The sequence below is a fragment of the Meles meles genome, chromosome 1 (genome assembly GCF_922984935.1).
Source record: "Meles meles chromosome 1, mMelMel3.1 paternal haplotype, whole genome shotgun sequence".
Taxonomy (NCBI): Eukaryota; Metazoa; Chordata; class Mammalia; order Carnivora; family Mustelidae; genus Meles; species Meles meles.
In genome coordinates this window covers 154197066-154333012 of record NC_060066.1, presented here as the reverse complement: position 1 = coordinate 154333012, position 135947 = coordinate 154197066, and the positions used below count along the sequence as shown (strand labels likewise).

The window sequence follows — 135947 nt, the reverse complement described above, 5'->3', positions numbered from 1 at the left end:
AAAATAGAATGGGTAATGTTTGATGGTAGTTTGATGGTAATTTCTCTTATCCTGAGAAATGATCAAAAGGGGAATCAAATGTTTTAGAGATCTTCACAAAGAGTTATATTGAGCTAAATGGATTACAAGACTTCTTCTAGGATAGAGACTGTGATAATTTGCTATGAACCTCCACCAGCCCTGGAAGAAAGGAAACCTCTTTACCTCCCCTCTAAAGAGTCTGAGGCCTTTTATAAGGTGCTTGATCCAACCTTTACATGTGAAAATTTCAAAGCTCTTATGAGGTCTTGTGTAGCTAAGCAAATAGCCCCACAGAGTAGATGGCACAATAAAGGACCTGTTTTATTTTTTATTCCTTCCTTTATTCCTTTTAAAATTCCAATTTTAAAAGGAGTTTGAAGGGTACCTGGGTGGCTCAGTTGGTTAAGCATCAGCCTTCAGCTCAGGTGATGATCCCAGGGTTCTGGGATGGAGCCCCACATCGGGCTACCTGCGTAGCGGGAGTCCGCTTCTCCCTCTGCCTCTCCTCCTGCTCGTGCTCTCTCTCTCACTCTCTCTGTCTCTCAGATAAATAAATAAAATCTTAAAAACATAAAAAGAAATAAAAAGGGAGTGAGAATAGAAATTAAAAACCTAACACTGCTCTGTGTATTAATGAGTTCTGCCAACTCCACTGTGAGAGAGATGTTCAATCTAGAATGCTTCATTTCACCTTATGGTTTTAAACCAGGAATCAAAAACTTACAAGGAGAAAGAAAAATGTAAGATGCTAGGGAGTGACAGGCCTATGCAGATGAGACTGCATGGCGAGTCTAATAGTCCAATAGTCCAGTCTCACAAGGCAGCAGCTCGCAGGCTCAGCTTCTCGTTGCCTTCTAGAAATGCTTTCTAGAATTGCCATATCAAAATTATCTATGGTTAGAAATCTGCCCACTGGCTTCCAGCTTCTGGCTGCAGGAAGGCTGATCCTTCACAGAAAGGCAGTGGGAAACCCGTGCATGCATTTATGTCCCCACATGAGCCGGCACCTATCTACTGGGCAACTGAAGATAAAGAAAGTAGAGACAACTATGCTGGTGGGAACATCTAAGGGAGACCGGATGAAGGTTTCTGCCCCCACATGAGGTTGCTCAGCAGGGTCTGAAGGAGAAGAGGCTGCCCGCCCTGTCCTGCTGGAGTTCCTGGGTATCCCTTTCTGGGCATCGTCACAGAACTGGGAAGGCCACTGGATCCTCAGGCAATTCCAGCCCCTGTAGAAGGGAGATTTTTCCCAAAGGGTAAACAAAACTTCTCAAAGCCAAAGAGGAAAATCATTTTTAAAGAAAGAGAGGCATTCTTAGGAGCAGAGATCTTAGAAGTTCAGCAAAGACAGAGATGGGAAGACCACGAGAAGACCCTCATGATGCTTTCATGCGTCCGATTTTTTCTGCTCAAACTGGGGGGAAACTCTTGTTGACTGTATAATTTACTGTCTTTCCCTAAGGACTGAGCCTTGAGTACACAGTGCACCTGCCAGCAGCCCTGGTGTCAGATCAAGCCCGCACAGCTTGTTCATAGAGATTTTAGTTCTGATATGAGTTTGGTTAAACAACAGAGCACAAGAAGCCCCGAAGAAAGTGACAGGCACAGAATGATTGTTTCACTGTGTGGGAAATGTGTTTAAAAAGAACACATGAACAAAGAACAGAGTTTGAGATGTGGTTGGATTGCAAGGGTGATGGATTATAATCTATAGGTTGTGATATATAGGATGTAATATAGGATGTAATATATAGCAGCGTATTTTATCGTCATGTGTGTTTCCTAAAATTACAGACAAGTCATAGACAGTCAGCCTTCATGATTCTCTTAGAGGAGACATGTAAGGAGCAACATCAGAGCTTACACAGTTTTCTACTTACTTAGCTAATGCTTGACACACTGTGCTATGCAGAGAAACCCATCAACGGCGAGAAGGGCATGATGAAACGGCTGGCCAAATCAGGCCAGATGGCGTCCAGCCCGAACCAACCCCCTCCCCGCACACAAATGGGTGTCAAACAAGGTCACCGATAGGCCCTAAGCCGTGCAGCTTTTCCCGCACAGGGATGGTCAATGATGCAACGAGAATGGTGAACACCTGCTTGGGGAAGGGCTGCTGCTCCTCCCAGAGCTTTCTAGTCTCCTCAGATGGCCGGCCTCCACTAATGTCTTTGGGGGCAGGCCAGCCCTGAGTGACTGAGTGGTAATGACTATGAACTGGAAGGTCATCTCTCTACCTGAGGACATATACCCTGCTGTCAATCATTTCTCAAATTTGGCCCCACTGTACAGGCTGACAATTAGCCTGAATAAAGCGAAGGTGATGTTTTTAGTTGCCCCAGGCAAATCAGGCAAGCAACCAAAAATTACCATCAATGGCACGGAGTTAAAAGCCATATCCAATTCCCACTGCCTATGTAGTCTGGTATCTAATGACAGGTCCTCTGCTCTTCTTTTCCGTGGTTCTTTGAGCAACCACCAGGAGTGCAGCTCATTATCAGAACGAGAAGTAACAACCTGTGTTAATAAATCCAGCTTATTTGGGGGAACTTGACAGACAGGATTCTTGGAGATAAAGCATCTGATTACAGATAAAGACCAAAGTGCAAGACTGCCCTGCTGTCCAGTCTCCTCTGTGCATGTGAAATTTAGTTCATTACCATTGCTTCCTGGAAGAACATTAATTCCACTCTGCAGAAAACATCAAATAGCCACACTGGTAAACTTGTCAAGGAGTAGAGCTACTAATCAGCAATTGACATAATATTTGCCCTGCCTTTTTAGTAACTGGAATAGTTTCAGTTCAACAGTCAGGGATATAATGAAATTTTGCAGAAGTGCACAGGAAAATCTATGGGAGTCATAAGCATTGCATAGATTGCTAATAGCCCAACAGTGTTTGTGTGATACTGATCCAAACTCCTATAAACTTTTTAGGATGAAAGTTTAATTTCTTGCATTATTCAGCTTCTTTTAGCAGCAAACACCTCAAATATAACCTATATAAAGGCTAAGGACAAATGAGAGGATCAAATTGAGGACACATACTGCTATAGGGTTCACTTTCTACACCTTAAGCTGAATAAGATCTTGGAATTTCCTTACTCTTTCACTCTTTTATTTTATTTTATTTTATTTTATTTTTGCTACTTCTTCTTTTACCCAGGCCACATGATGTTCATGAGAATAATAACCCTCTTGACTCCAGTGCATCCAAAAATATGTACATGCAAGAAAACCTATTTTGCCTGTCCAAATCCAATTATTTCTGGAATGAAAATCACAAAGTACTAAACAGGTTACAATTCTGTTCATGTATTGAAACAAATAACCTTAGAACTATAGATTGCTAATATTGTCAGGTATAGGGACTAATCTTAATTTATTTGGTAAACATTTATTGAGAGCACGTCTAGGGCAAGGTTATTCCTGCTGTATCAAAGTGTTATCTTCCAAAATTGGTTTTACCCTGTAATAGAAGAAACCTTTTCAGGAAAAAACAGTCTCATCTAGTCACCCGATAAGGTCTAAAAGGCATATGTTTTCTTGATCTGATGGCAAATTCTTTTATGTCTTTTTATTTCAAAAGAAAGCTTCCCACCAGGCATTTGTTGGCAAACACAGGCAGAGATTTCTTAGAAGCACTAATTCTAACTCAGCACCGCCACAAGTCACTAGTTCTACGAAAGCGCACCCCCCGTGAAGATCCTTCAGTGATTCGGGACAGGGACAATATCCATGATCACTGTATATTTATTGGACCACGGTGACAGGGCCAAGAAGGAAAGGGGACCAGGCACGAGGGGGCTGTGGGTGCAGGTCATTGCCTGGGAGAGAGTCTCGCCCCGCTGGAAGAAATGGAAGGTGTGTGTATGTGAAGTGCCCAGCACTCACCTGCCACAGGGAAACACGCTCAATACATGCTACCTTCACTTTTCTCCTGTAAGACTGCTTTATGTTAATGTAGCATTTAAAAAAAAACACGAATCATGTTCACGTGGGTTATCTTATTGGATGCTCCCAACACTGGAGATAAGCTTTATTTTTACGTTTGGAAACACAGATGGCCTGAGAGGTCAGATCTCTGTGGCCCTCGGTCACACAGCTAGTACATTTTCGAGTCCATAACCCAGATCTTCTGATTCCAAGGACTCTCTGCCTCCTTTATTGCTCTGAGCTACAAGTATTCAGTGATGTGGACCGGGACACTTTCTATCTTATTTTTCTTAAAAAAACCTCCCTTCCCTTATGTCTTCATACCTTCAAGGAGCATTTATCATCTCCTCACGTTTCATTTCCTGTTTGATTCTCTGTCTCCTCCAGTTCCATATGTAAAATTGTTGCATGCATAATGTTCATGGATCCATGATTAAGAGTTCGTTACTCAGGATCTTGAGCTCTTCCAAGTTAAAGAAACCCTACAAACAAGGCACATTTCATTCTGGGCCTTGTTTTTCCTTTCAGCACTTCTGCTCAAATACCAAACACACTTTGCGTTTTGCTTGGGACGGAAAGAAACATTTGTGTAGCTGTAGCTATTACTGGGCCATTACCATTCCGAGGTGTCGATTTTGTGCTTTGCGTTTTTCCTGTGTTCTTCACTTGATGCCCTATCTTGAATTTTTATTTCACTCTAATCATTTTTTAAATTTGAAGTCTTCCTTTTTACTTTGGCAATTTCAGTTGGAACGTCGGGTTTGGAAAAAAAAATGTTCACAGAAAAACTGAAGGTTAAATCAGTTTTATTCTGTAAACAGTGCCTAAATTATCATCTCCTTCCCATAACAACCCAATTAATATGTTAGAGCAAAGCTGGAAAGCCAAAAACGGCGCTGAAAATGTAGAGTTAGTGTGACACCTTCTGGCGAAGAACAAACTGCATTTTGTCAACAGCAGCAAAAAAACGAATTCAGACAAGGGTCCTCCAGATAGCTTTTCTTCCAACAAACCCATCTTTCGAGAGAGTACCTGGTGTTGCCCCAGGTACTTCCACAGGTCCCGGGGCTACCGACAGGGGAAGGTCTGATTCTCCCATTTAACAATCTAACCACCTGCTGGGAAAGAAATCTTTTTATCTTCATACCCATCTATGGAGATTACGATCGAGGATGGTTAGGTAGAGTTAGGTTGGTACTCATCTAAGATGCTTGTGGGGGGACCCACGGAGCCAACCCACCCTCGTGGATCAAGGACAGCCTCCCAGAGGCGGGGATGCTGAGGTCTTGGAGGATGAGCAGTTTTTGTGAGCAACAAGGTAGGAAGTGGGCATGATGCCGCGGGGAAAGTGTCGCACACGGGAAAGGAAGGGAACACCCTGTGTGCAAGGGTCTGAGGCTGAGAGTGTGTGTTTACTGACCAGAAGTTAATTCAGGCACCTAGAGAAGACAGAGCATGGAGAGAGCTGTGGCTGGAGACCACACAGGGCCCCAACCCACAAGGGCTTTGGAAGCTTAGAAGTGTGGGTTCCATGATCCAGGCTGCAGGGACCCACTGGAAGATGTCAGCATGACAGTGATGGGATCAGAGTTTTCCACTAGAAAAATCAACCTGGCTGGAGGGAGGGAGGAAGACTCGTTAAAGTTTGGTCAAGTAGGGAGCTGTAAAAATGGAAGAGAACCTGAACTGGGCAGGGAACGTGGGTGGGTGTTGTACAAAGTGTTTTATGAAAGGGTATCATCGGCCAGTATGAGAGAACATTTAAATGTGGACTCTGAGAAAAAAAGAAGGATTATGTTTTATGCTTATATGGCTCAAAATAAAAGGAATATTTCTTTTCCTTAAACAAAGAGAGAAAGCCCCGTCTTTCAATGTAGATGTCTTCTTTCTCTTCGTATGTGGTCTTAGGAAAGAGTTAAAATATTTCTCAACATATGAGAGGATAATTGCTCCACCATCCAAGCATGCAATTTTACAAACTAAATTTGGAGACTTTCAAAAAATATTGATCGCACCTGAAAACATTTAATGAATGCAATTTGGAAACAAGGGCCCAGAGACACCAATTTGTATCAACAGTGCTTAAATACTCCCATAAAAAACACACCCAGGGCCTTGGGAAATCTGGATCACCATAATGTGCTTTCAAAGGAAGGTTTGAGATTTTTAGATGAACGGCTATAATTATAAATTGAAATTAAATATAATGCAGAAGAGGCCAGGATTTCCCTTGCTGTCAGAATAAATCTAAGGAATACCTGGTATCCACTGTCAGACAAGGGCATGCATTACTCCCTGTGTAAACCACTCTCTGCTTTGGGTAGCAGAGCGTTTTTCTTTCTGTATCCAAATGCTAATGGATACTTTTTTCCCCATCTAACTCAGATTTAATCCAAACATTTCCACTGATCTGCTAGGCTCCCTGTTACCTTGCTGGTGTTAACCTCTGTTACCCTCGCCCTCCCTCATCCCACCCCATCAGAGCACCTCGGTCTTCCGGAAACACACCAAGGATGTTCCTTCCTCATGGCCTTTGCATCTACTACTCCCTTTGCCTGGAAAGCTCTGTGTCCAGATATCTATCTGCACCAATGACTCCCTCATTTCCTTTAGGACCCTCCTTTCTACAAAGGTTTCCGTGACCACACTACATAAAATAGCACCTGCTCTCAACATTCTCTTGCCCTTTACTCTGCATTAGTTCTCTGTATAGCTCTTATCATCACTCAACAGTCCATGTACTTAACCTGTTTATCACTGCCTCTCTCCACTAACATCCAAATGCTATGAAACCACAGGCTGTCACTGATGGATAGCCAGGGAGCGGAACAGTGCCTGGTTCAGAGTAGGTGCTTAACAAATATGTTAAATGAATGATGTTTATTGAAAGTATTTATTGGGTTTTTAGTCAGATGGGCAAGCTGGAGGCTTTCAATCAATTTACCAACCATGTACTATGTGGCAGGTGCTGTTCTCTACCTATCATGAGAAAAAAGACCAACCTTGGATCCCCGGATAAACAGAACAGTGGCAGTCAGATAAGTCAGCTGATAATTATTGTCAGTTATATTTCAGTAAAGCTGGGGGGAAAAACAGATAACTGTAATCCACCCGTCATTCAACAAATATTTACCAAGTACTTAATGGAAGAGAGCTAAGTTTCTTGCAGGCTTTTTATGTGCCAACATTATGCAAAGGCATAGGAAGATGCATCTATTATAAGTAAGGTAACTATTATCCCTGATTTAGAACCATGAAACTGGAAGCTTATGAAAGCCCAAGGTTGTCACACTAGTGAAAGAGGAAGACTAGACCAGGTCTAGGTCTGTCTAACTCTGTATTAGTTATTCTGCTGAAGGAACTCAGAGAAAAACCATCTAACCTCTTAGTGGGGTCAGAACAGCCTTCCAAAGAGAAGTAACACCTAAGATAAACCTTCAAAGTAATGTGTTAGAACTGGGCAAGAGTGGAGGTTAGGGTGTGCTGAGGGGGATGGAGAGCGTGACATTGTACTTTACATTAAGAAGGAAACTTCTGGGCCTTTGTTTTCATTAATAAAGTAGGTTAAATTTTGGCTCTCTGAATTACTGAAATAGAATAAAAAATACAAACACACATATACACATCCCATTAGAAACAATAGCAAAATCAATTTAATATGTGATATAACTCAATCATGCAATGCAAATAATTAGCATGAACGAATAATATAAACACAAGATTGAGGGAGATCTAGTATTCCAGATTCTAACAAAAGAGATGTGATTGCCTATAAACAACATTTTCCATTTATAGCATATAATTAAATAACTTATGTGGCAATTAAATTACATGCCAATTAAACAGAATTGCAAGCTTTAATAAAACAAGTTAAAAACAAGTGGAAGTTATTACTGAAGCACATCAATTGCTTTTTGCCTACTAAGTTGAACTGACATTTAAAAATTAATACTTACCTGTGTTATGTACTTTCTATATTTAGAATATAAGCTTAAGAATTAGGCTATTAAAGGTTTTCAAGCTAAAATTAATTAAGGTTTAGAAATTCAGATGCTTGCTCCATTCAAATAAAATAATAAAGAAAACAAATGTTTTAATTGATCGGTTTTATTTTCTTTAAAATTCCATGTTTTTTTCCTCTTAACCATCCGAAGTGAGATTATCTTTGAAGCAAGATGGCATGTACCCAGAGCTGAGCTGTGACAGTATATAAAGCCGATTTTTTCATGCCCGATCCAAATGCTAAATCTGCAATTTACAGTTAATGTACCAATATATTTACGTATCTCTGTGGGTTTTCTGCAATACAGTTTAAACTTCAAATTAAATATATATACATAATACGCATTGTGTGTGTGTGTTTATAATACTTTGGATACAGCATTATTTTTAAATAATGCTTGATAAACAAGTATTATTTCGGGAAGATGGGCTTCCACCTTGTTTGCAGTTGCCCCGGGTTATACTGCATAACTGGGACTTCATATGCTTCAAAGAGTTTAGATAAACACTGGTCAGGATTATTGGGAGTTAAATACACACACACATACATATATTTCAAGGTATGGAAAAGCAGGCACACAGAGCATTGACCTCCTTTGTATACCTGTCTGGAGAAAAAATATAGTATGTGTGTGTGTGTATATGTGTGTGTGTATATATATATATATATATATATATATATATATATATATAAACACTAGCCAGGATTACTGAGAGTTAAAGAATTACATATATATGTAATATATATATAAATATAATATAAATTATTATATATTACATAGATAATATATGTTATATATTATAAATAATATGAATTAAATATAATTGTATGTATGTGTGTGTGTATGGTATGGAAAAGCATGCACACAGAGCACTTGAACCTCCTTTGTACCCGTCTGGGGAAAATATATAAATAGTATACTAAACCTAACTAAGGCTATTACGGTTGAGTTATTTGAAGTACCATTTCCTCCTCCTGCCTTTTTTCCCACTTTCCAATGTACTCAAGAAAATTGAAAAATTATAATGGATCGATTTAAAATATTTTATTTTATAAAAGCCTTTTTTGGCTGTTGTAAGGTACAGCACTCTACTCCTTTGATAGTAGAGACAAGCAATGATCTGAATCTAGTTTAAAAAGGTTATGTAAAATAAGAAGAAATTGTAATGAAAGGGATACTCTGCTTTCCGAGTCCTTGTTTTCTCTTATTCTAGATAAGGCATATCAAAAATAGTTATGTAAAGAAAAAAAAAGTTGTCTTTATGGAAAAAATGAAAAAGTTTAAAAATATATATTCATCTAAATATAAATGGCGCTATAAATAGAACTTGATATAGCAAAGTTTACAGGCGGGAAAACCTAACCCACCATTATAATCCTTCACTCCTCAAACACTTGAATGCCTGTCCTCTACAGCACTGTGTTGGGTTTTAATTCCTCACCTCAAGAAGCTTAAATTCTACTTAAGCAAAAAAGTTCGATCACAAGATGGAAATATTCACTCTTCCTGATTAACAACTGCTTACCATTCTAAGCTTCAGCCATTTCACATTTCTTCCCACATGTGGTTTATAGCCATTTGCTTTCATTAGTGGTTTGAGTGACACCTGATTCACAGCTGCTCCCACATGCTACCTACCTTCCAGAGGGAAAAGTGCCTTGCTCATCTTCCAAATACTTCACATAGGGATATATAAAGATCACCTTGTAATTAATCAAATGCTTAATCTCTGAGTGTATTTGGAGAAAGGGTAATAAATGGGGCATAAATGGCATGAAGGGGTACATGCAGAAAGTTTTGGGTTTGAAGGGCAAATGAGAGGAGAAGGCTCGGCGGCACATGCTGTATTTGGCTGGCTAGAGCTTGGGCGGATGAAGTGAAATGATCCCGTAAGGTTGGGAACTGGAGGTTGATTCCAGGTTTGATGTTGGATTAGGTTTCGCTGAGTGGTTTTGTACAACGATGGTGGTTCCCACTAGTTGACCATATTCCAGGGACGGCCTGGTGCAATGTGAGGGCTGGTTCAGGCTAACAGCTTGAAGAGCAATGAGGTGTCAAATGAGTGGAAGGGCTGAATGCAGTCAAAGAGCAGGTAGGACCCATATTTTTTTTTTTAATATTTTATTTTATTTATCAGAGAGAAGGAGAGAGAGAGAGAGCACACAGGCAGGCAGAGGTGGAGAGAGTAGCAGGCTCCCTGCCGAGCAAGGAGACCATGCGGGACTCGATCCCAGGACCCTGGGATCATGACCCGAGCTGAAGGCAGCGGCTTAACCCACTGAGCCACCCAGGCGTCCCAGGACCCATATTTTTAAAAAAGGACTTTAAACCACCTCTGCTCCGAAGCAGATTTCTTCACTCTCTTGATCATGTTAGAAAGGCGTGTTAATTTAAATCTCCCCAGTCCTCACCATTCGGGGGGCCAAGAGTAAAGCAAATGAAGTCACAGTAATAGGAATAACACAAATTCTACTATTTCAGTGAGTCCAGTGTCTGGCCTAAGGTATCCAGTTCCCTGAAAACTCTTCCCAAAGTATTTCTGGGAGACCTGGAGCTACCTAGACTATGGCTCTTTCCTGGTCCTGTGACTGATGCTTTTCTTCTGCACACCCCGGTCCCCGGGGCAGCCTCTGACAGGCCTCTAGCAAACGGCACAGAGCTAGGTTGCAAATCCCCCATTCCTTGGTAAAACCACAGTGTTTGGAATTTTTACTTAAAAAATGTATTCTAGGGGCACCTGGGTGGCTCAGTGGGTTAAGCCTCTGCTTCCGGGTCCTGGGATCAGGTCATGATCTCAGGGTCCTGGGATCGAGCCCCACATTGGGCTCCCTGCTTGGCGGGGAACCTGCTTCCCCCTTTCTGCCTGCCTCTGCCTCTCTGCCTGCTTCTCTGCCTACTTGTGATCTCTGTCTATTAAATAAATTAAATAAATAAATAAAATCTTTTTAAAAATTTAAAAAAATGTATTCTAAATACATTTTCATGCAGAAGTTAAGGTACATTCTACAAATCAGTGCATAATAAATATTTATTAATTTATTCAATAAATGTTTTCTAAGTTCCTTTCATCAGTGAGGCATAGAGATGGGTTTAGGAAATGAAAGACCGAGTCCCTTCACTCAAGAAATACACACCACTCCAGTCAGGAAAGCAGGCAAATAAACAGTAAATTGCAATAGTGTGAGTTGTGCTTTTTTTCTTTCTGTGTTTGCGTGGTGTGTGTGTGTGTGTACCCATCTTCTTCTACAAAGAATTTAATACCCTAGGCAGGGTGGCAAATGTTCAGATTTACTCTAGGGGTAAAGAGGAAGGGGACTAAACTCTGATTAAGGGTGGTCAAGGAAGATTTTTCTCTGGGAGGTTATCACATTTAGTGGGGCCTGAAACTCTAAATACTGCCTTCACGTCTTTGAGACTGGCAAGGCCCTAAAGGCTTAGCTGTGAGCTCCCAACTCTTGGCAGATATGCCCCTGACCTGGTAGGAAAGGCTCACCCCACCTGCCTCCAGCTAGTCCCTCTGTCAGCTGGAATAGCTACAATCAATTCTGTCCTCCACGTAATCCCACACATTAAGGGGTTTTAATCAGACATTTCACAAAGATCACTCTTGTACTATGTGGCCAGTGGATTCAAAGTAGGGCAAGAAGAAAGGGCGGGCAGCCAGTAAGAGTGCCATGAAGGAGAGCCAGGCAGGAAGCAATGAGGGCTGAGACCCAAGCACTGACACTGAGTCAGGTTCTGTAGGTACAAAGACAAGACGCCATTCAAGTCAATGGCCAATGGCCGACAGGATGCAGTAGTGGGGATAAGGGAGAGGGAAGAATCAAAGATGCCTCCTGGGGGGCACCTGGGTGGCTCAGTGGGTTAAAGCCTCTGCCTTCGGCTCAGGTCATGATCCCAGCGTCGGGCTCTCTGCTCAGCAGGGAGCCTGCTTCCTCCTCTTTCTCTCTGCCTACTTGTAATTTCTGTCTTTCAAATAAATAAATAAAATCTTAAAAAAAAAAAATGCCTCCTGGACTTGGGTAGCCAGGTACAAGCTGTTTTTCATTGAGCTAGGGAAGAATTCAATTCTGGGCATACTGATTCTGAGAAGTTTGTGGAACATCCAAGCCCTGTCTAGTGGGCAGTCTGTATGTGGGCCTTAGAACAGGCTGGAGATACAGGCTTGAGTGTACAAAGGAGATAGTGATGCCTGAGCTCTGATTGCAGTCAAGAGTAATGTACGGAGAAAAAAAGTCCCAAAGTAAAGCATGTCAACATTTAAAAGGTGAGTGGAAGAAGACATGTTTACGTAGGAAACTGAGAAGGAAGCAGGGGTATCAGGAGAATGTTGTTCTAGAAGTCAGGCTAGAAAACAATTTAAGGTGTTTCTATGCGTAGGGACATGATGAAGCTGAAGGATTCAGGGAATAATTATTAGAGGAAAGTTCATGAAGAGGCCAAAGCAAAGCGATCCAGAGGAAAGATAGAGAAGTTAATGCTTAATAAGCAGGATGGTCATCACTTCCAATGAAATAGGAGATGAAGACAAAAAGGATACAAATAAATTTGTAAGTATAAATAGCTTAGTGTTTTCTTCATTGTGAAATAAGAATTCCAGATAAATTGCCTACCACTGAATGGAACAAAACTGGAAAACAGTGCTCATTTAGTTAACCAGCAGGCTGAAGATAGAGGCAAAGAATTCTAGCAACGTAAGAGTTTTCATTTATGTGGAAATGTAGTTTGATAGACATAAAAAAGGAACATAAACTGAGTAGCACTTAGAAGCTATAGTGATAGGTCTATAAACAAGACTATGTGAAACCAGCTAATAAACTCAAACCTACTTTAGGATAAAAGAAACTGCAAGACATGTAAAAACCCAAATTACATGGATAAACTGTGAAACAGAATTACAGTGTTAATTCCCAAGCAAAATAATATTTCACCAAATAATACATGGGTGCAGTTTTGTTAAAATGCATTTGTCACACCTACTAACAGTGCTTTGATTACAAGTGATGCTTACAATTGGATTTCAAATGTGATGCTACAATCAAAATAAACATCCAAGACAAATTGATAAGCCCAAGTTCATCTTGGTTTTTTTATTAACCATAAGTTAAATCTGGGAGTTCATTGCTAGAAATGTACACACAGAGTTCTCCCAAGATCAGACAGTTCTCATCATTTGAATATCTTTTTAAAACAAAATGAAGCATTTTCTTTTTTTTTTTTTTTTTTTTTTTTTTTTTTTTTTAATATTTTATTTATTTGACAGAGAGAAATCACAACTAGACAGAGAGGCAGGCAGAGAGAGAGAAGGAGGCAGGCTCCCCGCGGAGCAGAGAGCCCGATGCGGGGCTCGATCCCAGGACCCTGAGACCATGACCCGAGCCGAAGGCAGAGGCCCCAACCCACTGAGCCACCCAGGCGCCCCAATGAAGCATTTTCTGAGGACCATTTATGATTTCAAAAACAAGAATAAAGTAAATAGTTATGATACATTTAGTACAAATTTAACACATACACTGACATTATTTTTTACAGAGCATGTCATAAGAATAAACCATAAATCATCAACCCAGATAAGAATGAATTCTGAATATGTAGGCATACAATTGCAGATTCTACACACACACACACACACACACACACACACCCCACACACACACATACACGTGCTCTGAAACTTAGTCATTTATTTTGATTTGTGATATTAAATTCTTTAGTTCCTAATATTTACTATTTAAGGAAGCATTTCTTTTTTTTTTTTTTAAGATTTTATTTATTTATTTGACAGACAGAGATCACAAGTAGGCAGAGAGGCAGGCAGAGAGAGAGGAGGAAGCAGGCTCCCAGCCAAGCAGAGAGCCCGATGCGGGACTCGATCCCAGGACCCTGGGATCATGACCTGAGCCGAAGGCAGAGGCTTTACCCACTGAGCCACCCAGGCGCCCTAAGGAAGCATTTCTTTAAAATAAAATTTTGCTGATTTCCTAGAAGTAACTTCTGCTAAAAAATATTTGAAAATGTTGAAAAAAGTGTCGGGGGAAATCTTTGTAATTCTACTACTAAATCAAGCCCTTATGAAAAGTATTTAACAGGCATCTCTTGAAATGCATAGGTAAACACAATGAAATAGAACTGTAATTATACATATTTTGTATCTGCTTTTTAAACTTAATATTTTTAATACTGTGCCCTGAACATCTTCCCATGTTAGTAGCTATATATCTACATGATATTCTAATAGCTACATCATATTGTGCTGTACAAATATTCAGCTTTTAATCACTTAATTGATGAAAATCTGGGTCGTTTCCAATATTTTACTATGATTAGCTAGGCTGCAGTGAAAGCAGTCTTGACATATGCCTCTACAGACATGTCCATCTCATTAGGACAAATGCCTGTAGTGGAATTAATGGGTCAAAGGAGATCCACATTTTAAACTTAATACACCTTCTATCTGCTCCCCAGAAGAGAAGCAACTGTATACTTCCATCAATAGTCCATAAGTGCCCATTTCTTGTATTACGAATGAGGGTGAACAACACTTTCCCTAAGTTTGCTGGCTGTATGCATCTATTCTTGCACTGATTTCCACATCTCCTGTGGGGTGTTCATCATTTGCTAATTAATTTGAAGAATTTTTTTTTTTTTTTTAGATTAGTAATCTTTATCTGTTACTACAGATCTTTTTTTTATTTTTTCTATTTCCCTCTTTCTTTGATAGTTTGGGCTTCTGATTAATGATGTAAGGGGCTGTTCACCTCTCAAGATTATGAAAAAATGTTCTACCATGTTTTTGTTTTATATAATTTTATTTATATTTAAAATTTTGAACCATCTCAAAGTCTATTGATATTACATGTGAAGTAAGATTCTAGCTTATTATTTTTTCCCAAATGGGTAGCCAGGTCTCTTAATAAGTAACTTTTTTCCCCACTTAAAAGCTGTATTTGTGGGTACCTAGGTGGCTCGGTGGGTTAGGCCACTGCCTTCGGCCCAGGTCATGATCTCAGGGTCCTGGAATTGAGTCCTGCATCGAGCTCTCTGCTCAGCAGGGAGCCTGCTTCCCTCTTCTTTCTTCCTGCCTCTCTGCCTACTTGTGATCTCTCTGTCAAATTAAAAAAAAAAAAAAAAAAATCTTAAAAAAGAAAAAAAAAAAAAAGCTGTATTTGTCACCCCCAAAAGTGAGAAACATTTTTAGACTCTGTTTTGTTCCACTGATCTTGGACCAGTATTTTATTAACTCTAATTTAGGGGAAAAAATTTCATGTTTGTTGAGACTCCTTCCAAACTTTTTTTTTCCTCCCCTTTCTGAATTGTCTGGCTACTTGCCCATCCCCACCTCCCCCCAAAAAAGCTTTAGAAACATTTTTTCAAGTTTCTAAAAAGTCCTATTGAAATTTTGGTATAAATTACTTTGAATTTTCAGAGTATGAGGGGAAAATCTATACATGAAGCTGACCAAGAAATCTTTGAGTATTATGTTACATTCCCCAGGAGTTTTATAGTCACTTATATTTCACTGTTTTAAATTGGTAATAGTAGTACTTCTATTGTAAATAGACCATTTTTCCATTATATTTTCTAACTAACAGGTTTATATTAATCTTTATATATTTATTATGCAATTGGCTACCTTTCTGAACTCAGTAGTAGTCTTTCCATTTGTTCTCTTGCTTCTCCAGGTCTTGAATAATGTAACGGCAAATATGATTCTTCTGTATGCTCCCTTTCAATATCTGTATGTGTGACTTTTAAAAATTTTAAAGGCTATGTCTTATTACTAGTAGTTTTCATTAATTTTGCATAGACCTAATAAAAACTGTCAGTAAATAAACTTAGCTCTTTGTGTTAGTTCAGGAAAGTTTTCTTTAGTTATTGCTTCTTTCATTTTTCTGTGTTCTTTGGGTAGCACACATAGAATTCAAAAATTGTATTTTCCTTTTTTTTTCTTTTGTTTGCTATACCTTAATTTTTTCTTTTCTTTTTTTTTTTTGAGTGATCAAATTTTTTTGAGAATGATCAAATTTACCCATATGACCTATAAAGTTTTCAGTACTGTCAGTTATGCTGATTTGTCCTCCTATGGGACTTTGCTTTTGAAATTTCCTTTTATTTTTTTCATATTTCAGGATGCTCCCTTTTCATTCCTTCTCTTTAACTCAATTTATTCCTTCTTCATGGATGATAAAAATGAAAGTAATTATTTAAACATTCCTTTGTGCAAACCAGAGCACTAAGTACTTCACAGACTCTAACTTGCTTACTTCCTACAAATGCTGCAATAGATATCACTCCCATGTTATGTGTGAGGAAACAGAAATTCTGGGTGATGAGGTATTTGCCCAGGATTCTGTGGCTGATCAGTAAGAGAGCCAGGTCTTCTGCCTCCATAACCCATGCTTTTAAAAACCCTGTTTCCACAGGTCCGTGGGCCTCCACAGGGGAGTTCGGTTCCTTTCAGATCCATATCTGGAATGAGGCGCCTCCTAAGTACCTGTGTTAATTCCAGTGCCTGCTGGACAAAGGCAGGAGCATCTTCTGCTCCAATTCTTAGATAATCGCTTAGCTAACTGCCACAGCCAAAATGTTCTTTGAACAAGTGTTATGCACTCTCAGTATTTGCTATAATCTAGGGATCCTCCACCTTCCATCCATTTGTAAGACTTCTTTGTGGTGACTGTATATCCAGGGGTGCAAAGTGCCCCTCACTCCTGAATCTGCAGTTGTACCAAAAACTGAAATCTGTAGTTTCCATCACGCAGGTCAAAGAAAGGGGCTGAGGAATACTGCACGGGGTGGGCACAGACCTCAATTCTGGCTAGCTCTGCTAGCAACAGGGACTTGATTTTCTAGATGGTGAAGCTTCTGTGCTCTGAGTTAGTGTCTGAGTTGGGGCTTCTTCTTAACTTCTCTCCAGCTAATCTGATCAATAAATCAAATGATGGGCACTGGAGTTAATACTAATCCCCACTGGATTTTGGCACAGCATTTCCTCTTCAGCTTGTAGTACTGTCACAATCTTTGTGGGTAATTTTGCATGAAGTTGGGAAAGGATAACCAGGGACTGCCAACCTCTGGCATGTTTAATATGTTTGACAAGCATTTGTATCCACAGTGGGTGTGAGATTTAGACTCACTCTTAAAGAGCATATATGGGCTGTCCCACTAATACCTGGCAGCCTGACTCTAGACCACAGTGAATCCAGATCCTTTTTTATAGTTCCTAACATTTCTGGGCTCTTTTCTTGGATGTAGGAAATTCCCCAAATATGAGCTATTCTTAAATAGCTCATATTTTCCTATGGATTAGTAAAATCATCCTATGACAATTTTCAAATGATATATATATATTTTTTTAAATCACTACGCTAAAAAAATGGAGTGTTGGAAAAATAATGAAGGTTTGCGCTGATGTGTTTTCCCGTCTGCGAGATGTAGCTGAGGAGGCAGGCAGAGCCAGGTCAAAGCGACCCGACAGGTTTGGTTATTCTTGAATGTTATCCTGCACAGAAAAAATGCTCTTTACACTGTGAATTATGGAAGCCCCTTGGCACACATAGCCCCTTGCCTCAGGAAAGCTAAGCTAAGGACATTATAAAATGCTACCACCTGCCCCCCTCACTCTTTTTCTGTTTTCATAAGCTTGCATGTTATTTTGTACTTCCAGGGCTACTCTGGATGGAGGCAGCTAACAAATACATCAAAAATATTAAACATGTAATTAGAAATCCCAACCTACACTAAGTGCCCCTCATCTGTGTCTATGTCACCTTCTTGTGATGATCGGTTTTATGTATCAACATAATATTGCCATGTTTCGTTTAGGTGTTTACAAAGAGTCATTGGGTGATTTTAGGTAGATTATCCTCAATAATGCAGGTGGGCTTCACTCAATGGATTGAAAGTCTTCAGAATGAAAACTGAGGTTTCCTAGAGAAAGAATACTGCAATATAGAAATCCTGCTAGCCCACCCTATAGATTTAGGCTTATCAGACCCCATAACTATGAGAAAAATTCCATAAATCTCTTTATAAATATATGTGTCTATGTGCGTGTGTGTTTGTACGCATATAGGAGGCTATGCTCATATGGAGAAAAACAAGAACAAAATTAACAATCAAACTTCATTTCCTTGCACATGACATTGATGTTAAGATTTCTAAGAAATCATTCCTTTTTTAGTTTCGATAAGGACTTCCAGCACAGAACACTGTTAGAAATTAACCATTAGGAATTTTGAAAAGAGATGTAAGGTAAGTACTATATCAAGACCAAATGGATAAACACAGGTTTTATTTTTTCTACAGAATTTACTGCAGGTTGCCATGTAATGAAGACAAAAGTAGATCACTCTTCATGTGTCAAACTTGTTTACTAATTTAAATAAAAACATATGGCTCCCATTACACAGATAATTCTAAATCTAGTTTGAAAATCAAATCAATAAAGAAGTATCTGTCAGGAGACTATGTACCTGCCTATCTTACTACACCAAAAGTAAGGCTGCCCTCTTCCCAGAACATATGGATAATGAGCAATCAACCATCAACACAGTGGAAGTACTAATATTTGGGGAAATACTGGAAAACTATCTGTTAAAAAACAAATTTCTCTAGACATTATCTTGCCCTTGCAAGAGACTTGCAGATCCAGATGAGAGAAGTTTAGAAAAGGGGTCTTATTTACTCCAGAAAATCTTCAGTTCTGAGCTAACCAGATACTAAAGAACCTTCATAAGAACAAGTAGGCTTGGGCCGCCTGGGTGGCTCAGTGCATTAAGCCTCTGCGTTCAGCTCAGGTCATGATCCCGGGTTCCTGGGATTGAGCCCCATATCAGACTCTCTGCTCGGCAGGGAGCCTTCTTTCCCCTCTATCTCTGCCTGCCTCTCTGCCTACTTGTGATCCCTCTCTGTGTCAAAGAAAAAAAAAAAAAAGAACAAGTAGGCTTGGAAACCACACAGCCTCATTTTGAGTCAAAGGTGTGGAATTAATGATCAAGTACCAGGCATTTCTGTAATGTACCTAAAGCCAAATGACTATTGACATTCTACTTCTTACTATAATGACTTCTTGATTCAAGGCAGGTGGGAGGCATAAAGAATATTGTGAGCTGTAAAATAAATTGTATTCCAATGACCACATCTCTAAAGATAAATCTTGTTTTTTAACATCAGAAACTCATTGAATCCAACAAATGCTGATTAGAGCAAAGGTAGTGTGAGTAAAACTGGGGCAGGAACCCTCTAACTACATTAGGAAGACATGAAAGAATTAGTCATTCTAAGAGAAGAATCATCTTCCCACTAGTTCCACTGTTATGGATGATATTTTTGTGAGCCTGGGCCACCTTTTCCAGCGAATACTGAGAACCTATTACAGGTTTCAACCAACCAATTTCCATTCCAGCTTGAAGGGCTGCTGCAAATTGCCTAAACTCCTCCTACATGAAAGAAAAAGGTTTTTTTGTAGAACACATGCTTAATTTTCAGAAGGATTAAAAATTTTCAGATTCTAAGAGTCAGAACATAAACAGTTCCTTACAAATATGTGGCTTTTGTCATTTGTCCAGAACTACAGAAAAAGTTTTCTACAGACTAACCATAAGTACAATTTGCCTGAGGCAGTGTCAGTTTACAAAAACCCTATTGTCCTGAAGTAATTACTAATAGTATCTCCTTTCGCTCTCAAAAGTGTCCTGCCTTGGAAAATAAATTACATCCCCCCCACCCCCACCCCAGTTATCTTTTAGTGACTAATCCTTAACATACCCACCCCGTCAGATAACTAAGTTCAACACCTACTGGTCCGTATGCTCGAGTAGGCAAACTGTAACAATGTTTAAGTTATCAGAATCAGAGTCACTTCTTTTCCTACCTTAGTTGATGAATACAGAGCAACTCCAATTATACTAGATTCCTTTGCCATGGTGTCCCGTGGGTTTATTTCGATAGGACCTCTGCTGCCAACAACCTAGTAAGAAAAACAACTTGTCTATAAAGATCACTGAAAAATAGTACTGAATTATGGTAAAGCCTCAAAGTGGTAAAAGAACCAAAATACTTACTATTACTCGTCCTCCATATGACAGAAGATTCAAATCATTACTAAGATTTACATTAGCTAACATTTCAATGATCACATCAATTCCTTTTTCACCAACAGATTTCTATGTAATAAAAAAGAATGCAGAGTAAGATAAGAGAACAAGTAAAAAAAACTGTAAAACAGTTATCACAGTCCCATATATTACAGAAAATATGTTTCAAAAGACATAAAATGCTACATTTTTAAGACTAAGAACACTAATTTTTAAATGATCTAATTATATAGTGTTGATGTAATTCCAAGGGACCAGTCACAACATCTAAAGTGATAAAGATTCATACTAAATAAATTTCAAGTGCTTCGACTCAACTTGACTACAAAATACATTTCCTCAGTTGAAAATTTTGTTTTCAAAACGTATTTTTTTTAAAGATTTTATTTATTTATTTGACAGAGAGAGATCACAAGTAGGCAGAGAAGCAGGCAGAGAGAGAGACAGAGAGAGGGGGATGCAGGCCCCCTGCCGAGCAGAGAGCCCCATGCGGGACTTGATCCCAGGATCTTGAGATCACGACCTGAGCCGAAGGCAGAGGCTTAACCCACTGAGCCACCCAGGTGCCCCTAGAAATGGATTTTCACAGAGAAGCAAACAACAAATCCCAAATCCCAAAAAGGCTTCCACTTTTGTTAAAAAACAAAAGACAAAAGAAGGAAATCATTGGCTGTCTGGTGTTGCAGTATTTTCTTTGGGTGCATTTAGTTTTGTCACAAGTAATTTATAATCAGCCTGCCATACTACTTCTTTTCTTTAGGGTTTTCAGAGATGTTGGTTTGCAACATCCAAAACTGGCTCTTCTCTTAAATAAGTTATACATATATACCTTATACTCATTTTATTTAATAATAACAACAAAAAAAAGAATACCAGTGCCAGGCATTGTGAAGTACTGGGGATTCAAAGATGGACACAGAGAATTCAAAACAAAGCTAGGGAGAAAGATGGAAACATACTGCAGTCAAGGCCGTGACGGGATGGACTAAGTGTTGTGACAATGGAAATAAACTATAGGTTACAGAGAAAAACAAAGCTGTAAGTCTGATACCTGCAACGATCAGAGGAAGTTCCACAGAGATGAGGTCCTGGGCCCTGAGGAATGAACAGGAGTTCCTTAAGCAAAAAGGAAGGAAGAGGAGCCAGGAGATGCTACACCAGAGGCAGAATAAAGAGAAAACAGAAGAGCTATGGCCTAAGAGTCCAAGTCAGGATTAGAAAGTACCCCAGTGGAGCTGGAGCATGTGTTTCGGAAGGCGGGGAGGAGAGGAAGAGGTAGAGAGGTGACTGTCAACTGCTATGGGCTGGGAACACGCATCAAATGTCATGTTAAAGGGTGTAGACTTTGTGGGGGCAGGTGTTCATTAATTAATTTTTGTGCCAAACACTGTTTTAGACACTGAAGGTGCAGCAGGGAACAAGAAAGACAAAAATTCCTATCCTCATGGAACTTCCATTTTAGTTATTTTTGGAGATTTTTTCTTTTTTTTTTTTTAAAGGAGAACCAAATAATTGAGGAAACTGTGAAGACAGAAGGGGCTACTAGGTCAGTTATAAATAACAGACAAAGCTGGAGAAGATGAGGACTAAACTAAGTCACAGCAGAGACGAGAACGAAGAGGGAGACATATTTGAAAGGCATGTCAGAGTGGAAACTGACAGACGGAAGTGATCGACCTGACGGATAGGAAGGAGAACAGTGATGAAAAGATAGGAATAAAAAATGAAACGTGCGTCTGTCTCAGATGAGGAGACCAGTGGCCACCTCCAGCAGGCTGATGGCATGAAATAAGGGAATGCAGGTCAGACACAGTGCTGGAAATCAGCAGGATGTGGGCACAAACAGAAACCATGGGTCTAGATGAGACTGATCAGGAGGAAGGTCTCGCACCACGGAAGATACGAGACCAAGGGGAAAAGCTAAGGAACAGCAACATTTAAGTATTATGAGGAGGAAGGGGACTGCAAATGAAGTCAGGGAAGTTAAGAAGAGAACCAGCTTCCAGGAGATGTGGTCAGGGTCAGCTGCGGCCAAAAAAATCACACAGGATGAGGCCAGGTCAAAAGTAGCAGATGGGTAATTAGGAGCTCACCAGGGACCTGTGACAGGCAAAATGCAGTAGAAGGTGATGGGACGTAAGGAAGTAAAAAGAGAAAGTACTACTGCTTTTTCAAGAAGTGTTGGTGGTAGAGGGGGTGAAGGGTGTGGTAAAAGGGCAAGGGAGTGATCCGGAGAATGAGAGAGACTTAAGCAGAAGGACCTAGTAGAAGAGAAAGAAGCCATAAGACTTCAGGGTCTTAAAGTTATATGTCTGCAAAACAAAAACATGTTCTTAAAATAACTGGCCATTTTTCATCTTTGTAAATAAATACTGTTGGATGATGGTATCAGGAGTGAATATTCAATTAATTCTAGGTTTCCTAGACATACACAAAGGAGTAGCTTTACTCAGTTTTTTGGCAAGATGATTTAGTGCTAATAAATACTCTCTCCCTCATATTTTCCTCCATTTGTAATGGGCTGAGGTTACACAGTAATCAGTACCTGGAAAATTTTAAGTCTCAACATAAGCAAGTAATTTGAGGTTTAGCAAAGTAATCAGTGTTTAGTAAATTGCTACTACAGTGCAAACAGAGAACTTCAGAATCTGCTTGAGTTCTGCTCTAACAATGGACTATATGCAATGACTAACTAAAACCTACCTCCCTGCTCTGGATGAGGGAAATGATTATTCATTCCTCCCTGGCATCCAATTAAAAAATCAACTTTTTTCCCTAGGCTACACAGAGCCAGTTTGTAATCTCTAGGCACCTCACCTTCCACTGAAAAATTACACCAACAGAAATTAGGTTAGGAAAATCTCGTGGTTGCCAGAGGCAGGGGATTGGAAGTGGGTAAAATGGGGAATACAGTCAAAAGGTAGAAACTTCCAGTTTAAAAAAAAAAAAAAAGTCATGGGGATGTAAAGTATAGCCTGGTGACCATAGTTAATAAGACTGTATCACAGATCTAAAAGTTGCAAAGAGTAGATCTTAAAAGTTCTTAGAAGAAAAAAAAATCTGTAACTATGTATGGTGTTGGATGTTAATGAATTTATTGTGCTGATCATTTCACCATATCTACAAATATCAAAAAAAGGGGGGGGTGCCTGGGTGGTGCAGTCTGACTCTTGGGTTTTAGCTCAGGTCATGATCTCAGGGTTATGAGATAGAGCCGTATCCCTGGCTCCATGCTCAGCATGGAGTCTGCTTGAGCATCTCTGTCCCTCTCCCTCTGCTCCTCCCCTCTGCCTCCCTCTGCCACACTCACTCTATCTCTAAAATAAATCCATTGACAGATGAGTGGGTAAAGAAGAGGTGGTATATATCTACAATGGACTATTACTCAGCCATCAAAAATGCGATCTTGCTTATTTGCAGCAATGTGGATGGAGCTAGAGGATATTATGCTCAGTGAAATAAGTCAGTCAGAGAAAGGCAATGATCATATGATCTTACTCATATGTAGAATTTAAGAAACAAAACCCAGGATCATAGTGGAAGAAAGGAAAAAAATGAAACAAGACGAAACCAGAGAGCGAGACAAACCAGAAGAGACTCCTAATCATAGGAAACAGACTGAGGGTTGCTGGAGGGTGAGGAGTAGAGGATGGGGTAACTGGGTGATGGACATTAAGGAGGGCCCGTGTGTACTAAGCACTGGGTATTATGTAAGACTGATGAATCACAGACTTGTACCTCTGAAACCAATAATACACTATTATGGTAATTGAATTTAAATGATTAAAATAAAACAAAATAAATAAATCTAAAAAAAGAAAAGAACACCCAGGGCTCTAAATACAAAGCTGTGACTTTACAAAATGTGACTACATTAAAGAGTACCAATTTTGATAGCTGTAAGACTCTGGAAAGGCTAGGTTTTATTTGATAAACATAAACAAGACAGATGAGAGTAAAGGTTTGAAAATTAGACATCTCTGCTTTTTAATTTACTAAAACTGTGAAACACACATAGGCATTAAAAAAAAAAAAACAGCAAACAATTTTAAGAGAGTGGTTGTTAAGAGCTTACCAAAAAAAGTAAGTCACCCAAGAAATAAAATCTACTTTTATAAAGCTGTAGAATAATTTTACCTTAATTTTATCAATATAATTAGGTTCTCTGTGATTGAACACTTCATGGGCTCCATTTTGCAAAACAATGTTTTGTCCTTCCTCAGTACCAGCTGTGCCCAAAACCTTTAAGCCGTAAGCTCTGGCAATTTGGCATGCTGCTAGTCCAACCTGAAAAACAAAATATAAACACCTAGTTCTGGATTCTTGGCATCCCTACAAAGATTTATTAAATATATGTAATAAACTTAAGGTTCATCTAGGTCCTACACTATCCTTAAAGAATTCCGAGTCTATGACAAGGTATGAAGAAAGAAGAACAATAACTAACTTTTACTGAGTATTTATAATGTGTCAGGTACCACACAATGCTTTATTTTATCCTTATCCACTGCTTTATTTTATCTATGCATTGCTTTATTTTATCCTCACAATAAGCCTAGGAGGTAGATATTATTATTGTCCATATTCCACAGATGAGAAAACTGAAGCTCATAAAATATAAATAACCTGACCAGGGCACAGAGTTGGGAACATGGCCAAATCATAGAGCTGGACCAATTCAGTCTGCAGAGCTTGAGTTTTTAACCACTGTATCAAAATGCTTACTCAGCACCTACTTTGTGCAAAAGGTAAGGGGTTTAAAGACATTCAAAACTTGCTCACTGACTTCATTAACAGTACATATAAAATGCTAAATGATAAATGTGACATCATTTAAGTAGAAGAGATAGGTATATGAGCAAATGAATTCATTCATCCATATGATGACCATTTATTGTTTACTATATACTAGATATGCTACTTCATGCAAGAAACTTATATTCTGAGAAAGGGGAAAAATAATAAACATACAAATTAATGAATAAAATAAATTTAGCTATGAGAAAATGCTATGAAAAAAACCCTAGCCTATTGGAGATAGGCAGAGGGACTAGTGAGGTCACCAAGAAAGGCAACTCTGAAGAGATGAGACCTGAGTCAAGTGAGGGACAAGCCGTGTAAAGATCTGGAAAGCCTGGTGGAGAATGTTGTAGGCAGAATGGTCCTGGCTCACCTGGTGACATGGGAATGAGCTTGGGGCATTCAAAGGACAGAAAGAGGGTCAACGTGGCTTGAGGGTAGGACACATGGGAGACAGTGCAAGATGTGGGCAGAGGAGCTTGCATTCACTTTGCAAATGCTGAACTGTATTTGCTCACTTAACTGAGGATATGCAATAATTAGCTGAATATGCATGTGGACTTGGGAGCATCCAGAGTTGGAAATTTAAATTTGAGATTCATCACTTATAGATGGTATTTAAAGCCATGGACTGCATGAAATCACTAGATCACTATATGAATGTGCTTAGGATAAAGGAAAAATAAAAGCATTTAAGGAATATAGACAAAAGCAGTTTTTTTGTTTTTTTTTTTTTGTTTGTTTTTTTAAATTGCAGGACTAGGAAACCTATGTTTGGTTACAGGCCACATGAATGGTACAGATAAGTATCACATACATTTACAGCAGGGCTTCTCAAACTTAGCACTACTGACATTTGGGGCTGGACAATTCTGTGTTGCAGGGGCTAGCCTATGCTTTGAAGGATGTTTAGCAGCATGTCTGGTTTCTATCCACTAGACACCACAGCCCCTCCACCCAGTGACAACCAAAAATGTCCCCAGATGTTGCCCCAAATGTTCAAGGGGGAGATGGGATGATGACAAACCACCCCTCAGTGATAACCAGTGATTCAGAGGAAGCTAAAACCATTACGGTTTGGGCATGACAGAAAAGAATTAAGATGAAAAATGATGATAGAAACTGATTAAAACTGTAACAGAATCACAGACTCCAAGGCCTGAAATAGACTGTAAAGATTGTATGGCATATGGGAGTGACGAGTCTGAACTCAGTTGGGTTTTGGCAGGGATCTGTTTGATTTAACCAAAACAAACAAACAAACGCCTGGGACTCACGGTCTCATGAGTCAGAGAGACATTCAATTCCATGATACAATATAGTATGGAGTTAGCACTATTGATTTTTGCTACTTTAAATTAAAAAAAAAAAAAAAACACACAGGCCTCTAATAAAACCATATCTGAACTAAAGATTTAATGTAACTATATCTCCTTCTGCTCTACTCTAAAGAGGCATTTAAGAGCTGTTCTGAAGGTACTGTTTATGCTCTTCTTGTCAACAATTACACCAACAACAGTACTTCAACAGATTATGTACCATTATGTGTCAACTATTTTTCTTTTATTTACTTTGCTGACACTAAAATAGGGCACTCCCTACCAACGTATCTGGATAACAGCTGTGTTCATCAATTCCACACCATTTTAAATACACAACATAATCCCAGAGGAATTTGAATTAAATTGAGGACAGAAAGTACAAACAGAAGCAAGACAAAACCCAGTACTATTTCCCTCTGGTAGGGCAGGGAGGATCAGAAGCGCTTCTCACACCAGGCCGCCAGCCTATCCCTGCTAGCCAAGGATTTAACAAACTCAGTCTGCTCAGAGAACAGTGTGGATTTTGCCTTTAAAAAAAAAAAAAAAATTTTTTTTTTTAAATCATGGTGAAGTGACTGGGCTTTTTACATGAGGGTAAAGGGAATAAAAAGATTTTCTTTAAATTCTTCTCTCCTCTTCCTATGAAATCTCTCCCTTTTATATAGAGCACCAGGTTACTTCTCTGAAAGCCAAAGCAATTTAAATAAATGCAAGTATGACAGATCCTTTAGTTATTTTGGGTTAAATTTAATTTAATCCAAAAATAGCCTCTTCGGTGGAGCTAAGCAATGGGAATTTTTGACAAAGTATATCTGTCATATTTTCTCAAGTCCCCAAAAGACAATCTTAGTCTTTTTAGTAAATACTCTGATCTGTGAAATCCTTCAGAACGGATCTATCTGAGGTAGACAGGAGGCTAAGTGTGGAACCTTGTGCTTCATCTATTTAAAGTAACAGAAACACAATAGGCTGAACGCTCTGTACCACCTGGCCACCTTTAGAGGTAATTTCACATTTCCAGGATGCCATTCATTATTTCCAGAACAATGTGTCATTTAAAAATACGCTACTCCTTTCAACTACTCTGAGAATACAGGATGCTCTGAAAGGGTTAACCAGTTTCCTCAAGGTGAGCCATCTAGCCCCAGGCCCTGTATTTAAAAAAAAAAACAACAACGTGAAATCTCATCTCCAAAATTTCTAAAGCCTCTACATGCAGGATAGAGGTCATGTGGATTTCTTGTTAAATTCCAACCTCAGAGCTCTAACTTTTCCTCTAAGCTCCTCAGAGGCAGATTGACAACTGGTTTCTTGAAGAAGCTTCTGACAGCCCTGTGTTGGGTTATTTCACTGAAGGGCTTATTTTAAAGTTCTCGGTCCCCTCCCCCACCCACATTAGCATTTTAAGCCATGGGTTGTGGTGTTAAGGACACAGCTGTACACTGTGCATTCCATGAATGTCATCAAAGCACAGCAGGCGAACAGTGAAAGGGAGATAGAAGGGTCTGAGAATTCACCGTGTGGCTTTGCCGTGCTGTCTGGGGCAACACAGGTAAAGCTTTAATGAGCCTTAGTTTCCTTATCTAAGGGAATATGGAATTAATATTAACTTTAAACAACTATTTAAAATTCTAAATAATTACTCTTATAACATATGCTACTTGAAGGCAAAAACAAAGCTAGTTTATTTTTGTCCGCACCCAACACCGGTGGAAAACCTAACAGACATTTTTAATGGGGTGATCTGTTGAATGTATTAACCGAGAAATGCTAAACTAATGACAAGGACTCACCTTCAGAAGACAGCATTTTAAGAAGCTTTACTACAGAGAGGAATCTCTTTATTGACTACAAATACTGACTATATTTATTAACTTGGCTTTTAAAAATGACTGAAAAGAAATATAATGTGAAACCTACACACATAAGCTTCTTTAAACATAACTTAAAAACAAACAAATACTTACTCCTCCACTAGCCCCATGAACCAGAACACTTTCTCCAGCTTTCACACGGGCACTGCAAAACAAGACAAGGGTTCATCACCTCACTTTGAAGATAATGAAGCTCAGGTGTTTGTCTTTTTTTTTTTTTTTTTATTTGACAGAGAGAGATCACAACTAGGCAGAGAGGCAGGCAGAGAGGAGGAAGCAGGCTCCTGGGGAGCAGAGAGCCCGATGCGGGGCTTGATCCCAGGACTCTGGGATCATGACCTGAACTGAAGGCAGAGGCTTTAACCCACTGAGCCACCCAGGCGCCCCAGGTGTTTGTCATTCTTAAGGAAATTCTACCCTCAGTTCAGCTAACACTTCCCCAAACAAGAAACTCATTCTGTTCTACAGCCCAAAATATTCTCCAATCTTCATAGTATCAAATGAGGGTTCTTCAGTCACAGACATAGGAAAACATGAAATTCATTTGTTCATTCAACAAACATTTAATGGGAACCTATTATGTTCCAGGCACAGTGCTGGATGCTGGTAGCACATTGCCACCTTCCCTCTGGGAGGCTACAGTCTTTGGAGGTAAGTGAAGTGAAAGAGCTAAACGTAGAGGACCTGGAGTCTCTCATTCATTCCCACAGAAGTGTCTCAAAAAAGGATTACGATAAGCACAGTCTTGATACTGTTACCCAGGGTAATGCCCAAGGAAACACAGAAGTCAGATGATTTAAGAAACCATTTTTTCTTTGAACGTCAGGTCACACAACCTCTAAGCCCAGGTTTCAGAGAGCAATGCTGAATCCTCAGTGGTACGACAGTAAGAAATATGATCAATCCTGTCACACCAAAAAATGTCTAGATCCTTCAGTGAAATGACATAGTCTTTCCACTTCCGGTTCACTATACTGAAAAAATAAGGCACACGCAGCAAGACAGTTTGGGGATGCTTTATTACTCTGGATGGGCAAGTGCTAATGTCCCAACCCAGCAGCTGTTCTGTGATCCAGATCTGACTCTCAGGGAGGATCTCTTACTTCCTAGAAAAATAGGGGGTGGCTACACTGGACAGACATTCTGTTCAGTCTGGGATTAAGAATACAATGACCCCGAGTTGTGCTCAAGACTGCATACCAACAGCTCACAAACGGCAATTATGAGTAGTAAATGAAACTTCTTACAGTTCTCTTGTTTAGAAATAAGGGGACTGAGGGCAGTGAGTCTGAAATGATAAACTAAGATAACTATTACCAAAACACTTTGACATTTTACAAAGTAAAATATAAATGTAAGGGAGTAGGATTACCAATACCATACTGTGGGATATGAAATACTTTCCCCAATAACGGCTCCTTTAAGAATCTTACAAACAACCCCTCAAACACTAAGAGTACATCCTCCTAAACCACTGGACCTGGGGCAGGTGGTGAAAAAGCAAGCTAACCCTCTCCCCGATCCCACTGCTAGGATCCTTCTACCCTTGCACAGAGTCATTGTGATGGTTAATTTTATGTGTCAGCTTGGCTGGGCCTGGGGCCAGAATTTGGTTAAACATGATTCTGAATGTCTCTGTAGGGCCTCATCCAATCAGTTGAAGGCCTTAAGATAAAAAAAAACTGACTTCTGGAGCAGGAAGGGCTTCCGCTGGTAGATCTGAACTTGAACTGCAGCTCTTCCTGAGTCTCCAGCCTGCCAGTTTACCCTATCAGACTTTAAATTCACCAAGCCTCCATAAATCAATCTCTCTCTCTCTCTGTATATATATGTATGTAATATGTATGTACACGTTCTGTTGTTCTGTTCCTCTGGAGAATCCTGACAAATACAGTCATCTCCCCCAGGGGCTCATGGCGGGGGCATGAGCTTTGGCCTGGCCTTCCATGCTGCTGTTCCATGCTCCCTCCCAGTCACTGAAGATTAGCACCTGGCATGTAGGCTTTCTCTCCCACCCCAAAGTCAGCCCTAATCTAACAGATTTCAACATTCTCTGGGAAGAAAACCTTGAATCACAATTCCTGAATTCTCCCCTGAATTCTCTCCCAAGGCAGAACCTGGTAACTGCCCTCAACCACTCCACTTAAGAAATATATCAGACTCTAATAACCAGTGCTACAAATGTAATCTCCTAATTCTGTAAGCCCATATTCTCTCAACATCTTTTCTTCAACTTCCCAGAGATTGCTGTCTCCAGATTGCTCAATTTCTGCCCACTAGTTCCTCCTGGTCCCGTTTCCTGCACTAGCCAGCCAGAACCCCATGGTAGGTTAACCCAACTCCTCTCTCTTCATCTCCCGTGCTCTCACCTCCTTCACGCTACTGCATTATGCCACTGATACTCCAGCCCTGGATTAATGTGAAAATCTAACTTCCTTGATAATCTATCCAAATGGTGATGTACTATATTAAAAAAAATAATAATAAAATCATGTGATCATGCATTTTGGTGCCACTTCCATCCTGATTGTCAAAAGATCACTTTGTCTCCTATTTCATGACGAAAAGTGAAGCAATCTCCTATGAGTTCCTTCGACACTCCACTTCTTCCTACCCACAAACTTTTCCATAGTTATACCATCTTTACCTCTTCTAGGTTTAGCAGAAGAGCTGTTCTTTTGATGTCTGAAGCCAATCTCTCCACATGTGTTCTATGTCTTTCCATCCCACCATCTGCCACTCCACCCTCTCTTCCAAACCTTCCATTGCTCCCTCTGCTAGATCTTTCCTCAGCTATAGACATACTCAACTCCCGTCTAACCTTTTGTCCCCACAAATTCCCAAGTATTCTACTTCCTCCTCCCGAACTACCTCCATTTGAGGAACCCAATTCCACCTCCTTCCTCAGCCCACTCAAACTTCTGCCTCACCGCACTACTGAAAGTGACCTGACTCAAGTTACCAATCACCTCCGAATTGCTAAGCCCAACTGCTCTTTTTTCCAAACACACCTCACTTTTGCATTTGACAGCTAGCTTTCCTTCTTGGTAGCGACATCAACTACTGCCCCTAATACTATCAACACTGAAGGAATATTTACCCTGCACCAGGATCTGTACTGAGCTTAACAGGTATGACCCTCACTGAATTCTCACCACACCCCTAGGAAGGAGGTGTTATTAGTATTCACGTTTTTCAAACCAGTAAACTACAGCTGAGACAAGAAAGTAACTGGACCACAGTCATATGGCTGCTAGCAGAAGACAGTACTATAACCCAAGTCTTCCTGTCTTCAAAGAACATGAACTTAACAGGTTTTTAATAGACACCATGACCTCTAGACACCCTTGGCCTTGGCAAACACTCCCTTTGGTCTCTTAGGACTCTTTTCCCTACCTGTGACTATACTCCTACATGCTGATGTTTTCTAACTTTCTACTCTCACTCCACTGTTCTTCACTCCCTGAAGGATTTCAGTCACTTTCATCTTGTCAACTCCCACCCACAGGCTGACAGCCCCATGTTGACATCTTTAGTCTCTAGGCTTCAGATAATTTCACCCAACAGGTTTCTGATCTTCTCCATCACAATACCTATCTTGGTTTCAACTCCAAAGCTGGACCAAGCTTCCTTTGAAACTTTTTACTTCTTTTCTTTGTCATAATTTAACATTATCCAACCTAAGGAACTAGAAGTATCTGTAAGTTCATCTTCTCTCTCATTCTCCACAGCAAACAGTTACCAAACACACCTGATTTTACCCTCTAATAGCTGTCCTTTCCCTTACACCTTTTCTACCATGGCCCTTGCTCTGGCCCTTAAGTATTTTGCCTAAAGGACACTCGTATAAGACCCTTCCATCTCTTTCTCCAGTCCTGTCATCGAATCCATCCTTCACATAGCTGATAGGTAATCTTGATAAAACACTCATATAACAGTATCATTCTCCTGAATAAGACATTTCATGACCCCAATTGCTTACAGAACAGTGTGTGAGCTCTATCATCTTGCTTTTTACAATCTGAAACCCACCTATTTCATGTGACAGCTAATATTTATTAAAAGATTACTATATTCCAACCTAATGCAACACCACTCTTTGCCTTGAAATATTCTATACGACAAAATCAAATTGCTATAGCTCTCAATATCATGATATTCCCCGCCAACGCAGGCTTTTCCCATTGTCCAGAATTTCCTCCACCCCCCTCCCCACGCCCCCAACCAGGTATTCTTCCCCAAGAAAACTCCCTGATTAAAGTACAGATTTTCAGAAGGGCGCCTGGCTGGCTCAGTTGGTGGAGCATGTGACTCTTGATCTTTGGGTTGTGAGTTCATGCCCCATGTTGGGTATAGAGATTACTTAAAAATCAAATCTTTAAAAATATATATATATAAATTCTCAGATCCCAGCCGTGGAGACTGACCAGTGGGTCTAGGGAAGGGCCCTACATGGTATGTTTAAATTGCAGCAATTAGTTTCTAGGGCTGGATAACAAGATTTTTGAACCATGACTTTAAAATAATCCAAGCCTCACATCTTGGCAGGAAGCCCTATCTCATCACCACTGTTACATCCCTTATGATCCCATAAATCCCTATGCACATCTACACCACTGTACTTTCCACATTATACATCAATATCATTACTCTCATGTCTGTCTCTCTAACTAGACTGTCAGCATCTTAAAGACAATGACAGCGTTTTGCTCTTCTTTGTATCCCCAGTGATTAGAATAATCTCCCAAATTAGCACAGTTTCCAGTTCATAAATGCTTAATGGTAACTAAATAGTAACCAAATATGAGAGACATGGTCGCGTGATAGGAAGGCAGGCAATACTGGCTGTATGACCGACCGTGTGTGTCATTACCTGTGGAGCAGGGCTCGATAAGCAGTAAAATAGGGAATACCAATGGCAGCTCCTTGCTTCAAGTCCAGTTTTTCTGGCAGCGTGTAAACGGTGTGATCGGCTGCAAGAGCATACTCGGCATAGCCCCCTGAGATGGTGCTAGTAGTGAAAACCCTGTGACCTTTCTGGGGAAAGCAAGAAATGAATAAATGCAGCAGGGACTAAAAATGATGTCAAATGGATATAATCCTTTCTAATGCAACTTTTATAACAATGAATAAGTATTTTTGTATTGTTTTCTCCATCTTGGAGTCTCATAAAAAATATCTGCAGCATACTGAACATTCTTAAATGTTTTATTAATAGAAACCAGGACGAAAACGTAAGGAAAATAGGAAAAAATAAAAAAGGAAAGGAAAGAAAACCTCCAGAATGGTATAATGAGAAGACAACTGAGACCTTACTGTGCCTTTACCAAGAGACCTTACTGTGCAAGACACTGTATTAGGAGTCTAATGAGTATTGTCTAATTTGATCATCTCAAGAGCCTACGAGGTAAGTACTTTTCTTATCACCACTTTAGATTAATTCCACGACACAAATGAAGAAATATAGGGACAAAGAAGTTCAATAATTTGCTCAGATTAAGCAGTTAGTAAATGGCAGTTAATACAACTGCTTTCTTTTTCGGAAATACTAGGAAGAAGAAATAAATAAAATGTAAGGCTTCTTCCACACACCAAATACCTGTTCTAAATCCTTCCCTCAGGTTTCTTCACCCCTGCATTCCTTCCCTCATTTTTTAGGCATACGCCGAGTAGGAAACTATGCCTGGATCCTGACAGCAAGATGAGCCGGGACGGGCTTCTTCACTTGTTACAGCATCAGAAATACAGTAAACTCTCAGTAAACTCTGCTGGGTCCTTGCTATTGGAAAGCAGATGCATAACTGAGGGTGAGTAAGGCACAACGGAAGCCTTAGAGCCTGCCCAAAATGACCTGCATGCTAGGGAAATCAGACTGGCTACTATAAACACCTGCCCAGACTCCCCTTTCTTGAAAAAAATGTAAATATTCCTTGGAATAAGAAAAACATTAAGGCACTTTCACGTACATTAAGTACTTTCACGGTACTTAAATCTGTCCTGTTTGAAAAAAAGATCTAAAAAAGTAATAGCCCTGGGGCACCTGGGTGGCTCAGTGGATTAAGCCGCTGTCTTCGGCTCAGGTCATGATCTCAGGGTCCTGGGATCGAGCCCTGCATCGGGCTCTCTGCTCTGTGGGGAGCCTGCTTCCTCCTCTCTCTCTCTGCCTGCCTCTCTGCCTGCTTGAAATCTCTATCTGTCAAATATATAAATAAAATCTTTAAATTAAAAAAAAAAAAGTAATAGCCCTATACAGCGGGATAGAAACAGAAAAGATTCAAAAGGCATCCAGCAGTCAAAGATAAGTGTCACTGTTTAGGGTGCCACTTGCAAATGGTCAAATATGACTGTGTTAAGATTAATCTTGTTTTTATAGCTTAAAAAGATGTTGCACAGATTGCAATATAATTCAAACAAGTTCTAAGAATTCACTATGGAAAGCAGGACTTTGAGTTCTGTGATTAGTTCTTTGACTAATAACAAAACAACTTCCCCCATCAAAAGCACCTTAAACTTTAGGAAGAGAGAAAAGGAAAGGATAGGAATAACTACAATGCAAGAAAACATGATGAACCATCAAAGATTATGTCCCAGGAAAAGAAAGGATTATTTCTAAGTTAAAGAATCAAAAACAGGTTCATTGAAGAGATAAGATTTAAGATAGGTCTTGAGGAACTGGGCAAGATTTTGAGAAATGAAATGGAAAAAAGTTATTACAAGTGAAGGAAACAAAGTAAACAAAGAAACAGTGGCAGGAATAAATGCTGAGAAACCGCTAGCACTTGTGCCCAGTGAGTAAATAGTCTAATGCACGGAAGGTAATAGTTTCAGAGATACAATGAAAAGGAACTAAAGCTGGAGTTAAGCCCCTGCACCTATGTTTGTAAGTTTCAGTTTAATTCTTCCAGGCAGAAGAACCAAAATGAGCAAAGACAGAGAAGGAAGAGCATGGGGTATGCAGGAAAGAACAGCTTTACTAAAAAATAAAGTACAGGGTGAGAAGGAATGGAGATGGGAATAGAAGGGACAGTAGGAAAGAGCAGGAAAGAGTCTTCTATCACAACATAAGCACTCTCAGCAATACTCTGAAATCTGTAAGGAACTGACCTAAGAATTAAACCGTACAACAATCGATTACATTTTAGAACACACCCCTTATGGAGCAGGGATAGATTCGTGGAGGAAGGAGGGCAGGTGGTCAGTTAGGTATCCGTTACAGATACCCAGGTAAGAGACTAGGCAGCATAACTTGAACTCCGGGCAGTGGGCACAGAAGGACGTGAGAGAAAACCATCCTAGTGAGAGAAAGCTGAGTGATGAGGAGTGAAACTACCGACATCACCAACACAGTTGCACAAGAGAAGAGCAGATCTAACATGACAAAAGGTAAACTCTGTTTTAGACACACTGTGTATGAGGTTACCAAGGGCTGGTGGCATGGGTCCCGTCTCCCACATCTCCCACACAACTTTCTGTGAAGAAGTAAATGTTCTGTATCAGCACTGTCCAGTAGGGCAGCCACTACAAACAGGGGCTATACGCATCTGATATGTCGCTGGTGTGACTGAGGAACTGACTCCTTTACTTTACTTCAAATTAATATGAATTTTAATTCACATGTGGCTAGTGGTTACCTTATTAGGCAGAATTTTAATTCATATGTGGCTAGTGGTTACCTTATTAGACAGGACAGGTTCACAGCTTAGTGGAAAATTCTAACCTAAAGATATCATATGTGATCATGGAAACCATGGGATCATCCTGAAGAAGGCACAGAATACGAAAAGCAGAGGTGTAAAACGAGATTGAGAACACTGGGCAATTCTGAAATTTGAGGAGCATCCTGAGAAAAAGCAGCTTGAAAAACATCGCCTAGGAGGAAGTGGGGAAAAGGACAGGAGAAAATGATGTCATAGAAGCTGAAAGAAAAAAAAATTTTTTTAAGAAAAAGTTAAGTGGCTGACAGTGTCAAATGTCACCAAGAAGTCAAGAGAGATAATGACATAAAAGGGCCCATTAACTCTAGCAATAGAGAGGCCATTAGCGACATTAGCAAGAAGCGTTTCAGTGGAGCAATGAGGGCAGAAGCCAGACCACCACGGGCTGAGGGGAGCACAACCACAGGAATCGGAATGCCTTCCTGTGCAGAGGCCACGTTAATCTTCTCTGTCTCGGTCCAATTTTGGTAAATGTGCTGCCAAAGTGGAGCAGGTCAAGGAATTATGAGGAAAGATGCTGGAACATGAATATACTATCCATGTTTTAGATTTCTTTTGGCATATAAATAACAAAAGCCCGATCATAATATTTTCATTGACTCAGTCACCTTGATCTGAGTCAGAGCTCCAAAAATGTATAGTTGACCTGGCATTCTTTACATCTTTTACTTAGTATTCGAAAGAATTGGCCTTTCCTTTATCTTATGAAACTTAATTTATAAAAAGAATTAAACATTATGTTGGCTTGTGTATTATTGAGAGGAAATAGTATATTTCCTTGCCTATTTTCTGTCCTTGCATATTTCTCCTACATCAAAAGGATCACAGCTGAATTCTGTGAGAATGTGAAGATACAGAATTTACCCAGCGCTTATCCCCAACAATGGAAACTAGGAAGACCTCTAGATAAAAGCCAATCTCTTTTTTGAATAGAGGAGTCCCCCAAGTGGCAGAAATTGTGTAATGGGGCCTTTCATTTTTTTTGAAGTTTTTATTTAAATTCCAGTTAGTTAACAGATAGTGTAATATGAGTTTCAGGTGTACAATACAGTGATTCAACACTTCCATACAACACCCGGTGCTCATCACCACAAATGCTCTCCTTAATCTGTAACGGGGCCTTTTAAAGACTAATGACACATTTTAAAGCTATGTTAAAATATTTTAAGAAAAATATTAAGCCAAAATGGAAAGAATTTAAAATGTAATACCTTGAAAGTGGATACATTATCTCCAACAGCTTCTACTATGCCAGCCACATCGGAACCAGGAGTGTAGGGTAAGAGTGGTTTTCTACTATAAGTACCAGAACGAATGTATGTTTCCACTGGGTTTATACCACATGCATGGACTTTGATTAGAACCTGCAATGACAATGTATTTTCATTCACACAGAACATTTAGGCATTCATTCAGCATTAATGCTACGACTCTACTGATTATGGGAATTATAAAAATGGACGGAAAACCTCACCTTCAATGGGCTCCCGTTACAGTTTTGCAAACCAACATATACATAAAAAAGATAAGACAGAAAGGCTTATTAATGTGTTATATTAAAAACATTTTGGGAAAATAGTAGTGGAAATATTTGAGAGGATGTGCGGCACCAACCTTTATGTGCTCATCAAACCCAATTCCTCCTCCTTCTAGGTCCATAGGAAGAATATTATTTCTTGGTGCCTTATAACTGAGTTTTAGCCAACAGAATGTGAACAAAAGTGATCAGAGCCACTTTCTGGCCCATAAAGATGTTCTAGGCAATCCACACTGTGCCTTCACCCTTTCATAGAAGTGACCCCAGAAGACAGAGGTGTTGAAGCTGGCAGAGCCCCATGATGGAAGAAGGCTGGGTCCACAAATCACTCTTTGAGAGTTACCCACTGATATTTTAGAATTTTGGAATTTAGGGAATGAGAAATAATTTTCTAATGTTGAGTCATTGAGATTTTGAGGTTACATCTACCACAGAAGCTAATTTTACCTTATTTAATACGTAATGATTACTTTTGCTGTGAGAGTAAGAGAAGGCCTTACAAAGAAAGTGGTATCCGAGCTAGGCCCTAAAAGAAGAGTATCTTTCAGAATGGGAGAAAAGGATATTTCAGGTAGAAGGAATAGTATGTGCAAAGACAGAAGGAATAAAAGCGGCTCTTGGGGAAACCAGACAATGCTGCTTATTACAGCACAGTCTATTGAAAAGGAGCAATAAGATATGAATCTCTAAAGTTAGGTTATGGCCAAACTGTAAAAACTCTCAGAAGCTTCAAGGTTCATTAAGGAAATGAGACTTGGGAGTCATGGAAGGTGCAGTAATAAAAATACATAATTTTTAATGAGAAAGTATATTGTTAGAGTCACCGGAAATGATTAAACTCTTCATTTAAATTCTCTTAAATCATATATAGAAGGCATGTATGCAGAAGAAAATGATTTTCCTACTGTGCACAAAATAGAAATCATGAAAGTTTGTAATAGAATAACTTGTTCAAAACTACTTATGACTCCATGCAGAAAAATTCAATTATTGCACTTCATAGATGATCCTCAACCTCAAAAATGTTCTTAGAGCAAGTTATTTTCCCTTTTCATGGATGTATCTCACTAACAGTTATAATTGTGCTCTCTTTATAGCATCAGTATAAACTGTTCTAATCCACTGTGTTTATGAATTATTGTGAATCTGCTCTTTTTGAACATGAACCTGATGTGCTGGAGACTCGCACTCAGTGTAATTATTGCCTATTTTTATGGAATTATTTCCACCTGATGGTCTTTTGGAATTGGTACTGCAATATCCGACTGGAGTTTAAGCACTTCTGGTCCACCAAATTCAAAAACTCGAATCGCTCTCATCAACTTCTGTCCAGTCGCCATGGTGATCTACACACCAAGAAAAAAAAATAATCTACTGTCATATGGTATCTAGGCTGTATCACTATGTTTTTCCCCCTGGAGGGGGCAGATCAAACAATTTTTCAAACAACAACTTAAATCATGAGCTTACACAGATCTCATTTCATGTTTAAGGACCTTTCATCTTACAAATCCTTCAGCTACAAAGCAAAATACTTGATATTACTTCCTGTAGGGATTCAGTGCCTTCCACAAGGGAATCAAACATGCAAACAAAAACATCTGGCTAGACATAGCATGAAACAGTATCTTAGGTTTCTTTTTGGGCAAGCTTGTGCTGTTACATCTTAGAAATTTGTTAAGTTTTATTAACATTGGATAAATAGATCTTCTGTTAGATTATGAAATATTTCAAATATAGTGAGAATCATAAAGCATAAAATGAACACATTTACCTGCCCCCTGCTTTAATAAATGTCAACATTCTAAAAACTTAGAACATTACAGACATAGCTAAAGCCTTCTTTACCACAAAACCCATTTCTGGCCCACCTTTTAAGTGGTGATCATTATCATAAACTCAGTGCTCATCAGTCCCAGGCATGACGTCATATCACTACTTCATGCAACAATATGTGTTATTGTGTTTCACAGTCCCAAACTTTATTTAGATTGGGTCATACTGTACTTACTTCAGCAACTTGCTTTTTCTTCTCAACATTAAGTTTTTGAGATTTATCAATGGCGAAACACTTAGCTTTATGAAGTTCATTCATCTTAACAAAAGAGGAAAACATGAAAAACTGAAAAAACTGCTTTGTATGTAATCTTTTATAAAGCACAAGGGTCATTTACAGTTAACCTTTCTGTCCTATCACTGTTACTTTTTTTCTACCACTGTTATCATTAAAGTGAAAACTCAGAGTTAAAATACACTCTAAGAAAAGGTAAACAACATTTGAACAGAAAAATAGCTAATTATGGAAATCTTCCATACCTATAGCAATCAAACGAAAAGGTTTTTGACTGTATCTTCAAATTTTGCTTGTGGTTTATCACAATTTCTTGACATTAACCACATCAAATAGTTAGTTAGGCTCTGCCACCACCCAGAACATCATTGCTAACTTCTGGAATAATTATATTCGTCAACCATGAGGAGGCAAAAGATCAAAAAGAGTTGCAGAAACTAGGACTTGAGATGAAAGAATTCAGACTTTTACTATATTGAAGCTCAACACAGAACTACTCAGAACAGAGTTATGTGCTAACTATAAAATGTCACTCCAAGTACAGGGGGGCGATCAAAAGCAGTTTGATAGTGTTATTAGTGGAAAGTTCCTGATATAATTAACCAAAAAGTGTATCATTTTAAGACTCTTTAAGTGATGCCACGTAGTACCAGCACAGAGGAGAAAGTAAATTGTCTATTGCTAGAGGGTGGTTTAGCAGTGACATGTCCTAAAGGGCAAACCTCAAATACAAGGGGGCAGAAGGGGGCAGAAAGCAGGCAGAAGACATAAACCTAAGGGCATTGTAGAGCAGCTGAGCAGTCCCTAAGGGTGACACCTGTGTGGGGTGAGGACCTGGAAAAGGCAGCTCACTCCACACCTACCAGCAGTCTCACGACTGAATTTCTATCTAGCTCTTCACTCAGGCTAGGTATTTCTTAGACAAGAAAGTGAAAATATAAAGACAATAAAACAAACAAACAAACAAACAAACCCAGCAACAACAAAAATAAGAAACAAGGTTGCCCAGCTCATAGTTTTCCATTCTGGAGATAACACAACTTTCTTTTCCCTTTTTGTCGTCAACACAGTGTTTGTAAAGAGTGCAGGTTTTGGAATCTGAAAGCTTTCAGTATGAATTCCAGCTCTACCATTTACTAGCCAGATGGCCTTGGGCAAGGCAATCAACTTTGTTGAGCTTCTTCATCTCAAAACTGGGCTCCCACTCAGGGTTACTGTGGTAGAGACACAGCAAGCATCAAGCACTGAACCCAGCAAATGTTCACTCCTATATATAGTAGACATCATGATTCCTTTCCCATCTCTTTTCTCCTTTCCAATTTCTTACTCATTAAAATACTCTTGATTCTATAATTCCATAATCACTTCTGATTTTACATAACAATATTTACGGGACTCAGATTATAAACAAGAACTTCACCTCAAGCAATTCAGTCTGGAGAATCATTTAAACAAAACATTAATATCAAACACTGGCTATTACTCATTCAACATGTATTTTTTGGACATTAACTATAAGCGAGGCACTGTGCTAACCCCAGAGAACACAAAGGGCAGAGAAAATGCCCCAACCCTCCTCCTAGCTCCTGTTAACTGTGCTATCATTCTCTCACACAGCTACATACACCATGTAAGATCTGCAGTGACTTTTCCACTTTTACCTACTTCCTACGTATTTCTTTCTTTTTTTTTTTTTAAGATTTTATTTATTTATTTGACAGACAGAGATCACAAGTAGGCAGAGAGGCAGGCAGAGAGAGAGGAGGAAGCAGGCTCCCTGCTGAGCAGAGAGCCCGATGTGGGTCTCCATCCCAGGACCCTGAGATCATGACCTGAACCGAAGGCAGAGGCTTTAACCCACTGAGCCACCCATGTATGTAACATATACACCCCCCCCCCCCCCGATTTTGGTATCTGCTAAGTTGGGAGAAAAGAACAAAGGAAAAGAATACTCATCCTTAATACTGGATTTAGAAGACTCTGCTGCCTCACCTAGTACTACCATCTGATCCTATCAAGCATGTAAGGAGACCAGGCATAACCTTGACAGAGCTGTCTTCTACTTTGCTTCTGTCCATCTTATTTCCCACTGAGCCTTTGCCACTATGATGGATCAGGCTTCAAACTGCACAAATTGCCTTTGAAAACCCCTTCAACTATTCACAGGATCATCGCCTGCTTCATAATATATAATACATTAGGTGATATGTCAAAGGGAATTATAAAAAGAATAAAATAATACAATACGCTGATAGTAATTATAATCCTTAAACCCCTAATAACTGATTTCTTCTAAAAACCAAGTATTTTATGCCCACTGGTATAATTATTTTCACAATGGGGAGGAAAGCAACCATTTAATTGTACGCAGAAACAGAAATAAAATCACCGTTCATTTTATGGATGAGAAAACATTCTAAGAGGTTAAGAGACTCACCAGGGTCACACAGAGGCAGAGCAAGAACCCTAGTCCTCTATGTTAAATGTTGATTGATTTTTTTTTTCCTTACTATACAATCCTTTTCATCTTACCCTTTGAAATGTTGGCATAGAAGATACTTAACTTCTTAAAAATATACTTTATAATGATGATAGTGAGACAGGCTGAGCTAGCAATATGAAATTCAACTAATCTGCAGGTAGGATTACATATTTTATGATTAAGGCATCTGCTCAGAGTGTGAAATTTTCCAAGAGTCTGTAAGTTAGGGTGATCCAGTAGTGATACACAGGACATCATTTTATTAGGAAAACTAATAATTTCCTTATCTGTAAAATGGGGCCAGTACTCCCTTGCTTGCCCTCCTCACCGAGATTAACTGCAACAGTTGTGTGAGCTCCACAGCATGCCACCATGCCCCAGGCTCTGTTAGACTAAATCATTTACATGTCAGCAGGCCTGCCACCTTGCTAGTGTTTTCAAATAGATTTTTCTATTCATCCAGTGTAAACTTTAAATTAGAGGACCTGGCTTAATTTTTGGTTGTACTTTTGACCTATAAAAAGTTGCCAAGCAGGGCACCTGGGTGGCTCAGTGGGTTAAGCCTCTGCCTTCAGCTCAGGTGGTGATCTCAGGGTCCTGGGATCAAGCCCTATGGCTCTCTGCTCTGCAGGGAGTCTGCTCCCCCCCCCCACTTGTGACCTCTAATAAATAAAACCTTAAAAAAAATTTGCCAAGCATACTTCGGAAATCTAGGAAATACAGAATATAAAATTCCTTCTCAGTGATCTTTTTCTATGCTCTGTTTCAATCTGTTTGGTTTAATAAAAACTAAAGGGATAGGGAAAATGTTAGAACTATATTTTAACACAGAATGAAGAAATCGAGCCACAAAGCCAGAGCAAGGGCACTTAATGAGAGAAGGGCGTAAGATTAAATAAGAATTTCTGGCAAGACATAAAAAAAAAAATAACTTGGAAAGAGAATCATCATTGCGAAATGTGCTGCTGTTGATCAAGAATGCTTCATGTAAGCCTTCTCTCTTTTTTTTTAATAGTCTTAAGCTAGAAATGTTAAAAAAAAAAAATTAAAAGTAACCTAAGAAATGTCGCTTCCTGGCTGTGTGACCTTGTCAGGTTGCTTTCCTGGTCTGGATCTCAGTGCCCACTTCTGGTAAGAGGGGGTGGTGGAGAAGGAGTTGAATAGGTAATTCTAGGCCTCCCCAGGTTCTTGGATGTAAAGACTGGATGGAACTAGGCCGGCAGCTCTCCAGGGCTGGGAAAGAGCTCGGTGGGATTTGTTGCTGCCGACCAGACATACACGCAGCGTGCCAGTGGCTTCAGTGGGAATCGCACAACTTTTCCGCCACCAGTCCAAACTTCAGCCTTTAAATAGAGTTCAATCATTAACGCATTCTCTAGTCACGGAGAAAAGCCTCATCTCGGAACTAAGTGAACATTTAACGATGTGTTTATGCGGTGTTTTGTAATTTTTTTCCTTTGAAAATCATTCTGGGTAAGGGTCACCGGGGTTGGGTGGGGATGGGGGGGGGGTCAAGGAAACTAGGCATTTCTCTCCAAAAGTAATACAGCAGCTCTGATGGCAAAGGCGACTTACGACCAGGCGGGCGGAGCTCGGGAGAAGCTCCGCGGAGAAGCCCATTCCCGCCGCGGGGCTGGGCGTAGGGCGCGCGGCCGCCGCGGGCTGCACTGGGAATGCCCAAGCCCAGGCCTGGCGGCGGGAGCGGAACCCACCGCACCTCACCGGGTGCAGCCGAAACGCAGATCTCCCTGAAGACCAGGATGGAGGCTCGCGGCCCGCAAGCGAAAGTCCCTGAGTGATTTACGCATGAGAAATTCGCATCCCCTAGAGGGAAAGGTCTTCGGCCAGGAGCTCCTTTTTCCGATTCTCCAGGACAGACCGCGGGACAAGAGCGCAACCACAGTCAAACCCGGCTCCTTTGTGGACGAGCGGCGGGGAGACCCGCTGCCTCAACAACTAAAGGTGACTTTTTCAAACCACTTACCCGGTTCTAGAGTGGGGAACCAAAACCTGCGAAGGCTAGCTCAGATTCCACAAAAAGGGGACGGACCTGGGCGTCTTCTACCCTTGCCGGCTCCGCCTCGCCCGCGCCTGTCTCCCCGCCCTCAGGGGAGGGCACGACGCACTCCCGAACTCTGAACGAGGAGGAAGTTTGGGCCTTTCCGGCCACCACTCGCCTCAAAATGGCTTCCCCCAGGGAAGGGTGAGGGCTGATGTCAAAGTAAAGACTAAATCCTTCCTCGCATGGATCGTTCCGCAGAGTTCAGGAAATGGAAGGCCCAGTGTCTGAGCAAAGCGGACCTCAGCCGGAAGGGCAGTGTGGACGAGGATGTGGTAGAACTTGTGCAGCTCCTGAATGGGCGAGAACAGTACTTCACCACCAGTTCCTGCGCGGGGCGCATCATCCTCCTAGACGGGGTGAGGCCCTTTTGTTTCCCCGCCAGCCCTGCGGAGTGCAACACCGGGGGCCCTGTGTCCACCCAGTGCACCCCAGTCCAGCCTGTGTTTGTCCTTCTGATGGGTGCTTTCGGCTTCTTTATGAAACTTAGAGGTTGAATTAGGCCAGTGCTTCTGAAACTTCAACGGGTCTATTAATCAACGGGTGCCCTTTTATAACACAGATTCTGATTCAGTAATTCTGGGATGGAGCTGATGACACTATGTATTTCTGACCGGCCCCCAGTGATGGCGAAACTGCTGGCCTGAGAATGCTCTGGAGTTGCAAGGATAGAGAATTTGATTCTGAATAGTGGGGGAATTTAAGGACTTCCGGCGGGGCGATGCTGGGAAGCTCTTCTCTTCCATCGCCCTACCAAATTAACTGCTAGATAGAAAGTCTCCGGAGTGAAGGCGCTTACTGCCTCCTAGTGGCCCGCTCCGTTATTACAGTTCTGGTTATTTTTACATTATGCAAAATAAAATAGCGCAGTGTGGGTTAGTCTGAGAATAGTGGTCAAGCCCTCAGGCTTTGGTGTGATACTGCTTAGATTCTAAGCTAATTATGGGACTTACTGGCTTTGTGATTTTAGGAAGGTTATCTAAACTCAACCCGTCCCTGTTCTATGAACTGAGGATAATAGAGTATCGGCTTCTTAGGGATTTTATGAAGTAGAAATGGGATAATTTGAAACATTTAGCATCATGCCTGGCCCATATTAAGTGAGCTATGAAAGTTAAATGCATGCCAATATTACTATTCGGATTGAATTCAAAGCATGAAAGCACACTCACAAGCTCATTTTTTTTTGTCTCTTTTTTTTTATTTGTTTATTTGTTTATTTACAGCATAACAGTGTTGATTGTTTTGGCATCACACCCAGTGCTCCATGCAGTACGTGCCGTCCCTATTACCCACCACCTGGTTCCTCAACCCCCCCCCCCCCTTCAAAACCCTGTGGTTGTTTTTCAGAGTCCATAGTCTCTCATGGTTCATCTCCCCTTCCAGTTTCCCTCAACTCCCTCTCCTCTCCATCTCCCCATGTCCTCCACACAAGCTCATTTTTTAGATCCCTCCTTGACTGATAATTTGCTGGTCCCCCAGGTTAGCGAGGTAGAATATTTTTATATTGCCACCATTGCCTCCTGTGCTGTGGCACTCTAGTTGGGCTTACACTCTCATCTACTGCCCTATTTTACCTGGATTTCTGCAGCGTTTTCCTGATAGGTCACTGATCTACCATCTCTCTACCCCAAACCATGTTACACACTGTTAACAGATCCACCTTCCTAAAGAGAATTCTGTACATGTCACTAATCTATGCTGAAATCTTTTATTACACGTTTTTCCAACACAAAACTCATACCTCTATTCTAGTATACCTTCCAACCCTTCTGCTGCTCTGATATTTTCTGCTACTTCTCTTCATGTTTATCTCTTTACTAAAACTGAGCTAGTCTTTTTTTCATCTTATATTTACCTGCCCTTGCCTTTGTTCATATTTATTTTTCCTGAAATGTTTCCCCCCATCTCTGTATATTTGAGATGTGGCTTCCAAAACTCCCTCTCCCATCTGAACACAAGCATACACGCCCATTTGTAAGTAATGACTGCTTCTTCTGAACTGCCTTAGGACTTCTTCTGAACCTCTTTTCATTTTATGTATATTATTTATTTTCATTTAGCCTTATATTTGGGAAGGATTTGCATCAACTTACAGAAAAGCAATATAAGAAGAAAATTTAAAAGTGAGAAAATCTCGATGAAGGGACTATAGGCAAGATGAAACTAGAGATAGTTTTAGTTCCTAAATATGCCCCTAGATTCTGTAAATTTGCTAGAGGTGAGTCACACATTTGTTTCTAACATTTAGAGCAGCCAGCATAAGATCAGATAAATGTCACTGAGGTCATTCAATGAAAGCAAACCAGTTACTTAGAGGAAGGCACAGCTCTTCCTCTTTACAAAGCTAGACAGCCAAGTCTCCTGTGAACTCACTGTAAAAACAGTCACTTTGTAGAAGTACAGTGATTTCAACTAAGTGTGGTTCCCTGCATCTTCTTTCCAACCTCTTTGAGGGTAGAATCTATTTATAACCAAAGAATATAATAGAACTTTACAAATAAACATTTTTTCAGTTAATAAAAAACAAAACAAAACAAAACAAAAACCCCTAATATTAAGGCATTGCTTCTTGAAGCTTTGACCTTGCAGTCCTAGCTCTGCCCTTTGGTTCTATATATATAGTCTAATCCCGGTGTTACAAATGTATGCCTTTAGAAACTAGAGACATATTATAAGGGTGTAAACAGTCCACCTGTCACTAAAAAGTAACAGGTCCTATGTGGGATTGGTACAGTGCTTTTTTTACAAAGGGAATTCCAAGTTGTTTTTTTTGTTTGGTTTTTTAAATTTTGTGCAAGCCAAGGGGCACCTGGGTGGCTCAGTAGGTTGAGTATCTGACTCTTGATTTCAATTTAGGCCATAATCTCAGGGTCGGGAAGCCTACTTAAGATTCTTTCTCCCTCTCTCCCTCTGCCCCTTCTACCCCACCCCCCTCTCATGCCTCTGTCCTCTTTCTCTCTCAAAAAAAAAAAAATTTTTTTTTTGCAAGCCAATAAAACAACTACAGTACAACTCAGGCTGCTAGCATATAACCCCTTACTATAATCCCTTTTCTTCTGACAAAATCATGACTATATATCAGAAAATATTAAGTTTTTATATCTTAATAAACAATTTATTTTCTTTCTATACCAAATAATTTGGTTTCATTTTTGTTTCGGGTTAACTTTACCCAAAACCTAGTGAATTGTTCTCAGTAATACTTAAAATTACCACTTGGGATTATTAATCTAAGAAAGTTTACAATTATGCTATGCATTGTACTTATTATTTATGTAAATATTATATGACTAAATTAAATTTTTTTTTATTTTAGGGTATAAATGGTTTTGAGGTTCAAAAGCAAAACTGTTGCTGGCTACTGGTTACACACAAACCTTGTGTAAAAGATGATGTGGTAAGTTTTTATATATAAACTTAGAAGTAAATTTTTAGTTCAGACGCACATTAAATACATTTATGAAAAGAATAGCACATTCAAGATGGATTTATGTGCTTAATTATAATGACTGAAGATTAGAAAGCCTGGGAGAATTCATTACGGTGACTTTTTTGATTTGGGAGATAAAAGTATAAATATGTATATAAGCAATAAGCATTACTTATTGCTGAACAAAACACATCCCCTTAAACAGAGAGTTCATGGATATTGGACACAGAGTAGATAAAAAATTTGAATTTCACTTCTACCATTTGATAACTCTGTAACCTGGAATAAATTATACAAGGAGAAGGTAGCTCAGAGAAAGGGATAGTACTATCTATATATTACCAGCAAACAGACATAAATCAGTTATACATTATTTATCTCGGTTGCTTCTTGTAAAGCTTCCTATCTATCCTGGGTTATTTAGTTTTGGAAATTAAAATGAGTTCATATGAGTTTGTATTAGTTGGGCACTTTACATTAGCTATTCAGGTACTCAAGTGTTGTCTTAAGGTACTCACTCATTCTTCATCTCCTTCTTTGGGTACTGGTTCTTTCTGCATATTGACCCATATTCTCTTCTGCTGTAGACAGTTTTTGTGGTAGGAAAAATAACTGCCAGCAGCCCCAACAGAAAAGGACTTCTTGCTAATATCGCGGCATTATTCCCAGAGGCATCTGAGTCTTCCTGCTTGGGTTAGATGTTCTCCTCTTGAGATCAGTTATTTTTGCCGGAATGCAATACTGTCCTTGATCAGACCTAGGCACTGGCATCTCTGAGATTATGATAGCAGGAGTCATGAGTGATAGGGTCATGATTGACAGTCCCATCGAATCAAACGGTGTGAAGAAGGGAGGATACTGCCCAAGGATACTAGGTGGACAGAAATAATAACCACTTTGTATAAATTCTAGCTCAAGACATATATGCATCTCAAACATCAACCTAATAACAAAGCATTTAAATAGAACTTTTTTTTTTAAGATTGTATTTATTTATTTGACAGACAGAATCACAAGTAGGCAGAGAGGCAGGCAGAGAGAGGAGGAAGCAGGCTCCCTGCCGAGCAGAGAGTCGGATGCGGGGCTCGATCCCAGGACCCTGGGATCATGACCTGAGCCGAAGGCAGAGGCTTTAACCCACTGAGCCACCCAGGCGCCCCAGAACTTTTTTTTTAAAGATGTTTAGATGTTTTTTATTTTTTTTTAAGATGTTTTATTTATTTATTTTGGTGAGAGAGAGAGAGAGAGAGAGCAAGAGCACAAAGGGCGGGGACGGGCAGAGGAAGAAGCAGACTCTCTGCTGAGCAAAGAGCCCAATGTGGGACTGAATCCCAGCACCCCAGCATCATGAACCAAAGGCAGAGGCTTTACTGACTGAGCCACTCAGGCACCCTGAATAAAACTTTCATATCATATTCCTTTATTTTTTTTTAAAGTAGGCTCTGTGCATGTTGGGTACAACATGGGCTTAAACTCTTGACCTCAGAATCGGGAGTCACATGCTCTATGGACTGGTCCAGCCATATTCCTTAATGAAAATATATACCATATACCATATTCCTTAATGGAAATCTGTTTTGGAATTAAATAGAGTAGTAGTTTACTTTCCAAGGTATGACTGGAAAGAATGACACAAGGGGTTTATGGGAGAATTAGAAACCAGGTCTTTTAAAAGAATAGGCAGGTTAATCAGTGGTTGGAGAAAGAGGACCAAGAAAGCAGAGTGAAAAGTTATTGCAGAAAAAGGATACTGGATGATTCTGAATGTTTCTGGAAAAAACTGAAGTTGCATATGGTGAAAGGTCACCATAGAAAAGGATCATGTATTGGTGTCTGATGCTAACATTTCTCATTTATTTAGATGCCAGCCCTGAGGAAAGCAACCGGTGATGCCATTTTGAAATTTGAACCACTCATTCTCCATGTGCAGTGTCGACAGTTGCAGGATGCACAGACTCTGGTAACGTTTTTAGATCATACTTGAATTTATAGGTATGGGAGTAGATTTAATTCTTTTTTTTTTTTTTTTTTAAGATTTTATTCATTTACTTGACAGAGAGAGACACAGCGAGAGAGGAAACACAAGCAGGGAAAGTGGGAGAGGGAGAAGCAGGCTTCCCGTGGAGCAGGGAGCCTGATGTGGGGCTCGATCCCAGGACCAGGGGACCATGACCTGAGCCAAAGTCAAATGCTTAATGACTGAGCCATCCAGGCGCCCCAATGGTAGATTTAATTCTAAGCTTTAAATCTATAAAAAAAAAATATGATGTCAGTTTAATTAACTAGTTTTTAAATTTAATTATAGGTATGAAGTTATATATATGTCTGCAATTTGTAGAGCTAACCAGTTTATCTAATTAACCAGATTATCAGAATTTAACAGTTTATTTTTTTTAACAGCATTCAGTGGCAGTAGATTCTGGTTTCAGGAACTCTGGCATAACCGTGGGAAAGAGAGGCAAGACTATGTTGGTAAGAAAACTTTTGGCAAAAAGCAGTTCTTTGGGCCTGAAGCGATTCAGATTATTGAAAATCTCTTTGACTCCCAGTCTTTAGTCTCTCCCTACCCAAATCTTGCCATTCCCTTGCTCAGAAATCTTCGTACTTTACTCTTTCCTATAGAGCAAAGTCAAGTTCTTAGATTTGCATTTGAGCTCTTTTTTTTAATTTTAATTTTTATTTTTTTAAAGATTTTATTTATTTGGTATATATAGAGAGATCACAAGTAGATAGAGAGGCAAGTAGAGAGAGAGAGGGGGAAGCAGGCTCCCTGCTGAGCAGAGAGCCCGATGTGGAGCTCGATCCCAGGACCCTGAGATCATGACCTGAGCCGAAGGCAGAGGTTTAACCCACTGAGCCACCCAGGCGCCCCATGAGCTCTTATTTTATAGTGTTCTCCTCTATTTCCTTTCAACCTGATTCTCTGTGCCCTCCTTATCCTAAATAGTCTAAGCTCAATGTAATCAGTACCATGATGTAATAGAGAGAATCATAGGCAAGGTGTCTGAAATCCTCTGCTGGCTTACCACAGCCATATTGCATGAACTTGGACAAGCCCCTTAATTCTCTTGGGTCTCAATTCTCAGGGTCTCAATTTTCTTGACCATATCAGGGGGTCCAGCAAACTACTTCCCTGGGACCCAGATCAGTCCACAGGAGGTCAGATCCCACTACTCTCACTTGATAAAATCCTGACCCAGGTTGCTTTTGTGCTATAGCGGCAAAAGTGAGTAGTTATAACAGATACTGTATGGTCACAAAGTCAGAAATATTTGCTGTCTATCTTTTTACAGAGAAAGGTGACAACCCTGGACTAGATGATCTTTAAAACCCTTGCAAGCCTCCACCCTCTCTGAGTCCTTTCATGGCCAAATCCTAGTGATTTTGCCCTGTTCTGACTTCTATAGTATTTATTATTTGTATGGATTCTTGGCTTTTGAACTATTTCAGGTTTTCTTCCATTCTAGCTTCCTAGACTTTCCTATTTTCTATTTTTAACAAATTTGCCGTTTCCCAATAGAGATGGCTTACAAAAGAAGACACCTAGAAAAAAAAATACAAAACATGCCTAACTAGAAAGTCAAAGCCCACAGTAGTGGTCTGTGTCCCTGTCTCCTTCCTGTACACTCCATCTGGGAACCCAAGCAAGAACAGAATCGTTCATTCACTTTCCATTCCTTTGTCTTCTGTTTTTAGTTACTTACAAGTCCTGTCACATCTGCCTCTAATTTCTTATGCCCAACTCCACCCTTCCAAGCCCTCTGTTACTGCCCCTACTTAAGCCATCATGATCCTCCCCCAGTCTTTACAGTGGTCTCCTGACTCGTTCTCCTGCTATCCATCTTCTCCTTTAGTCCCCCCTAGCCAATACTGTCAGAATCATCCTTTTAAAAAAGTCAGGGTCTCCATATATTTCCCCTTGTATTCGAGGCCCTACCCAAACTATTTTCCACTTACCTTATTTATGCTTATCTTCTGCTAGCATACTTATGCTCCAGCCAGACAGAAAACTCTTAGCTCTTTCCCAAATGTATCATGCTCTTTTATGTCTCCATGACTATAGATGAGCCGTTTCTCTGGCTGGAATGTCCCCTGCCCCCATTTTTATATCTGGTGAAATGGCACTTAGCCTTAAAACCCCAACTCAAATGCTACCTTTCCGATAAAGCTGAGGCCTCAGTCTCAGTTAGTTGTTCTCTTCTACGTTTCCTTAGCACTGTGTATATGTGTCTGTATACACTCATGGACATGTTTGTACATATGTGTGTGTGTGTCTCTCCTGGCGTAACACCTATGTTTCTTGTCACTCTTTGTTCACTTATTTATTTCCTGTTTTAAAGTGAGCTCTTAAAGGCAGAGACCATATTATATTTATTCTGTTTCTTCCCCCCTTTCATGAGGCCAAAACACTGTAGATGCTCAATAAAAGTTCAACGGAAGAGTTTTTATTTCTCGTGCTAGTTTTTGTTGCTGTTCTTAAACCATTCCCACTGTTTGGATTTAGTCAGAACACATTGGCTGTTTCATCAAGAGGTTACTAAGATTGGCAACCCTAAAGCATGGAGAAGGCAGCCCCTTTGGGAGATAGACCAGGCATGGTTTATTCTCATCTCATAACCACACTCTGCTCAAGCAGCACTAAGAGGCTCTTTCATATTCAGTCCATTTTGATTTTCTCTTGAAGCTTCTATTGAGATTTATTTCTTTTCTTTAAATAGTTTATTAAAGCTTCCTAAGCTTTAGTGAGAGTGAAACTGTTAAAGTGATTGGATTTTTGGATATTTTCTGTTTTTCTAAAAGACAATGTATAGAATGACTTTCTTAAGAAATAACTTTATGTGATGGGAAAATCTATTTAATCTCCTTTGATTCAGTTTTGTTTAGCTGAAGTATATTAAAGCATAAACTTAAAGCCTGTAATGGAACCAAACTAAGTTTAAACACAGCCCTCAATGGGACTTTTCTTTAGTTATCTTCAGTGTCTCTAGTGCATAAGTCATCGTATCTAAATTGTCTATTCCTTGCAGGCTATCCGGAGCACACATGGCTTAGAAGTTCCCTTAAGCCATAAGGGAAAACTGATGGTGACTGAGGAATATATCGACTTCCTGTTACAGATAGCAAATCAAAAAATGGAGGAAAACAAGAAGAGAATTGAAAGGTATATTAATTGATTGTTTCTATGGTACTCATGTATCTAAGTCATCCTTGAAAATACTGATACTCACATTTAACTTTTCTATTTGTAGTCTTATCACAGGTAATAAAAAAATGATCAAAGTAACAGATGAGAGTAGCCCAGACAGTAAAGGTTACTAAATGGAGTGTAAAGGGGAAGCTCCATCAGGGTAGGGGATGTGACTAGTAGGAACAGGCATAAAAGGAGAGAAACATCATCCCTCAGGTAAGAGAGCCCAACAGCAATGGGGACCATGACTGATGAAGTTGAAGGCAGCCAGGGAAGAGGTATACGCTGCCTCCTGAATGTGATCTGCTGGCAATTATCTAGAATCTCCTTTTGAGGAAAGCAACCTGGTTAATTTTCGCTTAATAATCTTTTACATATGTGGCTGGTTCTTACGGATTAGATCTAGAACTGCCATAATTGTCCCAGGTGGAAGATCATGACTATCAATTCACATCTTTATACCTTCTCTTCTTAAATTTTACCTCCTGGTAAATAAAACTCTTACATTACTTTCTTATCAACTTTTTCATAAAAACAGAGTTTTGACACAAAGAGGTGACTGTGATGCTGTCTTTTTTATATGAAAGGAATGCCAGTGATCTGGCATCAACACGATGTACACTTCAGAGTTTGTCAAGGAGTGATGGCCAACTTATCGTTTGTAATGTCCTTCTGCCTTCGCTACCTCACAACCAGTCAGTCACTGCCTAAATTATTCTTAGATCATCTCTACTGTCACTTTCTTTATTTAAAGCCACTGCAATAGCCCTATTAGCTGGTCTCATAGTAGAATGTTTCTGGTGTGTCTCTCTGCCAAGCCATTCTTTATATCACCATCAGAATCCTGTCTATAAAGTGCAAAGGAATCCTATTATTTTACTTGCCTGCTTAAAATTCTTTTAATACCTACAGTTTTTTGTTTGTTTGTTTGTTTTGTTTTTTTTTTTTGAAGTAGCTAAGACTACAAGTGCCAATGGTAGCAGTGTTGAATTTGGCTCCAGAGGCAGAACTGAATTTGAATCCGGGTTCCACCACAACTTACTCAATCAACATCATTGACTTCATTTGTCTTCCATCTAACTTGGGAGAAATACCTGTCTTAAAAGACAGTTTTAGTATAAATAGCATCTATATAATGACTGGCCCTATCCCTGTCATGTCATGGCTTCTCAGGATAGGGTCACTCTTTTCCTTCTTCAGTGACACATATAGAAAGTAAACCTGTGATCACATCATTACAAACCCTCCATGCTTTCCTAACCAGGACTCCTCATTTGAACCACAGAAGTCACAAACTTATTCAAGTGACTGTCTCAGTTCTTGCAACAATGGTGTACATCTTCTATTGTAGTTACATTGGAGAGAAGTTAACTCATTATAGACAATGGATGTCTTGGGGCATTGGAGCTTAATTTTCTAGTAGAACCCTGGTTGAAAAAAGCTGAGGGGTTACCTGGCTACCAGGTGCTTTGAGCAAACATTCTAAATGAAGTGATCATTTCAAGTAAGTACTAAGGAGCACCCAGCCACTTCACCAGACTACGGAGTTTGAACTACATCTAGGTTCTTATTGGTACCATTCCACAAGTTTACTATGTTTCTTAGATTGTATTCTGGTGAGGCTCTTTGCTAAAATGTAGGAAGTAACAAATCAGTTTCTCTGTTTCCTTACTTGAATTTCAACAAGATTATAAATATAGCCCAAGAGAAGTAACTATACACCCTGGTGAAGTTAATTGAGCCACGTTCACCAGCTGTAAAATCAAATTACACTTTAAATCCATCGACTCAAAAATATGTTTTGAGATTATAGTATGCATGCTGCTATCAAGAGAGCCATGCTCATCATATAAAATCAATGAAAAATTAAAGAAGGGCAGAAAGTGTCTTAAGATACTGATTAGAAGATTACACGTGAATTCAGAAAGGGGGAACAAATTAGAGAGCTCCTCTGGGAACAGCTGTACATTCAACCAAATGCGGAGAAAAAGTTACTCTTCCAATATGGAAAAGTGAAAAAAAAAAAAATACTGGAAGTGATAAGTTCTGCAATCAGACTTTGAGTACGAAATTGGTTTGACATAGGACCAAAGTTTCACAATTCAAATAACTATAGTAGAATTTTTAAAAGTCAAGTCCTAATCAGTAATATGTCAGCAATAAGAAATAGTCTAGAAATGTGAAAATCAAAGGTAAGAGGTAAAATGTTTTAAAAAAAAAAGTCTCGTTTGTGTGAAACAATTCCCAAACCCACTTCTTAATGGGAAGAATAAGAGAATTTTATATATAATGATTTCTAACTAAAAAATAGGAAGCTTGGAGATCTCTTTTCCAATTATAAGAGAAAGGTTCTCTTTGGATCTGTTAATAAGAGATCAGGACTGGGGCGCCTGGGTGGCTCAGTGGGTTAAAGCCTCTGCCTTTCGCTCAGGTCATGATCCCAGGGTTCTGGGATCGAGCCCCGCATCAGACTCTCTGCTTGGCAGGGAGCCTGCTTCCTCCTCTCTCTCTCTCTGCCTGCCTCTCTCCCTACTTGAGATCTCTATCTGTCAAATAAATAAATAAAATCTTTAAAAAAAAAAAAAATAAGAGGGGCGCCTGGGTGGCTCAGTGGGTTAAAGCCTCTGCCTTCGGCTCAGGTCGTGGTCCCAGGGTTCTGGGATCGAGCCCCGCATCGGGCTCTCTGCTCAGCAGGGAGCCTGCTTCCCTTCCTCTCTCTCTGGCTGCCTCTCTGCCTACCTGTGATCTCTGTCTGTCAAATAAATAAATAAAATCTTTAAAAAAAAAAAAAGAGATCAGGACTGACTTGGGTCAGATGAAACCACTATTTGACTATGTCTGAGTAGAACAAAATTAGCCATGTTTTTCTCTTCACGAACTGTATAATAAGAAAATGGTAAATAAAGAGTAAAAGGGCTGACTACATTGGCATATAGTACTGTTGATAAAGCAAATTGGAGAGAAAAAGTAAAAATCAATTCCCAAAGGTCAGTTGTGCTTTTTTTTTAACTTTTCTATTTTATGGTAAAATATATATGCCATAAAACTTACCAGTTTTAACTGCACATTTCAGTGGCATTATGTACATTTACACTGTTAAGCAGCCACCACTGTCCACCTTCATAACCTTTTCATCATCCTAAACTCAAACTCAGAACCTGTTAAACAACAAATCCCTATTCCCCAGACTCCCAGTCCCTGGTAACCATTCTATTTTCTATGATTTTGAATTTGACTATTCTAGGTCCCTCACGTAAGTGTATGTGCTGCCGAAGCGAGCACAGTCCCTCACGTAAGTGGAATAACATACTTGTCCTTTTGTGTCTCGCTTATTTCACCTAAGTATACGGTCTTCAGAGTGTATCCATGTTGTAGCATGTATCACAATTTCATTCCTTTTTAAGGCTAAATAATATTCCACTGTATTTGTAGGCCACATTTTATTTATCCATTCACTCATCAGTGGACAATTGGGATTTTTCCATCTTTAAGCTTTTGTGAATAACGCGGCGAGGAACACATGTGTACAGATGTCTGAGTCCTGCTTTCAGTTTTTTTGGGTGTTTGCCCAGAAGTAGAATAGCTGCATCATCTGGTAGTTCCATGTTTCATTCTTCGAAGGACTGCTGTGCTGTTTTCCACAGGAACTGCACTATTTTATATTCCCCCAGCCATGCACAAGGGTTCCCTTTTCTCAACGTCCTTGCCAATACTTGTTGCCTCTTGTGGGTTTTTTTGATAGTTGCCATCCTGACAGGTGTGAGGTGATGCATTTGTGGTTTTGATTTGCATGTCCCTGATGGTTAATGACATGGAGCATTTTTTCCTACAGCTATTGGCAAGTCTATGAAATTCTATCACTCTGCTACTTTCCTTCCTGCTTGTGGTGCCTGTTGTTCCTAGCCCATCCTTCAGCTACTTCCCCGTATAATTGATAGGTCCTCCAAATTTCTCCCAAGTCCTGAGCCTATATAGCCAATAACCGTTGGAACATATCTAACTAGAGTACTCCATCAGCCTTCCTCATTATCTTTCTTGTCCTAGTCTGAACCCCATAGCCATTTCCTTGGTTCAGATTTTTTTCTTATTCACCAATATCATTACAGTTTATTCCTCAGTACAAAACAGAAATATGAACCTTATTGAGTTACATTAATTAATTGCATGTATGTCAACTACAGGGTGGTCACATTGAAAATAGGACTGAGTTCTCCCTGCCACCAACCAAACTCATACATGCTTTAAATATTTCTTATCTCAAAACCTAAGGTAGTGTCCAGCTCATAGTAGAAAACCAGTTCATGTTTATTGAATTAATAATAAACAAAGGAACTTAAAAGTTCATCCATTAAATTGAGTTCCCCAAAGACAATGACAGTTTCTCATTTACCATTCTCTGAGGGTCTGACATGAGAATAGTGCTTAGTAAATGTTTGCTAAATTTGTTAACTTTTTCCATCCATAGTGCTACTTATGAGGCTTCAAAGCCTTAGATGATTATTCTGGAAGACATATAAGATGGCCTAGAGATAAGAGTCAGCGGTGTAGGTTCTTGGCACACAGTTCAGGTGAGAAGTAATAGGAGCTTGACTAGCAAGATGAATGGGAGTGATAGTGCAGAATGTAAACTGAACATGGTGACAGACTACAAACGGGGGTAGAAAGGAGGAGGAGGCAAGGATAACAGATGTCTTAGACTCCTTGTTGTTGCTGTCTTTTTTTTTTTTTTAAATTAATTAATTTATTTTTATTTTTTTATTTACAGCATAACAGTGTTCATTGTTTTGGCATCACACCCAGTGCTCCATGCAGTACGTGCCCTCCCTATTACCCACCACCTGGTTCCTCAACCTCCCCCCCCGCCCCCCCACCCCCCGCCGCCCCTTCATAACCCTCTGGTTGTTTTTCAGAGTCCATAGTCTCTCATGGTTCATCTCCCCTTCCAGTTTCCCTCAACTCCCTCTCCTCTCCATCTCCCCATGTCCTCCATGTTATTTGTTATGCTCCACAAATAAGTGAGACCATATGATACTTGACTCTCTCTGCTTGACTTATTTCGCTCAGCATAATTTCTTCCAGTCCCGTCCATGTTGCTACAAAAGTTGGGTGTTCGTCCTTTCTGATGGAGGCATAATACTCCATTGTGTATATGGACCACATCTTCCTTATCCATTCATCCATTGAAGGGCATCTTGGTTCTTTCCACAGTTTGGCGACCGTAGCCATTGCTGCAATAAACATTGGGGTACAAATGGCCCTTCTTTTCACTACATCTGTATCTTTGGGGTAAATACCCAGCAGTGCAATTGCAGGGTCATAGGGAAGCTCTATTTTTAATTTCTTCAGGAATCTCCACACTGTTCTCCAAAGTGGCTGCACTAACTTGCATTCCCACCAACAGTGTAAGAGGGTTCCCCTTTCTCCACATCCTCTCCAACACACGTTGTTTCCTGTCTTGCTAATTTTGGCCATTCTAACTGGTGTTAGGTGGTATCTCAATGTTGTTTTAATTTGAATCTCCCTGATGGCTAGTGATGATGAACATTTTTTCATGTGTCTGATAGCCATTTGTATGTCTTCATTGGAGAAGTGTCTGTTCATATCTTCTGCCCATTTTTTGATATGATTATCTGCTTTGTGTGTGTTGAGTTTGAGAAGTTCTTTATAGATCCTGGATATCAACCTTTTGTCTGTACTGTCATTTGCAAATATCTTCTCCCATTCCGTGGGTTGCCTCTTTGTTTTGTTGACTGTTTCCTTTGCTGTGCAGAAGCTTTTGATCTTGATGAAGTCCCAAAAGTTCATTTTTGCTTTTGTTTCCTTGGCCTTGGAGACATATCTTGAAAGAAGTTGCTGTGGCTGATATCGAAGAGGTTACTGCCTATGTTCTTCTCTAGGATTCTGATAGATTCCTGTCTCACATTGAGGTCTTTTATCCATTTCGAGTTTATCTTTGTGTACGGTGTAAGAGAATGGTTGAGTTTCATTCTTCTACATATCGCTGTCCAGTTTTCCCAGCACCATTTATTGAAGAGACTGTCTTTTTTCCACTGCATATTTTTTCCTGTTTTGTCGAAGATTATTTGACCATAGAGTTGAGGGTCCATATCTGGGCTCTCCACTCTGTTCCACTGGTCTATGTGTCTGTTTTTATGCCAGTACCACGCTGTCTTGGTGATCACAGCTTTGTAGTAAAGCTTGAAATCGGGTAACGTGATGCCGCCAGTTTTGTTTTTGTTTTTCAGCATTTCCTCAGCAATTCGGGGTCTCTTCTGACTCCATACAAATTTTAGGATTATTTGCTCCAGCTCTTTGAAAAATACCGGTGGAATTTTGATCGGAATGGCATTAAAAGTATAGATTGCTCTAGGCAGTATAGACATTTTAACAATGTTTATTCTTCCAATCCAAGAGCATGGAACGGTCTTCCATCTTTTTGTGTCTTCTTCAATTTCTTTCATGAGTGTTCTGTAGTTCCTCGAGTACAGGTCCTTTACTTCTTTGGTTAGGTTTATGCCCAGGTATCTTATGGTTCTTGGTGCTATAGTAAATGGAATCGATTCTCTAATTTCCCTTTCTGTATTTTCATTGTTAGTGTATAAGAAAGCCACTGATTTCTGTACATTGACTTTGTATCCTGCCACGTTACTGAATTGCTGTATGAGTTCTAGTAGTTTGGGGGTGGCGTCTTTGGGGTTTTCCATATAAAGAATCATGTCATCTGCGAAGAGAGAGAGTTTGACTTCTTCCTTGCCAATTTGGATACCTTTTATTTCTCTTTGTTGTCTGATTGCCGTTGCTAGAACTTCTAATACTATGTTGAACAAGAGTGGTGAGAGTGGGCATCCTTGTCGTGTTCCTGATCTCAACGGGAAGGCTGCAAGCTTTTTCCCATTGAGGATGATATTTGCTGTGGGTCTTTCATAGATAGATTTTATGAAGTTCAGGAATGTTCCCTCTATCCCTATACTTTGAAGCGTTTTCATCAGGAACGGATGCTGGATTTTGTCAAATGCTTTTTCTGCATCAATTGAGAGGACCATGTGGTTCTTCTCTCTTCTCTTATTGATGTGTTCTATCACACTGATTGATTTGCGAATGTTGAACCAACCTTGCAACCCAGGGATGAATCCCACCTGGTCATGGTGGATAATCTTTTTAATGTGCTGCTGGATCCTGTTTGCTAGGATCTTGTTGAGAATCTTTGCATCCATATTCATCAGTGATATTGGTCTGAAATTCTCCTTTTTGGTAGGGTCTTTGCCTGGTTTGGGGATCAGGGTAATGCTGGCTTCATAAAAAGAGTCTGGAAGTTTTCCTTCTGCTTCAATTTTTTGGAACAGCTTCAGGAGAATTGGTGTTATTTCTTCTTTGACAGTTTGGTAGAATTCCCCAGGGAATCTGTCAGGTCCTGGGCTCTTGTTTTTTGGGAGGTTTTTGATCACTGCTTCAATCTCATTACTAGATATCGGTCTATTCAGGTTGTCAATTTCTTCCTGGTTCAATTTTGGGAGTTTGTAGCTTTCCAGGAATGCATCCATTTCATCTAGGTTGCTTAGCTTATTGGCATATAACTGTTGGTAATAATTTCTGATGATTGCTTCTATTTCCTTGGTGTTAGTTGTGATCTCTCCCTTTTCATTCATAATTTTATTAATTTGGGCTTTCTCTCTTTTCTTTTGGATTAGTGTGGCCAATGGTTTATCGATCTTATTGATTCTTTCAAAATCCAGCTTCTAGTTTCATTGATACGTTCTACTGTATCTCTCATTTCTACCTCATTGATCTCTGCTCTAATCTTGATTATTTCCCTTCTCGCGTGTGGAGTTGGTTTGATTTGTTGTTGATTCTCCAGTTCTTTAAGGTGTAGAGACAGCTGGTGTATTCTGGATTTTTCAATGTTTTTGAGGGAGGCTTGGATGGCTATGTATTTCCCCCTTAGAACCGCCTTTGCTGTATCCCATAGGTTTTGGACCGAGGTGTCTTCATTCTCATTGGTTTCCATGAATTGTTTAAGTTCATCTTTGATCTCCTGGTTGATCCAAGCATTCTTAAGCAAGGTGGTCTTTAGCTTCCAGGTGTTTGAGTTCCTTCTGAACTTTTCCTTGTGATTGAGCTCCAGTTTCAAAGCATTGTGATCGGAGAATATGCAAGGAATAATGTCAGTCTTTTGGTATCGGTTGAGTCCTGCTTTGTGACCCAGTATGTGGTCTATTCTGGAGAAGGTTCCATGTGCACTTGAGAAGAATGAGTATTCTGTTGTTTTAGGGTGGAATGTTCTGTATATGTCTATGAGGTCCATCTGGTCCTCATTCAATGCTCTTATTTCTTTATTAATTTTCTGCTTCGATGATCTGTCTATTTCTGAGAGAGGCGTATTAAGATCTCCTACTATTATTGTATTCATATCAATATGACTCTTTATCTTGATTAATAGTTTTCTTATGTAATTGGGTGCTCCCATATTGGGGGCATAGATATTCACAATTGTTAGATCGTCTTGGTGGATAGTCCCTTTAAGAATTATGTAGTGTCCTTCTGTATCTCTGACTACAGTCTTTAGTTTAAAATCCAATTTATCTGATATGAGAATCGCTACCCCGGCCTTCTTTTGAGGCCCATTGGCATGAAAGATGCTTCTCCATCCCTTCACTTTCAGTCTGGGTGTATCCTTAGGTTCAAAATGGGTCTCTTGTAGACAACATATGGATGGGTCCTGTCGTTTTATCCAATCTGCAGCCCTGTGTCGTTTTATGGGCGCATTTAGGCCATTCACATTGAGAGTGATTATTGAGAGATAGGTTTTTATTGACATCGTGTTGCCTTTGAAGTCTTTCTGTCTATAGATTGTTTCTATATTTCTGTTCAATGATATTCTTAGGATTTTTTTCTCTTTTATAGGACCCCCCTTAATATTTCCTGCAGTGTCGGCTTGGTGGTTGCATAGTCTTTTAAGCCTTGCCGGTCTTGGAAACTCTTTATCTCTCCATCCATTTTAAATGTCAGTCTTGCTGGATAGAGTATTCTTGGTTGCATGTTCTTCTCATTTAGTACTCTGAATATATTCTGCCAGCCCTTCCTGGCTTTCCAGGTCTCTGTGGAAAGGTCTGACGTTATTCTAATGGGCTTTCCTCTGTATGTAAGAAGCTTCTTTGTCCTAGCTGCTTTTAAGAGGGTCTCTCTTGAAACATAATTCCCCATTTTAACTATAAGGTGCCGTGAGGACTTTGGAGAATCTAAAATCTTGGGAGGAAATCTTTCTGCCTCTAGTACATGAACGTTGTTTCCATTCGTGAGATTGGGAAAATTTTCATAGACAACTTCTTCCACTATATCTTCTAGACTTCTTTCTTTTTCTTCCTCTTCAGGGATTCCAATAATTCTGATGTTGGAACGTTTCATGGCATCGTTTATTTCCCTGATTCTGTTTTCGTGGCTTCTGAGCTGTTTGTTCCAGGCTTCCTCCTGTTCCTTTCTTTCTATCTGTTTGTCCTCCAGATCACTAATTCTATCTTCTGTCTCAGTTACCCTAGCTTTTAGAGAATTTAGATTGGATTGGAACTCATTGAGAGCATTTTGAACATCCTCCCTGGTGGCTTTCAGTTCTGCCCTAACATTGTGAACATCATCCCTGGTGGCTTTCAGTTCTGCCCTAATCAATTCTGTTTGGTCATCCATGGCTTTCTCCAACCTAGCTATTGCCTGGATAATTGTTAGTCTGAATTCCTTTTCTGACATATTGTCTATGTCGATAGCCATTAGCTCTGTTGCAGAAGGCCCATCCTCTGTATTTTTCTTCTGTTGGGTATTCCTCCTCCTAGTCATTTTGGTAAGAGATGACTAAACAGATGCAGCTGGACTTATCGATTGTGGTGCAGTCAATGTGCACCCTGGAACGCTTCTGTGCAATCAGGATTCCCCACCCAAATGAGAGAAAAAAGAAAAGAAAAAGAAATAGAGAAGAAGAAAGAAAAAAAAGGGGAAAGAAAAAAGGAAAAAAAAAGAGAGAGAGAGATAGGAAAAAAAGGGAAGATAAAAGAGAAGGCTCAGCCCAAATGGGCCACAAGGTAAGATTTGTGGAGTATACAAACAAAAACAGACAGACAAAAAGAGTGATAAAAGTATATGACAAGAGAAAAAAATATGTATATATAAGCAAAAAAAAAAAGGGAAGAACCTCCTCAGAAAGAACCCCAAGTATAAGATTTATATATTATCAGGACAAACACAAATTCACAGAAACACTGACAGAAGGAAAAATTGGGAGAATGGTTATAGATTCTCAGTGTGGGTGAGGAAGGTTATTTTGATTCTTCCTGAAGGTATCTTGATGTTTTTGTTAAGGGACTCAACTTTCCTAAGTTACAGGGGGATTAGAAACTGGTTTGCCTATAGGGGTAGCATTGATTGGGGAAAGGGGATTACCTTGAAGTTTAACTCTATATGTATAGTAGAAAATAAAAATTAAAAAAGAATAAACTAGACTAAACTAAGTTAAAATTTAAAAAGAATTAAAAAAATAGAAAAACAAAAGAAAAACACGGGTGTATGTATCAAAAAGTTCAGGTTAGAAGGTTATTAAAGAATTTGATGTACTGGACATCTCAGTGTGATGGTAAATAGGTTAAAAAATTATCTGTATGTATAAAAAAAAAGAACCAGAATATTGGTAAAGAGTTAAAAATGTAAGTGGTATTTATGAAGTAGTGGTGGTTGTTCTCTTGTAGTCTTTTTTTTTTTTTTTCTTCCTTCCTGATTGGTTTTCTGGGGGAGGGGCCTGCCACGTGGGTTTTCAGACAATGATGTTCCCTGAGTTAGGTCCTCCCGCTCCCCTCAAGGGGGTGAGCTCTTTTTTTTTCAGGAAACTGTTTTTTTCAGCCTTTTGTTCTTTGGGGGTTTTTATGTTCTTTCATCTGCTTTCTCTCGCCTTGACAGCTTTTGATGGTTTTTGGAGGTTTAGAGGAGAGCAAACAGCACCCCAACCTCCCTCTCAGAGAGAAGCCTCAGAATGTTTTGCAAAAGCTGCTGGCAGAGTCGGTTCTGAGTCACTGTCCCTGGGGGTGCAGGAGCTCCTCGTTGTACCCAAAACCAGGGCAGCGGTGGCTGTCTAGGCAGCTCCAGACCGCCAGAGAGGTTCCGAGCAGAGATCGCACACTGAGATTTTCCCCGCTGTCCCGGGCTGGGAATGTCTGGTTTTTCCGGCTGCCAGAGCTCCAGGCTAGCGCCTATGAGCACCTATCCCAAGGGAGGGTGTGGGACGCGCGCGTTTCAGGATTGCCGTCTGGCCAGGCTCCCAGCCCCTCACGGGAGCCAGACCCCACTCGTTCTCGGGCGCGCTGGCATTCAGGTGCACTGGCGGCTCAGGGACGGAGACCTGATTTCTCCGCTGCACTCTCTCTGGCTCCGTGCCAAGGGAGGCTGTCCTGGGTCTGGGGACTTAGGTCCCTGACCCTAACCGCCCAGGTTCCCACTATTACCCGCCGCGATCCTTTGCTGTTTGTTTTTTGAGTGCTTTCAACCAGACTCCAAGTTAATGCTGGTCCCCAGACGCAGAGCACTCTCGTGTTGGGGTGTTACTTTCCAATTGGTCACCTCTGGTGGCTCCCTCCCCCTTTTGTTTATCTTCCGATATCGGTCAGACGCTCCCAGTCTGCTTTACCTGCCACTGGCGTCTTCTGCTCCTGTAGAGATCCAGACGTGTATAATTCTGATCTCAGGCTGATTTCACGGGTGGTCGGAGTTCTTTGGTAGGTAATCAGCTCACTTTAGGGTACAGGTTGAAATGGTGCCTCCTCCTACTTCCCCGCCATCTTAGTGTATCGCTGTCTTATTTTTAAAAACAGAACTAAAACAGGTAAATAATAATTCACACATTTCCCTATTACTTAAGATCAAAGAAGCAAATAATATAAAGTGAAAACACATAACTTTATTTTTGTATAGTTTCTCACTTGGATATTCTGTTCCTCATTTTTTCCTCTCCTGTACCTAGCCAGCTTCTGCCCATCCTTGTAATTCAGCCTCAGCATTGGGGTATTTCTCAAGGAGCATTTCATGATCTCACCTGAAGCGAGGTACCCCAGCTATACTCCCCCTTCATCGTGTCTTCTTCATGGCATGCTGAATGTGTCTTCACAGTTCTGCAGCTCCCATCAAACCCCGAGCTGCTTGAGGCATAGCTGGGTCCTTTACCTCCCTTTCCAGCACCTGACACAGGCTCCGCCACGTACCTGTTTTTTAATAAAAATGCTAGGGTTTAGTCAAGTTAAAATCTGAATACGTATCTGTGAAAATAGCTTTGTTATGTGTGAATAATGGAACCCTGAAAGGGTATGAAATTGTGGCTAGATTTCATTAATTTTTATATTCCTATTTCAGAAGTCAGAGAAATATCAGCTCTTTATTGCAAATGGTTCTCTAACTGACCTGAAAAAAAGAATTCATTTTCCTAGAGCTGCTCTGAAAAGTTCTGTCGTGGAGAGAGCTAAGTATAAGTTGCCCCGTGGCATGATAATCTGACTGCAGAAGTAGAGAAACTGAAGACAATGATTTTCTTGGGGGTGAGGAAGACAGTTGCCTGTGCATACATTTCGTTTTATCTTCTGAGTTCTTTTTCTTGTCTGTGAGAGTGGAGAAAATTGCACTTTGAGAATTGGGCTTCAGAGTGCTGTGTAAAGGGGCATCGTATGAGGGGAGAGCATGTAATTGCGAAACACATTTCTGACTTATTGAGAAAGTTTCCCAAAGAACTTTTTAAAAATTCCCTTTAAATAACAAAAGGAAAACGTATTTGGAGTATTTGTTCTTGGCTTTCAGACAACAGGGTCATTTCCCATTTTACCAGTTGCTTTTAGTACCCCAAGGATGTAGCTTTAAATTCTTAGGTTCTTTAATGGAAGATTAAAGTAAGGCACCTGTTCCTCTTTAATTACTTTTTTGTGTGATTGACAGGATATTTTACACAAGCTATTAATTCTCTATGATCATAAAAGAGCAATTTAATCTTATCTTTAATTTTCTAGGAATAAAGTATAATCCAGAAAAAAGACTAGGTGACCTGAGTCTAAAGTTCAGGGTTGGGGGGAGAATGGTAGAAAATGGAGTTGCATATCATGGATAGCCTCTTACGATCAGATAGGGGTGATTCATCTATCATGTGAATCATTCTTATCAATGGAACAATGATGTGAAATGATTTACATCATTTGGTGGCATGAAGTTTTGGACTTACGTTTTATTTATTTTTTATTTTTATTTTTTTTAAGATTTTGTTTATTTATTGGACAGAGAGAGAGAGAGATCCCAAGTAGGCAGAGCAGCAGGCAGAGGGAGACGGAGAAGCAGTCTCCCTGCTGAGCGAGGAGCCCATGTGGGGCTCGATCCTGGGACCCTGAGGATCATGACCTGAGCTGAAGGCAAACACTTAACCAGCTGAGCCACCCAGGTGCCCTTGGACTTACGTTTTAGATAAAATGAGTCATTCTACTGGGTCATTGTGTTAAACTATTCTAAATAGACAGTATGGAAGCTGAGAAGAAAACCAGTCATTAAAGTCACCCGGATGATGGTAAGACCTGGAGGGAAGGATTATGCCAGGTGTAGAAATTTTCATGAATGTAAGAGACTGAACAAAATATTGGTAGATGACATGAGGGGCAGATGAAGGAGTTTAGTCTGGTGAAGTGTTGGTGAGCCAGCTGCATTCTGACCTCGTCCCAACTCTGTTAGGTGAGATACAGAAAGAGTAAGCATCTCCACTCGAGAAGAATGCAAAGCAGATGGTGTCTTTATGGGGAAACCAGGTTTCAGTTGGGTAAGGATATAGGGGTACATTAAATTAAAAGGTTGTTACCATGGAACAAGGTCTAAAAAATTATACAACAGTTAATATTTTCCAAAGTCTTTTGCTGTACCTCCTGCTGTACTGTTTTTCCTGTACTATACCTCTTCTTTGAGATTGATTTATTCACCAAAGAAATATCTATTGGGTGTCTACTATTTGCCAGACATGGTGCTGGATATCAGGTATATGTAACTGGTGAGTATGTAAGTAAGTTCTTGAAATACGGATAGGATATGGTGTAATCATGTTAGGTACATATTAAAATTGGCTGGACTATTTGGAAACAGGTGACTATCTTGGTTTTTTAGGGCAGTTTTAGAGCCTATTCATTGAATTAAATGAGAAAATTGATCCAAATAGCAATCTATTCCATAGGTGTCAAAAATTCCCTGTCATACTTTGCCATTATAATAGAACATAAAAGCATGAGATCCCCACAGGGATTCTCAGCTTCCAGATTACTCTGCTTGGGGAACTAGGGTAACACATGCATATTCACCTTTTTTCAGTGGTTGTTTATTCACTTATTTTTACCGAATGTCTTAGCATTGTACTGCATGGTAAGAATGAAACAGAAAACAACATAGATGGGGTCCTTGGTCTCATAGAGTTTGTATTCTATAAAAATGGTCATATCGAGAACTTACTTTGTGCCAGGCACTGTGCTAAGTACTTACGTAGGTCACCTATAACCTTCTGACAACCTGCTCGGTACAGAATAATGTCCGCTTTTCTAAATGAGGAAATTGAGACTCAGTAAGGCTGGAATTAGCCTCCATTTAACTTTCCCAGTGGCAAGCATGTGAAGCACGTGCAGTACACCATGCCGCCTCGCTGCCTTCCCACATGCGCAGAAAGCCGCTGTGTCAGGTGGAGCATTGGATTAGGTGTTAACATGGAAGGAGAAAAGACGTGAAGACCAATTTGGGGGGAACTAACAGTTTACTGTAACACAAAATTAAAACCAAGGTAGAAATACGAGGAAAGGAAAAGAGTAATTCACATTTAAAAAAACAATTTCACTTGCAAACAAAAATGATAATTACAATAATAAGATACCATTGTCTCTTAATCAATGTCATTTTTTATGGTAATATTCAATGTATGGGTGAAGTGATCTTTCAAGTACTGCTGTTAGAAGCGTATGTTTTTGAACATCCTTTCTGGAAAACAGGTGGTATTTATCAAGAGATTTACAATATTCTCCCTTTAACCGGGCAGTTATATTTCTAGCAGTCTGTCCTAAATAAGTAGCTAGGAACTCAGATCATACTGTTTTTAAAAATGTTTGTCACACTGTTGTTTATATTAGGGCAAGTTTGAAAACAAATTAAGGCCAACCTAGATGACATAATGTTATACTACTATTAAAAAGTGTTATTTTGTTGTTTACTTAGTGATATAAAAAATGTTTTCAATAAATATTAAATTTGATAAAACAATATAAAATTATAATAATTCTGTAAAAAGCAGTAGGTATATGGGTACATGTATAAATACATTAAGTCAGAATACATTAATAAACTGGAAAGAATAAAAATATTGAGAGGTTATTTCTAGGTAATTCTGTAGAGGTAGTGTATTTTTAATCTCATATATTTGCCAAATTCTCTGAAGTGAGATTTTATTACATTTATCGTTTTTTTATAAAGAAAAATAATTACTCTTCTGTTCCTGCCTTTTTTGTTTGGCTCGTACATGTGGAATAGAAGTTGAGGTAGAAAACAGGTTGTTAAGAGGTGTTTCCAACCCAATTTTCAGGTGTGTTCTTGAAGAACTGAAAACACACTTCCTAATTAAATGATCATGTAAAAGCAAGAAGCATATTATTTCTCTGACTCACTTATATTTTAATGTTAATATGTTAATACATTATATAATTTATATTGTACATTATACAATTGATAATGTTAATACATTATCAAATTTATAGAATTTAAAAATTATAGATGTATTTCAGTCATTCTGTTTGAGAACACAAATATGATAGTAATACTTATTTCTTTACAGGTTTTATAATTGCCTACAACATGCTTTGGAAGAAGAAACTATTACTAACTCATATCCCAAAGAGAAAATCAAAGACAGAAATAATTCATCATTTACTCATAAGAAGAAAAGAAACCCAGAAGCAGCACATGGCAAATGTATTACTGAAGAAAATGATGAAGATTGTGAAAATGATGATGACCCAGAAATCAGTGTTACTATCTTCCCTGAAGATTACTAAGATTTGGTCTTGGTAGAATAATGTTTCTAATAGATATTACAAAGCTGCTCTTTACAAGAGTATTTTAGTTTCTTGAGTGTATGAGCTATTCAGAAAAGCAAGACTTATTCTTTCTCTATATTTTAGAGAAATCCTTAGTTTTTTAAAATAGCTGTGTATAATATTTGCTCATTAAATACCATCCGTTTTAGTCACAGAGATTCATTGCAAAAATGAAATTGACTTTTTTAAATTTTTTTTTTTTAAAGATTTTTTTATTTATTTGACAGACAGAGATCACAGGTAGGCAGAGAGGCAGGCAGAGAGAGAGGAGGAAGCAGGCTCCCCGCTGAGCAGAGAGCCCGATGCGTGAAATTGACTTTTTAATGCCTCTCTTTTTTAAGTTCAATTTCTACTTCTACAAAACAGATTATAAGACTCTTTCAAGAGAACCTTAACATTGGAAATGTTTGAGTAAAAGTCATCACAATATTTGACTTCCTTTTTCGCTTTGAAATCTCCAGCCTTTAAATGGAGAAGAGCTTGCTTCTTGTCACTGTGGAGTCCAGTGACAAATCCTTCCCTTTCTTTTGACTTTGTGGAGAAAACAACTGCTGTTGGACAGGACAAAATACCTGAACCCTCTTCACATTATTTCTCACAGACCAGAACTTGCCATGGGCATTGTCTCTGCCACACAGGTGGGCCTGGTTTCTCACTAAACCAGGTCAGAAGTGATAACTTAAGACTTGGAATCTTTATAGAATCCTTGTATACTATTTTGGAAAGTTTCAAGGAATCAGAAGACTTGGGTCTAAGTTGTGACTGCTGCATGGAAATTGGAGGGTCCTTGAACAAATCATTGAGTTTCCAAGGCTTTCAGTTCCTCTTCTGTATAATAGTTCTGACACCTGCTGTATTTACATGACAGGAGTACTGACAGCATCACATTAAATAAAAATGAGAAAGTTATTATTTTTTTTTTTTAGATTTTATTTATTTATTTGACAACGAGAGAGAGAGAGAGATCACAAGTAGGCAGAGAAGCAGGCAGAGAGAGAGAGAGAGAGAGGGAAGCAGGCTCCCTGCCGAGCAGAGAGCCCGATGCGGGACTCGATCCCAGGACCCTGAGATCATGACCTGAGCTGAAGGCAGCGGCTTAACCCACTGAGCCACCCAGGCGCCCCCAAAAAATGAGAAAGTTATTAATAGACTTTTGCATATGTGTTACTATTTATTTCTCATTTATTTTCATGAGAAAATGATGCTTTCATACTGTATTTTCAGAAAGTATCAAATCATAAAATTTATACTTAGAATTATTAGTCCTAGAACTAATACATAAAATTATCAGAATGTCAAGAAAAAAATTATACAACATAGTAAACACTGAGTTGTGATTTTGGCATTTCCTAATATTTTATATTTTGTCTAAGTCTTTATGTAAATTCTGCTCAGATTTGCACCCCAGATGCTTGCCTTCTAACGTATCATTTTGCACTCTCATTTTTAAAATAGATGGACTTCAAAAATAGCCGTTATCTTCTAAATTCCTCAGGGATGATGTCCGTGATGTTGAGCTGTTTCTTCCCTCCCTTTTTTTTATCATATCTCTGAACTGCTCTCTTTTAGGTCTTTATAATAAGATTGTAATGTTTACTTTTCTAATTTCTTTTAACATCCCCACGGAAGTCTTCCAGCAGTCTTCTCCTTCATTGTTCCAGAAAGAAGCTCCTTTAAATTCTTAGTGCCCTTGCCACTTGCAGCATTTGGTGCTGTTAATCACCTTGCGCCCACAGGCAAGGCTTTCTTCTGCCCTGATTATGGTGAATTCTCAAATCTTTTTCTCTCAAACCTTTTAACCATTTTCAACATTCATTACACCTTCGAATCGTCTTTCTAACTTTGGAACAATACAGAAATGATCTGAGACTTTCCAGAGAGGGACAAGTACGCATGTGTTTTGTTTTTTTAAAGCTATCAAATTGTTCTCTAATTGTAAACCAAAAGTCAGTAATGGGTAGGTATTCCCATATTTCTGTCTTTGGCTTCCTTGCATTTCTCTCTTCATCCCAGCCATCTCACCCATTCCAGCAGCTCTGACCTCCGAAGCAGTTAACTCCAACTCCTGCCCTGACCTGCCTGTCGGCTAAGCTCCAGCTAGCTAATTGCAGGGCTTCTCCAGTACAGCTCTTTCTAAGGTCTCTTGTTACACGGTTTCCTGGTTCCTTGGCTAAAGAGAACGGGGGGGTGGGGGTGGGCAGGGGCAGTCTGAGCCCACTGGCATTTCTGGGTCCTGGCTTTTCCAGTTCCCAGTCCGGGATATGTGAGGTAAGAAGGAACACCAGAGAACTTAACCACGGTGTTCTTCAGATCCCAAGATGCCTAGCCAGTCCACCTTCCCCTCTTCACCTTTCAGTCTTCTTATGTTTGCTTTATGTATAATGTTCAGAGTTTTTAGTTATACTTAGTGGAAGGAATGGGAAGATCCTATGTACTCCATCCTCCAGAATCCGTAGTCTAACATACGTTTTAAATTATCGGTAACATCACATTGTCGGGATATTGTTGTTACCTCTGGAACCTATCCCCATAGCCACGTTCCCTTTATTTAGTGCTGTGCCTCCTCTCCTAGATCCTAGGCTTTGCTGCTCCCGCTTCAGACTTCTGGAGCCTCTGCACTCAAAAAAAGAAAAAATCTGGAAGTCTGTTTCTTATCCACCTCCCACCCTGCTGTCACATACACACCCACTGTCTCCTAGCCAGTAATGACAAGTGCAGAGCTTCAAAAGGCAACTCTGTTGCCCAGATACAGGGTAAACTTGGACATGGAATTGCCATTTAAGCTCCCAACAGTGTCAGGCTGAGGCTGGGACTTCACCTGACTCCTATCATGTTTTTCCTATTTCCTTACCTGTTTCTCCTGGGAGCGCCTGCTTAATAAATCCCTTGCACTCAAATGGTGTCTTCTGCAAGAACCTAACATAAAACAGGTATTGAGATTACTTTAGATCTATTTTTTTTAAGTGGTGACATACATTTATTATAAAGAGTTCATGTTTTACTATGTTAGACATTATATCATTGGTAGTGATTGAAACTTAACAATGTAAACATGATGCAAATAAACTTATGTTAAATTAAGTACATAGTTTTTTTGTTTGTTTTTTCTTTTAAACCTTGTATATTTTTATTTATTTGACAGGCAGAGATCACAAGTAGGCAGAGAGGCAGGCAGATAGAGAGAGAGGTGGAAGCAGGCTCCCCACGAAGCAGAGAGCCTGATCTGGGGCTCAATCCCAGGACTCTGGGATCATGACCTGAGCTGAAAGCAGAGGCTTTAACCCACTGAGCCACCCAGGTGCCCCAAGTACATAGTTTTAAAACTTACTTTGGGGGAGTATATGAGCAGCAATTTATAAAGATCACTTTAAAAAAAAAAATATTTATTTAAAAGAGAGAGTGAGCAGGAGGAGGGGCAGAGGCAGAGGGGGAGGGAAAAGATCTTAAGAACTCTGGGCTGAGCCCAATGCAGGACAGGGCTGGAGCCAAAACCAAGGGTCAGATGCTTAACCAAATGAGCCACCCAGGTGCTCCAAGGTTCACTTCTAGCCGACATACTGTTGTAAGAGCCTAGAGACAGGAATAATTGATTCTAGATGAGATAGTACTAGAAATCCTTTCAGGAGGATGCCATTTTGTTTAGGTCTTTAAAGTCAAGAAACAAGTTCACTTGACTGAAAAAATTTCAAGAAAACTCTTACAGATAGAAAGAATGTGTAATGTAATTGAGGCACCAAAGAGTATGGTACATTCAGTGAGGGTGAATATTCCAAAAAAAGCTGAAATGCAATATATGGTATGAAACGGGTCCGACTGGTTGAAGCCCAGTTGTGGAAGGCCTTGGGGTCCACCATGGACACAGACCAGTGTTGCCTAAACATGACTATGCATCAGAAATGCCCAGGCTTGCAGTGGCTTGGAAGGGTTGCTTTTTAGAACGCTGACTCCCAGACTTTACTTGAGATCTTTCAAGCCAGAATCTTCAATCTGGTGTCCCGGAATCTGTTTCTTTAAACCCATGTAAAGTGATCATGATAAATCAGCCCAACACTTAGAATCCAGTGGTTAACAAATTTAATCCTGAAAGCATGAGAGAAAAATTAATGATTTTTTTTAATGGAAAAAAGTAACATGATCAGATGTTGCAATGTACCCATGTGACAGGTTCTGGGTATAAACATTATAGGAGGGGAAGCAGGAGGTTCGAATATATTAATTAAGTCACTATCCTTATCCTTAGGTCTAAAGCCAGGAGGAATGACAATATGTACAGCTGTGCCCTTCAAACTCTGTTCACCTCCAGGAGGGGATATTCCCACAGATGACAGTAGGAATGGAACCCCTTAAAGGTGTGCAGTGCACATTCTTATCTACTAACATATACGGCAATCCTGCCAAAGGGGAATTTGGGCAGGAAAGAAGTCTTTTAGTCTCAGAATGTCTGAACCATTTCTTCTAATTTAATGAACAAAATGTGGAAATACCTGCCAGCAGGTAGATGAAAAGAGAAGAGAAATAGTTACAATATAAAGCCCTAAAATAAGAACTGTAAGAAAAGGGGGAGCGGGGAGGGGGGGCGGGGGGGAAGGAATGGGAAGTGAGAGCCTGTGGTGGAATGACTGTGCATCTTGTTGTCAAAAAATATCTCTAAAGAACTCATAATCCATCGGTTTTCATAATCCTACACTCATTTAAACTGAGCCCATAGGGACTCATGTACCCTACAATTTTAATAAGAGTATATGCCTAAGGAAGAGAGGGGCTGTCTCCTAATCCCTTCATCTAAGGTAACAGGACTATCCTGGACCTCTTAGAGTAGTGGAGGAGCGAGTCCAGCTGTAGGTCATAAGCCCAAAAGGACATTGAACCCCCCTCACTCCTTAGCATGGTATATTATCTTATATTCAAGTCACATGCCCAATCAAGAATATTAGTAACTACAGCAGGGCAACTAGTGATAATTTAATATGCAAGATAATCTATTGAGAATTACCTTGCAGTTTGTCCTCATTGTTACTGATCCAACCAAAACAAAAGGAATCCTTTCTCTTCATGGGGCAGGCATTTATTCCTAAGGCCTGGATTCATTTGTCCCTATCGTCTCTATAAGTTAACTTTTTTTTCTAATTTAAACAAACAAACAAAAAAGATTTTTAAGTTTACTGAGAAATAGGAAGGGAAATTTAAAAACATGCTTTTGTTCTTAACATTCTAGCCAGAGGTCATAAACTAGTGGTTGCAGGTAGGGCCAAACAGATGTGTTTTGGCCTACACAGAAAATATTTTTTTCCTAACTGAACCTATATTTTAAAATATGATGAGATTTTTTTAAGTATGTCTCTAGTTTTTCTTTAAAAATTGGAAGATCTGCCTCTTGGGGGCCTGGAGAACAGGCAAGGGCTGGAGGCCACAAGGCTCTCTGCTCCCCGCAGTTGCAGCACCCCTACTGGCTCCCTGACGCACCGCAATCCTTCCTTCTTCAGTGCTTGTCCCTCAGGCCACCAGCATTGGAAACTCCTGGTTAGAACTTCAGGGAGAATTAACCTACATAATGATGTTAATTATGATATTACACAATAAACAAGAGATCAGAGCAAGACTGGCTACATAATTTGCAGAGGACAATGCAAAAATAAAGATGGGGAGAGGAGACCTTGCTGAAAAATATTCAATGACAAAATGGCAACAATAGAGCATTAGGTCAAATGCAGGGTACTTCCAAGCAGGGAGCGCCTTGCAGTTGCACAGGTTGGACGCCCATGAGTCTGACCCTGAACTGGAGGCTTAGTGTTTCTGGAGTTAAAGAGGGGAATGAGTGTCAGGATGTTTAGCCTCTCCCAATTAGGAAAGAGGCAGAGTGCTACAGATTGTGGGATAGGCCTCGCCGAGGTGCCGGCTTTCACACAACACCCCTGAGGTGGCGGGACTGTGGGCAGCCATTTGGGAGTGTACCAGGATAGAATTCTCATCAAGGACGTTTTGAAAGGCAAGGCAAAGTGCTCAGTGGCTAAACTCAGACCAAGTGAAATGGAGACTTTTCCAGAGCCACCTGATTTCAAAGGCAAAGTGGCAAGGAGGACCATGTTCTGAAAACAAAGGCTTTCCCTGTTTCGACAGGAGCTGTGGAAACTCATGGGTGAGCTCTTGAAAAACCTTGAGAACTGGCTGCAGTCATCCTTCTGTGTGTGGTCCCTGACCCACTTGAATCTGCTTGGGGCGAGGGGGTGGGAGTAAAGCTAACACAGCCCTATAGGGTATGTAATAAGGTATATCTGTTTGGTTAGGATTTTTGGCTTTTAAACATGGGCTCTGACCCTGTAGCCTCTCTTTTCCCTACTCTATCACGCTGTTCCCAACATGCAGGTTTCTCTTAGTGCAAAAGAATTATAATACCCACAAATGCTTATGTTCTTAAACTCAGATCTTTAATGTACTGGGGTTTTATGCATTCGGGTCTTGTTGAGAATTTATCTTTCAGCCCTTTTTCTTTTTACCTTTAAAATGGTTCAGTTAAAGCTTTGATTTTAACTCATTGCACGTGTACTATTTACTTATTTTCATTATTATCTTTAATTAATTTATTTTAATACATTTTATTTCTTTGGAGCAGTTTTAGGTTTACAGAAAAACCAAGGAGAAAGTACAGGGGCGCCTGGGTGGTTCAGGGACCAACTCTTGGTTTTGGCTCAGGTGATGACCTCAGGGTCTTGAGATCGAGCCCCTAGTTGGGCTCTGAGCTCAGTTTGGATTCTGCTTGGATATTCTCTTTCTCTGCCCCTCCCCTCCCTTGTGCTTGCACACTCTCTCTCTTTCTCTCAAATAAATAAATCCTTAGAAAATAAAAAACAAGAAAGTACAGAGAGCTCTCCTACACTTCCCTTCCCCTCTGTCCCCCACCTCAGTTTCCCATTTGTAACATCTTACATCAGTGCTGTGCTTTTGTTACAAGTGATCTGCTAATACTGATGCAGTATTATTAACTGAAGTCCATGGTGTGCTCCTCTCCTCAGCTCTGGCCTCTCCTTTTGAGACTATTTCATACACTGAGCCTACTTTCACTATCTGTTCTCCATATCTTTCCACTCCCCTCCCTCTTCACGTTTACAAACTTTATTCTGTGTCATTGACTCAGATTATCTGCCAACAAACTCATTCTCATTTCAACTCTGTTCAATCTATCTAGCTAGCCTGGTGAATTTTACATTTCAAAGATTGTATTTTATTTCTAGAGTTCTGTTTGGTTCATTTTCAAGTCAGTGGCAGATTATTTAAAAGTTCCAGAAATGTAGTTCCCTTTCCATACTCCCTTTTCCAGATATTTGTCAAATTTATTAACCCAACCTTTTCATATATCTGTGTATCATAGAAATGACCTGTCTTTAGCTGTACCAATAATGATTAAGAAGAAACTCCTTCTTCCAAATATAAGTCTTGCAAGAGGGAAGTGAAATCTTTCTCAATAACCAAATTGTTCACTTGCCATTCACACGTGTATACGCAATTTCACAATAGTTACTTAACAAATACATAAGGGGTGCCTAACTATGTGTCAGTCACATAGAGACAAGACAAAGCCCCTACCCTGGCAGAGCTTTCCATCTCATAACATATTAAAAACTGTAGAGGGACACCTGGGTGGCCAGCTGGTTAAGCAGCAGCCTTCCACTCCGGTCATGATCCCAGGATCCTGGGATTGAGTCCTATATCAGGTTCCCTGTTTGGCAGGGAGTCTGCTTCTCCCTCTCCCTCTGCCTGCTGCTCTGCCTACTTGTGCTCTCTGTCTCTCTGTCAAATAAATAAATAAAATCTTAAAAAAAAAAAAAAACACTGTGTAGTGAACACCATCACACAGAGGCCCAGGATGTTCCGTGTTCTTCGGATTCTACTCATCAGCCCAAGCCCATTTCAAATGTGGCCTCTTCTCAGAAGCTTTCCTGATGGCCCATTTCAGAATTAACGTCTTCCATCTCTGCTTCCCAGAGCACATGCCCACCCTTACACTTACACGGCACATTGTCTGCATCTCCAGAACCATACTTATCAAGGAGCAGCTTCATACTTGTTAACTGCACACATATACATCCACCAACATCACCCTATTAAAGTTTGACGCCTTGAGAAAGGTGTGTTTCTATCATTTTTGTATCTCCGATGCCTTGCCCATGGTTGGTTTCTACCAACCATTTTAAAAAAGACTTTATTAATATGAGAGAGTGAGCAAGAGAGAGAGCACATGAGCAGGGGTGGAGGGATAGGGAGAAGCAGACTTTCCGCTGACCAGGAAGCCCAACTTGGGGCTCCATCTGGGTACCCTGGGATCATGGCCTGTGCCAAAGGCAGAGGTTTAAACCACTGAGCCACCCAGGCATCCCTCTAACAAGCACTTTCTAAACAATGTCAATTGTAGGTGGGAGAGTTCAGAGCATTATCTAATTTATGACTTTATAGACAAATGACAAATTTCATTATCAAATCTTCTTCTTCTTCTTTTTTTTTAAAGACTTGATTTGTCAGAGAGAGAAAGAGCACAAACAGGGGTAGCTGCAGGCAGAGGGAGAAGCAGGCTCCCTGCTGAGCAGAGAGCCCAATGCCAATGTTGACACCAATGACCTGCTCAATCCCAGGACCCCGGGATCATGACCTTAGCTGAGGGCAGATGCTTAACCAATGGAGACAGCCAGGCATCCCTAATATTCATTTCTTGGAAAAATATTTATATGATTGACAAAATCAAGGGCCCGGGGTAAAAAAAATAAGCTTAGAGGATCCTATGTGCATAATATGCCTTGAATCTGATGAGATACCCGAATTTCTAGATCCAGCATTCGAAGATTCCAAGATACACCTTGTGACTAAAATCTTGTTTGTAGAAAGCCTTTTGAAAGCTTTTTATTGTGACATAATTTCAAAAATGGAGAAAAGTTATGTTAGTATAAAGAACTTCTGAATATACTTTACCCGGAATTGACTACTCCATCTCCCTCTGGCTTCCTCTTTTTTTGTGCGTATGGATATATAGATACATACCATAAATATAAACATTTTTTCTGAACTATTCGAGAGTAAGTTGAAGGTATGATGCTTCATTATCCTTAAACACTTCAATGCGTATTTCCTTAGAACAAGGACAGTCTCGTATAATCTCAACACAAATATAAAAATCAGGAAATCTGAAATTTATACAACCTAATTATATAATCCACAAGTCTTATTCAAATTTCATTAGTTGTCTCAATGATATGATTTTTAGTAATTTGTTTTTCTGACCCAGGATCCAATTTGACTTAAATTGTTTTGAGTTTCTATATTTCTTTAGACTCCTTTAATCATCAATAATCACTCAGCAAGTCTCTGTCCTTCATAACACTGACATGTTTGAGAAATACATCAAGAGGGTTTTTAGAAATAGCTATCAGTTTATATTTTTCTCGTATTTATTCACAATTAGATTCAGGTAATGCATTTTTGGCAAGAAAACTACATAATGAGGAGTTCTTGTCAATGTATAATTTTAGGAGACATGTGACTTGAGGTTCTCTTACTGGTGATGTTAACTTTGATCATTTGGTTAAAGTGGTGTCTGCCAGATTTCTCCCTTCTTTTTATTTTATTTTTTATTTATTTGACAGTCAGAGATCACAAGTAGATGCAGAGGCAGGCAGAGAGAGAAAGGGAAGCAGGCTCCCTGCTGAGCAGAGACCCTGATGCCAGGCTAGGTCCCAGGACCCTGAGATCATGACCTGAGCCGAAGGCAGAGGCTTTAACCCACTGAGCCACCCAGGTGTCCCAGATTTCTCCCTTCTTAAGGTAATATTTTTTCCTTTTTATATTTAATAAGAAATTTGTAGGACCTATACTTTAAAAGTATGTAAACAACCTGTTCTTCATCAAACTTTCACCCATAGTTTTAACATAATTCTTGTTTGAACCAGTCATTACCATGAGGATTGCAAAAGGGTAATTTACCATTCCTTTACTCCTTCTACGTTTACTAGTTGGCATTCTACTTCAAGAGAAAGTTTCCCCTTCACTATGTGAGTGTGTGTGTGTGTGTGTGTGTGTGTGTGTGTGAGAGAGAGAGAGAGAGAGAGAGAGAGAGATGGATTAAAATATTCTTGTTTTATTCGTGGATTTCAATCTGTTGCTATCATTCTTTATTGTCCCAGATGTGAACAGTGAAGTCACTTCAAGTTGGCTCCTGTGCTCTTTTCACATGTTCTCATCAGGTTTCAAGCATTTCCTTATTATTTTTCACTAGGAAGATGTTCTAGGTTCATTGTGTGATGCTACAGAATCATAGAATCAGCTGAAACCCCCCAGTTCCTTGACATTTAGAAATTACGTTCTGAACACTAGGTGTGCTCATGACAGCAAGTTAAACACACACACACACACACACACACACACACACACACATATAATTACGAAATGATTCATCAGTGTATAATAATCAGTCAGTAAGTGATCATTATTCAAAAGCTGGATCTTGTAGTTTACATCATCCATGAGATGTATTGACAGAAATGACATCTCAAACTGTCTACTAAGTTTATTTCCCTGCAATGTAGCAGCAGGAATGTTCACATTAATACACAGAAATGCTGTCTCATTATATTCATTTAATGAATCCCTTTGTTCCTCAGTTTTTCATGACTTACTATCTGCCTCTACATATTTTCCAGGGTATGGTAAGACTTAAATCAACTATTTTTAATTCCTTGGGTAAAAAAGCACTGTGCAGAAATCAAGAAATTCTGGCTAATTTCGTTTCACTTAACAACTGCCAATAACTTATTCAAACCTCCGGTTCATCTTGTGACTAAGGTGTACTGATTCTTTGAAATGAGGCAAAAGAGAATTATTAAGTCCCATGAACTATCCAGTGTTTCCCACAGCAACAGGCATGTTGTCAAATTGAAGTTTAATTCACTAGTTCCAAAAAAGAGAGGGTAAAGAAAGAAAAAGAAACAAAGCCCAAACACATTGTCTAGAGTTTTTACAAGCAACCACCAGGTGGCAGAACACTACGCACAGTGAATTTGGCTGAGCTGCAGGAGCCTGGTTCAGAACTGAAATGGTGAGTGTGGGTTTTGGTTTGTTTTCTCTTCTTTATAAAACCAGTTCCAGAATATTTTGATGTTTTTATTTTTAAGAAAAAAATAACATAAGAAAAAAATGACTCTTCCATTTATTCTTCTGAAAATGAAATCACGTAATGCCAAATGATAACTCGGTATTTTAATAAAAAGGCCATATTCTCAGAAGTTTTCACCTTTGCTGTTCCAGTATGCCATTAAAATGATGTCTACAGCATAATATGAAAGAAATATTGGGAACAAGTTTTGCTTCGAATTTTTAGTCTGCTTGAGTCTAAAATCTACATGGTTAGAATTTTAAGATCATCTTCATGACTTAAAATATTTTTCACACATACATAAGTAAAATGTATTGTAAAGAACTGATAATAAACACCATTTTGTACAAATTCAAAAGAAGAATCTATATATTTATAGATGACTCTATAGAGGCCTCAAAGAAAATTGCTGTGTCTCTCTGTATATTTGTATTAAATCTACAGTTATCTTGGAGAAAGAGCAAGTAATTATAATTGGATTATAGATTTCCATGTCAAAATTTTTTCTTTAGTCTTTTTAATGTTACTTTTCCTCATGCGGCCCTGTCTATTCTTTATCTTAAATCTAAATTCAACACTTAGCAATTAGTTACAAAATTTCAATATACAATTGCCAAGTCTATAAATAATCCATTGCTATTGGTTTAAAAGAATCATTGTAAGATGGAGGTTCATTGATTCCTGATGACTTATTTTGGACAATATATCTAGATCTTGTACAACCACTAACAAGTTTCTTTGATCCCTTTTGTTTTGAGGGGATTTTGTGACACTGAATTTTCATTGCGATTGCATTGGTAAAATGTAAATAAATAGTATACTTTCAATCAGAGTGTAGTGCAGAGGGTTTCAAAATACAGCACAACTGGGTATTTAGGACTACAATTGTGGTTGGGTGGTAAAAAGTAGAAATAAGAGAATCTAAAGATAAAGCCTGGTAAAAAATAATGTTCTTAATTCAAAGATAAAGATAATCAAATGTTGAGAAATCTTCAGCAATTTGTTTCCTTCCTACTGTTGTGTGTTAAATGTAGTCTCAGCAACGTCTGGTTTATCCTTGTAATCTCTAGTTGACACTTAGTTTTTGAAAAAACAAAGGAGCATTTTTCTTAAATATTGCATTTGCATTTTCACTTACAAAGTTCTGGAGGTACTTGGCATGTGTTCCTCTGTGAACTTACGTTTTTGCTTTTTTGCCTGGATCTCTTTTTTGGATGCTAAACTTAACTATTTCCCCAGACTTCTCTATATGCATTCTAAGCAAATCAATCCTCTAAATGGGAAAATACTGTCTGAGGGGACACTCTTTCACTCAAGGAATGAAGAATAGTTCTTTAAAAGGGTTATGTTTCATCAGCCATTTCTATAGTCACTTATTTTTTTTCTATCTTTCCATATTTTTAAAACTGAAAAGCTACATATGATGCCTTAACTCTTGGTTGGTCAGTCAGCAGACTGCTGCCCTGTTGACGTTGAACAGCCTAAATATAGAAATGAGCATATAGCTTGCATCAGTTCCAGTATCATGCCTTGTTTCTATGGAAAATACACGATTCAACTTAATTACATAATCTGTCGTTCTCTAAGACAGGGCTTCCAACAGGGCCAAACAATTCTAAAGTGAGTTCGTCTCTTTTTAAAAGAGGGCTAATCAGAAGGGATTTGTGATATTGAAATCACTAAGAGGTAATTATAAATGATTTTGAGCAATTCAGGAATGAAAAATTCCTCTCCAAAGCCCCAAGTCTTTGAGTGTGTTTTGTTTTAAAATAATGGAAGTTTGTTTCTTCACTTACCTATCACACTAGTGTTGTACATGGATTTCTTAAATGCCAGAAATGAAAATATGTTCCTATAAAGAAAGATGAATGGATTCCAAGTGACAATAAGAAATGACATGTAATATACTTCTGAAAGCTGAAATTTTCACAATGATGAAAGACAAGGGAATTCATTCCATGAAAACAATATTAATGATGGGTTTCAATACTGATATTTTTCATTGTTTCTTTACAATCAGAGAAGAAAAACATTTTCCAGGAAACTTTCCAAAGTCTGTTTATATGCACATCAATTTTTGCTATTAAAGTAGAAACTAGTAATTACATTTTTAAAAATGACACTCTGGTAATTATATATTTTAAATATGAATCCTGATGTTTAATTAGGTCATATGACTGTAATATCAGTTTGCGTTAGCTGCAGATTATCAAATCCTAGCAATTCATCCCATAGGGAAATACAAGAAGAAAAGGCTGCTGTAATTGTGAGATTTAAATAGAATAAACCATAATGCAGTACAATATTCTTTAAATATTTTAATGTTTACTAATGTTATTGAGTAATGAAGTTTATCATCATCACATATTCTTTGTAGATAATTACTATCGCAGCAATAAGCACATAGGAAGAAGCTTCTTGTTTTTTTCCTCCAAGAAATCTTTCCAATTAAGCTCAGAGCTGAATTCAAAACATATATTTGAAAATAGTTTTGTGTATTTTTAATATGCTTATGTATGTGGTATTAATTTTTTTCTGAAATTAATTACATTTTGCTTGGATGTTAGGTTAAACAATTATTTTTTACCCTATATTGTAAATCTGTATTTTATTAGCTCTTACTTTCACTTTTTTTCCTAATTGCCATTGATAAATAATGCAGGGCAGACAAAACCCATTTTTAACAGAATTATCTACCATTTACAGTCAATAGTTTCTAAAACGCTTAACCACATGCCTATATTTTATATAATATCTTGTTTTGAATTCATTACAATAAATGCAGGGCTTTTGTCGGGTTTTGTTCTAATCCCTGCTGGCTTCTCTAAACCACACTGACTGCTATTTACTAGTTTAATTCCTTTGCCACAAACACCCAAAACTCATAGAAGAGTTTATTCATTATCAAATCTTAACACAACCCTCTTTCAGTTACGTTTTTCTCAGGAAAGAGTTATCTTTACTGCGTACGTGTTGCTACGTACTACGTACGTGTTTCTTTGATGACTTGCGAGAACTGTATTCCTTAAGGTTACATTTTTCCTCCAAAATTTGCTCTTCAAGATATAAAAATGAACTGTTAAGTAGCTACCACAAAATTCACTTGTGCAGGTTTAATGAAACAAGTGTTCTTAAATGCTTAGACATTTTAGAGTCTCCTTATGTGTGTAATGATTTACACAGATAAAACAACTTGAGTATTTTTCCATTTAGCCCATAAAAGCTAGGATTTCCTATATATGGGTAACTTTATTATTCAAGATGCCTGTCTTGAAATTGCTCCACACATTGTCCTAGATGATGCTACCAGAATTTTTATTAAAATATCTTGCCTTTTTTTTCTCCTTGTAGGTACATCTGCTCTAATTCGTAGCTGTAAACATATATTTCTTAATGAGAGAAAACGTCTTTTCTAAATGACGAAAATCTAAAACTGCTTGAGTGGATCTGAGGACAAGATATTCTTTTGTTTTATGGGCAAGAGGAAAGAGCTCCGCTTTATCACACACTTTGTGTCTTTTTGTGTTGACTAAAGCAACACAATTGTTGCTAATTGTATTACAGACTGACAAAATGTGTGTGCTAATATTACTGTGTTTATAACAATATTTCATGTTTATGATTTACCCTAAAGAATCTATTTCCTTACACTAGGGGTCATTTTAGATTGTGTTAATATTCTAAAATATTAGTTTCAATGAAACAAAAGGTTAGGAATATGACACTTCCTAGAAGAGTGCTATCCTTGAAAAACATTTTTCTGGGCTCAGATCCCTAAGTTTTTCTCCTAGTTGGACTGTGAATAGATTCTGTTACTTTAACTTTAAAACTATAAAACAGAAGTATGCTTTGAGTTTCTTTATCTAAAGTTCATTTTTGTTAATTCTTCTAAAATATCCAGGCTACTTTGAAGGTATAGTGCTTCATTTCATGATTTTGCCTGTGGTCACTACTGTAAATTTTGTCTACTTTTGGGTTTGCTGGTCCTTTTCTTTAAGCTTTTACGTTCTGATCCTCCTCAGCCACAGTGAATGTTTTACTTATTTTTTGCTAATTTTCAAACATCTGTGAAGTACAGCAAATGTATCCAGTAGAACAGGGCTTTTCCTTACCATTACAAAATGAATACCTCCCATTAAAACATCTGATTTCCCACTCTTAAAAGTTTTTAAATTCCAAGCTCCTTTCTAAAAATACTTTGCTTTTTGTCTCTAGGACTTAATAATATCAATTCTTTATATCTTTTTTTTTTTTAATTACTTTCAGGTCATGGTGGTGGACATGAGAGATGACATAGGAAGTTTTTCTTGCAGAGTAGAATTATATATTTTAGAATGTGCTATAGATTATGTAATATGAATTATGATCCTGTTTATATTGAATGGAGTGGGTAATTGCAAGCTATAAATCATTTCTGGGTATCTGAAAAATTCAGCCTTCTTACTTTAGTTACACATAAATAAAGACAGTTATATTTGTTTTTTCAAATCCAATTTTTAGATCTGCTTAAAATCTGTTGTGCTTCAGAAAGCATAGTATATTATGTTCAACATTTTCAATTTAAAAATCAAAATATTTCCTTTGAGATATATTCTCTATCCCTAATATTTGCTAGACATATGAAAAATACCAAGAAAAAGTTACTGTTTCTACTGAAAATGCATAAATAATAAAAAATGTTTATTATGCTTACATTGATTCAAATGACAGGGAGTTCCAGTTTTTCTAACTTAGATTCAGAATTACCACCTGATTTTCCAGACATATCAGTTGCCTCTTGTATAGCTACAAATGCAGAGACCTACAGTCTGCCCACAGAATTCTGTTGGTTCCTTACCTGAAGAGAGAAATGAAAGAACAAATACTGTGTTTTCTTTCTGCTACTCATTGGTTATTCTATTTTGGGCAACTGGTCTTAATTTGGAAAATAAAAGAGAATGAAATATATTTTTAATAGGTGGCATTTAATCATCCCATATCTAAAGACAAGAGAGTTCTAAATTACAGAGAAGTTTCATTACAAGGTTCATGGAAAGTGGTGAAACATGCAGAAACAGCGGTATTGCTCACAAAAGCACATTCTCTAACAAAAATCACTGATGTCTATACTAGATGAGGCTAATGTGTCCTGTTCCTATAAAAGCCCCACATAATTTAAAGCCATTTGGAAGAATGGATATAATTAATGCAAAAGGTGTGATGGTGAGAGTAAGGATATTCAGGTTTTAATTTAATCTGTCATTTAGTAGCTGTATGACCTTCAGGAAGTTACTGCCCTTACCCAGCCTGTGTTTCCTCATTTGAATAATAATTAAGAGGCTGAATAGGATGGTCTCCATTATCTTTTCTACCTCTGTGATTCAATATACCCTCTGTCCTATACTCTTTTCAATGAATTTTCTTTTGCAAAGCCACGTGGTCCTCACCTCTTTCATACAATATTACATTAGATATGTATGATATGTATGCTCAGCTGCTTTGTGAAAAGAATATTATATGCATACACATATGTGTGTGTGTTGCTCCATAGAAAACAATTACATTAATCACCAAACTATATACATGCTAATATATAATATATATAATACCCATATATTTTCTAATGTGGAAATACAAAAATAAGATGTAGAAGATGACTCTATATATTATTATAATTCTAGTAACAGAAACCTTACCTAAACCAAGTCCACCAACACTGTAATACTGAAGGAAAAATCCAGGGGAGCATTATTTTTTTATGAAGTCAAATTCTCCAAAAAGTCAAAAGCCCTTCTAAAACAGTGATACTCAAGGACATTCACTGAAACATGTTTGGGAATATTGTAGGTAAATGTGTACAGAAGTGACACCTCCAATTCCTCCTTTTTTTTTTTTTTTGGAAAAACTTTGACCATATTAAAATATGTAACATGGCATAAAATATCACCATTTAAAAAAAACATATTTCCAATATATATTAGTTGCTATTCTAGCACGGAAGCAATGGGATTTGATGTCATGAAAATGGTAGCCCATAAGAGAAACGCGTTACAAAAGCAACTCCTTTCTGCCCGCTTCCCCTCCCCCTGAAATAATAACAATTTGCTAAATTGTTGGGAAGTTGTTATAATTCCTTTTCCAAATTATTACTCGCCCTTTAGATTAGAAATGAGGCCAGGGTTAGCAATCAGCTATAAATGGTAGGATTTTTCAAGTAAGAAGCACTTGTCTGATTGTGAAGTGGAGGCCATTACTGCCTTGATTGGGCCTTTTTTTTTTTTTTTTTTTTCAGTTCGCTTGATTTGTGGTTGAGAGCGCATATTCACTCCTGTACTGCGAGCAATCAGAGCCTCTCCTCTCTCATTTTTGCTCAGCGATTTAGGGTCCACTACTTTGGCACAGCTGCCACCTTTTAGCCTCCATCATGCAGAATATATCCTTTTAAAAAAAGAGGGGGGGGCATGGAGGATAGGAGCAGGTAACTAACGCACATTCGACTTCTTAATGTGCCTATTTTACATTTTCAGAGAAAACTTTTTCACTCAAGATAACAAACATGTTGGAACTTGGACCTATACACTTTGTAAATAAGTTTGGATGGAGACTCGAAGGTTGTTAGAGCAAACTTTCCAGTTTTTTATTTATCCCACCAGAAAAAAAACAGGTGTAGGGATACAAGCTGACAGGAAGACATTTAGCTTTATTTAGGACAAGTGTAGTCTTTGTTCTCTGGGGAATGACACAGAAACAAGATCTTTCTTCTTTGCCTTTGTTCTGGAAGGCACTTCACAAGTTTTTCACCTAATTTAAAGTCTATAGGAAGATGCTATGAAAACCTCTTGAAATCGGAGGCATATTTTGTCAGGTTTAAAATTACTTAATACATCTTCTAATTTAAGACAATCTCTTCTTGTTGTCGACAGTCAGGAAATATTTTTGTCAGGAGTTGTGTTCAGTGCCTCTTTCTCTTTGGAACTCATTAGAAAATCCCTGGAAGAAACTGGAGTTTCAAAGTTGGAATTAGCTGATCATCTTGGGCACCTTCCCAGACCCAGATCCTGTCAATCATCACCAAATAATAGGCCTATGTAAGAGCATATGTCCTATCACCCCAGTTCTGCTCCTGGTTCCCCAAACCAAATGCCCAGATAACTTCCGTAAAATAAATACAAAACTTGCATTTTTCTAAATACACTGACCAAGTCTGGGTCAATAAACCTATACAATGAAGTGAAGCCCACCAAAATTAAGAATACCATCTAGTAAGTGGTAATTTCCCTCCAGATCTGGGCTGGAGTTCATGATCTTTTCTCATCAGCTTTACTGAGATATAATTTATTAACCATAAAACTCGCTCGTTTTAATGTACAATTCAATGGATTTTTGTGAATTTATAGAATCTGATTTTAGAATGTTGTCACCATCCTAAAAGGAAACATTGTGCCTCTTTAAGATCACCCTCAATTTCATTCCCGGCCCTACACAACCAATAAGCTACTTCTTGTCTCTAAATATTTGACTTTGGGGGGCATTTCATTCAGATAGCACATGTGCTCTTTTGTGTCAGGCTCTTTCACTGAGGTGTTTGAGATTTAGAGTTTCATCCATGTTGTAGCATGTTATCTCTTCTTTGATGACTGCTATTCTATTATATAGATAAACTACATTTTGTCTATCCATTCATCTCATGAGTGATAGTTGAGTTGTTTTGACTTTTTAGATGTTGTTATTGATGCTGCTACAAACATTTGTGTACCAGTTTGTATATGGATATATGTTTTCAATTTTTGTGAGTAGGGGTAGAATTACTGAATCATATGGTAAATTATAATTAACTTAAGAAACTGCCAAACTGTTTTTCAAAATGGCTATATCAGTTTACATGCCCATCAGCAATGTATGAGTTCCAATTTCCCCACATTCCTGCCAACACTTATTACTGTCTGTCTTTTTCATTATAGCTATTCTATTGGGTCTCACTGTGGTTTTCATTTGTATTTCCCTAATAACCAATGATGATGCTGGCAGTCTTTTCATGTGCTTATTAGTGATTTGCGTATCATTTTGAGGAAAATGTCTATTCAAATTCTTTGCCCATTTTTTAATTAGGTTGCTTTCTATTTATTGACCCATCAGAATTGTTTATGTATTCTGGATACAAATCTCTTATTGGATATATGATTTGCAAATATTTTCTTCCAGTCTGTGGGTTGACTTTTCATTTTCTTGATAGTGTCTTTGAAGCCCAAAAGTTTTTAATTTTCAACAAATCACTTTTGAATTCTTTTTTTTTTTTAAGATTTTTATTTATTTGACATACAGCAAGTGAGAGAGAGACAGAGAAAAAGCACAAGCAGAAGGAAGGGCACTCAGGGGAGAAGCAGGCTCCCCACTGAGCAAGGAGCCTGATGTGAGGTTCCATGTGGGGCTCCATCCCAGGACCCTGGGTCGATGACCTGAGCTGAAGGCAGAGCCTCAACCGACTGAGCTGCCCAGCTGCCCCCTCTTTTGGACTCTTAAAATGATCGATTCTGAATATAATCACTTAAGGAGTCAGAGAAAAAGGGAAATAAAAGGGAAGAAAATAAAATGCTAAAAACAAGATCCATAATTATACTTGGGTCAGTGTAAGGAAAAGAAGATATGGGTTTGTTAATCCATTTTATTGTTTAAAAATCTGAAACTTTTCCCTTTAGAAGAACAAGTTTTTTGTGTGTGTGTGATTGTTGTTTTTTAAACCCTTCATTGTTCACTTTATGTGGGTCATTTGAATCTTTTCTTACCTAGGGTCACAGAAATTAGAAATTCAGCGCTGCCCAGGTCACAAATGGGTAGGTTGGAACAATGCACATATATAACGGAACTGGAAGCCACAAACTCTTACTGTTCGTGCTTCCACCTCTGTGTAAATGGAAGAAGAAAACTCAGGATGCAAGAAAAATCAGGATGCAAGAACACTGGGGCAGGAGACCCTGAACTCTGTCCTCTCAGGCCCACCGCATTCCTTTTTTGTGAACTGTCTTCTCAGGTACACTCACAGTGGTGATTAGTGGAGAAAGCAGCTTTACAACTGCTGAATGCAAGTTTTCCAGACAAATTTGGTAGAGATGTGGAAAAATTGTTAGCAACAAATGTATCTGTTTAGAAGTCCTTGTGGGAGAAAGAGAAAAAAGGAAGTAAAAGACACTTGGCTGTGAGGCATACACAGAACATGTTTGTAATACCCATGGCTCACTTTAGGGTGGCAAAAGTGAATGTATGTTGCTTTTAGCAGTAAAACGGGCAAGCATTTTAATACTTTTCAGAGTCTACAATTTGAAAGTACCTAGCAGCAACTGCTTTAGAAAATTAAATATTAAGCGACTGTCAATAGGTTTACTTTGCCAGTTCAGATTTTTATCTAGCATTTGCTATGTATGATAAACAAGAGTAACGCAGTTTGGTTGCCCTAGATGCTTCTCACTTTTTTTCCTCACTTTTAGCGATCAGTACTCAAAAAGCACATACACTTTCACAAATATTGAGTATACCCTTACCTGACTTTATAGTAAACTTTAGAGTGTTTGTTTTTTTTTTAAAGAAGGGATCATTTCCCTTTTTTTTTTTTTTTTTTATTTGACAGAGAGAAATCACAACTAGACAGAGAGGCAGGCAGAGAGAGAGGAGGAAGCAGGCTCCCCGCGGAGCAGAGAGCCCAATGTGGGGCTCGATCCCAGGACCCTGAGATCATGACCCAGCCGAAGGCAGAGGCTTTAACCCACTGAGCCACCCAGGCGCCCGAAGAGTGTTTTTTTTTTTTTTTTAAACCAAAACTCTGGATACATGCAACTAAGAATTCAGTAACGACCATGGTTACATTTTATCTAATAGATGCAAGTGTTGTTGCAAATATAGGGTTAAAAATCACAAGACGTTAGACATCTGGTTGGCTCAGTCTGGTGAGTGTCTTGACTCTTGATTTTGGCTCAGTTCATGACTTCAATGGGATCAGGCCCTGCATGAGGCTCTGCACTCAATGTGGAGTCTGCTTGAGATTTTTTCTCTACCTCTCCCTGCTCCTGTACACACTCTGTCTAAAATAAATAAGTAAATAAATAAATAAATAAATAAGTAAAATCTAAAAAAAAAAAAATTGCAAGTGGTACATGGCTTAAATATCTCTAGGAGATTCTGTTGCACGTAAGTAGAAGGAAGTCATTAGCTGTATTATTTTTAGACTCAATTTAGTACTGTCACCTGTATTACCTTTTCAAAAAGTGGCTTTCAACTGAGCTTCTGCTAAGAATGTAGGTGAGTCTTAAGGACACAGTTAATCCATTTTTGGATTAACCAATTACCCATTATTAATCCATTTTTTTTAAGATTTTTTTTTTTAATTTATTTGACAGAGAGAGATCACAAGCAGACAGAGAGGCAGGCAGAGAGAGAGAGGGAAGCAGGCTTTCTGCTGAGCTGAGAGCCTGATGCAGGACTCGATCCCAGGACCCTGGGATCATGACCTGAGCCGAAGGCAGCGGCTTAACCTGCTAAGCCACCCAGGCGCCCCTATTAATCCATTTTTGATGGGGTTGCATACCTGTTCAAATCAACACACCAAAACCTGAACTGAAGGCTGGTAAAGTTAAAACTATTGATGGTAATCAACCTAGTGGAGTTGAAATGTAGTGCTAATAAGTAATTAGTTAAGGTAGAAAAGGTCTATTAAGTATAGGCAAGTTTCATCAGAAATAAAAACAGGTGAGCTGAGAATAAGACATTGTCTAGATAAATGTCAGGTAACTAAAATACTTCCTAGTAGCTTTTATAAAATGAAAATAGAAAAGGCATAGCCTCAAACGAAAAGCTGTGCTGGGGTGGGGGGGGGGTAGAATACCAAACAAAAGGAGACAAAGTGCTGATTTCTCCCAAGAACAAATGGAAATGTTAGTAGAACCCCTGTGGTTTAGAGCAGTAGGACTTATACTAACACAAGGTGAATATTCTTTGAACCCTTAAGTAAATGTGTTATATCAAGTAAGCAAGTTTATACACTGAAGGAAATAAGCCTCATTCCCTGTCATGAAAGTTTTGGAAGAAAAGAAATTGATTTGTTATAATTTATCAAAACCTGAGTTCAAACAGGCCTCATCAACCTATTTTATAGCTGGCATAATATTAACAGTAGCCTTCTGGGTATCATTGATTTTTGTCTCCATGTGTTCTGCAAGACCTCAGAGCCCTGCAAAGTCCCCAGTACATGCTCTTGGGAGTCCCCAAAATATACTGTATTTTTAAGCATAAACTGAGTGGTGATCTTGGGATGATTGCTGTTCTATTGTTCCTATGGGGCGTTGGCACATTCACAGACCCTCACTGCTGCGTCTATTGGGCATCATAGCTACCAAACATCACTATTCTTCCTTCTCCCTCTCCTTCTTCTTTCTAACTGACAGCCCTCTCTGCATGGGAATTGTTTGGGCATAGATAAGTGCCAACCACCACTAGATTTGCTCCCTTATCCTAGTTATGGCTCTATTTTATAGTTTGTGTGTCTGTGCTTACATTTCTCATATCTTCATGCATGTTTTTTACATTATCCATGAGCTCCTTTAGTATTTGTACAATTGTTGTGTCAAGTTCTGATGTGATAATTCCAAAGGCTGGCTCATCTCTGAGTCTGCTTCTACTGATCCTCTCCTAAGCACGTTTTCTTGCTCCTGTATCTTGTAAAATTCTATTTTATTCCAGATGTTTTTTACTAAAAGAATAATAGAGAATAAAGTAAATAATATTTGCCTTAGAAAAGAGTACACACACTCCTTTTCCTGCCAAAATGCTTGAGTGGGGATGGGGTGCTGGTGATTCTGAGTTGTGCTCGAGGTGGATCTGGTCTCCTTTGCAGCATTAGTTTGATTCAGTTCACAACTGGCCTTAAATGTTTTAAGGATGGGATTGAGATTTTTCCAGAGACAGGCTCTGAGCACTGATGAGACTCCTGGGATCTCTTTATACCTTATGACAACGCCTTCAGCTTTCTGAACTATGGGAGCTTTCTCTCTGTTTACAGTAAGAATGTCAGATTTTTGAATTGTTTGGAAGTTCTTTTTGCTCTCTGGTCCTGCTTCAGGATTGATGCACCTACAATCTCTCTCCTCCCTCTTGCCTTACTGCCAACTTAAAGGGTAGCTGCTTATACCCTGTGAAGGTCCAGAATACCTTGGAAAGCTTTCTCTTAGCTCTCCTGCCTCACTCATCAATATCAGTAACTGAAATTTCAGAATGCCTTGAGTGGGTCTCTTCAGTGCTCCTGCCCTATCCCTTGTTCTCTGCTGGCTGCCTGTCACTCTCCCAGCTCTCTTGCTCTGCCCTCAGTCTTTGGTATTCTACCCCAAGCAGTGCCTGAATATTTCAGAGAAGAGGAGGTGGCTGGATGCCGATTTGTCTGCAGCTGTGATTCCAATTCCAACCTGTGCGATCTGCCTATTTGTAGCCATTAAAAGTTCTTTAAAAGTTTGATAGTTTTCTCCTTATCCTTATCTCTGGTAAATTCTTTCTCCCCCTGCTTTCCAAAAGGCATGAGAACAGCCATGTGTCTCTTCTCTTCTATGAAAGCATATCATTTTCTGGAATATGCTTAATTGAGGTTTCTTTGTGTTCTCATCTCTACAGTGGTTTCTAAATCTTACCCAGCTTGTTTTTGGTAATTAGGTAATTAGGTAGAGAGCAATGGTTTCTTACAACCTTTTATATCCAAACCAGAGATCTCCCCACCTTGGTTTTCAGAGCACCTCACGTAAATGAGGTGATTGCTATAACTGTGTAGTAATCCTGATCAGTCTGAAGACAAAACTAAATCTGAGTAAACGCAATAGTTAACTGGTAGAAAGAGAAACGCAAGAGCCTATTAGCTTCACATACTTGTGACATGAGCATCTGCAAATAGGTTTTAGATTGGGTTACGGAGAACTCTCAAACAGCCAAAACAAAACAAAACAAAACAGAAAATACACGGGATTTTTCTGTATTACCTGTAACAAATTTGACCCTATAGAATATTGACATAAAAGTCAATAAATAAATGACATAAAAGTTTTAAATAAATGAAAACATTTTAAATAATGAAAACTCTCTACTAGGAATGCTAATTATGTATACTACTCAAACTAGCAAACAAAACATAAAATCTTTACTGGTCCAACTCAAGTGTTGTTTATTCTGCAAACATGTTTATACTTTCTATATTGCTCAGTTGTTCTATTTGTCTCTTTACTGTTAGGAAGTTTGATTATCCATATTTTGGATTGTCTTTCTCTGCCTTGCATACCTATTAATTAGCCCCTCTTAATTGCTTTGATCTCTTTTTTAATCTATATTTTTATCACCTTAAGTAATTGTTATGTTAGCAATTTAGTTTCCAGCAATTATTATTCTGTCCTTTATAATTATCTATTGATTTCATGATAATGTTTTAATTATCATTTCTTTCTTTAGGTACTGAGTGCCTCTCTTTTTGCCCTAATTCTTTGAGTTCATGACAGATTCACTCACTCTCAGGACACACACACACACATTCACGTATACACAAATCCACACATGTATATTCTGATGCTCCTCAAATTTATCTCTAGTCCAGGCCACTTCCATATCCAACTGCTTAGTTGACTTAACAACTCTACTTAAATATCTAATAGGTGTTTCAAACATGTCCAAAACTCAGCTTCTTACCTCTCTCACACACTTCCCTAAACCTACTCTTCCTTATTCCTCCCTAATTTTGCTATTTGAAACTCCATATTTTCAGTTCTTCACACCAGAAGAACTTGGGCTTATCCTTGACTGCATTGTTTCACTCATACATACAATCTGGTAGGCTCTACCTTCAAATTACATCCAAACTTGAATCATCTTTCAGGCTACCACTGCTATCATCCACCATTTTGGCCCTGATTTATCTATCATTTGTCTCTCTAGCTATATTTGACCATTAGCTCTTCTCTGAGGCCAGGTCAAATGCCTTTCATAGGGCTTACTTGGCAGGGTGGGTCAGAGGAGGATTTGCCATTCTTGTGTGAGAAACATGCTCAGGCTTTGGCTCATTTCAGTTCAGTTTCTGACCTGGTCTTTAGACAGGTTGGGAGAGTGGTTGTTTGAGAGCCAAGGTTTTTCGGAATGAGTTTTTATCCACAGTTTCCAGATTTTGAAGTTTACTGACCATTTTGTTATTTGGTTGTTGTGGTGGATATTTTTTTCCCCCATAAGGGACACATTTCTGTGGTACAGTTTTATTCTACCATCCTAAACTGGTAATCTACATTTTCTGCACACTTTGCATGTATTATCCTTCGAAACTTCAGAGGAATCTTGTGAAATGAAAAGGATTATTCTCTTTTATGAATGAAAATTAGGCTCAGAGAAGACCCAGTACTCAGTTAGCTCTTCTGATCCTAAACAAGAGGGTTTTTCGCTTTTACCATTTCTCCACACTGCATGCATATCTAAACCTTCCTTTAAAGGACCAGCTGTCTTCAATGTAGTAAGATACCTGATACACAAGCTATAGATCCCAATAATCCTTTGTTGGTCAGAAAGGGGAGAGTGTGTTCCTTAGTATGGGGGTGGGTTGGAGAAAGATGATTCTTTGAGCATGTTAGAAGTTTGGTTCAGACAGAGGGTGAGACGGGGAGGAAATGGGTGGAGGAAATGATGATATCCCAGTGTAACATCTTGTTACTCCTAGAAAAAAAATCAAATAGTCAGAAATAGGGTAGAATATAAAATTTGATACTGTATGAAATTAATAATGTAAGTTGAAAGCCATCACTTCAGGTTAAAAATGGTGACTTGAATATGCACACTTGCATTCAATTCTTCCCTGAATCCTATTGAGTTGTTTGTTTTTAAATAGACAAAGTACAAAGACAGAGAGAATGGGATCGAAGGCAGCAGCCCCAACTTCAGAAGCTAGAAAACATGCAGACGAGCGGTAACTGACCTTGCAGATTTGAGAAAACAGCCCCTTAAGCCGTCGGTGGGAAAAACTGAGAGGCAACAGGACTTGTGCCCAGGAAACCTGAAGATTCTCAGGGACTCATAGCACCCCTGCCTCTGGAAGTGGAGATGAAGGCGGGGCTGGAGTTGGAGAACATCAGCGAAGGCGGTTAGTTTGTCAGATTCCCTCCTCATTCCACTCAGCTGAAGAGACTAGAGGTTTATTCTCTGAAAAGGGAAATACCAGGGACAGTTTTGGGATCCAGTGTACATTTACTCACTTAATCTTGAGGTCCCTAGGCTTCTCCCAACTCTACAGTGCTCCAAATGCGTATAGCTAAACATATGCCCTCCACACAAGGGAGGGATTGAAAGATTGAAAGAATCTTCTGGAACTGACCAGTGCAAGAAAATGGATCCCAAAATGCTAACAGTGGAAGGGACATAAAAGCACCCAGTGAGATCATCTTACAGTGAAGAATCCAGAACCCTACCCACAATCACAGAGCTGCCACTCAACTTTTTAATTCCATGCTCTTAAATACAAGTCAGTTGTTAACAATCACTAGATCTTGGAGGCAAGCACCTAATATGATAAGTTGAGACCCCAAAAAACAAATGAAAGAAATTTAGAAAAACCAAAGCTATAAAGGAAGGAGAAATATTGAAGAATATAACAATTACTAAAATTCTTTGAGATAAAAGGAGATAATACATCCATAATAGATGAATAGAATTCTATAAAAAGGAGAAGTTTTTTTTTTTTTTTTTTTGGAAAAGGCCCTTGGATATTAGAAAATATGATGGAGGCTTTATTTTTTTTTTTGAAGATTTATTTATTTATTTGACAGAGATCACAAGTAGGCAGAGAAAGCAGCCAGAGAGTTGGGGGAAGCAGGCTCCCTGCTGAGCTCTCTGAGAGCCTGATTGGGGCTCCATTCCAGGACCCTGAGATCATGACCTGAACTGAAGACAGAGGACCCAGGTGCCCTGATGGAGGCGTTAAAAAAACTTTATGTAATCAATTTAATTTAAAAAATAGAAAAAATTTAAATTTAAAATTTAATTAGAAATTAATGTGATTTAATTTTTAAAAACTTAAATCATATGCTTAATACCCAAGGCCTTTTTTTATTTTTCAAATGTGTTTTCCCTTTTTATAGAGTACATATAGTATATTATTTGGAAAATATCATGGATATTTTCTATTTGTCCTTCCACTTCTACGTTGTCTTGCCATTTATAGTGGACAGATCCTAGGTTGACCACCATCCAGTGTTTCACACCATATAATCCCAGTTTTGAGTGTGAGTGGGATGTTGACCTACTTCTAACAAAGAAAATACGGCAAAGGTGATGGGATGTTACTCCCAGGATTAGAATACACCATATGGCAAGGATGATGGGCTGACACTTCCATAAGTAAGTTAATTAATATGGTAAAGGTAATGTGATGTCACTCCTATGCTAACTTGAGAATTCGATGTCACATTATGATATACATATACATATATATATCTTCATCTTGCTAGCATGCACTACAGAGACTCTCCTGCTGACTTTGAAGAAATCAGCTTCCATGTTGTGAATTGCCTATGGAAAGGTTGACATGACTAGGAATTGCAGGTAGACTCTTAGACCAGAGAGGCTTACACCAGCCAAAGCCAGCAAAAAGCCAGATTCTCTTTTCATATAGTCACAGAGAAATTTGGCCAACAAACTGGACAGCCTAGAAATGAATTCTTTCCTAGTCAAGCCTCCACCCAACACCCTTGTTGTAGCCTCCTGAGATCCTAAGGCAGAGAATGCAGCCGAGAATCAGCATGATACCTGATCCACAGAAACTGTGAGGTAATAGACAGGTGTGGTTTCAAGCCACTAAGTTTTGGTGACTTTCAAGTTACTTTCAATTTACCGCACCAATAGAAAACTAAGGAAGGTTTACAGACCTGCCTCAGTGGTTCAGATGCTGGTCTCTGTGAAGAACTGCTTGGGTTCACAATTCAGTCCTACCACTTACTTGAACAAGTTACTCAACCTCCTTGTTCCTCAGCTTCATCATGTATAAAATGGGGCTAATAATAATACTGATCTCCGTGAATAACTTTAAAGATGAAGTGAAGAAATATATGTAAAGCACTAGAATAGTGCCTGGCACATAATAAGAACTAGGTGTTTGCTATCATAATAATCGTAATGATAAACTAATAAATAAGTAATATAAATCAACATAAAATAATAATATGAAAGTAAATGTGAGTGAATAGTTGGGATAAATAACACAAAATAAAAAATAATTAATGCATTACTATAATTTTATCAATTAGGATACATGACGTTATGTTGTAAAAACAAAAATCTCAAGATCTCAGTGACTATAAACACAACTGTTTATTTCCTGCTTACATTAAATGTCCACTGCTAACAGCAGCAGCCTCTGTTGTATTCTCATAGGCCCAGGCTAATGGAGCAGCTACTGTGTTAAATGTTGCCAAGCCCTGTATCACAGTGAATAAAGCTCGGAGAATCTCGCTTCCACAATTAAATGCTCCATCCTGGAAGTGACATGCCCTATTTCTGCTTACAAACTCATTGGCTCCACCCAACTTATACGTGAACCAAAAACATGCAATCCTATCATGCATTCAGAAGTGGAGAGAACCAGAAATGTTTGGCAAAAAGACTACCACTTTCGTTATTGTCAGTGTTTGACCCTTTATTCTATGAATAAATTTATATTCTATAAATAATATTTGATAAATATAAAAACTAAATTTAAGAAAGAAAATGTGCCTTCTAGGCCCAAAAAGGGGTTAATATTAATTATTGTTGTTCAAAGATGTTTCAGAAATAGGACTCCTCTGAGCCTCATTTGGAGGGAAATTATTGGAAAACAAATCACTGATTTTCAACATACTTCAGATACACAAGATAACTTTGCCTCTTAAGACTACAGACTTTTTATTGAATAGATGTATTCTTTAAAAATTTAAACTATTGCAATTCTACTTGTTCTTCTGCACTATAAAAAGCACAGATTTTTATTTCTTCAAGATGGAGCTGACAAACAGGAAAACTGCAAGGGCCATCATGTGGAAAGCTTCACTGTACCTGATGGAGCCCCCAAAGTGTAGAGCCATACTCTATTTCTGCAGCTTGACGATTGTTCCTCCTCCCCCTGCTCCAAGAAACAAGGCCTATAAACAAGGCATATATTGGTTTGAGGGAAAGCCTCAAAGGCCAGAGTAAGCAGAGTTCATTGCAGTTTTGTTCTCTTCTATGACTAACACTGGATCTTCACAATGTGATTTTCTGAGAAAAAGCTATAGCCCTACTTTACACTGTATACTTAAATAATTCCAGACTAAATAACTTTTAAAATATATATAAATAGATGAATGTATATACATAGATGATCATCAGGTGGTAAGTGCCTTTCTAAACTTGACTCTAAATAAAATAAATACATTTGGCAACGTAAAAAAACTGAAAGACATATCACAACTGAGAAGGTTTTGTTTCCTAAGAATAATGAAAATAGTAGAAAAGGATACTATCACAGAAAACAAGCAAAGAAAGGAAAATTTCCAAACGAAGAAACACAAATGACTAATAAAATGTATAACCTACTTAAAATTGAAATGTAAATTGAAATGATATTTTGTTTTGACTCTTTGCTAAAAGATAAAGTGATTTATAATAATCATCTGTGAGCTTGTGGAAAATGGGCACTAATGTTTGATAAGAGTAAGGTAACTTGGGTCAACTTTTCTGGAAGATAATTTTCAATATGCCTCAAAAACTCTAAAATTATGCATCTTCTTCCCCTTGGCAATTGTATTTCTATAAATTTCCACATGGAAATAACCAGTAGTGAGTTGAAAACAACCCAGAAGGTTCTGCGTGGAAGGCTATCTTCCTTCAGGGTGTGGAGACTAGTTTGTCCAGCGGTGGTCCATTGGTGGTCTTCAGTCCTTCGGTCTTTCTTTTAGTCAAGAGCCAGGCTGTCTGAAGTAGAGAAGTCTGACAGGTTGAAACCGAAGAAAAAAAATACTTTCCTCTCAAAGGAAACTACCCAGCAGAAGAAAGTGTGTTCCAACACTATAAAATGGTAATCATTCCCCAAGAGCAAATTTCAGCATTGCCTGAGTATTTTGGTTTTTGACCTCATTTTTGTAAACCTGTGTGTTTGTAGAGATTAACATGGTATCAACATAATAATGAACAAGCTGGTCTCTGTCTCTTGCTACATTATTTCCTAGGGATCTAGAAGTATTAACCAATCTTGAGAACATTTTGATACTTTCCCCCATTGTTTTTCTAACTTCTTATGTTTGTGACTTTGAAGCTCTTTGGCATCACTTGTCCATGATTCTAGCTTGTTGGTGAGAAACTGCTCAAGATAAAAAGCTTGTCATTTACCTTTTCAGAACTACTCTGAAAACTGTTACAAAATTCTCAATGAGCCTAAAACTGGGGGGAAGAATTTTTGGCTTATTAAAATAAATCTGTTGTAACAATGGCACGATATTGTTTTTAATGTCAGCAAAATAGTAGTTGTGGATCCCAAGCAAAAATAATATCATAATGTGGTGACATAACGCTTTGAAAAAAATAAATTGTGCGTTCTCTCTTCTCTGTGGCTATCCTCTATCACACCTGGGGGAGTATGGCTATACCATGGAATCTATGTCATGGCATTAATTGTCAAAATAGAACCATGCCATGACAGAAAATCTTTTCTATACTTAAAAACAGTAAGCCTAGGTGTGAGACAGAAAGCATCAGAAGTAGAAGCAGAAATGTTTGTTTGTTTTTTTTTTCTGCTCCTAAGTTTCTAGTATTGGCTCCACTCCTTTCTTTTGGACAGGGCATCTTTTCTTATTCTTGCTTTACTACAGTCAAAGAACACAGTGCCCAGCAACTGTAGCTGCTAAACAAATTAATGAACAAATACAACCTGTCAGGTAAGTCATTTGCCTTACCCGGATTTAATCTCAAGTTTATAAGCAACATTCTTATTTTAATTTGCTGACCTTGTAAAATGAATTTGGGAGTGTTCCCTCCTTTTTAATTTTTTGGAGGGGTTTGAGAAGGACTGGTATTAATTCTTTTTTAAATGCTTGGTAAAATTCACCAGTGAAGCCATCTGGTTCTGAGCTTTTATTCACTGAGAGATTTTTGATTACTGGTTTAATATCCTTACTAGTTATTACTGTTCAGATTTCCTATTTCTTCTTTATTCAGTATTGGTAAGTTGTACGTTTCTAAGAACTTGTCCTTTTCTTCTGTGTTGTCCAGTTTGTTAGCATATCCTTGTTCATAGCAGCTTATGATCTTATGAATTTCTGTATTATCAGTTGTAACATCTCTTTTTTCATTTATAATTTTGTTGATCCTTTCTCTTTTTTTCCTGGTTAGTCTAGCTAAAAGTTTGTCAATTTTGTTTAACTTTTCAAGGAACTAACTCTCACTTTGGTTAATACTTCTACATTTTTTGTTCTTTATTTCATTTATATCTGTTCTAATCTTATTATTTCTTTTTCTTCACAAACCTGGGGCTCAATTTGCTTCTCTTCCTAGTTCCTTAAGGTATAGTTAGATTGTTTATTTGGAATCTTTTTTGCCTTTTAAGGTAGGTGTTTATTTGCTACGAACTTCCTCTTTTGCCTCATCCCACAGGTTCAAGTATATTGTGTTTCCATTTTCATTCAACTCAAGAACACTTTTTGTTTCCCCTCTAATTTATTTATTTATTTATTTATTTATTTATTTTTTCACTGTACGTTAATGAGTATTTATTTAGGTTTCAGATAAGGATGGCACATTCAGGGGATGGTGGAAGAAAAAAAATAACAAGTTTCCACATTTTGTGTCATTAGCAAAAATAGAAGGTACACATAAAATTTTTTAATGTTTTCAGAAGAGGAATAACAACTTATCATACTATGCCTCTATTTTTATAGATGAGATGAAGTACCAAACATGAAATAATAATAATATGACCCTAAACACTCATTTTATGCAGACGAGCCCAGATGTCACTGAGACAGGCCATCGTACATTTTTTTAAATTAATTAATTAATTAATTAATTAATTTATTTATTTTTTGATCCATTAGTTGTTCAGAAGAGTGTTGTTTAATCTCCATGTATTTGTGAATTTTCCAGTTTTCCTCTTTTGTTATTGATATCTAGTTTAATCCCATTGTGTTCAGAGAATATATTTGGTGTGATTTCAGTCTTTTTGAATGCTAAGACTTGTTTTGTGACCTAATGTGTCTATCCTAGAAAATGTTGAGTGCATTTGAGAAGAATGTGTATTTTGCCATTGTTGGACAGAATCTTCTGTTAAATACATCTGATCTATAGCATTATTCAAATCCACTATTTTCTTCTGATTCTCTGTCTGGATGATCTATCCATCATTGAGAGTGGGATATTATAGTCCTTAATATTATTGTATTATTATTTATTCCTCCTTTTACTTCTGTTAGTTTCCGCTCTTTATATTTAGGTACTCCAATGTTGGGTGCAAAAATATTTACAATTGTTGGGCGCCTGGGTGGCTCAGTGGGTTAAGCCACTGCCTTTGGCTCAGGTCATGATCTCAGGGTCCTGGGATCGAGTCCCGCATCGGGCTCTCTGCTCAGCAGCAAGCCTGCTTCCCTCTCTCTCTCTGCCTGCCTCTCTGTCTACTTGTGATCTCTCTCTGTCAAATAAATAAATAAAAATTAAAAAAAAATATATTTACAATTGTTTTAAGTTCTTGATGTATATATCTCTTTATCATTATATAATGATCTTCTTTTTCTCTTTTTACTTTTTTTAGCTTAAAGTCTATTTTGTCTGATGTTAAGTGTAGCTACTTCTCCTTTTTTGGTGGGGGGGGATACATTTCCATCCCTTCACTCAAAATCTATGTGTGATTTTAAGGCTAAGAGTCTATTATAGGCAGCATTTTATTGGATTGTGTTTTTTATCCATTCAACCATTCATCTCTATGGAGAATTTGATGTTTATGTTTAAAGTAATTATTGATAGGGAAAGATATACTATTAACCATTTTTAAACTGTTTTCTGGTTGTTTTGTCAATCTATTGCTTCTTATTTGTTATCCTGCTGTCATTTTTGGATTTTGATGTCTTTTGGTACCAGTATGCTTTGATTTCTTTATTACATTCTCTTGTGTAATTACTACAGGATTGTCTCTACAGGATTGTCTCTTATGGTTAACATTGAAGCTTACATAAAATATCTTAAACTTATAATACCTTGTTTTAAACTGGTAACAATTTAACTTCAATAAAATTAGTAAACTTTACACTTTTACCTCTCTTCCTCCTCACATTTTGAGTTATTCTATTTCAATTTACATGTTTTTATATTGTATAATTAATAACAGATTATTGTAGTTATAGTTATTTTCACTATCTTTTTTAAAATTTTTCAAACTAGAGCTGTAAGTGAATTATGTACCACATTACCTTATAGAATCTAATATATACTTATCATTATCAGTTAGATTTATGCTTTTTATGCTTTTATCATATTAGTGCTCTTTAACTTCTCAAAAACTCTAACATTTCTTGTAAGGCAGGTCTGGTGGTAATGAACTCACTCAGCTTTTTTTGGGGGGGAAAAAGTCTTTATCTTTCCTTCTTTTCTAAAGTACATCTTCATTGCCAGTTATTTTCTTTCAAAATTTTGAAAGTATCGTTCCATTCTCTCCTGGCCTGAAAAGTTTCTGTTCAGAAATCTGCACTTACATTGTAGTGGTTCCCTTGTACATAACTTCTCTTTTTTCTTGCTACTCTTAAATTCCTTGTTTTTGACTTTGACAGTTTAATTATAATGTCTTACTACAGCCCTATTTGGATTCAACCTATTTGGGATCCCCTGAAACTCATGGACCTGGATGCCCATTTTCCTTCTAGGTTCAGGAAGTTTTCAGGCATTATCTATTAAAATATACTTTCTTTTTTTTGCTTCTGGAATCTTCATAATGTGAATACTGTTTCTTTTCATTGTGTGTCATGCTTCCCATAGGCTCTCTCCACTCTGTCATTATTTTTTTCTTTTTGTTTCTCTGACTGGGTAATATCCAATGTCTTATCCTCAGGTCATTGATAATTTCTTCTGCATTGTTAAGTCTACTCTTGAAACTATTCATTGAATTCTTCAGTTCACTTATTTTATTTTCAGCTCTCAGATTTTGGTTTCTTGTTTCTTTTCTGATGGTTATAATTCCCTTGTCAAACTCCTCACTTTGTTCACATATGATTTTCCTAATTTTTTTAGTTGTATAACTGTTTTCTTGTGGTTTGCTAAACTTCCTTAAGATGGTTATTCTGAATTCTTTGTCAGATAGTTCATAGATTTCCATTTCTTTAGGGACAGTTATTGGAGCTTTATTATTTTCCTTTGGTGGTGTCACATTTACCTGATTTTTTCATGATCCTTGATTCCTTACATTGGTATCTGCACACTTGAATAATTGGTCTCCTTTTTTAGAATTATAGATTTGCTATGACAGACACAGTTCTTCAATCAGCTCAGTTTGGTTTTCTGGATATAACTGCTGGGCAAGTGGAGCCTGATATTATTTCTTTGGGGTGTGGCAACTGGTCAAGCTCCGAGGACAGGGACACAGATGGTGGTGTCACTGGCTGAGAATAGTTGGATAGGACTGCTGACTTTCTTCCCTACCAAAGCGAGGCTGTAGGATGGGTTCTGCAGTTGCCTGGATTCTGTGGTCAGTTTTACTCTGTTGTTAGGACTGGATATTACATTCAGTAGCTGATGTAGTTATGAATTAGCTTCCATGCCAACTAGGACAGCAGGATGGGACTCAGAACCTGCACAGCTCATTGTTTGGGGACCCAAATCTGGCCCCAGTGTGTACTGAATTCCCTGGTCAGGTGAGACCACCAATTTTGCTCCACAGATAGGGGAAGCCACAGGCTGTGCTTTCTGTTTAAGTGCTACTATACAGAGAGGTGTTGACTGGTCTATGCAGCTTTCCATGTGCTCTGGTTAGGTTCCCTGGACAGGCTGAAGGCTGTATTCAACAATAAGCTATTTGATTTCTATGATTTAGATTCCCTGTCTGAGTGCAATGGAAGAAGCAGCTCTAAAGCCAGAAAGCTCTTTGTTGTCTTCATTCAAGTCAATCTACACCTCAAGTTCCCTAACTGAACAAGGCCACTAACTGCTCTGGAAACCATCAGTTCTGCCCACCCACCTCATGGCTCAGGTGACACTGAGCCACACTGATTCTGGGAGTTGCTGCCAGCCCTTCTGGTAAGTAAGGGCTGGAAGACACTTTCCACAGTGGGTGGGGCCATGATTCTGCTTCTTTCCTGGGTATGGGCAAATTGGCCTCTTAAGTTGGCAGAACTCCTTATTTGAGGATCCAAATCAAATAAGGCATATCTGCATCCTACTGGATTTCCTGGTCAGAATGCATCCCCAAATTTGTTCTGCAGATGAACTGAACTCCTGGTTGGGATTACTACTTGGGTTCTGCAGGTATGAACTCAATCTGTCAAGATTTGTGTGCTGGTTATTGTAAGCTCTTCCTCTCTTCTCTGTGACAGTCAGATTCCCAGTAGTTGACAATGAAGTTTCCCTTGCAATCCCCATGGTTGGAGATCAGAGCAGGGGCTCTTAGAAAGTGACCCATAATGCTGGGGAGGGAGCCATGGTCCTAGTTGTCCTCTTTGCATTCTTCTTTCCCATTGAAGGAATGAGAGGCTCAGGGGAGACCTGTCCATATGTTGCTGCACTAGCCTTAAGGAAGAGCAATGTGGTCAACATTAGCTGCTTCTACTTACCCTTACAATGCACTCTTGGTCTCTGAAGCAGGGGAGCTCTTCAGCCTCATCGCCATGTTCTAGAATTCTCTCAGTGGTGTCTTGTTTTTGAACAGTTGTTAGCTGTTCTTCTTGTGAGGGGGAGCAAAGTCAGAAATGACCTAGCTAGCCATCTCCCTCTCATTTTAATTTGATACGAAGAGATAAAATATGCTTTATCAATATTAAGTCAAGAGTGACGTTGACTTAATGTGATGAATAGAAAATGATACTGGGGTATCCTGAGATTTCTGTGCACATTTCTTCTTTTACTCAGAAAAATATGGACCCTTGACTATCTGGAGGAAACAATCAAAATGTATAAAATTCTGGAAGCAAATCTTTTGCTCTAATTTAGAGAAAGAATGATGTTCAGGTCCCAAGATAATCCCAGACCCAACATTCTTCTGGATGGAGGAAAGAGGAAGGACACAAAAGGAGAAGGGTTGAAACACTGAGTTTTATGTGACAGAAGAGGCCATTAAAATTTTCCCAAAAAGGTAAGGGCAAGAAAAGCAAATGGACTGGCTCAGGCATTTGCTTTGATGCGTAAATTTAACAAGGAAGAGAGCCCAAGTTACCCGATTCCCAGCCCTATGCTACAACTCCTTGTTGCTTATTATACATACTTCCTCTTTAATAAAGTTCTAATTGAAGTGTCTATGTCAGATGGGGATGATTTGGAAACAGTTTAGGGACCCGAGGCTTATCAAAGTACTTAAATGGCCATGGAATGATTAAAAGGAATGTGTGTTCAAATACAAATGAAGAATGATCTGAAGGTGGGCACAGGGATAGCAGATGGTAACTATTAATTATTAGCCAATTATGAAGACTTCAGTCCAGTAAGAAAAACGGTATTCTATGTCTGACTCATCATCATCTGCCCCTTGTAATGCTTTGATTTCTTGTAAGAATAGTAAAGGAAGACATTTCCTCCCTCTGTTGATACCAAGAGATTTCTCTGATGTTCAAAAGAGTAGAATTGTGTGGTCATTGATAGAATAATATCACATTAAATTCCTGAACATATGTATCGAGGGCTTGATAGACAAAAAAGGTCAGAGACATTATTACTAATGCATAGTTCTTGAGAGATTATTTGGTATTTATTATTCCTAATTAATGCAATTCTACAAGACTGAGCTGGGCACATGGGGACCTAACCACCCCCCGCCCCCACTGTCAGCCTTGAATGCATTTAGGTAGCACATAATAAGCATGTAGTCGGTTTGTGCTCTAGTCAAGAGGTTTTAATAAATCGTTACAAGCATTTCAGATCTGAAGCCGGCAAGGGTGTGTGTGTGGGGTAAGGCTAGACATGAGTTGAGCCCAACTTTATGAATGAAGTGCCTACATGTCATTAATGTTTCAATAGGTCCCCTAACAGGAGTAATTGGCCCTCCAGGGAGCTTCTCCAAGTTCAATCTGCCAATAGTGAGGATGCTCAGGCCTTGAAGGTAACCGGAACCATTCCCGTTTTACCCTGAACTCAAGGGTCAAACAGGCCTAAGGGAAATAGTTTGGAACTGTCATCTAACATTATCACCGACATACACTGTGTTTCCAAGCCCCTGCAAAGGGAGCCAGCAGCATGCGTGCCTGCCCGAGCTGCAGGGTGGTAGCATGTCACATGTCTGCTAACAGAAGGGGATAACCATCCCAGTACAAACTTGACATATATAAATTGATTACATAAGTGGGCAGTGGTGGTCCTTTCAAGTACACTCCTTTTGTTTGAGCTTTACAGTAAAATTACCAGCAGCAGTTTACAATTAAGGGGAATAATAATAACTGAATATGCTTTCATCTGCACATACAATTACAATGAACTGCATGCCTTAATAGGATTGTGAAAAATCTGCGTTTGACCCATACAAAAAAGTAAACATTCTTGTTCTGGATACTATATCATTATCACAACAAAGAGAAACTCCTGAAATCTGATGATTTAAACATCTGGAGAATGTTAATCACTTCAAAATGACGGATGTTTTTTATTTCAGCTTTTGACAGACACACTCCTTTCATAGATAGATGATTATTTACATAAATTACATCATCAATGTGAAAAAAATCAGAATAACTTCAAAGGACAAAATGCTTAATTAAAAAGAGACTTGTATTTCTATTTTTCTCCCTTTCTCTGTTTTTCCTTTAAAGGAGGAGTAAAGTACCCACTTACTTGAAATGCCACCAGGTCTTTTGTAGGTAAATAAGAAAGAAATTGTCTTTTTGAACTGTTTCATGGAGAGGGCAACCACCTTTGAGAATGAATTACTGGTTTTAGTGCCCTGAAACCTATTAATTGCTTTGCGTCCACTTCTAACTTCTAAAGTTTCCCCTTTAGTGAAAATGACAATTTGGAGTTTATTCCGCTACTCCAGTAGATGAAACTGAACAGATTCAAGCTCAAGTTGAGTCTGAGACTCACCCTCATTTCCCATTCAGACTCTCCAATTGGAGGGAAATAAAGTGCTTTCAAAGCAACTCAGCTCTGAACCGTTTTATTGCTGATGGAGGTGGGGTTGGGGGGAGAGATAAAATCCACCAGCAGTCTGGAGAGAACAGTTTGGAAATCTGTTCTTGAGAAAGCAGCCCCGGCTGCAGGGGCTGTGGTCCCTCAGGACAGGCCTCTGACTTGCGGCGTGCTGCCTGATGCTGGTGGGTAGAGCTGGTGCAATTTGGCTGATCCACTACAATTTCCTCCTACACTCGGAGCTGATCCGCAGGCTGACCTTAGACAATTTGTCTTCTTTCAGGGAGAAATGTCACCCGAAAGGAAGCTATTAAGTCAAGAAGGTAATTCTCTCAGAACAGTCCACTGTATAAACAGAACTTGACCTCAGGTAATTTATTGCTGGTCCCTAACAAAGAGACTTAAGATATAGGCCTGATAGAGTGGAGATCTGAATCTGTCAATAAAAAGGGCAAGCCAAAACCTCAGACGGTTTCTTGTGAGTGGCCATATTTAGAGTATAAGACACATTAATATATTCTTCAAATAAGAATTAGAGTGGCATTTGGTCATTTAGAATGAAAATTTTGTTTCATTAATAAATCAGAAGTTTGTGCTTGCACAGTCAAGCCTCTGATTGTCTTGTTCTTTTTTTTTTTTTTTTGGTCTTGTTCTTTATTACAGTCTGGTTCATCTGTTAGGCTAATATCTAAGCATGATATGAAGGTTACATTTTCTTAAAGAGACTGTATTGGACACAGTGCTCAAGATCCATGCCCCAAATGGCAAAGAGGTTGATTTCCTGTTTTCACAGAGAGTGCAAAATGAAAAGCTAAATTTCTTAATTGAGGAGCATGAATGGTGTTACTTGGTCTGAGAGAACAATGGGTGACAGACAGCATCTCATGGTTTAGAAACCGAGAAGGTGGTACTACTGAGCTGTGTCTTGACAGCATGTCATGGACCATCTTTAATGGAGAGTAGAGAAGCTTTTGTAAAGAAAAAGAGGAAAGAAAGGAAGAGAAGAACCCGGGGAAGGAAGGGAAACAAAAATATCAGGAGAATTGGTTAACTCACTTTGAAACTCCTTGCTTTGTGGTTATTAAGGAGAAATTTTCCATTTCCAATCCCCAAAAGAGATCTTCTGACTTTGCTATGACAACAGTAAGTACCAGCACCTTAATTAATAGTTTGTTTTATGCCTTCTCCTCTAAGGTCCAGATTTCCCAATCTGACATTTAGTTTCATCGGGTGAAACCTTCCCTACCTCCAGCTCACCCTCCACAGCCCTCTCTTCCCCTAGTACCTCTCTCCTTCTTCAGTCTCATCCAATTCACCAGCCAGCTCCACCAGGATCTGAAGCCTGGAGACCACCCACAGCCTGCAAGTGGAGAAGTGCTAAAAACCTGTCGACTACAGTTGACACAGAGTCCATCAGGTTAGATTCTAATGCTGTGAAAAGTTTTCTGACATTTTTCCACAGAGTACTGCTTGGTGTCGACATTTCAGGTCTAAGAATAGCAGCTCGTACTTTGCTTCTTGACTGGCACTAACTCTCAAAATGATGGGTACAGAATTCTGAAGCTCTCTGGAATCTCCATTTGTCCAGTCTATAAAATGGAGCTAATGCCACTACTGGGTTCCCTGGACAAATTGCAGTTCTTCCCTTGAATGCATGGAGTGCTTTGAGATCCTCATGGGAAAATTCTAAGGGAGGAATTGGAAAGTATAATGATGTTTTTTTAAATTGAAAGTGACAACCAGCATTTAGTGGGGGAATCAGAAGATAGAATTGAGAGCAGGAAGCCTTCTATTCGTTACAACAGATGGTTTAGTTTTCACTGAATGATGAGGAAGAAGCTGAGTGAATGAACAGCAGTATGTCCTTAAAAGATTCAGCAGCCTTCCAATTACCCAGGAACAATCTAGCAGTTACCAAAGACTTGGACTGGTCTGTATTATGCAAAATGAAGCATCCCTACTGGGTTTGACTTCAGCTGGTTAAAGTCATACGCACAGTGTTCCACTATTAAATAACACTGGTATAATTACCACTGGCATGGCTTTAAAAAATAAGGTATTTCATTCAAATTCCTAGCACACAAATAAGTCACATAGCAAATCTATAATAAATGCCTGTTGAAAAAAATAGGGAATGATTTTTCAGTTTGAGGAATTGCTTTCTATCACTGCTTGATCTTTCTTTTAACTCTTGGCCACCTCTGCATTTTTTTTCCTTCATAAAAAAACCATCAAAGATTTCCTATGAAATACAAAATATGCAGGCAAGGATAGGACACAATTTAACAGACCTGTTTTCTGCCACCAAGATTAAGCAGACGTTAACATTTTTCAGTGTGTTTGGGCTCTCTCTCTCTTTTATAGACATACAATATTATATGGATACATCTTCACCTCTTCATCTGCACCCTTCCTCAGAAGTAAAAACTCACCTGAAATTGCCTTGCATCACTTTTGTGCATGTTTGTACTTTTACTACATAAGCATGTGTTCCCGAAAAGTACGCACTATTGTTCCATTTAACTGTTTCCATACATGTCATTTTCATCATGTTGTATTTATCCTTTTGCAACTTTCCAATTAACATGTTTTTAAGATTTATTCATATTGATATATGTGAATTTGGTTCATTCATGTAACAGTAAAATAGCATTCCCTCATGTGTACCTAACCCATTCCCCTTCTAAGGGACCAGTTCAAGTCCTCAGTAACTGTTGGTTGGCCCTATTTAATAGGATGGCATGTTGCTTTTTTTCTAATTGAGTAATTTTATTAAAATACATATATGTATGAGAGTTCACAGAAAAATGTGACTCCTGATGGTGAGTTTTGCTTGTTTATTACAGACAACACTGAAATGAACTTTTTTGTACATGTAGCCTTGAGGGGAAATCTCGAAGTCAAATTGCTAGATTCTATAGAATGACCATCTTCGTCCTTATCTGGTATTGTCAAACTGTACTCTAAAACAAAACAAAACAAAACAAAACAAAAAAAGATTTTATTTATTTATTTGACAGACAGAGATCACAAGTATGCAGAAAGACAGACAGAGAGGCAGGCAGAGAGGGGTGGAGGGGGAAGCAGGTTCCCCGCTGAGCAGGTAGCCCCAGGCGGGGCTCAATCCCAAGACTTGAGACCATGACCTGAGCTAAAGGCAGAGGCTTAGCCCTCTGAGCCACCCAGGCGTCCCTCAAATTGTACTCTAAAATGCCAACAGTTTACACTGCCATTAGCAATAAATAAGAATTGCTGTTTCTTTACATCATCACTAACCCTTGGTGTCATCCCATTAATTAATTTTTGCCAATTTAATGGTTGTGAAACTTTATCTCATTGAGGTTGTAATTTTAATTTCCCTGATTACTAATGATATTGAGAATATTTTTATCAACTCTTTACACTCCTTCTTCTGTGAGTTGTCGGTTTATATCCTTTACCCATTTCCTTTTGGCTTGTATGTCTTTTTCTTCTTACTGGTTTTTAAGATACAGTTTGCAAAATATGTCCCTGACAGTCTTTCTGCTTTATTTGTGGTGTCTTTTTCATGAAATTTTCATTCATATTTACAGTGCTCAAACTTACCAGTTTTTTTCTTTTATGGTTTTGCTTTTAGTATCCTGTTAAAGAAATGTTTTAAAATGCCATAAAGGTATTTTCTAATTATTCTCTACTATTTTCTTATAAAAGATTTAGCTTCTCCTTTCATATTATTTTAAAAATTCACTTGTGGATAAAATGTAATGTAGGAATCTGTTTATACTTTGCCCCTGTGCCAAGTATCAAATAATTTATCCTTCACTGTATTATTTGCAAGTCTTCTAACAGAAGGGCTAAAGCTTCCATGGAAAGCTAAAGGCCTAAGCTTGTAAATATACATGATTTTCCCCCTAAATATCCTTCTAAACCTATACCAATATCACACTGTCTGACATAAAATTTGAATCCTGGTGTGGTAGGCAGAAAAATGCCTCCCCAAAGATGTTCACATCTTAATCCCTGGGACCTGTGAATGTATTACTTAGCATGGTAAAGGAACTTGGCAGATACGATTAAATTAAAGCCCTTGATATGGAGAGATTATACAGGATTATCTAGATGGGCCCAATCTAATGCCTAGTCCTTAAAAGGGGAGAACCTTTCACAGCTGCAACGTGATTGTAAGAGAAAGATAACAAGTATGAGAGATTGAGAAGGAACATGAAACATTACTGACTTTGAAGATGAAGGAAGAAGGCCATGAGCCAGGAATGCCAGCAGTCTCCAAAAGCTGGAAAAGGCAAGGAAATTACTCCTCTAGAGCCTCTAGACATGAATACAGTCCTGCTGACTATTTGATTTTAGCCTAGTGAGGCCTGTTGGTTCTAATCCACAGAAATGTAAGAAAATACATACACATAATATAAAATATATAATACATATTTTATATCTGTCTATATCTATAGATATCTTATTTGTACTGTTTCTTTAGAGCACCCTAACATACACGCCATATTTCTGTAATTATTTGGATCATCTCTTTTAATTCTTCTCCATATAAATTCTTCTTTTACATCTTTCATTAGATTTAATCTTGACTGCCATATAGGTTCATTGATATCATAATCAGTAGCTTTTTTATTTCATTTTATAGTTTGATGCTTGAGCATGGATATTACATAAATGGATTTTGAAAATTGATCTCATTTTCAGCAATATAATTGAGCTCTGCTATGGTTTGAAACACTTTGTCAGTTTTCTTGGATGTTCCATACAGACTACCACATCAGCAAAAATTAACAATTTTGTTTCTGCTTTCTAATCCCTATGTGCTCCTTCTCAATGTTATAAGGTGTTGGTAATGTGTATTTGTGAAAATAGACTAAATGGTGTAGTAAATGTAACATTTCAGTGGCCATACACAAGAAAGAGAGTGTTTATAGGGTTGTATGGAAAGTTTCTTTATAGCTCAGGTCTTAAGGTGGTAACATCACTTATTTCCACATTGCATTATGCAGAGTTCAGTCACATGAGTCTACCTAACTACAAAGGAGACAGAGATATGAGCTGTGGGCCCTGGAAGAAAGATAAATAGCAGTTGTTTGTGGTATCCCAGTCTTGTTTCTGTTTGGAATGAGAATTGCTGGGCCAAAGCATATGCATGTTTTTATATTTTCATATTATTTTTATGCTTTATTTTTGCATACTATATAATATGGGGATATGGGTAAAATTTCAGTTTGGCCTAAGACACTTTATAAAACATACATATAATTATGTATCTTATTATACATATAATCACATACATATAATACATATAAGACATACATATAATTATGTATTATAATAATACATAATTAGGATTCATTTAAAAAATTAATCTAGCTCTGTCCAAGACAGCTATCTTCTATGAAGTTACAGCAACAGCCTAGAATTTCTTCTATCTAGAAGCAATCTTTTAAGGGAGAACATTGCTTGGGCTAATAAGTAGGTTATCTCTGGGGCAATAAAAAAGAACTATACTACCTTTCCCATTCCATTAGAAGCATCTGTATATTTATTAAATCAAATGATAATAAAAATGTCAGGGAAGAAAAGTCATGAAAGAATACACTGAAAATTTGGGGGAAGAGAATGTCTTTTTGGTCACAGACATGGTAGAGATAAGAGTGCTGGGATGACTATGGAGTAAACAGAGGCCCAACCTTCTTTAGCTCCTACTAAAAGAAATTCCTCTTTCTCTTCCAACAGTTGCCTCTCTGAATCTCATCCAACTCCACTGAACATCATCACATAAATTCAGTTTTATTTATAGGAAATTTTAGCACCAAGAAGAATGGTTCTCCCTCATTGTTTTCACTTGTGCTCTTTAAGACCTCACTTAGGAATTTCCAAAAAAAGCCTCCATACTGTTGGGCAGCTAGGCACTAAGTTCTTTGTGATGGTCATCAACCATTGTTAAGCTGTAGTTCCAATAAAGGAATGCTGGGCTTATAACAAGAGTTTTAGTTTCCACTTATTCTATAAAAGAATATAAACCAGGTGTGGGTTGTATTTAGAGATCAAGCATCCAGATTAGAGAGAGTTAGTTGATTAGTTACCTAAGTAACAAGTGATTAACAACAGGAAAGACAGTGACCAGATGATTTGTATGTGACCAAAGTTTAGGTCACCATACAGGACAACTCTCTACAGACCCTATCTCAAGTTTTTCCAGTCTCCCTTGTTATTTGAGCCCTGTGGGTTAGTCAGATTAGAAACCCTATGAAAGCACCAGGTTGGGGTAACCTTGCCACTCAAGGCAAAAAGTGCTGCAGAAAAACATCTTCCTTCTGAGAAACACTGTGGTTTAGCCAACACCTTGCTAGCCGAAATTTCTGTCCATAAGAAAGTGTAGCAAATTCGCTAACCAGAACTGCAAAGAAGGTAGAAACAAAGTGATAACTGATTTTGAAGGCTAATTTAAAAAGTAGGGTATGAGTATGCCTGCGTGGCTCAGTTAAGTAGCCAGCTCTTGATTTCATCTCAGTCATGATCTCAAGGTCCTGGCATTGGGTTGAGCCCTGTGTTGGGCTCCACACTCAGAGAGTCTCCTTGAGATTATCTCTCCCTCTGCCCCTCCACTCACTCATGCTCACTCTCTCTCTCTCCCTCTAAAATAGATAAATAAATCTTTAAAAAATTTAAAAATCAGTCAATAAATAAAATTTTAAAAATAAACAAAAAGCAGACTATGCTAATATTCACCCTTAAATCTACTTAGACTTCCTCACGTTTTTTTATTTCTCCCTGTGTCACTGTGTGCTTCTTCTCCCTTTTTGCTTTCATTTCTGCTTCCGTCTTGTATTCTTGTATTTATCTCACTTTCTGTCATATTTACATTTTGTCCTCTTTCTTTCTGCTTCTCCCAGTCTTTCTTTACTTCTTTACCTTTTTTCTCCTCCCACCTTCCACTTTTTTGGGTCATCTCCTCTTAAGTAATGACCAGTAAGTGGGCCTTTATCACTGGAGTAAATATATTTTTATTGGCCATTAATGTTAAAGACAGCTTTTGTTTCTTATTTCTTGGTCTTAATACAACATTCAAATGTACTGAATGTTCCATGTACAAATTCACATTACCTGACCTCATCTGAACACTCAGTTTAGAGTGGGACCGAGGCCTCTCTATTTTTACCAAATACCCACAGTTGATTCTGCTGTGGGTATTGTGTAGATCACACTTGGTGAAATCCTGCTTTCACTCCTCTTTCACTGCTCTCAATACTATCTCCCATGCTCTCATCTGAAAACCTCTTCTTCTTTTCTTCTTAAATGCCAATGTCTTCTATTTACAGATGACCTTGCATATTACTTTACAGAGAACAATGCAATAAGGCAAATGTTTTTAACTTTTGACAACTGCTAAGCACGTGTCTCTTTTTTTTCTGAAGTCATCCTTGCAGCCCTTCTTCTATCAAGGCTGACAGTGTGCCCAGAAATTCCATTGTTCAGTAGACAAGTCCCTTTCCCCCAACCCCATTATTCTTACTCTTTACCTTTCTCTCTCCCACCCTCTGTTCCTCTCCGATGATCTCTCCCTTCCTCCTCCCACCTGTCTCTCTGCCCTAATTATTCCTTAACTTTTTTTGTCATGTTGTTATTTTTATGAACTATCAATACAAATATTTATCTCTTTTACTTGAGAACAAGGTCCACATAATCATCTTTGCATTCCTACAAAGAACATAGTTCTACCCTTCAATAAATATTTGTTGAACAAATGATTACTTGTTCTTTTCCCAAATATAAAACAAAATTGTGAGACTGACGCGCTGCCTACTGTGCTAAGAAGGCACTACAAAACAAAATTGAATTGGTCACTTTTTCCTCATGCATATTCCTCAACTAAGTGTTTTTCTGAAGCATGGAAGTGACAGTTCCCAGTCTTGCATTAAGGAATAGCTATTCAGAAACCAGTAACGTTCAGAAAATATAATAAACTTCTTACTCACAATGGCAATTAAATCTGAAAATATTTAGAAATAACTCTCAAGTGTGATATTTATAGGTAGAAACCACATTTACCAAAACAAAATGAAATTATGAATAAATGGAAAGGCATATTTATCTCTCTGGCAACTGAAGAATGAATATTATAACAATGTCACCTCTTCTGAAATTTCTTTTATTTTTCCAGCCAATTAAACACCCAATCCAAAATATGATAATTCTTTTTGATTTCTTGGTCACAGGAATGGGGCAGTTTCAGAAGCCAGGGTATGGTATTTGTTACTATGTTAATCCCACAGGCCAAGGAACTAAGGAATCCATGAGAGGGTTCTGCCAATTACTAAGTCTGCACATTTCTATTATACACTTGAGAACTGGAGAGCCTGCCACGGGGTTTGTGAACACAGTGGAAGCACTGTGAGCAAGACCAAGATTAGGATTCTATTTAATTCCTGACCCCCACTGGTTCTGGGAGGGGCTACAGCTACACCTCCTTTAATGTCAACTTGTACAGTTGTGTCTAATAGTCTCTAAATGTTTCAGGACTCCCTTCTCCCCAGTGTGTAGTCACCTAAGGAAAGAACCTGAGTCCCTTTGGAGAAGGATAAGGGGAATAATTGCCAAAACCTGCTGCTGTTCTAGGATCCTTCCTCATGGGGACAGAGTCTCTCTTTTAGGCAAATCTGAAAATTGTCTAGTTCAGGTCCAAATCATGAGTCATGAATTGGGGCTTGAGCCCTCAGCCTCTGATCATCGGTTCTCATTTCCCTTGGTTAAATTAATTAAGCATACTCTTATTGACTGCCCTTGGGAACATTGTGTTTTATTAACTATCATCACAACTCCATTCAGGTCAGGGCCCTTTGCTGTCACTCTGAGCTTGCTACACATTATGCTAATTCCACTCATTTTGCTTTTTATGGTTACATACTGCCATGTTGCCTCTATTATCTCAGAATCTCTTATTCCCATTGCTATTAGGGAGTCCAATTCTGGCACAGCCCTGGACTACAGAGGAAGCCACCATTGACCTCGATGATCCTAATGCCTCCTTCATCAGCACATTCCTCACTGCTTGAGTGTCTTCTGGATAAACTTAATTCACTGGTTCTCTAGCTGTTCACCTCTTTGAGCCTTTTAATCCCTTCTTCCACCATTTGCCATAGCAATTCTGGATGTTTCTCCTTCATTTCATTTCATGTGGTCTTTCCCTTTTTTCCAAGTTTTCAACAGCCATTCTAGAAGCATAGTAGTGCTGTTTTCTGGGGTCCTTTCCAGGGCATTAAAACCTGTGGACTGGGAAAATAAATGTTCTTCTACAGGTAAATACTTCTCTTCAATTTTATAGTCTATCTTCTTGATTCAGCATCCACAGGATCCAGTCCCATGTATACTGTCTAGGCTTTTATATGAAGACTGTCCTCTTAGAGAGGGGAACCTTGGGCAAGACAGCTCTCTTTAGTAAAGGGAATTTTAACATCCATGAATGATTCTTGACAGAAACAATTATCATTATGGCTGCTGAAAGGAGGTTTTCCACTTCCTTCTTTCCTTAGTTTATACATCTCTAATACCCCAATATAACAAAATAGAGAAAATAATGACAAATACCATTTGAAAGAGAAAATATAAATGATCCCCAAAATGAAAAACACAACTACTTCTCCAACAATCATATAAATGTGAATTATGAAAAAATATATTACAAAGTGTCTTATTTTTTTTTTGTTTTGTTTTGTTTTTTAGTACCATACTCATTTTCTTTTTTTAATTTTTAATTTTTTTATAAACATATAATGTATTTTTATCCCCAGGGGTATAGGTCTGTGAATTGCCAGGTTTACACACTTCACATTACTCACCATAGCACATACCCTCCCCAATGTCCATAACCCCACTCCCCCTCTCCAACCCCCCCAGCAACCCTCAGTTTGTTTTGTGAGATTAAGAGTCACTTATGGTTTGTCTCCCTCCCAATCCCATCTTGTTTCATTTATTCTTCTCCTACCCCCCTAGCCCCCCATGTTGCATCTCCACTTCCTCATATCAGGGAGATCATATGATAGTTGTCTTTTTCCAATTGACTTATTTTACTAAGCATGATACCCTCTAGTTCCATCCGCGTCGTTGCAAATGGCAAGATTTCATTTCTTTTGATGGCTGCATAGTATTCCATTGTGTATATGTACCACATCTTCTTTATCCATTCATCTGTTGATGACATCTAGGTTCTTTCCATAGTTTGGCTATTATGGACATTGCTGCTATAAACATTCGGGTGCACGTGCCCCTTCGGATCTCTACGTTTGTATCTTTAGGGTAAATACCCAGTAGTGCAATTGCTGGGTCATAGGGTAGTTCTATTTTCAACATTTTGAGGAACCTCCATGCTGTTTTCCAGAGTAGTTGCACCAGGTTGCATTCCCACCAACAGTGTAGGAGGGTTCCCCTTTCTCCGCATCCTCGCCAGCATCTGTCATTTCCTGACTTGTTAATTTTAGCCATTCTGACTCATTTTCTCATTTTTGATGAGGATGCACTAAGATATGAATTCCCATTTCCTTATGAGAAAGGAGTGAAAACTTGCACAATTTAACTCTATGTTTCAAGAAACAGGTAATTTCTTCTCTAGGAACACTCAATAATTCTTTTTGTCTCATTTTAACAGCTTTCCACATATAGTACCTTCTCATCTGTCTTAGTTAGCCCAGGTTGCCATAAAAAATGTCATAGACTAGGTTGCTTAAACAACAGTAATTTTTTTTCCTCACAGTTGTGGAGGCTGGGAAGTCCAAAATCAGGATTCCAGCATGGTTGCTCTCTGATGAGGTCTCCCTTCTGGGCTTACAGATGGCTGCCTTCATTCTACCTTCATATGGCAGGGGTGGGGAAGTGAAGGGTGTTAGTGGGGATGGGAGCGGAGGGAGAAGGAGGGAGATGGATGAGGGGGATTGAGGAGAGAGAGAGAAAGATCTCTTTCTCTTCTTAGAAGGCCATAGTCCTATCAAATTAGAGCCACACCCTTGTGTCCTCATTTAACTTGAAGTACTTTCTAAAGATCCTACCCCAGATCCAGCTACATTGGGAATTAAGGCTGTCTATAGCATCACCTCTTAAAATAACTGACTTTAAATATCTTCAAAACATATGTCAGTTTCATCTCTTCTCTTCATTTCCTCTGTTAATGTCATATTCTAAGCCACTATCATCAGCTGGATTCCTACAGAAGCCCTCTAACAGATATTTCTACTTCTATTCTAGCCTCATAACATTCTATTCTCACTGAAATTCTTTTTAATACTGTAAATAAGATAATGATGCATGAGTGAATAAATAAATAAATGAACAACCTTATGAATTAGATAGGACTGATATTAGTATATAACTATTTGACAAATAAGTAAATAAAAACACCAATGTTCATCTCAGGTTTTATACAACATTGCCTTCTTCCAAAGAAAATAGGAACAGCTTACATTACTGAGCTCTTACCAAATGCTAAGCATCCTTCTAAGCACAAAGTATGTATTGTATCATTAATCCTCTTAATACTTCTATGAGGTAGGTACTATTGTTCTCCTCATTTACTGATGCGGCATCTGTGCAACTGAGTAATTAGAAAATTTATCTAAACTTACAAAGCTAGTAAAGAGTGGATCAAAATGTGATCTGACTCAGGAGCCTATACACTTAAATACTACATTAAATCTATTAAGTTAATTAATAAAGGTAAACCACTTAACACAGTGTCTGACACATAAGTGCTATGTTAACTAGATATTAGTATTATTATGTTGGTTCATTGGTGAAATGCTTATTTAAATATTTCCCCATGTTTATCGGTTCTACCAGTATGTGGTTTGCCTTTTTGTTTCTTAGTGATATTTTTCAAAGAGCCAATGTTTTACATTCTAATGAAGTAAATTTATCACATTTTTTCTTTTATATTTTGTATTTCTTTGTCTTATCTAATAAACCTTGCAATGCCAGAGCACAAAGATTTTCATTTTATTCTAGAAATTCTAGAGATTTAAGTCAATGCTAATTTTTTTCCCTTGAAGTTATTGAGTCAATCCAGCACCATTTATTGAAAAGTCTTTCCTTTCCTCTATTGAATTACCTTGGTTCCTTTGTGGAAAATCAGTTGGCTATATACATGTTGATGTATTTTGTTAGGTGCAGGGGGCACATTTAAAAGGCTTAACAGCTGCATGTAACTAGTGCCTACTACATAGTGTAGCACACAATTATAGAACATGCCGACTATTACAGAAAATTTTATTAAACAGTTGTGTAGAAAGTCTTGAAATTTGATAGAAGTTTTTTCTTTTAAAATTTGCTTTGGTTGACAATTTTACATACCTATAATAATTGTAAATATCTATGCACCAAACATGGGAGCACTTAAATACATAAAGCAAATATTAACAAACATAAAGAAAGAAATTGACAATAATACAATAACAGTAGGGTATTTAACGCCCTGCCTACATCCATGGATAGATCATCCAGAGAGAAAAGCAACAAGGAAACAGTGGCTTTGAATGACTCAATAGACCAGATGGCCCTAACAGATCCATCCAGAACATTCCATCCCAAAAGAGCAGATTACACATTGTTTTCAAGTGCACATGGGACATTCTCCAGGATAGATTTCATGTTAGGCCACAAAATGAGTCTCAATAAATTAAAAAAGGTTGAACTCATATCATGCCTCTTTTCCAGTCATAACATTATAAAACTAGAAATCAATCATAAGAAAAAATCTGGAAAGAACAAAATTACATGGAGGCTAAATAACTTGCTACTAAACAATGAACGAGTCAACCAAGAAATCAAAGAAGAAATTAAAAAAATATGTGGAGACAAATGAAAACGAAAAATAAAATGGTCCAAAATCTTTGGGATGCAGCAAAAGCTATTATAAGAGGGAAGTTTATAGCAATACAGGCCTACCTCAAGAAATAAGAAAAATCTCAAACAACCTAAACTTACATCTAAAAGACCTAGAAAAAGAATAACAAACAAAGTCCCAAAACAGTAGAAGGAAGGAAATAATAAAGAACAGAGTAGAAATAAACAAAGTAGAAACAAACAAAAAACCAAAAACTATAGGACAAATCAATGAAACCAGGAAGAGGTTCTTTGAAAAGATCAACAAAATTGATAAATCTTTAGCCAGATTCATCAAGAAAAAGAGAGAGGGGACTCAAATAAAATCAGAAATGAAGGAGGAGAAATAAGAACTAACACTACAGAAATATGAAGAATTATAAAAGAATATTATTAAAAATTATATGCCAACCAATTAGATAGTATAGAAGAAATGAATAAATTTCTAGAAAGTCTTCCAATTCACAAATATATCTCTCCATTTATATAGGACTTCTTTAACTTCTCCCAGCATGTTTTGTTGGTTTAGCATATACGACTTGAACATCTTCTGTTAGATTTATTCCTTGATAAATTGGTTTTTTACATACTTATAAATAAAAGTTTTAATATTTTATTTCTGATTGTTGTTAGTATATAAGAATTCATTTTAAAATTTTATTTATTTATTTGTATTTAAATGAGATGATGGATATTAACTAAACTTACTGTGGGTAATCACTTCACAATATCTGTAACTCAAGTCAACATGCTGTACACTGTACATTTAAACAGTACTATTTGTCAATTATATCTCAATAAAGCTGGAAGAAAAAACTTTTACTGTTGTCTTGAAGTCTAATTAACATAAAATGTTACATTACTGTCAAGTGTATGACATAGTGATTTGACAACTCTATATGTATGCTATGCTCACCACAAGTGTAGCCACGATCTGTCACCATACAGTGCTATTATAATACCACTGACAATATTCACTATTTGTACTTTTCATCCCCATTACTTATTATTATATATTTATATACTTATTTTATATGCTTTTTATTTTTGTATGTTAATCTACTAATCTTTGAAGTTGTTAAATTCATTTATTAGTTTTAGTAAGTGTTCTATAGATTTCCTAATATTTTCTACATAAATAGCATACTAACTGTAAATAGAGTTTTATGTCTTTCTTTCTGTGCTTTATGTCTTAAATCTTTTCCCTGCCTTATTATAAATCTGATGCCTCCAGCACAATGTGGAAAAGAAGTGTGGAAAGTGGATGTCCTTGTTTGTTCTCATTTTCAGGGGGCGAAATACCCTTTCAGGTAGTTTAAGGAAGTTCCTTACTTTCTGATTTTGCAGAGTTTTTACCATGAATGAGCACTGAGCTTTTCCTGGAAATCTCAAAGTAATCATGTGGGCTTTTTCTCCACTATTCTGTTAAAGTGATTAATTACATTGAATCATTTTTACACATAAAATCCCTGAATTCCTTCTGAGATATTCTTAATCACAATATTGTCTTCTTTTTTAAAATTAACATATAACATATTATTTGCCCCAGGGGTACAGTTCTGTGAATCATCAGGCTTACACATTTCACAGCACTCACCATAGCACATACCCTCCCCAATGTCCATAACCCAACCACCCTATCCCTACCCCCACCCCCCACCCCCCAGCAACCCTCAGTTTGTTTCATGAGATTAAGAGTCTTTTATGGTTTGTCTCCCTCCCAATTCCATCTTGTTTCGTTTTTTCCCTCTCTACCCACCATAAACCCCCACCCTCTCTTTCAGATTCCTCATATCTGAGAGATCGTATGATAATGCCTTTCTCTGATTGACTTATTTTGCGCAGCATAATACCCCCTAGTTCCTTCCACATCATTGCAAATGGCAAGATTTCATTTCTTTTGATGGCTACATAGTATTCCAGTGTGTGTGTGTGTGTGTGTGTGTGTGTGTGTGTGTTTGTGTACCACATCTTCTTTATCCATTCATCTGTTGATGGACATCTAGGTTCTTTCCATAGTTCCATAGTTTGGCTCTTGTGGACATTGCTGCAATAAACATTTGGGTGCATGTGACCCTTCAGATCACTACATTTGTATCTTTAGGGAAAATACCCAATAGTGCGGTTTCTGGGTTGTAGGGTAGCTCTATTTTCCATATTTTGAGGAACCTCCATACTGTTTTCCATTCCCACCAACAGTGTAGGAGGATTCCCCTTTCTCCACATCCTCACCAACATCTGCCATTCCTGACTTGTTAATTTTAGCCATTCTGTCTGGTGTGAGGTGGTATCTCACTGTGGTTTTGATTTGCATTTCCCTGATGCCAAGTGACATTGAGCACTTTTTCATGGGTCTGTTGGCCATTTGGATGTCTTCTCCGCAGAACAGTCTGTTCATGTCTTCTGCCCATTTCTTGATTGGATTATTTATTCTTTGGGTGTTGAGTTTGATAAGTTCTTTATAGATTTTGGATACTAGCCCTTTATCTGATATGTCATTTGCGAATATCTTCTCCCATTCTGTCAGCTGTCTTTTGGTTTTGTTGATTGTTTCCTTTGCTGTGCAAAAGCTTTTGATCTTGATGATGTCTCAATAGTTCATTTTTGCCCTTGCTTCCCTTGTCTTTGGGGGTGTTGCTAGGAAGAAGTTGCTGCAGCTGAGGTTGAAGAGGTTGCTGCCTGTGTTCTGCTCAAGGATTTCGATGGATTCCTGTCTCAAACATTAAAGTCTTTCATCCATTTTTAGTCTATTTTTGTGTGTGGTGTAAAGAAATGGCCCAGTTTCATTCTCCTGCATGTGGCTGTCCAATTTTCCCAACACCATTTGTTGAAGAGACGCTCTTTTTTCCATTGCACATTCTTTCCTGCTTTGTCAAAGATTAGGTGACCATAGAGTTGATGGTAATCATTTCTGGGCTCTTTATTTTGTTCCATTGATCTATGTGTCTGTTTTTGTGCCAGTACCTTACTGTCTTGAAGATTACAGCTTTGTAATAGAGCTTGAAGTCTGGAATCTTGATGCCATCAATTTTGGTTTTCTTTTTCAACACTCCCCTGGCTATTCAGGGTCTTTTCTGGTTCCATATAAATTTTAGGTTTATCTGTTCCATTTCTTTTTTTTTTTTAAAGATTTTATTTATTTATAGACAGAAATCACAAGTTGGCAGAGAGGCAGAGAGAGAGAGAGAGGGGGAAGCAGGCTCCCTGCTGAGCAGAGAGCCCGATATGGGGCTCGATCCCAGGACCCTGAGACCAGGACCTGAGCCGAAGGCAGAGGCTTTAACCCACTGAGCCACCCAGGCGCCCCTATCTGTTCCATTTCTTTGAAAAAAGTTGATGGTATTTTGATAGGAATTACATTAAATGTGTAGATTGCTTTAGGTAGCATAGACATTTTCACAATATTTATTCTACCAATCCATGAGCATGGAACATTTTTCCATTTCTTTGTGTCTTCCTCAATTCCTTTCATGAGTATTTTGTATTGTCTTCTTAAAATATTGCTGAATTTGTTTTTACTAATGTTTTGTTAAACATTTTTACATCTGCATTATTGAGAAATATTAGCCTATAACTTCCAGCTTTTTGTACTATCTTGTCAAGTTATGGTATTATGCTGACTTCATGAATGAGCTGGGTGGTGATCCTCAATCCTCTATTTTCTGAAAATGCTGTGTAAAGTAAGACTGGACTTATTATTCCTTTTAGGTGTTTGATAGAGTTCACCAGTGAAACATAACTTTCTTTTGGGGAAAGGTTTTGATAATAAATTCAGTTGATTAAATACATAAAAGTCCATTCAAGTTTCTCTATTTTTTTCCTTGCGTCAATATTAGTAAATTGATTATTCAGGAAAATATTTTATAAACTATCAAATCTGTTGCAATAAAGTTATTCATACATTAACTTATTATCTTTTTAATGTCTTCAGGGTCCATGGTGATAATTCCTTTTCATTTCTGATATTAGTAAATTGTGTTCTCATTTATCTTGGTCATTCTCAGTAGAGATTTGTCAATTTTTTAGATCTTTACAAAGAATCACCTTTTGGCTCTGTTGATTTTTTCCATGCTCTATTTTCATTTTGTTGATTATTTTTCCTTATTACTTCCTTCACTCTGTTTTTTGGGTTTACTCTGTTGATTTTCATCTGGCTTCTTATAGGAATTTTAAGTCATCAACTTTAAATCTTCTTTCTAAATATAAGCATTTTTTTTTAGATTTTATTTCTTTATTTGACAGAGGGAGAAAGAGAGAGACCACAAGCAGGCAGAGAGGCAGGCAGAGAGAGGGGGAAGCAGGTTCCCCGCTGAGCACAGAGCCCGAAGTGGGACTCGATCCCATGACCCTGAGATCATGACCTGAGCTGAAGGCAGAGGCTTAACCCACTGATCCACCCAAGTACCCCAAATATAAGCATTTAAAGTGATGTTTTCCTCTAAATCCTGCTTTAGTTGCATCCAACCAATTTTGGTATGTTGTATTTTTTGTTGTCATTTAGTACAAAGCATATCGTAATTTCTCTTTGATTTTCTTCTTGACTCATGAATTACTGAGAAATATGTGGTTTATTTTCAACACATTTGGTGTTTTCCTAGATACTAATTATTATTATTATTATTTATAAATACTTGATTTATTGTCAGAGAATACAGTCTCCATAATTTTGATCCATAAACTTTACTGAGACTTGTTTAGGCACAACATATAATTTATCTTGCATTTATCATAGGCACTTGAGGGGCACCTGGATGGCTCAGTGGGTTAAAGCCTCTGCCTTCGGCTTGGGTCATGATCCCAGGGTCCTGGGATTGGAGCCCCGGTGGGCTCTCTGCTCAGTAGGGAGGCTGCTTCCTCCTCTCTCTCTGCCTGCCTCTCTGCCTACTTGTGATCTCTGTCAAATAAATAAATAAATAAATAAATCTTTAAAAAAATGTTTATCATAGGCACTTGAGAAGAATGTGTATCCTACAGGTGTTGGTTGGAGTATTCTATAAATATCAATTAGTTTGTTTCTGATTGTGTGGTTCACATCTTCTTTATCTCTTTTTTTTAAAGATATTATTTATTTATTTGACAGACAGAGATCTCAAGTAGGCAGAGAGGCAGGCAGAGAGAGAGAGAGAGAGAGGTGGAAGCAGGCTCCTCACTGAGCAGAGAGCCCGATGTGGGGCTCGATCCCAGGACACTGAGATCATGACCTGAGCCAAAAGCAGAGGTTTAACCTACTGAGCTATCCAGGTGCCCCACATCTTCTGTATCTTAACTGATATTTCTTTCTTTGTGGTTTTTGTTTCCCTGATGACTAAAGGTGTTGGTACTTTTCATGTACTTATTGGTTATTAATAATTTTTTAAATGTATGATATGCAGTAAGGATTGAGGTTCTATTATTTTCCCATATGCATATTAAACTTCTCCAGCACATTTTGTTGCAAAGTCTTTTCTTTATTCATTGAGTTACACTGGCAACCATGTAGAACATCAACTGATTTTATATGGGGGCCTAGTTCTGGATTATTCATTCTGTGCTCTTGATCTAGATTTTTATCCTTAGGCTAATACCACACTGTTTTGATTGTTGTAGTTTTACAGTGTCTTGAGATCAGATACTGTACATGTATCTAACTATATCCTTATATAGTAATATTTTAGATAGTCTAGGTTCCTTGCATTTGCATATAAATTTAAAAAACAAGTTTGTCAACTTCTATCAAAAACACTTGCTAGGATTTTGACTGAGATTGTTTTAAATCTATAGATGAATCTGGGGAGAAGTGACACCAATATTGAGTTGTCTAATTTACAAACTAAGTACATCTTTAAATTGGTTTAGGTCTTCAATTTAGTTAGTATTTGCTAGTTTTCATTTTATAAAATTTGTACTATTTTATTAGATATATCTCTCTATATTTCATATGTTTATGCTATTATAAATGGCACTTTTTCATATTTAAATTTTAATTTCCAAGTTTCTAACACTTGTGTATGGGAATACTATTGGTTTCTGTATGTTGACTTTGTATCCCATGGACTTACTAAACTCATTCATAAATTCTAGTAACTTTTCTTTAGGTTTCTTAGGATTTTCTGTGTACCCAATCATGATGCCTACAATAGACAGCTTTATTTTTTTCTTTCCAATCTGCATGCCTTTCCTTTCTTTTGCTTGTCTTATCATACTGACTAGGAACTCTAATACTATGCTGAACAGAACCCTGGAGGAAAGCATTCAGTCTTTCACTCTTAAGTATGATATTACCTGTAGGTTTTCTATAAGCACACTTTGTCAAAGTCAGGGAGTTCCTTTCTGTTCCTAGTTTGAGGAGAACTGTATTTGTTTATTTGTTTGTTTTCATTTGTTTTTTTTTAAGATTTTATTTATTATTTATTTGAGAGAGAGAGAGAGAGAGAACACACAAGCAGGGAGGGGAGGGAAGAAGGAAAGGGAGAACCAACTCCCTGCTTAGCAGGGAGCCTGACACAGGACCCAATCCCAGGACCCTGAGATCATGACCTGAGCCTAAAGCAGATGCTTAACTGACTAAGCCACCCAGGCACCCCCCATATTTGTTTTTAAATAAGTCATGGAAATTGGATTTTGTGAAATGCTTCTTCTGTATTAATGAAAACTGTGTTTTTTCTTTTTAAATTCAGCTAATATGATGAATTATAAGGATTGATTTTTGAATGTTAAGCCAACCCAATCATGACATCGTATTTTTTTATGTATTAGTTTTTAATTTGCTAATATTTATTGAGGATTTTTGAGTCTTTGTTCACAAGAGATTTTGCTTTATATTGTTTGTGTCTTTGTCTCCTTCCAGATTCAAGGTAATATGAGCTTCCTAAAATGAGTTATAAAATCTTCATTCCTTTTTGGTTTTCTAAGAGTTTGTGTAAGATTGGTATTATTTGGGGTTCCTGGGTGGCTCAGTGGGTTAAAGCCTCTGCCTTCAGCTCAGGTCATGGTCCCAGGGTCCTGGGATCGAGCCCCGAATCAGTCTCTCTGCTCAGCAGGGAGCCTGCTTCCCTCTCTCTCTGCCTGTCTCTCTGCCTACTTGTAATCTCTGTCAAATAAATAAATAAACTCTTTAAAAAAAAAGACTGGTATTATTTCTTCCTTAAATATTAGATAGTGGGGTATTGTTTTAACAGATGTCAAAAACCAGTATAATGAAGTAAATTCTATATAAACACGTAAATGAAAAATAACACCCCAATTATATCATGTAAAGTATAGATCTTTAATCTTTTAATATATTAAAATAATTTATATTCTCATCAGATATTTTCTTAGACTGGAATACAACTTATTCCAATATCTCCTATAGTTAGAGGAGGGCACTCCACTAATAGCAGATACCCTTGAAAAATTACTGAGAGAGGAAGAGAAGGAAAAGCAATAGACTTCACATTTACTATTCTGTGGCCCTATATACACAGTTATTTTTATGTGCCATTCACACCTAGTTCAGGTCTGAAAGGGAAGGATATTTCAGTGAAATTGTCCTTCTTCTCCCTTTTATGCCTCCTCTTTTAAATACATCAAACCTATATAAACTGAAAGATTATCTGTCAACAACAAAAAAGAACAAATGATCAATATTTCCTATGGATGATTCTTCTTATTTTATGCAGAAAATGAAGGAGTGTATAGAGAAATTAAACAGATTATATATTTGGGTCATTACTCAAAGAAAGAAATTTTTATTACTCTATTATAATAAGTTATATGTCATAATTTAATATTCTTTTGCCAATTTTTTTATTAAATATTGAATTTCAAACAAATTATGTCCAAATAACTAAGGTTGCCATTGATAGAGAATGAGTGCTGTGGATAATATGTCCTTGAAGAACATTTTAAAATTCCAAACAAAAAGAACACTATTATTATTAGTTTTATTTTCTTCCCTTCCTAATATCTACAAGTAAATAAATATTTCTTGCAGGTTTTTTGGGGGGGTCAAATAGTGAATAAGAAATGTAAGTTTTATAAAAAAGGTAGTGGTAAAGAGGATGTGGTACACACACACACACACACACACACACACACACACACACACAGGAATACTATGCAGCCATCAAAAGAAATGAACTCTTGCCATTTGCAATGATGGGGATGGAACTAGAGGATATTATTCTGAGCGAAATAAGTCAATCAGAGAAAAGATAATTATCAGAGAAAAGATAATTTAAAAAAAAAATAAAAAGAGAAAAGATTGAAATAAGTCAATCAGAGAAAAGAAAAGATAGCTCTCTGATATGAGGAATTTGAGAGGCAAAGTGGGGGGCTGCAGGGTGTAGGGAAGGAAAAAATGAAACAAGATGGAATCAGGAGGGAGACAAACCATAAGAGACTCTAAATATCATGAAACAAACTGGGGGTTGCTGGAGGGTGGGGATAAGGGAAAGGGTGGCTGGGTTATGGACATTGGGGAGGGTATGTGCTATGGTGAGTGCTGTGAAATGTGTAAGCCTGATGATTCACAGCCCTGTACCCCTGGGGTAAATAATACATTATATGTTATTTTTTTTTTAAAAAGGAAGTGGTAGAATAATAAACCCAACCTCAAAGTTTCCTGTCAATATTGAGTCTTCCAGTAGGCTTTATATAGTTTGCTTGAAAGAAACTATCGTGCTGGTTATCAGAGCTTCAGAGTGGCAAAGTGCTCAGATGGCAAATTTTGTGTAGAAAACTTACATCTAATTTCTGCCTGGTGTCCTGCCCTTCACAATACATTGGATCCATACTACATTAAAACACAAATGTCATGCAAATAGTTGGGCCAGCAGCTCTGGGAAACAAATACTGTTTTATAAAACAGTACACCCTGTATGCTTTGATTGTCATTCATTAACACAGTTTCCAGTGAGAGTGACATTTCCATCTGAGGCAGAGCTGAAAGCAGATCCTACATGAAATCCCCTTCCCATTCAGCACCTGGTTTCCCCTCCCCCCCTTCCCTACCAGCCCCTCCACAGTAAAGGGCAGCCCAGGCCTGGTTCCTGTCACTAGCCAGGCTACAACCTCAAATCCCAACTCTGTGTTCTGGTTTCCCTCTGGGTCTTACTAGAAGTTTATCGACAAAACACAGGCTCCTCATAATCTGTTTGAAAAGCCCACTGCGTTCAACGGGACGATATGATCATCCTACAGTGGTGAGCACCATTCTGTGTGTTGTCATAGTGGAGAAAATGTTCTATAAGTGTGTGTGTATGAAAGAAGTGGAATTGGGGAGGTGGGATGTTTTCACTCTACCAGTAAAACAACCTCATCTCTGCCAAAAATCTAAGATCCGGTCCCCTTTGGGGAACTCTCTCTAGGTTTTACTTTGGAAACCATCTGCTCTCTCCATGAGTATTGGCTCCCCAGGGAAATCCAGGCCTCTCAAAGTTTTGGCCTCATGTCTGGGGGAATTCCATACCCAAGCCAGCCAAGACTTGGCTTGTCCATCTTGGAGAGAAGATTTTGTGGATCTAGCATTTGCATGTGCTTATCCTTTGTGCCAAAAATTATCCAGAGATGTAACTGAGCTTTCTAATTATGCAAATAAATACCAAATATTCTCTTTCTTTCTCATGCACTCTCTTTTTTTTTTCCAAAAAAATTCATTATCATAGAGTATAAATAATACCTTAATTTGTTTCGTTCTGCTAATTACCACATAACCTGGGACAAGCTGTAGATGAAATCTAGATACAGAATGGGCTAAATTCGATAGGATATGGGCAAAAACAACAACAAGCCAAATAAAATGACTTATTCTTGTTCACTGCTATCTCTTCAAACTTACTCTGTGGGCTGTATCTTGGCAGGATCTTTCCAGTATACTTAGATAATGCAAGTCATTTTTTATGCATAATCAGAGTCTCATCACAGGACTAAAAATGTTGAAATCACTGCTCCTTATTCTTATTACTACAACTAGATCTAATCCTACCCTGCTATCCCAGCTTGCTATTGCTCTAGGCCTAGAAGTCTAGAGTGGTAGGAGGGAACTCTTGGCTTTTCTCTTTAAACCTTATCTTTTTTCCTCTTTTCACTATTTTTAGGCTTTCTCTGGGCCTATCAGGGTGGGAGGTGGAAAGTAAGGAGAAAAGGTAAGCAACAGGAAAGATCTTATTTCACCGGCATGGACAGTAATCTGTGATGGAACCTTCTGAGTGTGTTTCTCAATGATATCCCCAGTGGATCTCTCCAGTTGCAACTTCCTTGATGCTTACTTGTTCCTTGTTGCTTGCTGGCTGCTTAAAATTCTTCCCTCAGCCTCTGAGCATGTGACAGTCTTCTCTTTCATTGGGCTCACACCTTCATCCATGAAGTTCCTTTTGGGTGAAGGGTGGACTCAAAGTAGCTCCATATTGCCTCTCTCCCATGTGGCCCATATCTGATACACAGGAAAAACTCATCCATCCTTGTCCTGTCATGCTGTTGTTGAAACAGATTTTATTCCCGAGATTGTCCTCTTTCACTCCACTCTATTGCACTGGGCCAATCTAGCTCCAGTTTCTCTTGCCATCCTTATGCTTCCAGACTGCAGGATAACAGGTCAACCTCATCAAGGAATTCCCTTGAAGCCCTCTTTCATATTTAGATTAATAGGGAGGTGGGAGCAACCCTTTTACCCCATAGGAGTGGAAATCCGAAATATACCAACAGCTATCTCCAGGGTAATCCTCTTTCCCAGCCATTTCAGCTTCAACTCTATATCTTCAAAGTAGATGATGGCTCAAGATCTGAAAATCAAGTCCATTTAACTCCAAATTCTGTGCTCTGAATAAGTAGGTAATATATACTACATCATTATAGATTAATAGAACTCTATAGCTCTCAAAATGGAAATTACAATTGATGGGGAACATGGCCTTATGAATAGAGTCAAGTTGGGCATTTTTGGCAGGTAGGCTACAGAGGTAATATTGTATCCTTCTCATTGCATCATATAGGAGACAAATGATATCTATTTTCCCTACTATTGTGGAGGAGAACTTTGAGTACTAGGTAATGCGGGCCAGGTTTCTTCACTATAAAGTTACTATTTCTCCTTCATATTTAATAAATTTCATGTGGGGAGATATTTTGAAACTATGTAAATATACAAATTCTTGTCAAAGTTTCACTCACTAATTTCAGAATCTATTGATGATTCTTGCCTAAAATAATTATTTCTATATTAGTTCCCAAATCATGGTAAAGTCATATGCTTTTAATAAATTAGTATATAAAGTAAATAAGTAACAACATAAGGGAAAAAAAGAGAAACTGATAAGAAAAAAATACCAGGGAGATATTAAAAAGAACCAAAGAGAATGACCAGAAATGAAAGACAGCATCATTAAAATTAACAAGTCAATGGATGAATTAAATACATATTAAATACAGCGGAAAAGAGAATTAACATGGACCTATGAAATTATTCAGAATCCACTCCGTTGAGTTAAAGAGATGGAAAATTTAAAAGCAGAATAAGGATACTTGGAGAATAGAATGAGAAGCTAAATCCTAAGTTTAGTAGATGTTTCAGATGGAAAAAAGGAAGATAAAATTTTCAGAGAGTTGCTGAGAATTTTCCAAAATGAGTTGAATCCTCAGACTCAGAAAATGTAAGAAGCAAAATAAATAAAATTAAGCCCACACTAGATAGACCTTAGAGAAACTGCAGGACATCAAAAACTAAAAGAAATTTAAAGGAAAGCAAACTCTTAATAAAGGACAGGTTGGCTACAAATACTGAAAATTCAACTGACAACAGACTTGGCAACAACAGAACTCAGAAGACAATGGAATATTTTCCACCTGAGAGAAAATTACTGTCAACATAGAATTTTATATCCATCTAAACAACCATTTAAGTAAGAAGTCATATAAAGTATTTAAGTAAGAAGTAAAGTTATATAAAGACTTCAAGACAAAAAATTACAGATTTTACTATTTACAATTTCTCCTTTAAAAAATCTTTACGGTTATTGAAGGCAAAATTCTAAGATGGTTCCATGACACTCACCCTCCCTGTTATAAATGTACTTTCTACTAGTTATTCAGTCAAACAATAATCTAGGTACTGCTGTGAAAAGATTTTGCTGATATACTGACTTTCCAAAATCAGTTCGTCTTAAAATAGGGGGAGTATCACATAAGTAATTTAAAGGTGGGCTTAGCAGGCAGAGACAGTGGAAAGAGTCAAAGTATGTGAGCATTTTAGAGAAGGCCACATGGCAAGGGACTGTGGACAGCTTCAAGGGGATGACAAAGACCCCTGGTCTACATCTTCTAGTAGAAATGGAATCTAAGTTCTGTAACCACAAAGAACTGAAATCTGACAATATAACGGATGACTTTAGAAGCAGATTCTTTCCTAGAGTCTCCAGAAAATAGTGTAGCCCTGATTTCAACCTTGTAACAAACTGAACAGAGGCCCAAGCCTTGACCTATATCTGGACTCCTAATCTACTGAAACAGGTAAAAGATGTATGTTGTTTTACTTTTTTAAAAAGATTTTATTTATTTATTTGAGAGAGAGAGAGAATTCACAGGGGTTAGAGGAAGAAGTAGGCTCCCAGCTGAGCAGAAAACCTGACATGGGGCTTGATCTAGGACCCCAGGATCATGACCTGAGCTGAAGGCAGATACTTAACCATCTGAGCCACCCAGGTGCCCTTGTATGTCATTTTAAACCACTAAGTTCATAATAATCTATTATACTGCCATGGAATAACAATTGGTATATTTTAAGAAGATGGAAACTCAAGAGATAAAAAATAGTGAGTAACTCTAAACAAGCCCTGACTGTGTTAAGAAATATAATACTAGTAATAATGGAGCCATACAAAGAGGTTGGAAATAAAATATTAGTAAAAATTATATTTGAAACAAAAAGATGATCAGAGTCAAAAGTTGGAATTTTTTTCAGAAGATGCTAAAGATATTAACTTCAGGTTACATAAAATCAGATATTCATGTTAAAAATATAAGGCAGCCACTAAAAATCATAAATAGAATATATAACTTTTCTTTCTGCTGCATTCTGAGTAATTTCTTTGATTTATTTTTCATACTACACATTTTCTCTTTAGTTAAGTCTAATCTGCTTTTTACCCTTACAGACGTTTATTTTGTCTTGTTCACAGATTTTCTTTGCATCTTCTAATGTATTTACCAAAGAAAGATGTAAGGTATGTTTATTATTACTCTATCATGATGTTTAATGTAGAAAATTATGGATAAGGATAGAAATCACAATAAATCAGCTGCCATAATTCACCACTATTAGCATCATTATATCCCTGTTTTGGCATACATATATGTTTAATATGTTTGTATTGATAAATGTACGTACATACATACATATATATATTCCCTTATAATAGTTACAGAAGTCATACTTTAGTTAGGTAGTATAGTGTAATAGTTAAAAACATACACTTTGAAGTCACAGACACTTGAGTTCAAGTTCACTTCACCTTTTTAAGCTATGCATGCTGGGTAAATTATTTAGACTTCTAAGCCTCATTTCTTTATCAGTTATATGAACAGGATGGTAATAATACTTTCTTTGTAGAATGGACATTAACTATTAAATTTCAAAGATTTTGAATTCCTGAAGTTTTATTTTTAAAATTTTAATTCCTAAAAGTTTCCTTTTTCAAATAGTCTTGTTCTTATCTTATAGTGATTTATAATTTCATAAAAATCCCTATATCCTTACTTTGTCTCTTTAATCATTTTAAGTATATTTGTTTTATAGGGTCTTTTGTGTAGTTCTGACTTCTCGGGTTCTTGAGCTGTAAATTGTTCTTTTTTGTGTGTTATTTCTCTACCCTTTAATGAATAGTTTCTTTGTGTAGTCTCCAACTTTTTTTTTTTTTTCATGAGTAGATTTTAGGTCCTTTATCTAGGTGCTAAGTCCTGGTCCATGGCTTCATGGCCTCACATGAATATTCTTATGGCTACTGTTGATTCTTTTTTTTTTCTTTTTTAAAGATTTTATTTATTTATTAGACAGAGAGAAAGAGAGAGCACAAGTAGGGGGAGCTGCAGAGGGAGAGGGAAATGCAGGCTCCCCTAGAGCAGGGAGCCTATTGCAGGGCTTGTAGGGCTGGATCACAAGGTCCTGGGATCATGACCTGAGTTGAAGGCAGACACTTAATTGAGGCACCCAGATGTCCCTACTGATCACTATTAATTTGAGCATATGTAGGTTGTTTTATTTGCTTGCTAGACTGTATATTTAAGTTATTTTAGGCTTCATTTTTATGTGTTTGTGGAAAACTATAGAAAGTCATCTCCATTAGTAAAATTTTAGACATGGCTACCAAAATTGGGAAAAAATTTAGAGTAGATACTTAACCTCGCAGCACTCCTAGATGATATCATGTATGCACCAACTGTTTCTATCAAAGTGAAAGTCTGGCTTTGATTCACAAACATTTTAAGTGATCAGCTCCCCTTTCCTGAACCAAAAACAGACGTCACTATATGAGTTAAGCAGTGCATTCTCATTTATTATATGAGCTGCAGGGATTAATATGGAAGGGACTCAAGATGTTTGTAGAGGTCAGGAGAGAAAGTATAGAGCACAAGACAACTATCGTTAAAGAGTTCTGAATAAATCAAGAACTTGTGGGTAAATGTGCGTTTGAGTTTTAACATATGACATATATCCCCGACTCCTCCCCAGAGAGCAGTACTTAGTGAATTGCTAAGAGAAATGATCAAAAGTATTAGAATCATTTTGTGACAATATGCAACTTTACCAGATACCTTTGTACTAGAAATGTGTACTAGTGTAATAACTGTATTACATTATGTACTAAAGAACAACACAACTGTTGACCAATAAAGTTTTCTATGATGTAGAAACAAAAAAATTAATATAATCCACATACACTGGGTTGCTGTAACAATACAATAAAGACAAATTACTAAAAAATCTTAAATCACGAATCTGAAAATTATAGTGCAATTCAAACAGACATTTCAGGTTTACCCTGAATCTGAAATAGTCCTTAATGGTGGTATTTTGTTCTTCATTTTGCAAACACACCTCATTGCATCATTATAGCGTGCACGTTTCAACTTAGAAGCCCTTATCTGGAGCACAAAAATTACACAAAGACAATGAATCCCAGACATCCCAGGAAGATTTTTCTTAGGCAACACTAACATTAGATGCAATTATGGTCTGGCTTGGTGAAAAACTTGGCTGTTATCAGGCATATTACACTTAGTTTTATTCCCCTAACGGGCCTTACCAGGAGGTTAAACAGGAACAAAACACATTTTTTACCAACATGCTAAGGGATCACTTTTTCCTCGCCTCCTAGTCTGCCAAGATTCAAACCCTAACCAATACTGGCACATTACTTAACCTCTCCATGCCTGTTTCCTCATCTAAAAGTATGAATAATACCTGTGTCATGTGCTGACTGTGAGGATTCTATGAGCTAAACTATAGTTTGTTTGCTATTATCATTATATTATGATATTATCATGTTTATCATTTTAGGCCCTCTGGAAAATATTAAAGTGATAATAATGATAATGAAAAGTTACAAGAGACTTTCCATGAGATGTGTCTATTAGGTACTTATGTTGTGTCAAGCAATTTATATTCATTATATCTTGTTTTCCTAACAATAATCTAGAGGAAGCACTTTGATCCCCATTTTACATATGATGAAGATGTGGTTCGGAGAAGTTAAAGAACTTAACTCTGAGCACACAGCCAGCATGTTGATTTGAAACGAAATCCTTCTATCACCAAAATGCCTATGCTCTTTATACTATTTCTATGGATCCAAAGACGACACAAACTGGATGTAGAAAGGATCCTGGATACTTCTGTTTCCCTGAATGGAAAGCAAGTCTAGTTGGTGTGGAGCAGGGAAACTACACACAGCTCTTTATTGGAAAGGGGACTGGAAGGGGTCTCGGCTCTTCGCCTGACAGGCTATGTGGTTTTGGTGAGTCATCTCACCTCTCTGATGCTCTTTTCCTCATTGGTGGAAAG

General features: G+C 38.3%; 2 protein-coding genes across 3 annotated transcripts; one reads left to right on the top strand and one right to left on the bottom strand.

The window, feature by feature from the left end:
- Positions 1–15937: 15937 nt before the first annotated feature.
- On the bottom strand, positions 15938–43954 carry CRYZ (crystallin zeta). Of its 2 annotated transcripts, XM_046007368.1 has the most exons (10): positions 43845–43933; positions 39319–39402; positions 38537–38653; positions 36982–37134; positions 32929–33092; positions 28149–28200; positions 24197–24346; positions 20027–20128; positions 19837–19932; positions 15938–19402 (listed from the first exon to the last, which is right to left on the bottom strand). In XM_046007368.1, the coding sequence occupies exons 2-10, from the start codon at positions 39400–39402 to the stop codon at positions 19238–19240; spliced, it is 1083 nt and encodes a 360-aa protein (XP_045863324.1). In that variant the 5' UTR covers positions 43845–43933; the 3' UTR covers positions 15938–19237. The 2 variants fall into 2 exon arrangements, with proteins under 2 accessions (XP_045863324.1, XP_045863334.1); XM_046007378.1 differs by lacking the exon at positions 39319–39402 and having other exon boundaries at positions 43845–43954.
- A 31-nt stretch (positions 43955–43985) lies between these two features.
- Positions 43986–68660, top strand: TYW3 (tRNA-yW synthesizing protein 3 homolog). The gene is made up of 6 exons (XM_046007391.1): positions 43986–44278; positions 47239–47319; positions 49214–49312; positions 49753–49824; positions 52380–52513; positions 68394–68660. Exons 1-6 carry the CDS (start codon positions 44105–44107, stop codon positions 68611–68613), a joined length of 780 nt encoding a protein of 259 aa, XP_045863347.1. The 5' UTR covers positions 43986–44104; the 3' UTR covers positions 68614–68660.
- The last annotated feature ends 67287 nt before the right edge of the window (positions 68661–135947 follow it).

Bases quoted from the DNA above. Each gene is read 5' to 3' on its own strand.
- CRYZ (XM_046007368.1), bottom strand. From the start codon at position 39,402: ATGAATGAACTTCATAAAGCTAAGTGTTTCGCCATTGATAAATCTCAA. The intron at 33,093-36,981 runs GTATTACATTTT...TGCTTTCCCCAG, and splicing joins ATAATGTATCCACTTTCAAG to AAAGGTCACAGGGTTTTCAC. The intron at 24,347-28,148 runs GTAAGTATTTGT...TTTGTTTTTCAG, and splicing joins TTCATGGGGCTAGTGGAGGA to GTTGGACTAGCAGCATGCCA.
- TYW3 (XM_046007391.1), top strand. From the start codon at position 44,105: ATGGATCGTTCCGCAGAGTTCAGGAAATGGAAGGCCCAGTGTCTGAGC. The intron at 47,320-49,213 runs GTAAGTTTTTAT...TCATTTATTTAG, and splicing joins CTTGTGTAAAAGATGATGTG to ATGCCAGCCCTGAGGAAAGC. The intron at 49,313-49,752 runs GTAACGTTTTTA...TTTTTTTAACAG, and splicing joins TGCAGGATGCACAGACTCTG to CATTCAGTGGCAGTAGATTC.